This window comes from Protomyctophum bolini, assembly GCF_963924005.1.
Source record: "Protomyctophum bolini genome assembly, chromosome: 24".
In the NCBI taxonomy this organism is placed as follows: Eukaryota; Metazoa; Chordata; class Actinopteri; order Myctophiformes; family Myctophidae; genus Protomyctophum; species Protomyctophum bolini.
This window is the reverse complement of record NC_137885.1, coordinates 22,521,147-22,665,325: the sequence shown is the minus strand read 5'-3', so window position 1 is coordinate 22,665,325 and position 144,179 is coordinate 22,521,147. Positions and strand designations below refer to the sequence as shown.

The window sequence follows — 144,179 nt, the reverse complement described above, 5'->3', positions numbered from 1 at the left end:
AGCCGAACATGCACTCAGGTTAATGTGCTGCAGTTTATTTTCCATTATTCCTTTGCATTTGGGTCAGACAGTTTGGTGTACATTAAGCGTCACGAGCTGTCATAGCAGCAAAGAAGGTACACCCTGACTTAACGTCAGCTTAGTTCCCGGCACCATCCATTTAAAAATGGAGGTGATGTTCACACATATCTCAATATATTCGTGGCATGCTATAATCTGTGAAACATCACCGCTTTCTTTCTTTTACCGTTCTGCAAGAGGTAGCTGGTACAAGAAGACTTGACTTAGAAGAGCACATATATATTGAGTTTATTATGATTTAGCCATTGTAAAAATCTCTCTCTCTCTCTCTCTCTCTCTCTCTTTCAAAATACACTTAAAGTTCACAGATGTACCGTAGTAAAATGTAGCTGCATTTGTCCTTCTTAAAACAATCTGCTGATATATCTTAGCTAAAAGATTGAGCTTGAACAGGGGAGGTTTGTTTCTATGTTTGGTATGTATTCAGTCTGGTAAATCACAATCTCCATTTAGCTCAAGTTGGCTGTTAACTCAACAAGGATTAGTTAATGTCTCAAACAGACCCAATGCGGTTCCAGGGAAACATAGATAACACTAGCAAAAAGGTTTTAATTCTTCGGGCGAATTGCCCCACAATATGAAAACATTTAGATTATGTTTTTGGTAACCATTGTATAATCACAACATTACACTCGAGGGTGTGCTTTAGACGGCAGTGATCGTTTTGTAACTCGGCGCGGGCGCCTCATTCCTGAACGCGTCACTGTTGTGCCAATGATGGCAATAAAGCACACCCCGTTGTGTAATGTTGCCTAATTGACTGGCAAACAGTTGAGTTGGAAAGATTTGAATTGTGCCTCTCAATTTAGTTCATGGAAAGGAATCGCCTGCTGTACCATTGCCAGAGAGAGATGGAGAATAAGTGATGAGATAATAACCAAACCATGTGAGCGCAAGCGCTTATTAGCACCGGTCTCCTCATGTTTTACAATTGCAGTTTATTGCAATGTCCCTTTCTAGCTCTCCAAGTGTCAGTCACTCTGATAAAACCTGATAAGTCATTACACAATGAGGACTGCCGATACCCACGCAGGTCACACTACAGAGGTCTGTGACCATACTGTGAAAACAAAATGGTAAGCAGTCTGTGATGACAGACAACTAGGATTAAGGCTTAATACATTAAAGCACCAGCATTTCCCAAACACTGGGTCGTGGACACATTTATGGGTCCCTTTATTTTTTTGGTTTCCTATATTTTCAACATGAGCTAGACTTATATATTAGCACCCCTCACTTCACACGTGTGTGATTTTTATTTATTATTTCAAAACCTTTAAAAAACAGCTAGTAGGCCTGGGCCGCAGCTGAGCGGTCAAGGCACCTAGACTCCCGAAACCCATCTCTCTCCCCCTCTCCTGTCCAAAAAGTACTGTACCCTATCAATAAAGGCAAAAGCCTATATATATATACCACTGCATTTACCACTGTATTTAATTAACTACTATCTGCAAAGCCCCAAATTCAAGAACTGTACTAACTGTACTACCTAATACAACCATTAGTGGTAGCTATATATATTCACTGGGAGTGTAAAAAATACCCACCTGCAAAGTCCCCAAATCAAGTATTTTATACTCAATAACATCCTTAAATTAACTCTAAGAGTGTGGACCCGGGGTGAGTTTTAACAAGTTTTGCGTTTAGTGTCTGCATGCATCTCTGGTTGGGAGGGGGGGGTTGCAATAAGCGCGAGGTTACATTTAATCTCATATTTCTACCGAGGATAATGGGAAACTGATGCATATGTGCGGCTCCAGCGAACCCCACCAACTATGGTGACTCAGTGCTTCGTATTTGCTTACAGAAAGAGGAAGAAAGAGGGGGAGTGACAGCAAGATAGAGAGGGAGGAGAGGGGGGGTGTCTGGAAAAGACAGACTCATGGAGAGAAAGCACACAAAATAAAGAAGGAGAGTGAAAAACAAGCAAAGAGATTTGCGTGAAGGACCTAAAGGTGCAGCAATCGAACCAAAATGACTACCGGTAGTTTGCCGCAAACTCATTGTTCTCATCAAACAAGGGCAGACATCCTTATTATTCTCCAGTGCCTATAAGAGACATTCAGACAATGAGATTGCTGGCAGCAAGTCTATGGAGTCTGAATAATGCTGCTGGGAGTTCCATGTTCTCACCTCTACTCAAATAACCCAAGCATCTACGTGTTTCCAAGCACATTTTACTCCTTACAAATCCGCTTCCTCCATGTGAGGAAGAATAGGCAAGGGGATTAAAAGCCGAACATGCACTCAGGTTAATGTGCTGCAGTTTATTTTCCATTATTCCTTTGCATTTGGGTCAGACAGTTTGGTGTACATTAAGCGCCACGAGCTGTCATAGCAGCAAAGAAGGTACACCCTGACTTAACGTCAGCTTAGTTCCCGGCACCATCCATTTAAAAATGGAGGTGATGTTCACACATATCTCAATATATTCGTGGCATGCTATAATCTGAAACATCACCGCTTTCTTTCTTTTACCGTTCTGCAAGAGGTAGCTGGTACAAGAAGACTTGACTTAGAAGAGCACATATATATTGAGTTTATTATGATTTAGCCATTGTAAAAATCTCTCTCTCTCTCTCTCTCTTTCAAAATACACTTATGTACCGTAGTAAAATGTAGCTGCATTTGTCCTTCTTAAAACAATCTGCTGATATACAGTATCTTAGCTAAAAGATTGAGCTTGAACAGGGGAGGTTTGTTTCTATGTTTGGTATGTATTCAGTCTGGTAAATCACAATCTCCATTTAGCTCAAGTTGGCTGTTAACTCAACAAGGATTAGTTAATGTCTCAAACAGACCCAATGCGGTTCCAGGGAAACATAGATAACACTAGCAAAAAGGTTTTAATTCTTCGGGCGAATTGCCCCACAATATGAAAACATTTAGATGATGTTTTTGGTAACCATTGTATAATCACAACATTACACTCGAGGGTGTGCTTTAGACGGCAGTGATCGTTTTGTAACTCGGCGCGGGCGCCTCATTCCTGAACGCGTCACTGTTGTGCCAATGATGGCAATAAAGCACACCCCGTTGTGTAATGTTGCCTAATTGACTGGCAAACAGTTGAGTTGGAAAGATTTGAATTGTGCCTCTCAATTTAGTTCATGGAAAGGAATCGCCTGCTGTACCATTGCCAGAGAGAGATGGAGAATAAGTGATGAGATAATAACCAAACCATGTGAGCGCAAGCGCTTATTAGCACCGGTCTCCTCATGTTTTACAATTGCAGTTTATTGCAATGTCCCTTTCTAGCTCTCCAAGTGTCAGTCACTCTGATAAAACCTGATAAGTCATTACACAATGAGGACTGCCGATACCCACGCAGGTCACACTACAGAGGTCTGTGACCATACTGTGAAAACAAAATGGTAAGCAGTCTGTGATGACAGACAACTAGGATTAAGGCTTAATACATTAAAGCACCAGCATTTCCCAAACACTGGGTCGTGGACACATTTATGGGTCCCTTTATTTTTTTGGTTTCCTATATTTTCAACATGAGCTAGACTTATATATTAGCACCCCTCACTTCACACGTGTGTGATTTTTATTTATTATTTCAAAACCTTTAAAAAACAGCTAGTAGGCCTGGGCCGCAGCTGAGCGGTCAAGGCACCTAGACTCCCGAAACCCATCTCTCTCCCCCTCTCCTGTCCAAAAAGTACTGTACCCTATCAATAAAGGCAAAAGCCTATATATATATACCACTGCATTTACCACTGTATTTAATTAACTACTATCTGCAAAGCCCCAAATTCAAGAACTGTACTAACTGTACTACCTAATACAACCATTAGTGGTAGCTATATATATTCACTGGGAGTGTAAAAAATACCCACCTGCAAAGTCCCCAAATCAAGTATTTTATACTCAATAACATCCTTAAATTAACTCTAAGAGTGTGGACCCGGGGTGAGTTTTAACAAGTTTTGCGTTTAGTGTCTGCATGCATCTCTGGTTGGGAGGGGGGGGTTGCAATAAGCGCGAGGTTACATTTAATCTCATATTTCTACCGAGGATAATGGGAAACTGATGCATATGTGCGGCTCCAGCGAACCCCACCAACTATTGACTGAGCATTTGCCATGCAAGGAAAATGAATAGTTCAGGGCTTATCTGTATTTCTCGCCCTCCACACAGCGAGCGACGCGGTTGAATCGTTCCAGGCCAGTGCCATCAATACTGCAACGCAACACTTGGGGAGTGTTCACTCGAGTTAAAGGAATGTGTGCACCGAAGTTTCCCCCCTATCAGCGTCTCCGACTGCATTCCTAAGTGCTTTGTGCCAGGCGGCAGCTTGCAAATATGGATGGTGGTTTACAGATGCCAATACACAACGGACTTTTTAAGGACAATTTAATCTGTCCTTTATTTATTGGTTTTATTTCGGTGGCTCGATCGGGGAGGAGGGGGGGGGATGTTTACCGAACAAGGGAGGGCATTAAAAGAAGCCTCCCGGATTCTCTTGAAAAAATAATCAACCGGCCCATGCAATAAACACAACAAAGGGGAACTGTAATGAGCAAAAGACGTTCACACAGCACCATTATCAGAGAGCACGGAGAGATGAGGGTCCTCGCACAATTACAAGTCCCACACTTATCTTGTCAGTGCAGATACTGCTTGGGAAGAAGAAAAAAAAAGAGCGTGCGTGCGTCTTGCACACACGGCAGCCTGTTAAAAAAAGTGTCCAATAAGCTAAGAATCGAGAAACGAGACTCCAATATGGCAGGGCAGAAACCTCGTATCTCCATATTTAAACGTTTTAATGTTGGTAAATTAATTCCTTTCTTAGTCGTATGGGAGTGGCATGCGAGAGTGCAAGCTCACACCACTTATGAGCTTGTCGATCTGCTATTCCTTCTATTTTTTGAAATATTTTCAAAGTGGAAAGTGCATACGGTAACCCATTAAGACCTGAGGACGGATTCTACAAATGCTCAGTAGTTCTCAAACGTTTTCCTACCAAGGACGGTAGGACCCCCACAAATTCATTATATATTTGGCCGTGGATCCCCATCTGAAAATGTTGTGAGCCAGGGACCCCAGAAGAGAAGATTTGTGTAAAAAAAATCTTATTCATACAAGGTTTCCACTTTCCACACACCAGAGGATTCAGCATAATTGCAGAAGCTATATGGGATGGGATGCAGTAACACTTCATCACGTCAAATGGCCGTCGTTATCTTGCAGTTGTGCCTGATGTATATCAGGCCTTGTTAACTGTTATACGGTGCTGAAGTGTCGAGTGATAATGATGGATTGGGTCATATCGCATTTACTGTAGCAGCAGCAACAGACATCTGTGTTAAAAAATATATATATGTGTGTATGTATGTGTGTGTGTGTATGTATATTCTCTCTGAAAATTGTCGGGAACCACACAGACGGTTCCGAGGGACAATTTGAGTGGACAACACAAATGGGTACTGAGGTGCAGAGAAAAAATACATCACAATGGGGGTCATGTGGAGCTTGGATCAGACTCAAGACCCCGTGTCCCCTCTGCACCTCTGCCTGCCTCTCATCTCCTCCATGTCCCCTCTGCACCTCTGCCTGCCTCTCATCTCCTCTATGTCCCCTTTGCACCCCTGCCTGCCTCTCATCTCCTCTATGTCCCCTCTGCACCCCTGCCTGCTTCTCATCTCCTCTGTGTCCCGGTTATTGAAGCACATCCACATACAGAAATGTGACAATCTAAGCTCGGATGAGCCGTCTCAAGGAAAAGTGAGAGGAAACCATCAGACGGGTGGAGATTTAAGAAAAAACAACATGTACCAAGAAACCTTTCCCCTTGTTAAAATAGACAAATAGGCCATTAGGCCTAAACAATGTTGTCCCTATAGTCCCTGGTGGTCGTGTACACTGAACCTGTTATTTCTGACATTCTCTTTGAATCATTAAATGAACAGCATTGTGGTGAATCACGATAATGAACACAATGACAATTGCATTGGTATGTGTGTGTGTGTGGGTCCCATGTGTGATAATTAAGCCAGTACTGTCTTTCTGTGAATGACAGTACAAATGTTATTTAAAAAATAAAAAGTATTTATGCATGTATTAATTATACATTTTTATTCTGCTGGTTCTTGTAGTTTTTTGGGTTGAGAAAATATAACCATAACAAAATGGATACTATAATTGTAGCTAGGGCCAGGACTCTAATGCGTTAATTGAGATTAATTAACAACAGAAAACGCACCACCCAGTGTCCTCTTCAGACGCAGACAGTTCACCAGACCAGGGGAAGCCACTGAGATCACTTTGCTTGTCCCCGTGGATTGGAAATAGGATTTAAAAGGCTATCCGATGATAGCGCGTAGAATGAAAAGGAGCAAACCAAGTACCTCTAGAGCCAAAGGTCAAGTTCACATAGTGTTAAGGGTTTAAGTGGTTAAATGTCTTAAATGAACAAAAAAAGATTGTAGATTTACGCTATATGATATGAACGAAGCTATACTGTATATACCACTGAAAAAGTTTCAACTGCAACACAAATATAAAAAATGTAGTGGGGGTCTGCATCATCCCTCTCTCAGGGAACACGTTTGTCTATTTTAACAATTTTTTCACACTACAAGCCAGGATGCAAAGTATAAAATAGTGCTTGAGTGGTTCATCGAAATGAGAAAAAGAAGATAATCGATAGCTGCAGGCCTATATCTGGGGGAGGTAATGCTCAGTGGCGTACAGTAACTAAGTACATTTACTTTTATTGTGGCACTTTAACTATATTTTGATGACAATACTTTTGTACTTTTACTAAAGTAAATTTTGAATACCGGACTTTTGCTAGATTATTTCTACAATGTGGTAGTAATACTTTTAATTAAGTATAACATTCTTCCTCCACTGGTAATACTGGAGTTATGCTCCAGAGCACCACAGCGTCGGATGGCAGACTCCAGTTTCTCCCAGACCCAGAAGGACGATGAGGAAGTTCAAAGCATGGCACCAAACCCCAGGGTCAATAAAGGCTTGTTTCAGCCTCTTAAATGTAATCAATTCACTTGAATTGTTAATGTTAATTGTTAACGGATGCAAACAAATCAACAAAACTAAATCTAAATTAATCTTTACCCTCGAAAGCATAAACCTTTAATGAGAGCCAAAAGGATCCCTATTGAATCAATATTAGTTCTTGTTTTATTTAAAGGTTTTCCGTTTATCAGCCTGATTACCCTGTTTAACTGTTTCAATTACGCAATGGACCAAAAACAAGTGCTTTGAGACTGAAACTATTACAGTAGATCCCTGCAAAAAAGGACAACAGAAAAGGGTCAACTTCTGATATGCATTATTCTAGTCCAGATCAAGATGACAATATCATTATTGTATTAATTACATGGAATGTTGTGAAAAGGTTTTGAAAATGGGACTATACAGGTAGTAGAATGGAGTTCTGGAGTGTAGGAAGTTACTAGTTGTATGTCAGGCTTGGCTCCAGGATGAAATGAATGAGGGGGCAGTTGAAAATGGCAAGGGGGAACACATCATGTTGATATAGTAAAACAATATATAGCCTACATACAACCAAGGGGGACAGGCCTCCACTGGCACCCCGTGGCGCCCAGCCTGTTGTATACGTACTAGTATTTGGTATGATATTGACCTAAAAATGTACATTCAAAGCATTCAAAACCATATGCTCTTGAAACTTCTTTACTGTTACAGTATGTCAATTGATGATGATATAAGTATATCCGTACTATGAGTTTTCGTTCACACAGAGCCAGAGTGAGTGAAAACATCCCAAAACTGCTCAATTGCATGATTACTGAATGTTGGGCCCTTTTTGTGTTTACCATGGCTGCTGTTACTGGGGACAGAATCGCATTGCGACGCACTGCCATTCCGACTACATGGCTTTCGTTGTGCGGTTACGGTTAAGGACAGGGTTAGTCGGAATGGCGGCGAATAACTGCGGTTATACTCTACCCAATGCGAAGGAACAGGTTGGAAGGAACAGGTTGTGGAGGAGTTCCTTGGGGGAGGGGGGGGGGGATGGTGCATGTAATCCAGAAATATAGACCCCCTTAACCCATTCTGAACGGGAACCCATTTTGGTGTTATAGCATCATGTTATGCTTTAGCTATTGAAAAATAGCAGATCTACAAGCTCATAGCGCGCCACCGAGTGGCGCGCTACGAGCTTGTAGGTCTGCTATTTTTGAAAAATCGAAGAAAGACTGACATTTTTTTAATCTGATCTCGGGTCAGAATGGGTTAATCAGACCAGTGTGTGTCCAGTGGAAACCTCGTATGAATCTGATCTCAGGTCTGAATGGGTTAAATGCAGCCACGAACTCAACCTCCCAAGCCACCAGGTAGTAATCATGTAGATGACTACAGTACATGCTTCCTACAGTAGACTTGAACGAGCCACCAGCCACTTCTTCTTACAGTGTGTAAAAGGGAAGGAAGACTTCTATATGTACGGTATGTCTATTGTATTTGCCTAGTATCCAGGGCTAATCTCACAAAATGCTTGTTTGGACAAGACAGCAAGGAGTTTCACCAGGTTCACGCCATCTTCCTCCCAGCTGAACAATCAAATACAGTAGTGGGACAAGTACTCAAATTGTTTTACTTAAGTAAAAGTATATACTGCAATGTAGAAATACTCGGACATACGGAATTGAACATTTACTTGGAGTAAAAGTACAAAAGTGTATTGGTATTAAAATGTAAAAGTAGAAAGTATTTATGCAGAATGTCCCATTTCACAAGTGTTCAAATGTATGTAAAATGTGCACAAATATTTTAAAAATAGCAGATCTACAATCTACAAAAACACAACGCATTGTGAAATTGTAGATTGGGAGAGATTGTAGATTGGCTATTTTCAAATAGAAATGAGCCAGGGGAAAAGAAAACCAGGAAGACCCAGAAACAGCTGGAAAAGGTCTGTCGACGCAAAGAACATCTTGGAAGGAAGCAGAGAAGGTCGCCCAACACCGAACCAGTTGGAAGAAGTTCATGAATGACCTATGCTCAGGGTTTAAGTCAAGTACGTCACAAAGTTTTCAAATAATTGTAGTGCAGTAAAAGAAGTAGGCTACAATATTTGAAGTAGTGGAGTAGCACGAAAACTACTGAAAACTAAATACCTCAAAATCGTACTTAAGTACAGTACTCGAGTAAATGTAGTCGTCATGCCATGCTTGTTTAGTGGTGTAAAGTAACTACAGTAATTTAAGTACTGTAGGACATTATCCCCTGCCCACGTGGGCGCCGGCTTCACCCCCATGAATACTGACAACTGTGGTCAATGGAAGTGGCCACATCGCTACACTGCAGGAATAATAGAAGTCGTGGCTTCATTGTTGAGGCTCGGTATTTAAATAATGCTGTAGCATGTTGGGGGCAGAAGACACCATTCGCTTTGGCAGTCGAACACAGAGGCTTCTAATGCTTGTGCCAGAGGGGGCTAAAATGGCAAGTGACCTAACATGGAGTCTTAAAAGTGATGGTCACAATGAGTCGGCTCAGTGTCAAACACATTACACAAGCCTTTGATAAATAACAAACGCAAAGGAACCACTACTGACAACGCGCCAATAAAGACTCGCCAGCAGACTGCCTCCGGGTATACGAGGAGTTCCCCTTTTTTCCTGTGTAATTTATTTTGCTCCTTTTTTCCCTCATCCTGAACCAGTTAAAAGATTGGAGATTTGATATGCTGTCACTCATCTTTTGCCAGTGTATTTGACAGCCGGGGTCGTGAGCTACTGTAGAGTGGGACTGATATGAATCATGTGCAGGGGCACATTCTGCCGCTTCAAGTAAAATAAAGAAAGAAAGAAAAAAAGATTCCCCACCGGGCAGAAAGGCAATCAGTGGAAATTAGTGCAGAGGGAAGCGGGTGAGGGTGAACAACCGAGGGAAGAGGGGAATAAATTTAATGGTGAGTCAATAGGTATTGATTTTTATGTAAATTTCTGAAGAGCAGAGGAGCACCGCACTGTCGCGGGTGCTGGGGATCCAAAATAACCGTAAAACAGATGAAGGGGAAATTATCAGAGTGTATCCACTGATTACTACAATGAATGTCTGTCTCTCTCACTTTATACTGACTCAACCCTCATTTTTTCACCCACGCTCTCCCATTTGGGGGTCTCTCTCTCTCTCTCTCTCTCTCTCTCTCTGTCTCTCTCTCTCTCTCTCTCCCCCCCCCCCCTCCACCCTCTTTGCATTACTGCCAACGAGTCAAATGGATGTTGGCATATTTTACAGCCCTGTTGTCCAACTCTCTCTCGTGCGCAGGCCAACTCCGCGCAGCTCGACAAGAGCGCAAGTTGGCAGCTGGTGTGACAAGCAACGCTAAAGCAATTAGCGTGGCCCACCAAACACGCTCGAAGGAACCAACGGGTCTGCCGCGTCCACGGAAGAAATAAAGGGTATTATTTAAATCCAAAAGGTCAGCGGCCTCACTGTCAAGAGGATTTCATATCTGTTAACGTGGCAATATTTAACAGCCGCCACGTACGGGCATGCACATGCTAGCGCACGCGCGCGACATAGACAAAAGAAGTGGCAGGATCGTGACAAGACTGTGACAATGGCTCCACAACCCCCGCACACATGTACAGGCACAGGCACGCACTCACATACAAATAAAGGCCGCTTGCTAACAGCGGGTGATGTTAAATGATCAGGATTATGGAAAGCATAGAATGCGCACGCACGCGTGCGCACGCACGCACGCGTGCGCACGCACGCACATGCTGACACGCACACACACACACACACGACACACGTCAAAGCAAGTTAAAAACGGTGGATTATGACATCCTGCAAAAGGCCAACATGTTAACCCTAACACGCTGTCACGAATGATGACCCTCCTCACACGGCTTCCTTGTTACGCGTAGGAAAGGGGGTGACGAGAGACGCGGGAGGCTTCTGAATGGCAGTCGATCCAAGGTGAGGCACGGTTCCGTCGAACCGTGAACTTGCAGCCCTGATGTTGTACTGTATGTGTAAAGCACACTGAATTGCTTTGTTGTTGAAATGTGCTATACAAACAAACTTGCCTTAAAAAGAGACTGGTGCGTTCAGTGTAAAGCATTATGTCCCCTAGGCTGGCTTGAACTCCAAATGTAAGTCTATGGCGTCAATTATCGATAATTGCGACCACAGGTCGCATTTACTATGAAAATGTCCATTTCCTGTTAGTTATTTACTCCGTCCCTCCCAGGCATAACCATATATGGCCATGACTTGTGACATCACATGACATCATCAGGGATGGAGAACCCTGATGTCATCAATATTAAAGGTATATTCAGTGATTTCACTTAATTCAAATATGACTTATTTTAATGATTAATGATTCAGGTCAACTGAAGAAACACCAGCGTACTATCCACACTGGATGAAAACCATACCACTGTAAACAGTGTGACAAAAGTTTCAATAGAATAGATGATAAATTACACCTCACAAACACACCCCCCCCCCCCCCCTATCCACGAGCACAGCATGCACGTGCAGCCGCACAGCACAGCCCCACGACCCCACCCCCACCGTCAAAGTAAATTGGGTGCATGTTCTCCAAAGCCCCTTTATTTATAAGCATCCTGTTGTTTCTACCCGATGCAGTGCCTGACATCCCTCAGACGGATGGGAGAAATCCAGCCACCTTTTCATCCACAGATACGCTACAGGAGAGAGGGAGGGGGAGAGGGGGAGAGAGAGAGAGAGAGAGATAGAGAGAGAGAGAGAGAGAGAGAGAGAGAGAGAGAGATGGCGAGACAGAGAGAGGGCGAGACAGAGAGAGGGCGAGACAGAGAGCAGGAGTGAAAAGACACAGACAGAAGGACAGATGGAAAAAGGGGAGAGCACTCACAAACTCAGCTTCCCCAACCCTCCCCCTGAAGCATCCTGTCAATCAACCGCTGATGACAGACATGCCACCATCACCCCAATCACAACACAGGCCCTGATGCTGTCATCCAATCACAACACAGGCCCTGATGCTGTCATCCTGTGAGCCGCCCTTATCAAGAGCAGCATGCTTGTGTGAATGTGTACATGTTGTGTGCTGAACAGCCACATTGTTGCAGAGGACATGAGGTTGCATCCGTGGCATATGTTTGTGTTTGTGTGTGTGTGTGTGTATAGACTCAGTAAATCTGTGTGTGTGTGTGTGTGTGTGTGTGTGTGTGTGTGTGTGTGTGTGTGTGTGTGTGTGTGTGTGTGTGTGTACTGTATGTGTGTGTGTGTAGCCACATGCTTCAGTGTAGTAGTGTGCGTTCGTGCGTGCGTACCAGATAGGTCACTGTAGTGTGTCTGCGGTTTTGACAAGTGCGCTTCCGCTAGGAGGAAAAGAGTATACTTTATGCGACTTAAAAGTATGCTTCGGTGCTTTTCTCTCTGTGTGTGTGTGTGTGTGTGTGTGTGTGTGTGTGCGTGCGTGCAGCGTGCCTGTCTTTCTCCCCGACAAATACTCCATTCCATGGAGCCTAGGGTTAAGGCTGGCTCAGCAGCGACATCAACAACCACAACATCAACAACAACATCATCTCCACCCATCATAAATCTCTGTTGTTTACAACCGGGACAGCTGAGTGCTTCCGTCTCACGATCACATTCCGAGACGCAGTTTGCCGATGCGACCTTTTCCACCTCGGCACAGTAATCAAAAGGAACCCCAAGGATATGGCCCATTGATTGGGTTCCCATCGATCAAATCAGTTTCCCATTGAACTGGCTGGTTGTTTTGGCATGTTGACGCTGTCGGGCAGAAACCTTGTACCTCGACATTTCATTTTTAGTTTTTTTCTTACATTTATCACACTGCAATGTCATATAAAAGAATAGCGAAATATCCTATCTCCAAGCTTTTGAGCTTGTATAGAGTGTTGCTGTTGCAAAAACATACAAACAAGATGGATCTGTGGGTTTGAAGCGATACAAAGTATTAACAAGAGCTGGTGACTAACGTGTTAGGTTTCTGGTCTAGAGGGACAGGTCGCGGCTGAGATTTGCGCACACCCTGATTGGTTCACCGATCTGTCCGTCAGCCACGGTTCCTCCCCCCCCCCCCCCCCCCCCCCCCACCAATGCAGCAGTACGTCACATAATTTGGAGCGACGCCCACCCGGAAGGGTTGACTCCCACTTTTAGACCAGCGCGGCCAATGCGTTTCCCCAGGCTTTCATTTTTTACACAGACGAAAATGAAAGCCTGCGGGGGCTAGTGACTAAACTACATTGGATCCATTGGAACACTTTCCCAAGCAGTTTCCCAAGCAGTCACAAGTAAATATTTTAATGTTTCCTAAATCATCTTCTTTTTGTTAATAATATCTTCATTCTTATTCACAACTTTTCATCAATTCAAAAAGGATTCCAACATTTTGTCAAATATCTGTGGCAGCAAAATAGCTGATCTACAAGTTGATCACAACGCGTCGTGAGCTTGTGGGTCTGCTATTTGATATTGGGTCCCGGGCAAACGTCTAATCTCTCTTTTGGGTCTTGAGCTAAAACGTTTGGGAACCACTATTATGCACTATGACCGCAACAGAATCAGAGTCCTATCTGACTGAGGCCCAGGTGTACAGGAACATACACAGGATCATTCCTGTGTATGTCCTAATTTAAAGGACCACTTCACCACTTTTCAACTTATCTTCCTATAATTCGTCCTCACTAATAAATATCTAAATATATTTAAAAAACGAATCTTGTTTTAAAAAAGATCTGCTTAACGATGATGTCACAGGGTTTCTGAACTGCCCACAGCCCTCCCATGAGACACAGACAGAGTAGGAAAAAAATGGTGGTGTTTTATCATGAACGTGTGTGTGTGTGTGTGTGTGTGTGTGTGTGTGTGTGTGTGCAGTGCCAGTACCTGTGAGGTAGTCCAGGCTTTCGAGCAACTTCTTCTCTCTGGTGAAGTCCAGGGCGAAGGTGTCGAAGGTGTCCGTCAGGTTGATCTCGGGGATCAACACCTGGGTCGACGCCGTGGCCATGGACACCCTATAGAGACGACATGAGCAGTGAAACACCACTGATTAACCCATTAAGACCTGAGGCCCATTCTACAAATGTCTCCTACGTCAGTGGTTCTCAAACTTTTTCATGCCAAGGATGCCAAAATGATCATGTATGTGGCTGTGGACCCCCATACCATCTGAAAATGCTTCGTGCCAGGAACCCCTCCCCCCATTTGAGTTAAAGAATTCAAACACAATGCTATTTTTGAGAACCACAATTCTAAACCAATGTACTAAATCCAAGGAGTTTTCTGAAATTCGTATATTATGTAATAGCTAAAATGACACTGCAGATGCTTTGGTGGTTACATTTACCATAATTGTTAGACAGATAAGTGAGTGTCTTGCATATGTAGCCTAACATTTACGTATGGTGTGTGTGTCACACACACACACACACACACACACACACACACACACACACCATACGTAAATGTTAGGCTACATATGCAAAGTAGAGCATGTGTGGAGAAATGTCCTTTCCTAGTGTTCGGCCGTATCCCAGTTTATAAATACAAGTTATGGATTTATTCATTAACTTTGACAATGCCCCTCCCGAAGGACAAACGAGGAGACAATAAGGAGGAACATAGTGTGTTTCTGTGTGCATGCCAACAGTGTGTGTGTGTGCCATCCTGTGCATGATGCATGTGCACGTGGGCCGTGTACATTGATGTGGCGTATTACGGCTAACCTTTAGTTTGGGCCATTTTAGGATGATTAATTTGCCACGGTGTTTTTAGCCAGAGGGTGGTTGCAAGGAGAGACAACTTTTTTATATAATTGCTTCTGCAGGAGAGGGCAAGGAGTCCATGCACCTTCCATTCAATGTCAAACAGAACGCACCCCGATTTAATAAACTCTACAGAGTGGATAACTTAATCACACAAACCGTAGCATCCCAAAAAAAAATCTCTCTTGCATGTCATTACAGGCGGAAATGTAACAGAGAATTTCGGAAAATGTTGACGATTTTATTTAACTTTTTTGACAATAGCTGATCTACAACGCCTCCACCTACTACGCAAGCTCAACTCCTTTAGAGTGAGCAAGCATATTATGGAAACAAAAACCTTACTTTTAACATGACGTGATGTGGTATGGCAATCTAAATGTAAAAGGAAGAAGCAAGCTGCAGCGAATAGTAAACCTAGCCTCAAAAATCATTGGGAAGAGAAACAATTAAGCTGTATCTACAAGGAGGTACTTCGTTAAAAAAAGCTGTCAAGATAGAAAACGACCCCTCTCATCCACTATGCAGGGAGTTCGAACTACTTCCCTCTGGTAGACGGTACAAAGTACCAAAAGCTAACCGTATTTATTTTTTTAATTCCTTCATACCAAATGCCATTAAGGCACTAAATGATACCATGTCTCGCTAGATTTGTTGTTTTTCCAATGTATTTGCCACTGTTGTCCTGCACTTTTTTGCCATGAGAAAATAATTGTGTTAAGTGTTGTTGCTGTTGTTGTAATTGTAACTGTTGAGACCATTTTCCAGACCACATTTCCACACGTGGACAATCAATGAAACTAACTAACTAACAACCTCAGGAAAAGCTTCAGAATGGTACTGTGCCTACTCAGCATGCTGCCCCTGTATGGCACTGCATGTTATTACCACTCTAATGGAAATTAACCCATTCGTGCTGCCACTGAAATGCTACAGGGGTTAGAAGGGGTGCACTAGGACACATGGATGCCAATTTAATAGGCGTTTGAATAAACTGTCCTGCAGGAAACAGACTATATAGTCAGGAATCCAAACTGGAAATTAAATGTAGTCTTCGGTTGGGTCCTACAGGACAGGTTTTCAATTTAATCTACTGAGGAGGCCTGGCAAACTAGGTGGCCTGATGTTACAGGTGACTTCACGCAAAGATCCCACAGTGTTATGGTCAGCGGTGGTGGAAAGTTACTATGTACCCGTATTGAAGTACTGTACATAAAATTGTGAATACTTCGTCCACCACTGATTATGCACACAATCACGAGCACGCAAGGCGCACGCATAGTCGGAACACGTATGCGCACTATATGGCTGCTGTCAAAAACAGCATTAGGAGCCATACAGCATTTTTGATTAATTAAATCCATTACAGCTCATTAATTACTTCCACTGTTGGCAGCATACTGTAATCTGCTGGGTGAAAATCAGCGACGTCCAATTTATGTCAACGCTACTTTAACGTTGTTATTTACATCAAACACTGCCGATATCTTGTGTGTGTGTGTGGGAGGGAGTCTGTTCATGTGCATACACGCAATGGGTATTGTGTGCGTGTGCGTGTTTGTGTCTGTGTGTGTGTGTGTATGCGTGTATATTTTTAAATTTGTTTGTGCACTGGTCTGTTTGATTTTAACCAGTATGACAACTCCACAACAATGCGGCCAGTACCAATTAAAAACAGACACGTGAAGTAAAAAAAAAACACCACACACTGTACACAGTTTTGCAGTGAGCGTTGCTTGGCCTTCGAAACCTTTACCCATCCCTCGTACCCACTTCTCTACTGCAATCATGTTAACCCAATTTGCATGTTAATTTGTTCAGCTTGCCGTAGCTAATCATGTAACCTCAATGAGGCCAGTGTTCTTATAGCTGTTCCTTCTCCTGCCCGGGCCATGCCCTACTCTAATCTCATCAGTGGTGTAAAGTAACTAAGTATGTTTGCTCAAGTTCTGTATTGAAGCAATTCTTATGTATTTTATGGAGCATTTTCACAATTTTGATGCCGCCAGCATCTTTCAAAATATAAGCGCTAGAGTGCCAGCAGATATGGGAGATTTTACTTCTGTTCCCCCGTAAAACCGGGAGGCATAATCTTCCATTCTTACCTCGCACTGGTCACCCTAAAGTCTCTCTAGAAGCGTTAATATTCCAAAACGAGAGGCATGTTGAAGTCACAACCATGGAGAGTTCCCTATATTAAGAGATACGAGCCATTCTTTCTGAGCCATAAACAAGGAAGTAAAGTTATTCTGCTCGAACCCGACCTGGCCCGACCGGTACCGACCCGACGTTTTCGGGCCGGGCCCAAACATTATGCTAATTAGTCGAGTCGGGGCTGAGCCTGAGGCTCAGTGATTCTTTTTTTCCCCCTTTTTTTCCTAAGAATGTTATTATAATAAAATAGCATTTCTGTTATTTGTGTAATGTGTAGGCTATAGCCTACATGTATGTATTTATTTTGAAGAGGGCTGTGCTAGGCGATTCACTTATAGGCATTTCAGACTGCAGCACGCAGGCAGCACAGCAGAGAGGTGAACAGTGTGGCAGGCCTCTGGTTTGCGCACCAAATGAGTTCTAACCAGTTAACTTGCCATAATATGATAAGTTATATGGCAGTGCCATATGCTTAAATGTTTTATAAAATCAATCGGATTATCACACGATAGCTGGAGCGTCAGGTTTTCGTCATGTTGCACTGAGCTATCTCGTTAAAGCCAGCTGGCTGCAATGAATAACCTAATCATTAACCAACGTCACCATTCACCAAACAATCCATAAATGATATAACTCTGTAAACACTACACGTAAGTGTATGATGACCACGCAATGTTACAGTCCACTGCAGGCTACTACAGGCTATTTGATTTCCAAAATGCTTAGTATTATAACCCCGCGTTGCTCGGCGCGGTGGCCAAAAATAACAGATCTGACTGTAAGCTGTCGGAAGTCGCGACACACCATTGAACCTCGGCGCGCACCGCTGCGCCGGCCATTTAGTAGCGTTTATTTTTTTTGTCTGGCTTTATCGGGTTTCGGGCCTAACATTATGGTAACTTTTAGGGTCCATTTTTGGGCCCGTTGAGAACTTTACAAGGAAGTGAACGGCAGTGCGCATGCACGAAACAGCAAGGAGTACGGTGCAGAAGGAGAGGCAAAACGTTTTACTGTACTCTCTATTTTCGGCACTTTAAGTACATTTTGATACCATACTTTTTGGAACAACAACATCTCTACAGTATTGAGCTTGCTCTCTCCCTTTCTCTCAATCTCTCCCCCTCATGTCCCTTCCTCAAATGCCACCCCCCACCCCCGTCCATATCCCATTTATTGTCCTCAACACAGACGCATCATATCTCATCAAAGACGAGATAGCCTGCTAAATCAATCCTCACACCTTGTATAAATATGCTATGCAAATAGTCCTAGTACCCGGGCAATGGAAGGGTGACGAATACTAGCTGTGTGCGCTCTCCTTCTCTCTCTCCCACACCTTCCCTCTCTCTCTCTCTCTCTCTACACCTACAGTAAAAAGGTGCTTAGATGGAAAGAGGATTAAAGCTTTGCTACACACCTGAGACGCTGTTGGGAGCTTTATTGTATTTATGCGTGAAAAACCCTTTCACTAAAGTGCTGACGAGCCATGGTGGAGCAAGAGAAAGGCATAAAGAGAGAGAGAGAGAGAGAGAGAGAGAGAGAGGGGGGTGGGGGGGGTGCAAATTGTGTTGTAGGTAAAGGAACCTTGATTGTATTGAGATATTGAGATAATGCCGACAACAGCAGCTGCTTGGCTATGTTTGGATGGATGTGTGTGTATGTGTGTGCGCGGGCCATGAGCTTGGATGCTGATGTGTGTGTGTGTGTGTGTGTGTGTGTGTGTGTGTGTGTGTGTGTGTGCACATACGCATGGTTGTTTGTTTGTGCACACAGGCACACAAGGGCCCTAGCATTTGTCATCGACACCTGTCACTTTTAAAGCTCCCCCTTGTACCATTCTCATCCCTGAGATCCCAGGCTATGCATTTTTAGCTGACTCATCCATTTCTTTTTATTTTTTACTTATTTTTTCCTTTCTCCTGCTCGAGTAAACATTCTACCAAGTTATACCTATACATTCACTGCAGATGGTTTAGTGAAACAACAATAACATGTTAGCAAAAGGAGGGCAAAGGTGTGTCCTCCTTCCATCCACAAATTGACCCACTTGAACGCAATCACTTGAACACAATCACTTGAACGCTACCATCCCAATTCTGGGCATGTCATAAGCAAGACACAGAGACCCTGCTTCCCACAGAAAGTTGGAGCTCTCCGTGGTGCTGAAAGACACACGCAACAGGATATTATGGATAATTTGTCTCCGGTTATGAATTATATAAGGATGGTTGCAGGCTACTGTACCTGAAGGAATGCCAGCTATTCTACCAGCTACCATTAGCTATTCATAATTGTCTCCTCATCTCAGTTAATAACAAACATGTCCAAGGTTGGGTGAGACCAATTCCAATCAAAATGTCCCTCTGATGCAATTTGGGTGGCTGTCAATGGTTCCATTGTTCATAAAATGTGTCTGAAAACAATCCAAATGCAGTCAAACAGTCAGTGAAAAGAACATTGATCTACTATGAAATTACAAATTAGAAACATCCATGACTTAACCATGCAATGATGTCATGAACAGGAAAATGGTCTATTCTCTAATATATGAAGTATGACCAAGGACATGTTCAAATTAGTGGCAATAATTTGAATTATATAATTCACAAAACGTACAGTGTTTGTACATGTAATTCATGTTAATGTATAGATTAACTTAAGTCACTTAAAATAAACTACCTGCTCCCTGCAGGACCTGAAGGACACATAATCAATGTATTCAATTAATTAATTCTACTTTATTCATTTAGCAACAGGAATGCAATTATATATATATGTTTGGGACGGCACACATAGTAATGAAAGGCAACGTCCGCACACACTATATAATGATGTCCTGTGCTTGATTAATCAAACACTGTTTCACTCTGTAACTGCTGTTACTGTTTGATTAGTAAGGCATGGGACTGCATTATATAATGGGGCGGACATTACCCTGAGTTGTTTGGTCCAGCACTGGTTATACTAGTATCACAAATTGTGGTAGAATGAACGAGGAGGTACTGGTTTCAACGGACCTTTAGGTGACAGATAGGCCGGAGACTGAATGAGGAACGAACCGCTTCTTCTCCCGAACTAGGACATCAATGACAAACAATGTAGTCAGTCTCATTTCTGTAGGCCTACTTGTAATATGATAGTGACATCACAATATAATCCCCTCCCCTAACCCCTCCCCCTTTATCATGGGTGCAGCTTCAGTTCAGGTGGATCACCACCCATCACCACATGGACCATCAATCTATGCCCTCACTCTAAAGGCCTACAGTGCCGGGTCCAGTGCCATCTCAGAACAAATGTCACAGCCTCCTCCTGGTTAGGTTCCATCACTTGAAAAAATATCTCAGAACCAATCTGGTCCTTGAACAAAGAGACCACAGAAGTGAACCTTTCAAGCCTGTTTTCTCAACTCGCTGTTTTCTGCAAGCCATATCTCCAAAACTGAACAAACTGAACAACCAATATATCAATTTGAAGCTATGATTCCCTGCTTTCATATGACATGAAAAAACGAAAATTCCAAAAAATCTAATTTGGTCACAAATGTTACTGATACATTAGGGATCGGCTGTCACTTTGGACCCGTGACACGGTCTAGCGGACATTCTACAACTGACTTACTGCCATAGACGGTTGTCGACGGCCCAGAGTGGTCTTAAAGCACCACTTCAATAATTTTCAAAATATCTTCATATAATAAATAGTCTGTACTACAGTACTAATGATCATTATAACATGATGCCATTTTCTTCTACTCGGTCTATGTCTCAGAGGAGGGCTGTGGACAGATCAGAAACCTGCTTACGAGTGACCTCATCGGTAGACAGGTTTGGTCATTAAAACAAGTGTTTGTGTGTTCCTGTTCAGCTCCCTCTTCACCCCCAACAGTCTGCTACTGCGGAGTGCGGACGCCGCAACAATCCACCGACCCTATACCTCACTCACACTCCATTTTAACCTCACTCGTGAACGAGATCCTGAGATACTTGAACTCCATTGCTTGGGGCAGCAAGCGAGAGAGAGAGAGAGACAGACATAATTTGAGAAATTGTGTAGACAAAAAAAAAAGGACATTTTCTCTTATGAAGGCAATCAGGCAGGTGCTGCTGGGGCACTGCTTGGCTCCTGTGTGCCTATGTGCCCTATGCCAGAACCGCCTGCGATGTCAATGTTTTTGATTAGTCCGTTAGATTAAGTATTGTACAGGATCCAAGACTGCAAAGGCAACTATGCAAAGGCAAGACTGCAAAGGCAACAAACAACGCAAAATCCTAATGAACCTTTGGCTTTGTAATATTGTAATTTGATTAGAAACACCTGCTTGTTTGATAAAGTGATTGCATGGAAAGGTAATGATGGGGGATTGGAGGTTAAAATAACGGTCTCAGCTGAGATCAAGATGTGAGCACTCCGAACTCACTCTGGGCTAAAAGCAGAGAGTGAATTGGCTTGGCTTTCCGACAGCTGCTGGAGGAGACGCACGCACACACGCACGCACGCACGCACGCACTCTAAATGACTCCTCATCTTCCATCAAAGCTCCTCGTCCTCGGCTGACTTCTCGTCGTTGTCTTGTACCTGTAGTCGCTGTGGATTAAAACCATCTGCCAAATTCTTCGGAGTTGAGCATACACGCAAGACACACGGTCGGCAACGCACCACCACTCCCCCCTCCCCTCATTCTCTTTTTAGACCTGGCGCTGTCGGAGTCCAAGTGCTCCGCTCATCATCATTAATATGGCTTACTGGAGGGGGGCTGGGGCATTGCCTCATTTGCCAACCCTGTTGTAACCCTATTTAGCTCACTGCACGCGCGCACACACACACACACATGAGGGGAGGGGGGAATTATCTGGAAAGACCAACATCGAGTGACTTAGTACGGTGCCAGAACAGCTTCAATGTGCATCAGCAGCATAAATCTCTGGAACTCCACTGGAGGCATATCACCATTCTACACTGGAGACATTCCCCTCATTGGTGTTTTAATGATGTGTGGTGGAGAGTCTGTCCTAACACGTCACTCTAAAGAATCTCCCTCCATACAGTGAAGTCTGGTGACTGTGAACGTAAGGCCACAGCGTATGATTCACATTAACTGTCGTACTCAAACCATGCACTGACACTTCACGCCTCTGTGAATGAGGACGCCGTCGTCCTGGATAGAAACGTTTAATTACAAAACATATGCAGTGATCCTGGTCATCCAGGGGCATGATGGAGGGGAAAAGAACTGGTTGGAATAACTTGTTCCTTCAAACACACTACGTCCTACCGGGGAAACTCCCACCCTGTCAGGTGATCAGTCCTCATGCATTGAAAGAAGCATGAGCTCAGTCCGGGGCTCTACCCAGGTTGGCAGAGGGAGAGTAGCACGCAGGGAAATGTCTCTCATAGCATAACAGGGCCAGAGACATGGACCCTATCGCTGAAGTACTCTGGCCTGTACACTGCCATGTCATTATTATGGGATGTCAGAATTATGAGCGGAACACGTATGTACAAGTGTCTTGGAGTATGTGTGCTGCTACACATACACACTGTGATAATTTGGAGAGTGACTCATTTTAACATTATTGGAGAGTGATGGATGACTCATCTTAACATTATCACCATTTCTACATTTCTGTAGGGGAGTGCCAATAGTTTTTGCACCACTGAACTCTACAAATGTGAAGCTTTTGCCATCCATATAGAAGAACCCTCTTTCATAGTAACTTGGATATATTTTTTCCTGTTGCAATCTTGATCAAAAATTGAAGTCAACTGGACCTGCAGAGCATTTTAATATAAATGCAATGGAAGCAGATGCATTCCTTGTGCTTCTCCGCTCATTTATTCAGATTAATTTATTTGTACAGGCTTGAATCCTCCCTCCCTACAGTGTGTGTGTGCGCACACACACACACACACACACACACACACACACACACACACACACACACACAGCATGGGCACGCTTTGTGCACTGAACAGGACCGAGGTGGCAAAGCATCAGTGACTCTGCTGCAGCCCATTTAGCATTCCACTCAGCCCCCACACTCAGGACCACGCGAGCTCTCTCTGCAGGGACATCACAATGTTAGAGCCTTTTAACATTCTATAGGGCTTCTCAGCACAGAGAGAAGGGGGAGAGAGATGGAGAGGAGATGGCTGGTGAGAAATATGACAACGGAGAACAATAGTGAACGCAGATTGAGGAGGAGAGGGAGAGGACGGGAGGATCGAAGTCAAAGACCGACAAAGATACTGTATAGAAGAAGAGACGTGCATAGAGTTGTCACGTTTCTTTTGTTCGGGTTCTAAAAAAAAACATACCGTATAAAATCTGACCCTGTGACATGGCTCCAGTCAAACCCTCTGAAACCTCCCCCTGCAATCACAGTTCATAGCTGTAATTTATCGAGAATGGGAGAATCTAGCAGTGGGAACAGGTTTAGAATGCATGGGAATACACAAGGAACGTCTGGGTGCATGGCTTATCTCATGTCTCGTGAGCACCATGAATGAATTTAACTCTTCAAGGGACCGCAAAAGGTAAATCGAGTCTTATAGCAGGCACTTCAGATAACAGAAGGCTCATGCGATTAGATTATGTTTGATACTCTTTATTAATCCCTCCAGAGCGAATCTTGGTTTTACCTGGTTAGATACTCAATGCTATTCTCTTACACACGTGGTAAATGCAGGCTAGCAAGGTTCACTGTCACCTCTGCTTGTCGACTCCTATTCAGACAATGCCTTTATATCAATCTAAACGGCACCACATTGTAAACATCACGGTTGTATTTGTAGTGCCTGACTTGATGTTAGTCAACTTTTGCATATTTCGGCTGCCTCTACTGATAAACTGCAACGTATTAAAAATGAATAATCAGCATTACTAATGGACTCGAAGAGAAATGGGTCATATTTCATTGTGAGTTAGTTGTAGCCAACCATCTCAACAACCACACTAAATATGAAATGTGCTATAGACAGGAGCAAAACTGCAGCTCATAAACACAAAAGAGACATTAATTGCCTTCATAAAACTTTTCCCTTTGTGACCATTTTATGGACAGCATATAGCATCTAGAATCTACAAAAGCCAGAAGACGCAAGTTTAAATTGGACAATTCGCCATATACTATATACCTGACATGCACATACAGTACGTATAGCCAGTGCAAAGAGGTTTGCATTAAGTTAAGTTAAATTAATCTCTGATCGTGGCCTTTGACAAACCAAACGCGTGTGTCAGATACTGAGTTACAGATGTAACTAGAAAAAGTGCCCCTTGGGGCACAAGTCTCCACCAAGCCAGGTCAGGTTGTGGCCTCCTGGTGGCGCTATAATAGGCCAATGTGAAAAGGGTGCCATTTCTTCATACGCCTTTGATGGCAATTGGATGATTTGAGGCATTTTGCATTTTGTTCCAAAAATGTGTTTTGCAAAAATCAACCCGTTGGTGGCGCTATAACAGGTCAATGTGAAAAGGATGAGATATATTCCTCAGCCTAGTAAGAAAATATGTGAAAGATTTGAGGCTTTTGTTAAAAATGGGGCAATCTTGCAAACTTTGAAAACCAATTATAGCCAATTAGGATGGAATATGAAATATCAGACAGATCCGACTTGAGCACATGACTATAGAGATACTGTGTAACGATTTGTGAGCCAGTGTTCATATGGTTAGTGTAGCACAAAGTGTCTCTCTCAAACAAGTGGCTGCCATCCCATTTTTTGTACAAAGAAATCCATACTTTCTTCTCTCAGGGCTGTTGACATGCATGCACGGTATATTTATTTTGATGATAATAATGATGATGACGGTGACAATTAGAACTATAACAGTAGTCTACTGGTACTCGTCATGCTCACTGAGGGACTCCCGGTGTGAGCCTCTTTGACTTAAATATCAGAATAACAGAGTAAAAGGCATTTTCAGAGTCTGGGTCCTGGGGTGAAAGTATTACTGCTGCAGTTGTTCACTGTGGGATGAACATCTGCAGTTGTTTTCCACATATTCATGCTCATGTCTTTGGAGGGATGCAAATTTAAGACCTACTGTATAGTGCCAAGATTTTGGAACTTTATCTGTTTTCCCCCCGTTTTCTTCATCTATGTACCATGGCTCAAAATGAAACCCTACACAATCTTGCTTATAATGTATGATCGGCATTATAAAATCCCTGTCTGTGTTAAAATAATGGGTTGAAAGTTCACAGGTAAGTAGACAGTTATAGTCAGTATGTTTAGTGATCTGTTAGGATGTCCGGACTTCTATGATCGCTCTCTGTACAATCACAACCAGATGGTAATTAATTAATAGAGAGAGATGCACACACTTTGTCCACTATACATTATCTCAAAGTGCGCTGCAGGATGCTGAAAATACAGAGTGGAGAACCGGGTGGCTCCCAGCACTGTATAGAGTGGCGGGGTTCTAAGGTCCAACAGTCAAAGCGGAGCCGCATCGATTAAAAACCAATTGCGTCTGCAGAGAACTTGTTGTTTTCGCAAAGCCAGACACGTTCTTTGAAGTATAGGCTGCAAGCTTAAGCCTGCACCTGTTTCCGAATGGGGAAAAAAACTAAAATTGTCCGGCAGCCGGGGGTGTGGAGTGGTATTTTTTTTTTTTGCCTAAAATAGTCTATATACATACATTCATGAATCCACTTGCTGACCTGCTGTTTTATAGGGGTTTATATGTGACCCTACCATTAAAATCCTATGGTATGACCACATTATATCCCCCGATTCCCCCCCATTAAAAATAGCCCAATATCGACAGCCGGTCAGAAAGTGGATTCATGAATGTATGTATATAGGCAATATAGCCAATAAAAAAAACGAAAAAATCTAAGTTTATAACAAAGTTATTTTGATTCATCAATGTGCGCAAGGCTATCAAAATGGGCCGAGTCTGCTTATACCGCTTAGTCTGCTTATCCCGCTTAGACAGTGTACACAAACGCAGGCCTCGCTACAACACAAATTCACTTCTGTTGGTGTGTCTCGCTCTAGCAGCCTGCAGCTGGCTTAGGTCTAGCCCACTGATCCGCCCACATTGTCCATATGTCTCCATGAGGGATTCACCCATGGTGCAGCTCCAGGCAGTGGGGACACAATATCAGTATTTTGAATCATATTGGACTTTATAAAGCACACTTATCTGCTTCCTAAAGGCTGCAGTGGCTCGGGGGAAAACTAGCGCAATGTCAGTCTGCGTGGGTCTCGACTGACTGATTACATTTTCTCCCCTCCCCCCCCGGCATTGACCGAAGTCAATGTCTGCAGGGACAGCAGTGGCACACACTGAGCTACTGTGGCTATAGAATTATTATTTTATTTTTTCCATTTCTAGTCGAACCCCACCGCCCGACTGAACCCAAATGAGAGAAATGCACAGGGTTTGCACAATAGGACAGTGTCGGAAAAGTACTGCAAAATTACTGCTGGCTTCTATGAATATGAAGCTTTTTCCCACCCTGCCTGTGCAAGCAGAGTCACATCTTGCAAATTCTCCAAGTAGTTATGAAGGGCCTTTGTTAGTCGCCATTAACGATGACTTGGTGCTCTCTTCTCTTTTTTTTTTTTTACATGTTAAGAACTTTCTTTTTGTTCCCAAACAGAGCGATTCAGCTATTTCTCTAGGATGTGCCCCTCTCGTGAGAACACAGAGGATGGTCGCTGGAGGCCAATTCCCATCTTGGTTCTTGCAGCGTGGCAGCATTATATAAAATATAGCCTATGGTTTGCAGATCAAATTAAATTAAAATCTAAAAACCCTGCCATAATTATTCATTCCATTCTCTTATTCTTCCACTGTCTATGTCCACTGTCTCCCGCTCTCTTTACATTCACTCTGCTTTCTCCCTGTCCCCTCTCCCTCTCTACCTTATCTCCACGCCGTCTTCCTTTTCATCGTCTTTCTAACCGCGTTCTGATCCAGTGACGTGCAGAGAATGTTAGAGAGGGAGGGCCGCTGAAATTCTTGGTGAAATTCTCTAAAAGGGAATTCTTTCAACGCAAAATGCTGCGTTCAAGTTCCAGAGAGTGTGTGATTGGACTTTAATTAGCATTAACATATACTGTACTGGTGCTAGCTAGTTGCCATCTCAGCGGCAGGCAGCATGCAGCTTCATTTACTCTGCTCTGTCTCTACTCTTCTCTCCCCTCCTGCCTCTCTCTGTCCCCTGCTCTCTCTCGCCTTCCCTCCCCATGTCTCTCTGGATCCATCTTTCTATGTCTCTCTCCTAACCTCTCTAGCCTACACTGGGAGTTTCTAGTGTTGACTCCTTTCCACGGATATCCTACTTCCTAGACCCACATTCCTGCCATCTCTCTCACACACACACACACACACGTGGAAATATTAGCTTGCGCGCCTGCCAAGGATTATTACTTGTGCAAGTACTGCGACCGGCTGGGTGGGTATGTATGTATGTATTGTATGTCGTGTCCTCCAACAGCCAATAAGGGACCACCATTCTTGGTGACGTAACTAAGGTATGTTTCAATGTTAGTATAAGGTCAATAACGGGTCTAAAGGATTTAGAATAGCAGAGAGCTCTAGGACTCAGAGCAGCAGTCGTACCCAGACAGCAGAGAGCTCTAGGACTCAGAGCAGCAGTCTTACCCAGACAGACAGCAGAGAGCTCTAGGAGTCAGAGCAGCAGTCGTACCCAGACAGCAGAGAGGTCTAGGACCCAGAGCAGCAGTCGTACCCAGACAGCAGAGAGGTCTAGGACCCAGAGCAGCAGTCGTACCCAGACAGCAGAGAGCTCTAGGACTCAGAGCAGCAGTCGTACCCAGACAGCAGAGAGGTCTAGGACCCAGAGCAGCAGTCGTACCCAGACAGCAGAGAGCTCTAGGACTCAGAGCAGCAGTCGTACCCAGACAGACAGCAGAGAGCTCTAGGACTCAGAGCAGCAGTCGTACCCAGACAGACAGCAGAGAGCTCTAGAACTCAGGGCAGCAGTCCATAGCCTACATGGCCTACTTGTGTGTAAGGAGCAAGTTGGCATCTCAACAGAGTGCATTTCTAGTTTCATCTGCGACAGCCCTCTTCCAACGCCAATGAGAATTAATGTTACGTTTTAAAAGCCACGCAGTCGGCGGACACTCCTTTCAGTACCCCGTTTCCCTAACCCCTGGCGCCGCATCGCCCAATTCAAATTAATTTCCGCAAAGAAAGAAGCGCATTGTAAGGAAACAACATAAGAATGCTCTTAAGTCAGCGAACATGTGTCATGTTAGTTTTTTTCTTTATGTAGCTAAAAAGAACGAATGTGTTATTCAAGATAGGTTAGTCTCAGGGGCTTGTACAAAATGAGCAACCTCAAATGACTGTGAAGTCTGGGCCAAGTTTCCACTAACAAGATGCAGTATATATGCATTTTCCCTTTTGAAATGCCAGGGATGTGTGTGTACTGAGCTTATTCCAATATATTGTTTAGAAACATTGTAGTGCATTATTGCGATGGCAGGTCGCAGTTAACTATGAAATCGTGCATTTTCCCTGTCAGTCATATGGAGTACAGCCTCATATGGTCATGCCTCATGACATCACGTGATGTCACCAATATTAAGCCCATATATGGAGATCCCTGATGTCATCAATATTGGCCAGCAACTCTACATCTCACCTCAAACCTCAAACCCTTAGATCTCCATATATGGAGGTGACTTGTTCTGACATGTTGATCCTTTTCCATTTAAACTCTAGACGGGCCTGCCCCAAAGTTATTAGTGCAGCCACGCCCGGCAGCCGGCGAAAACTAGAGTTCTCTACAGGCCCGAAAATTAAGGCCCGGCCCTACCTGGGCCCTCATCAAACCCTTTACACTCAAGAAACTGCCCCGCTGCCACCCGTTGATCTCCATATATGGAGCTAACCTGACATCCCATATATTGATCTGACCTCATCAAACCCTGTACACTCAAGACATGCTCCATACTGTATATGGCCAGACCTCGTCAAACACTGTACACTCAAGTCACTGCCCCCGCTGCCACTCTTAGATCTCCATATATGGAGCTGGGCTGTTCTGACATTCCATATGTTGATCTGACCTCATCAAACCCTGCACACTCAAGAGACGCACCATATATGGCAAGTACAGAATTCATTCCATATGTTGATCTGACCCCACATGCCAAAGCACCAGCAGTCTGCAGTCACCAAGGCGGATATGTTGATCTGACCCCCCCATGCCAAAGCGCCAGCACTCGCCCAGCAGTCTGCCATCACCCAGGCGGATGCGTGCACTTCTCGGCCTCAGGGGATCTTGCAGTTACTTCCATAGCATTGTCAAAGCCAACTGTACTGTTATGTGGCTCAAAAAGCAGTAACACAGCCTTAACAGTTTTTTACTGGATGAGAGGATTGGAACACTGCACCAGAACCAGACAATTATTTCCCAGACAAAGGTGAAACAGAGCGAAGAAAAGTGGAACATTGTCTTTTCGCGAACCCTTTTATCTTCCACTTTTATTATGGTATATTATGGCGGTCTAAATGCACCAAGCTCACTCCTGCCTGAGCACAACGCTCACACTTTATTTATTATATTATATATTATAGTTATTTTCTAGTGTAGCCAAGGCCCACGAGTTCAAAACTTTTAATCCCCCATCTGATCAGATTTGTTCAAAACCAGACATCTGGATTGGGATCACTCTGATATCCGATCAGATCAGGAAATCCAATCCAAGCTGCGATCCAGATAATGTCTTAAACAAAAACAAATAGGATTGGGATCAGTTTGATCCCCCCAAAAATATGAGGATTACCTTGATCGCACAATGAATTTAAACATGTTTCAACACACACACACACACACACACACACGCACACACACACACACACACACACACACACACACACGGGTAGCCAGACACCTTTTCCATATTCTCCAAGTGCTATAGAGAATCTGGAACTACATCTCCAAAAATCCGAGGCAAGAAGCTGTCATCTGTTTGTCATTTCCATTCACAAAAATATATTTACATTTTATTTTTTCATTTCCATTTATGCTATATATGCTTTGATGATTTTGATTTATATATTAGTATACATTTGCGCGACAGTAAAGACGAAACGGAAGTGGGGAGGAGGCTTCATATCCGCTTTTGATCATTTTCAGAACTTCTGTTGCTCCAGACTGTATGACGGAAGCATTTGGAAATTGTGGGAGGCAACAGTCTGAGAGACTAAATCGCATAGAACGGCGGGCTGTGGCTAAAAGTGCAATCTAATATTGATGAAATAGATCAAATTGTACCACTTGAGCGTGTATATAGCAAACTACTATACTGTAGGTAGGCTATAGGTAAAACACGACTTGCTTCTCTAGTTTGAAGATGGTACAATGAATGGTTTAATTCGATGGGTTCAGAAGTTTGACACACAGCAGTGGTATTGATAATAAACAGCAGGTGTGGAGCTCACACAGACCTTGGTGCGTCTGAGCGTCTCAAAGACCTGCACCCTGTAGCTGAACTCTTGCAGCGTGGCACGCTATACGATGAAATCCCTGCTGGTCCAATTAAAAACAAGATGCAAGGAGAAAATTGCAGGAGGAACTCATTTAGGCCATTTCTGACTTAATGTCTTTGAGGTTTAAAGCCTGTATCATGGAAGATATATATTTTAACAAAGAATAATTAGAATAAGGGAAATGCCAGACCGTCTACAAGTTGTGTACACGAGTGGTTATCAAACAGGGGTCCTTGATGAGTTACAGGACTGTAACTCTGAGAGTACGGGTCCATTAACCCATTCTGACCTGAGATCAGATTCATACGAGGTTTCCACTGGACACACACTGGTCTGATTAACCCATTCTGACCTGAGATCAGATTCTAAAAATGTCAGTCGTTCTTCGATTTTTCAAAAATAGCAGACCTACAAGCTCGTTGCGCGCCACTCGGTGGCACGCTATGAGCTTGTAGATCTGCTATTTTTCAATAGCTAAAGCATAACACGTCTATACCACGTCTATACCACGTCTATACCTACCACGTCTATACCACGTCTATACCACGTCTATACCTACCACGTCTATACCACGTCTATACCTACCACGTCTATACCACGTCTATACCACGTCTATACCACGTCTATACCTACCACGTCTATACCTACCACGTCTATACCACGTCTATACCTACCACGTCTATACCACGTCTATACCTACCACGTCTATACCACGTCTATACCACGTCTATACCACGTCTATACCACGTCTATACCTACCACGTCTATACCACGTCTATACCACGTCTATACCACGTCTAAACCACGTCTATACCTACCACGTCTATACCACGTCTATACCACGTCTATACCTACCACGTCTATACCACGTCTATACCACGTCTATACCACGTCTATACCACGTCTATACCACGTCTATACCTACCACGTCTATACCACGTCTATACCACGTCTATACCTACCACGTCTATACCACGTCTATACCTACCACGTCTATACCACGTCTATACCACGTCTATACCACGTCTATACCACGTCTATACCTACCACGTCTATACCACGTCTATACCACGTCTATACCACGTCTATACCTACCACGTCTATACCACGTCTATACCACGTCTATACCTACCACGTCTATACCACGTCTATACCTACCACGTCTATACCACGTCTATACCACGTCTATACCACGTCTATACCTACCACGTCTATACCACGTCTATACCACGTCTATACCACGTCTATACCTACCACGTCTATACCACGTCTATACCACGTCTATACCTACCACGTCTATACCACGTCTATACCTACCACGTCTAAACCACGTCTATACCACGTCTATACCACGTCTAAACCACGTCTATACCACGTCTATACCACGTCTATACCACGTCTATACCTACCACGTCTAAACCACGTCTATACCACGTCTATACCACGTCTATACCACGTCTATACCACGTCTATACCTACCACGTCTATACCACGTCTATACCTACCACGTCTATACCACGTCTATACCTACCACGTCTATACCTACCACGTCTATACCACGTCTATACCTACCACGTCTATACCACGTCTATACCTACCACGTCTAAACCACGTCTATACCACGTCTATACCACGTCTAAACCACGTCTATACCACGTCTATACCACGTCTATACCACGTCTATACCTACCACGTCTAAACCACGTCTATACCACGTCTATACCACGTCTACACCACGTCTATACCACGTCTATACCACGTCTAAACCACGTCTATACCACGTCTATACCACGTCTATACCTACCACGTCTATACCACGTCTATACCACGTCTATACCACGTCTATACCTACCACGTCTAAACCACGTCTATACCACGTCTATACCACGTGTATACCACGTCTATACCTACCACGTCTATACCACGTCTATACCTACCACGTCTATACCACGTCTATACCACGTCTATACCTACCACGTCTATACCACGTCTATACCACGTCTATACCACGTCTATACCTACCACGTCTAAACCACGTCTATACCACGTCTATACCACGTGTATACCACGTCTATACCTACCACGTCTATACCACGTCTATACCTACCACGTCTATACCACGTCTATACCACGTCTATACCACGTCTATACCACGTCTATACCTACCACGTCTATACCACGTCTACACCACGTCTATACCACGTCTATACCACGTCTAAACCACGTCTATACCACGTCTATACCACGTCTATACCTACCACGTCTAAACCACGTCTATACCACGTCTATACCACGTCTAAACCACGTCTATACCACGTCTATACCACGTCTATACCACGTCTACACCACGTCTATACCTACCACGTCTATACCACGTCTATACCACGTCTATACCACGTCTAAACCAACCACGTCTATACCACGTCTATACCACGTCTATACCACGTCTATACCACGTCTAAACCAACCACGTCTATACCACGTCTATACCACGTCTATACCACGTCTAAACCAACCACGTCTACACCACGTCTATACCACGTCTACACCACGTCTATACCTACCACGTCTATACCACGTCTATACCACGTCTATACCTACCACGTCTATACCACGTCTATACCACGTCTATACCTACCACGTCTATACCACGTCTACACCACGTCTACACCACGTCTATACCACGTCTATACCACGTCTATACCACGTCTATACCTACCACGTCTATACCTACCACGTCTATACCACGTCTATACCACGTCTATACCTACCACGTCTATACCACGTCTATACCACGTCTATACCTACCACGTCTATACCACGTCTATACCACGTCTATACCACGTCTATACCTACCACGTCTATACCACGTCTATACCACGTCTATACCTACCACGTCTATACCACGTCTATACCACGTCTATACCACGTCTATACCACGTCTATACCTACCACGTCTATACCACGTCTATACCTACCACGTCTATACCACGTCTATACCACGTCTATACCACGTCTATACCACATGTATACCACGTCTATACCTACCACGTCTATACCACGTCTATACCACGTCTATACCACGTCTATACCTACCACGTCTATACCACGTCTATACCTACCACGTCTATACCACGTCTATAACACGTCTATACCACGTCTATACCTACCGCGTCTATACCACGTCTATACCACGTCTATACCACGTCTAAACCACGTGTATACCACGTCTATACCTACCACGTCTATACCACGTCTAAACCACGTCTATACCTACCACGTCTATACCACGTCTATACCACGTCTATACCACGTCTATACCACGTCTATACCACGTCTATACCTACCACGTCTATACCACGTCTATACCACGTCTATACCTACCACGTCTATACCACGTCTATACCACGTCTATACCACGTCTATACCTACCACGTCTATACCTACCACGTCTATACCACGTCTATACCACGTCTATACCTACCACGTCTATACCACGTCTATACCACGTCTATACCACGTCTATACCACGTCTATACCTACCACGTCTATACCACGTGTATACCACGTCTATACCACGTCTATACCACGTCTATACCACGTCTATACCACGTCTATACCACGTCTATACCTACCACGTCTATACCTACCACGTCTATACCACGTCTATACCTACCACGTCTATACCACGTCTATACCTACCACGTCTATACCACGTGTATACCACGTCTATACCACGTCTATACCACGTCTATACCACGTCTATACCACGTCTATACCACGTCTATACCTACCACGTCTATACCACGTCTATACCTACCACGTCTATACCACGTCTATACCTACCACGTCTATACCACATGTATACCACGTCTATACCACGTCTATACCACGTCTATACCTACCACGTCTATACCACGTCTATACCTACCACGTCTATACCACGTCTATACCTACCACGTCTATACCACGTGTATACCACGTCTATACCACGTCTATACCACGTCTATACCACGTCTATACCACGTCTATACCTACCACGTCTATACCACGTCTATACCACGTCTATACCTACCACGTCTATACCACGTCTATACCACGTCTATACCACGTCTATACCTACCACGTCTATACCACGTCTATACCACGTCTATACCACGTCTATACCTACCACGTCTATACCACGTCTATACCACATGTATACCACGTCTATACCACGTCTATACCACATGTATACCACGTCTATACCACGTCTATACCTACCACGTCTATACCACGTCTATACCACGTCTATACCTACCACGTCTATACCACGTCTATACCACGTCTATACCACGTCTATACCTACCACGTCTATACCACGTCTATACCACGTCTATACCACGTCTATACCTACCACGTCTATACCACGTCTATACCACGTCTATACCTACCACGTCTATACCACGTCTATACCACGTCTATACCTACCACGTCTATACCACGTCTATACCACGTCTATACCACGTCTATACCTACCACGTCTATACCACGTCTATACCACGTCTATACCACGTCTAAACCAACCACGTCTATACCACGTCTATACCACGTCTATACCACGTCTATACCACGTCTAAACCACGTCTATACCTACCACGTCTATACCACGTCTATACCACGTCTATACCACGTCTATACCTACCACGTCTATACCACGTCTATACCACATCTATACCACATGTATACCACGTCTATACCACGTCTATACCACGTCTATACCACGTCTATACCACGTCTATACCACGTCTATACCACGTCTATACCACGTCTATACCACGTCTATACCTACCACGTCTATACCACGTCTATACCTACCACGTCTATACCACGTCTATACCACGTCTATACCACGTCTATACCTACCACGTCTATACCACGTCTATACCACGTCTATACCACGTCTATACCACGTCTATACCTACCACGTCTATACCACGTCTATACCACATCTATACCACATGTATACCACGTCTATACCACGTCTATACCACGTCTATACCACGTCTATACCACGTCTATACCTACCACGTCTATACCACGTCTATACCACATCTATACCACATGTATACCACGTCTATACCACGTCTATACCACGTGTATACCACGTCTATACCTACCACGTCTATACCACGTCTATACCTACCACGTCTATACCTACCACGTCTATACCACGTCTATACCACGTCTATACCACGTCTATACCACGTCTATACCACGTCTATACCTACCACGTCTATACCACGTCTATACCACGTCTATACCACGTGTATACCACGTCTATACCACGTCTATACCACGTCTATACCACGTCTATACCACACGTATATACCCACACGTCTCAATATTTGCCATTGACAATGAACGGAGAAATTAGGTCAAAATTCTGCTAAATATGACGTAAATTAAAACATGATGTATGATGATAAGAGTGCCCCTCACTTCACACAGGTGTGATTTTTCTTTAATAAAGTGATATGAGGTAGGGGCAGGCAATATGACAAAATATTATATCACAATATCTTTTCAGAAATTATCACAATATTGATATTCATCTGGATAATGGATATCATATTTTTTTATATAATCTATATAATCAATTTGTTTTATACTGATAGACTATTAGTTTGGTATGCAGATAGATAGATAGATAGATAGATAGATAGATAGATAGATAGATAGATAGATAGATAGTCAATTAATTTTATGAATGGATGGACAGACTATCCATTTTTATCTTGCTGTTCTATCATGTGAGTGTGACATTTAGTGCAGAGGCTACTCGATGGTGAATTAGTAATGTAACATTCTCCTTGGCTTTGACTGCTTCAGTTCAGACAGAAAATCCGACATATAGGCTTTTTACGTTGCTCGTTATGCAGGCCAGTGAGGCCACTGACTAGCTCTGGTCCATAGCTAGTCTAATGCGTTGCGTCCTGAGCTAGCCACTGACTAATATATCCAGCCAGGTCGGTCATTCGTATTGCGCTGCTGCGCACACGCTTTTAGCGAGGTGCTTAGCAAGGGTTGTTTTGGTATACCGGTATACATCAATTCGTCCACTCCATGTGCGTGCGCACATGCACTCTTTACGTGCGCGGCTGCACGCTGTTTCACCCACGTTTGGTTATTATCAAGTGATGTTTAAACATTACAAACTTTCTAAATAACTTTAGTATTCAACGTGTCGGGGTCCTAGCAACTCCTTCTGTGGCTGTGCTACCAATACATGCTATCAGCTATCCTATTGCGTTCGCTCCGCTGCTGACAGGGAAGAGAAGAGAACTGATCAGCAACACAGGGAGGGGCGGGGCGGTGGGAGCAAAGGGACAGATCTTCAAATGAAAACCGCATTGAGCCGCGACACGTTGTTAGCTTGTAGCTCTGCTCTTTTTGCGAACGACACCGCCGTTCAGAAATATAAATGTAGGTATAGAACCGCGACTATAGAATGTGCACTTGCTGTAGACAGAGACTTGTCTTTATCACGATTGAATGGTCAAATCCTGTAGTCGCACCTGTGCTACAAATTTAATTTTACAACTCGCACAGTGATATTTTTTGTCGCAAATGCGAGTACCTAGTCGCACTGTCGAGCCCTGTGTGCAAACACTAACAAGTTGAGGTGGTCATTGATATTGACCACATCATCTATACTTATTGCCTTACAGATATGCCTCTCCACACCACAGTAATTGTACAACAATGCAAAACAAATACAACACCATGTACAATGTTATACAACTCGATACAAATTCAATAAACTACATTCAATATGCTGTAAGCTTGCAGTGATGCAGGTGGACCATGGTGTCAGACAGATCACAGCACGTGAGCCTGCAGGGCTCTCTCTTTCCCTCTACCTCTCTCTCTCTCTCAAAATATTCATAATGATGGCTATACAATACATACATCAACCATTCCAATACACATGCATGGTCCCTTTCCGTAAAACGTTCCCGAAGCCGTCTTTAACCACAGACACCCCTGATCTCCATTGGCGAATAAATAGCTATTATGATATATTGGAATAACCTTTGAGAAATATAGATTTTGATGTATGTGCCATATTATTGTACAGCTTATAGTGTTTGTTATTCTGAAGAACATCTGTTCTAATAAACTGATGCATTAGGCTATTTTGTTGAGAGATCATTACGCAAGGAGCCACGCACACAAAATGCATGAGCTGTAACAGCTGATTGATTGATGGAATACTATTACCGTAGTACAGTTTGCACCAAAAAAAAAGGAAAGTACAGTTTGATTAGAGTGCGTGGGGAAAGAGAGAGCATGTGTGATGGGGAGGGATTGAGTATGATGTTGGCAAGTCTACTGTAGCTGTGAACACAGCCGTGCACTGCGTACAGTTCAGAATATGCTCCTGCTGTGCATTTAGAGATCTGAATCAGCATGTCTGCCGGCAGAACCCCGAAAAATAAATCGCTTCTTTCTTTTTCTCCACAAGAATGCATATATGTAAATATGTATATTTGTACATAATATGTTAAAAATGATAAAACAGAGCTCAGTTCTGTTGAGGTCCTTTAGGATCTGACAAACCTTTGATGCCCTTTTGAGATCTGACACTCTTTTGGGTCTGACACCCTGCATTCCTGTTCTCCATATGCCTGCTCGTGGACGTGAGGTCCTTCAACTCAAGCCTAGTCCTGAACATCAAGGAAACATCATACCACTTCATGGTGGTATTCAGGTAATTCAGATAAAGCTGCTTGCTTTTGCATTAAATCACATTGAGTGGTGGGGAAAAGAATGAAGCAACAGTTTGAAGGTGGTATATGGGCTATCAAAGTTAGATGTATGGCCCGCTAGTGTTCAGTTATAAGAACTCTGGTTTTGCAGGTTGTCCTTGTGGATGAGCAATTGCATTCCTGTGTAACACGGCCATAATTGCTTCGTAGAGGACTTGGGAAATTAAAACTAAAAAGCACTCAATCATTTTGCTGAATCACAAAAGACAACCAAAAGACTGAACCTTCTATCTGTTCACAGTAGGACAATGATAAGCAAATCTGTCACAATAATATACTTTATCTGAATGACTGATCAATTGTTAGAAGTGTGTGTGTGTGTGTGTGTGTGTGTGTGTGTGTGTGTGTGTGTGTGTGTGTGTGTGTGTGTGTGTGTGCGCGCGCGCAGGTGATTTATAGTGACTATCAACTGCATACTGAAACTTACAAATGGCTTGTGTTAAAATATCAGCCCTGCTGTGCAAGGTCAGTCATAAAAATGATTCACTTTCTATGCAAACCGTATCTTCTAATAAGCTAGAAGAGAGATACTGTTGTCAAATAGCTCCCATGCAACACTACGGTCAGCCTCGGCTGGGAACTCATATCAGGTTAGGACAACTCTCGAGCTCTCCTACTGTAAATCCTGCAGGAGATATGAGCACGGGTGGAATACATTTGATCTTCCATCACTGACGAAAGTAATATGAATCAGATTTTCAGTTGCTGATAATACTTTGAAGAACATCTACTACTAAATGTTAAAAAGGGGAAAAATGACACCCTACAACCACCATGGTGATCTCATGCTTTAAGCTGCCGCAAAAGTGGGCACTTTTGACAGCTAGATCGACTCACAGTATCAATATAGAGAAAACGTAATTGGAATTGCATCTTCCCTGGATTACAGAGAGGAAATATATAACTATGTTGCAGCCCGAGGAGAATATAAGTGAAAAGAGAATACAGAATATTAATGGGGAGAATAAGTTAGCAGCAGGGATATACACAATACGTGCAATATGCAGGCCATGCGCAAGGGATTCGACCCCAGAAAAATAAGAATAAAACAAGATCTCTTGGAGAGCAGGCGTGCACAGGTTACAGACAGTTGACCTGGCAGTTCGGTCATTGTTCAGGGGCTCTGGTAGCCTGAGGGAAAAAGCTCTCTCTGTGTATCTCGCAGTAGCGGCGGAGATGACCTACAGGCCTGGCAGGCACTGAGCAGGAGTCAGTCAATCAGGATTTGAGGGCAGAGAAGATCTGAGTGCGTGGAGACTTTGTGCTGGAGCTGTGTGTGTGTGTGTGTGTGTGTGTGTGTGTGTGTGTGTGTGTGTGTGTGTGTGTGTGTGTGTGTGTATGTGTGTGTATGTGTGTGTGTTTGTGAGAGAGAGAGAGAGAGAGAGATACTGAGACAGACAGAGAGCATGACCGTGCACGATTGCTGAGAGCTTGCGAGCGTGTGATTGCTTGTATGTTCTCTAAAAGAAGTGAGAGTGAGTGTGTGCATTGGTGTGCCCAGTTCCCCACCCCGCGGCAGTGGGGGGTTGTCAGCACAGGTTGGCCTGACACGGGGGTCGGTTTCAGAGGTTGCCTAGGAAATGAGGTGGAAGCGATTTCCGCTAACTCCATTGGTAAGACAGACAGGGAAAGTGACTTTGGGGAGTTAACAACCACTCTGACAGAGGACGGCACTGAAGAAGTGAAGAATAGTTTTCTTCACTTTTTTTTTACCCCGCCCCCCGTCAAAGGGGTTCGTGAGATGCCAAACGACCCAGGAGTTTTGTAATCAACTCCGGAGCATGACGTTTATCTCAATTTGGCACCTTGCCTGCATTATATCTACAGCAAGGTCCAGAGGTCACGGAGGCGCTCCGTTGAAAGGTTCACAGCCTGCGCATTGTCACATTGCATCGAGAAAACGCCTCAGGACAAAATGGAGCAGGAAAGAATGAAGGAGTCTTTTTTCTGTCGGGCTGAAAACCCCCGTCTTGCTTGTCAGGGGTTTATCAGCCCGACAGAAATTAGTGGAAATGGAAATCAATGAAGCCTAGAGAGGGATATAGACATGTACTGTCTACATAGACAGATATAGACTGACTTACTGACTAATTTAACCACTTCTACTCCCCGCAGGTCAAGTGTGTGAATGGCCATGGAGAGAACTGACTTGGGGCGGGCCGTCCTGGTGGCACCCCCCAATAGTTATCACACTGTAGTAGAGACCGACCGATAATCGGTGCACCGATATATCGGCCGCCGATATGACCATATATGGGCCTGGCCGATTGGTATCGGTGAAAATGTCTCCGATTGGCCGCCGATATAAAAAATACATGCTGCGTCTGGTAAACCTAGTGTAATGATGTATTTTCTCCAGCAGAGTGCACCGAGGTGTCTCGTGTGTGTACGGGTGTGTGTGTGTAGAAGAGATCGAGAGCTACTCCGTGCTCCCAGAAAACAGCCACAACACGTTAAAAGTACTTCGTTTGTTGTACTTACTAGAAAAGAAGGAGGAGTAGCCACGCATATCCATGATAAGTTCTGGGATAGAAAATTGCACTAAATACTGTTATTCATGACTTGGCAACATATTATATATAATTATACTCCAAGAGCATACAGTTAAATCAACACTGATGGTAGTGTACTCCCAGAGAATGCTATCAAATGGGGGTCTGTGGCCTAATGCATACTATAGGCTACTAGTGTGTAAACTGTGTTGTATATGCTATAGGCCCCTCTTATTTAGCTGCTACAGTATTTATTTACTCTTTGAGTGAGAAGTAAACAAAATATTATAAGCCTTGAAAAGTCATTGGTTTAAGAAAGTAGGGCTGTCTGTACTACTGTCACTTTGCATAATCATATCGTTATCGGTGCAAAATCTTTGCACAATCCTCACAGAAAAGGCGTGTTTTTATTCCAGTTTAAAAAAATCACTATATCGGTTGCATATCGGTTATCGGTGATTGTTACCCTCTATCGTATCGGTCACAAAATTCCATATCGGTCGGTCTCTACACTGTAGCTCCCTTTTACAAGTTCATTTTGGTACCGCCTGAGTGGGCTATGAGAGACGTTTCGAGCACACCGCTCTTCATCAAACGGACTCAATTTAGGCATGCAATTTTTATAAATGATCAATTGTTTTTACGCATTCCTTTTCAAATGTGATGCGTTGAGCTTGTAGATCGGATATAAGTATACAACACGGTTGACCCAGGATTGTTAATTTTAACACTGATTCTGTTTGGACACATCACCTTTGATGTTTGATGGTGAGCTAAACCAACAGAGAAGAACCAGAAGATCAACTAAAGAGGGTGCAGGCTTTAGTTTAGACATACTATTGGTCCGACGGTCATAATTTTTCTTTCGAGGCCATCTGTCCAGCAATCTTGTCACTAAAACACACTATTGCTTGGGTCAGCATTTACTGTATCTCAGAGTAGGGATCTGAGATCAGGTGTGTGTGTGTGTGTGTGTGTGTGTGTGTGTGTGTGTGTGTGTGTGTGTGTGTGTGTGTGTGTGTGTGTGTGTGTGTGTCATGCCTAACCGTGCCTTAAAGAAACATCGGGGAAATCCAATCCCATTAGTTCTCGCACACCTGCGTATTTGTTCTGCTTTGAATTTCACTTTCCCTCTCGACTGCAATATTGATTATAATCCTGGCACAAAATTAATCCAAAAATAAAGAAAACTTATCCGAGGCACGTGAGTGGAATTGCCCTTTTTTTATTATCCCATTTGCAGGTCATATCGAATGGTGCAAGATGCAGCCCGCTCCCACTGCACAGCAGTCTGCATGAAAATGTGTGAGGACATTAATCTTACAGTACCAACACAAATACCTATCTGAACATCTTTTTTTACAGTAGCTCTCACTGCTTTGGGGTTTTGAGCCTATCTCAGAGATTTCCCAGTTCTCAGAGAAAGTAAAGAGATAAAACTATCAAGTAGAATTTTTACTTTGATCGAACTAACAACTTCTGAAACTGAAACCTTCTATCTCTGTTTTTAAGTCTGTCTGTTTGCTTCTTTGTTTTTAGTTTGGACATACAAGGTTTCTACCCGATAGTGACATTTATGAGTAATATGAATATGAATATGAATATGAATATTAATATTAATATTAATAACATTCAAACAGGGCGATCGGGGGCAGAGTAGGATGAGGCCTTTCTACCAAGTACTGTATGGACTGAGGGTACATGTTACAGTACATGTACTGTAAGTGGATAGATAACCGGGCAGCAGTCCAAGGATGGATTTATAAAGGAAAAGATGCCAGTGCACAGTATCTTTTACAGATGGAATTTGGTGAAGTCTCAAGGCAGGGCACGTTGAGTCGGGGCTCAAGCAGTCTCACACATTTTCCATCATGTCCCCTGCACCTACTGCATCATCAAGGCTGTGCTTGTTACTTCTCCAAAGTACAATACTCATATCTTTGCCGGGCCTGGCGGCTAAAGCCTGAAGATTGTCTTTGTCCCCGTCTGCCATTTTCTGTCTGTTTGTCCACTTGTGAATTGCTAATTTCCGGCACCGCTGGACTGATCGGAACTGTACATTTTTACCGATTCCATTCCCATTGCCAACGACTGTCCTTCATATCTTGCGGAAGGGGCCATTCTGTACACAAAGACACAAATCATGAGTGCAGCATCAGTTCGGCGTGAAACTTTGCACGCACAATCCCGATAGGCCAAGGAAGAACTATCTTTTTCAAATCAGCCTCATGGTGGGTGAATGTAATGCACAATCTATGTAAATCGCTTTGGATAAAAGCGCTATATAAATGCACCATTTACCATTTATGGTGCCACTATAACAGGCATATGGTGGCCAATATGTTGCTTTACTACTCGCTAACCATAAAACAGGAAAACTACTTTAGAAAAATAATTAAAATGCCTTTACTCAGCCTTATTCCTATATCACTCCTATAGCACCCTGTAAAGGGTCACACTTGGGAGAGAAACGAGGTCACCCAAAACGTTGCAGCATTACCAACTAGTGCCAAATTGTGCATGAAGGCCGAACTGTGTCATGAAATGAGGGCTCATTTTAATGTATGTATTTGCTCCATTTTTTATTTGACATCCCCCATTGAACTAATGTACATCGTAATAATGTGTAGCACTGTGTAGACACTGGCAATAGCCTGTCAAGTCTTGAACCAGAACTCTTGGTGGGTCCACCGAGAATGACATGCTCACACACAGACACATACAGTACAGACACGGTCATCTGTGTAGATGCCTGTCTCATAAGCAAAACTATATACTGTGTACAGTGTACTGCAGACAGACAGACAGACAGACAGACAGGTCTGCACGCTTCAGCCAACAGAAAGTAGAAGGGTTCGTCTGTGCTCAACAGGGACAACTTGCATCAGAACAAAAAAGCACTGCCAAAGCAGACAACCCTCCAGGTTAGAACAAAATCCTTACGGTGCAATGCTCGAATATACAGGATGAAATCAAACAAACGCCATCACTCATTGTATCAGAGAAAATAAAAACACCTGGGCACTTCAGGAGAGGCAGACAGAGGGCAATTTATTTTGCACACTGCACAGGCAGATTCGTTAATAAATTGCCCTCCGCAGTTATATTAGTATGACGATGCCAGGCGAGACTACCCAATTAAAATATACTGTAACACTCGGCTGGTCTGCACATGCTTTATCGTTTTGCAGTTTCGACATTCCTCTTCCTCAGAGTCAAACGGCTTTGACTCTGAGGAAGACCAAAGTCAAAAGTATGTCACCCCTGCAAAACCATAACACATGTACAGACCAGTTGAGAGCTCGAGTATATTTTATTTGGGCAATCTCTCCTCAAGTGCACAGGTTTTTATTTATTTATATATCGTTAGGCAAAACTGCAGTGCCATAGCAGTATTTAACTTCAGCTGTATGAAATACTTGTCATTGATATAGTGGTTGCAACTGTATTAATTGATTGCACGAATCTCGTGGTGGGAGTTTTGCTCTGGTTTTGGTGAAATATTAAATAGTTCCGGTCATTGGGGGGCATAGTTGGCCACGCATTAAAACGCGGTACAAAACTAACGTCATTTGTATTGTTGACCTATTCCTAAAATGTTAGTGCAACTTTCGTTCATTTTTTTACCCCTCTATCACACAGAACTATGCTTTTTGTTTCCATATCACTACGCCCAAAAAATAGTTCCATGTGATAGAGGGGTCAAACTTGATCGAAAGTTGCGCTAATATTTTAGAAATAGGTCAACAATGTAAATGACGTTAGTTTTGAGGATTAATTTACTTTTACTGCGTGGCGCCAGTGCCCCCCACAAAGTGACCGAAACTACTTAATATTGACCAAAACCAGAGCAGAACTCCCACCATGGGACTCGGGCAATCAATTAATACAGTTACAACCACTATATTAATGGCAAGTATTTCATACAGCTTAAGTTTAAAAAATCTGCACCCTTTAAGCACTGCGGTACAGTGTATAGCATAATGTAAGTGGTTGGGTTACTATGGCCATGAACTTTGCTGTGTCTTGAGTAGTTTATTCTCAAGTGGTGTATGTAGAGGGCCCTTACAATTCTGTTTAGAGGCAGTGAACATGAATAGACTTAGCTGTGGCTGTTTTCACTCCTCTCCTGTATAGTCTGTGTTGCATTTTTTCTCATTCCTCATAGAGAGGCCTCTTTAAAGTCTCTTTGGTCTAACTATCCCAACTCCTTGACAAAGCACCCAAAACATTAAAGGCTTTTTTTGTTTTCATTTTACTTATTTTTTTCAGGCATTTTAGCTAAAAGCTAGAGAAAGGTTTTAACAGAACAGTAGTCTCACTACTTTACAAACCATCATGTATGTGCATGCCTTGTTGTCTTACAAAGTGTGCCCCAGCCACCAACTAATTAAATGATTCCCGATTCCTGCAGCTCACTGCTCTTTGGCTGCGGCTCACCGCTCCAAGAGATGGGTCAAATGCGGAGAACAAATTCCACCGTGTGTGACAAATCGTACGACTTTGAATCCTATAGGAACATGAATGCCAGATGCAGTACATTGGTGTGTATGTCTCAACTTACGGTACCTGTATTTCCAAAATCACTATAAATGAATATATATAGGAATGCTTTAAAATAAATTATAAAGCTCTGAAGGGTGTGAACATCAACTTGCTGACAAACCTATGTCCACACAATGATTTTAGAGATGAGCGCAAAAAGAAAGAGATTCAAGTAAAAGTGAGACAAGTCTGAAAAAACATTATTTTTCATCACTTGCACACAGCCACCATTCTCACCATGAACAAACCTAAATACTAAAACACTATCTCGTTGACCAGGCCCAGGGATCTGTACTTGGACCCCTAGCTCCTTTTCTTCCTCCACACCAAATCTCTTCGCCGATCTACAGGGTTGCAACACATTCTGAGCTTGTAGATCAACTATTTCTGGCGAATGTTCTCAATGTAGTTGAGTTAACTTGGTGTGGTTATGTGCTCTGTGCCAGAAACAGCAAATGACAAACATTCTCACAAGCCCAAATGAACCAGACTGGATGTGTAACGCAGTAAACGCACCACTTTTTCTCTTTTTTCCTCTAATAAATCCGGCCAACTAAAAGCTCAAATGCTGTGTTTTTTTGTGTTATTGTTTGATACTTTTCCTTTTCCAATGCTGTATTCCAAAGACGGTAGTATAGATTTCTTGTCTCAAAGCTCTCTCGTTTTGTTCAATAAAATGTTGTCTTTGTCTAAAGCACCTACGCACATTGTGACGAGAAGAAAGACATCCAATAACAACGTGTGAGATGGTGACCATCTCCTGATCTCAAGGCTACTCACAAGGCCTCTCTTTATACATACTAGTGTATAAAGACCAAGTGAACACATCATCTGTCAGCGGTGGTGGTATCATTGGGGTGCCTGGTGGCTCAGAAAGTTGCCTGGTGCACAGACCATATGCTTCCTTGTGAGCGCAAGGACCGGGGTTCAAATCCGAGTATCCGACCCCCGCCGTCTTGTCTCGGACGTCTTTCCTCTCTCTATCTTTGCCCCTGGCTTGCCTATCTGTCTAGTACTCTAACCTGTATGTGTAATAAAGCATAGAAGATGCCAGACTTAATCAAAATAGATCCTCAGTGTTGTGCTGACAACCTTGCTGAAGACTATCAGAGGTTAATCGTCTACTGCAGCGGAATGTAAAGAGAGGAGAAAATCTGTGTTTGGGTTGTTTCCTTGTTATTTCTCTCTCTAGTGGGCAACAACTCAGGCAACATATTGAATTCAAGAATTCATTCCAGAACGTATTCTAATGATCAATATAGTATTTTGACCAATGTGAATGTTAGAGAATTTTAACACAATGTACTGTAACTAACACAACTGTGCCTCCATAGGGGTCTACATTTATTAGACGTAGACCCCTCTGTCCAGGAAGGAACACTACTGGTTAACAACAGGTATTGTCTGAAGCTCAAAGCACAATATCTCCCCATCCCAATCGGGCACTATAGCTCAGCAATACATTTGCGGCACTCGTGCTCGAATAAATAGCCTCATGTGACCCATAGGGCAGGAGCCCATCTCCCGTTTCTGTAACATGAGGTGGCTTGATGTACAAGCACATCCCCCCCAGCCATGATGTACAAGTACAGCGCCTGGACATGACGCCGTCCAGGGAGTTGAACCCCGACCACCCAATGTCTGGGTGGACATACAGTAGAGATGCGTTTTGAGAAATCCAGAACATTTGTGCAAATCTTTGAATATAGGCTATACGGTATATTTTTTAAGCTAACATTTTAAACTCAAATCTTCGCTTCTGGGGGTGCCCCCAGATGGGGATCCGTGGCCAAATAAAATTTGGGAGTCAATTAAATGAAATGAAAAAGTTTGACCACCTTTTCGGAAAACTGTTAGTCAGAAGACATTTGTAGAATCGGCGTCCATACAGTGTGTACAATATGCAAACTCTGCATTACCCAAATAAAACAATCTTAATAAATCATGCGCTTGATCCGAGCACTTTTCTTCTTTGTGTTATGAAGTTACACTTAATTCCCCAAACGTTATTGTGCCCGAGATTCCTTTGGTATTCATGACGTGCTTGGTCCACTTAATGTGCCCTGCCGTTGTCATACTCCCAATGGGAACCCAGTTTGTGCTTAAAATAATTTCAAAAGAACACACACACACACACACACACACTTCTTAAGGCATATATAAAAAATATATATTCTTTTGTTACGTCAGAAAAAAAAGAGATGCATAATGTATAAGGCCAACTAAAGCTAATTAACTCTTATGATGGCCTTTTACAGAATGTATGAATAAAATCAATAATAATGCTAAAATCTTTACTTACACATTCTATTCGTATGCTTTATGAATATTATGAGCTAGTATATGGCTTGGAGCGATGTGAATAAGAGAGAATGCAATGTTTAGGCACAAAAACTCGCCTTTGGACTGCAGGAGTGATCCCCTCCCTAACTGTAATGTAAGCACTTTCATCTCAGAGTTTTACCGTAAATGATTTGAACTGAGATGGAGGTTGACCAGGGGAGAGGGAGGGGAGGGAGAGAGAGATGGCGGAATGGAAGGAAAGACGACAAAGAGTTCTATTTAAGTTAGCTCCTCATGCAACGAACGTTTGTGTCAGCGAAAATGCCAGAAACTCTTCCAACAGACGTCCTGAAAGAGAAAGACCCAGACACACCCCGCTGTCAGGCCAAATAAAAGCACTGCTTCATCAGCCCCTTCTTTTTATTATCTGTATTTTAGGCATTAAGGCGTGTTTACAAGACAGCTCCTTATTGTATTTCCTGATCTTATCCTTTGCTCCCTTTCATTTCTGCCTAGTGCTTTTCATTTAGAGGCAACGACTCTCCTCCCCTCCCCTCCGCTGCCAAGGCTCGTCAAAATCCCTACAGCTAAATACCGAACGGTCTCAAAAAGGTACTGGTCTCACGCTTTCTCTCCACTGTTTTGTTTCTCTCACATGATCTCTCCACCCGCATCATTAAATAGCTTTCTTTCTCTCTCTCCCCCCTATCTCTCTCCCTCTGTCTCTCTTTTCCCACTATCCAACTGCCCTCTTTAACTGGCTTTTCAGTCCAAGCTGGATAGCAACCAGTGCTCTCGGAGGAAATGCAGGTGGTGCCAACGAATTCATTGAATTTTGTTGTACAATTGATCCCTGGGAGGCAGGCTGGTGGCTAAGAACTGGATGGGGGGAGGGGGGGGGGGTACAGGGAAGGAGGGAAAGGAGGGAGGATTCATCAAGAGAGGCTGATTGACAATAACGCGGCTGCGGTCTCGGCGGGAAAGCGATCCTGACACCTCTTCCTGTCTCCTGCCAAACCAATCTCGCAATAGAGTCAGTGAAGTGGCGAGGAACTGAAATAAAGTAACAGGTCAAACGGTTTGGTTTGAATCTCGGAATCCAAATGTGGCGGGCGCACACGCACACACGCACACGCGCACGCGCACACGCACACACACACACACACACACACACACACACACACACACACACACACACACACACACACACACACACACACACACACACACACACACACACACACACACACAAATGCATATTTTTCTATATTTGTTCTTGTACTGGTACTTTTTTTCCTATATTTGTGTGTTCTTTATAGGCAAATAAACTGTTACAAATCCTGTGTTTGTGTCAGGTGATCAATGTTAAATCCTGTGTTTGTGTCAGGTGATCAGTGTTATTTTATATTAAAAAAAGGCTATAAAATAAAGCAGCAGCAATCTCCCAACCTTTTAAATATTTTTTTAGTAATGTGTAATGTGTAATGTTGTGTATTATATTGGCAGAGTATAATAGCTTACACTACTTAAATACTACTAAATTAGCTTAGCCCCAATGTCTGCATGCCAATTGCCATTGACCCAGCCCCATGCATTAACATGTCTGTCTAAATTAAGTATAAGAAAGAAAATGTACTTTCCACCATATTCTCTTTTGAAACCATTTATTGTACACTCGCAAGAGTAAAATATCTAATAAGAGTCCATTTGGTTACCAACTCTCAAACTAACCATGACCCTATGGGACACTGAACTTTTTGTTCAACTTTTTTTTTTAAGTGGCGCCTGTTTGACCTGTTCATTTTTACACTCAAATAAAATGGTTACATTCCTACAGTTGATCTGTTGTTGTTGTTGTTGTTGTTGTAGTAAGATCCAGCACACTCAAAACAAAAGGGGCTGATGACCCCCCTTGGGCCCTTGTCAACAGGATACCAAGTGGTACAGTAACTGTCTGCCAATAACCCCAATCTCAGTAATTGAGATCAGTTTGAAGCACATCCTCCACATGATATCCGACATGGCCTCAGCAGCAGTAGGGAAACAATGGTTCCTCTCTAGAACGGATCATTACCGGGAATAAAAGCCAGGCCTTTGAGGCATGCCAGTCATTATCCCATTCTGACCGGGCACCCATTTTGGTGTTAGCATCATGTTATGCTTTACCTATTGAAAAATAGCAGATCTACAAGCTCATATCGCGCCACCGAGTGGCGCGATACGAGCTTGTAGGTCTGCTATTTTTTGAAAAATCGAAGAGCGACTGACATTTTTAGAATCTGATCTCAGGTCAGAATGGGTTCATCAGACCAGTGTGTTGTCCAGTGGAAACCTCGTATGAATCTGATCTCAGGTCAGAATGGGTTATCTGCAGCACCTGCCCCACTTTCAACAAGAAGTATAATAGGACCTCCAATTTACATCCATCTGGCTTTTGTACTCGTTTTCAGGTCCATGATGTCATCAAAGCTCAAGGAGACGTTTTCCAGTTGAAACAGGAGAGACTCTCTACGGCAATATCGAGTTAAGTAGCCTAGGGGAATTAAGTCAACAAGCCCAGTTCGATCCTATATTAAAATTGGGGGAGGGCAGACCACCACGGCCATGTCACACTGATTCATAACTATAAACAAATAGTATATATGCCCATATCAATACGCCCATATATCAAGCCCCCAGAAACGGCTGGCCAACTTTTTTTCTTTTTTTTTGGCAGGAAAATCATTGTTAAGGAATGGAAGACTGAGGTTTTACCTCCAGCACATGTATGGTACACTCAGCTCGGTATTGTGGCTGCTTTGGAGAGCTTATCCTTTAAGATGAATAATTAGTTGGATAAATATGATCTGAACTTTGAAGCTGCCGAGCCTACTGGTCAAAGCTGAAACTTCAGGCGGGCCCGTGCATAAAGCACGAGGAAACCCCATGCGGCTGGGGTTTAACATTGAGCACTCGTTTGCACTTCTGCATATGCCCACCAAAGTTTGGTGGGCAAATGCGGACGGGCAAGTGCCTCTGACACCAGACTGATTACACCTCAAAATACATACATCAATAATACTATCTATTAAAATCGCATTGGCCACACTGTACATAACATAATTTGGTGTTCATATATTCAAATGGGTAAGGACTAGTATCAACTAGATAAAGTGCCCCTCGGGGCACAGGTCTCCACCAGGGCAGATCAGGTTGTGTCCTCCTGGTGGCGCTATAATAGGCCAATGTGAAAAGGGTGGCATTTCTTCGTATGCCTTGGATGGCAATTGGATGATTTGAGGTATTTTATTCTAAAAATGTCTTTTGCTAAAATCCACCTGTTGGTGGCGCTATATCAGGCCAATGTGAAAAGGGTGGGATATATTCCTCAGCCTAGTAGGAAAGTCCGTGAAGGATTTCACGTAAATTGCACACTGCATTCATGATTTGAGGCTTTTTGTTCAAAATGGGTCAATCCTGCAAACTTTGAAAGCCAATGTTGAGACAATAAATCTATAACCTATAAATAATTGATTAATCTGATTAACCACTTGACAGTGTTACACTTCATTCTACAATGGTAGTATACAAACTATACATAACTAATGAAAATAGCCCATCTACAGTTAAAAAATAATTGTGATATTGATTTGAAAAAGAGGGTCCCAGCCCGTTCTCTGAGAACTAAATAAAGGTCGAAATAAAAAAAGAAAAAAAATCATAATAGCTCTAATGTGGAGACAGAGGTGCTCCTTTATTTTTATTTTATTTTTTATTTTTTTTCAGACTTCGGTATTAGGATGATAACATCAGTGATCACAATTATTATGGGTATATAACTTGGGATCGGTTTCATGCATTCATGGCATGCAGTGCACTGTCCAGCATAACACATGCAATAAGTACAATATTTGTAGAATTAGAATTAAATTAAATTTAAATGATGATACATATATGTGCCTATAAAATGTTAACCTTTTCTCCTTAGTTACCTTAACAATTAGACCTACTGTACTAATGTACAGTACATTCACTGGGCCCAGCACTACTGAATAGAGGAACTGCTGCAAAACTGTCCGGGTTGTATCTTGTATTTCATCAGCAAGAAAATAAATATGTACTGTCTTTGTTTAACAAAATCTACTACATTTCTACTATACAATGAATATGTGATTCACCAGAGGAGAAGAGTGTCAAACACTTTAATACTGCTACGATGGGAAAAGTAGGACTATTATGTATTCAAAATAATTTGTAAATAAATTACTACACAGCTCCAAAATAATAATATTGCAAGTGAGATTGCACTAATATAACCACCCAAAAATGTTAACTTGTATGACACTTTTCTGACAAAATGTGAACCTTTCTCACTTTCTCCTCTTCCAAACTCACATGTAAATTGTGGGAAGGAAAGCTGGGAGTTTTTGGGCTTTCCAAATCCAATTTCCTCTAAGAATTCTATGCTTTGGGAAAGATACCAGGAGGAGCAACCATGAGAGACCTAGAAAACATGATGGCAAGAAGAAAAGACCTTCTATGATGACACCTTAACAAGAGGTGGATTCCAAACCTCGAGTTCCACAGCCAAACTCTCCAAACCTCGCAGCAGCCTGCTTGGAGGACAACCAAGACAAACAGCGAGCTGCCTCCCGTCAAACAGCTCAGGTCTATAGTGCATGAGCCGAAGATGAAGCCTGGGGTTTTGGCACGGAAGTTCGATTTTTTTATTTTTTAAAGTTTCTAATTCCTTATGGATGATGCAGCGGCTGACTTTGCCGGGTCTTGTACAGAGCCATGTGACAAGGCAGGTCTGAAATCCTTTTGGCCATGCACAGCATTGCTAGGACTCTCGACCAGCTGTTCCCTTTCTATCCACCGGTCTGATTGGAGGAGTGGGAGCTGATTCCCCCTGTTTCGCTGCTCTCTGCATGACCACTTCTAGCCCTTTGAAGTAGCTCAAACAGACCTCCGGCAATCTGCAGGAGACACATCTCCAGACATGTTGAGAAGAGGATGAACGGGTTCACTTTGGCACACAAGAATCATGTACTCAGTACACACACACTTGTGCACAAATGTGACTACATTTGACTGAGGGACTGCCATTGGATCTTTTTGAATTTTCGTTTTTTTCATGTCATATGAAAGCAGGGCATCATAGCTTCAAATTAACATATTGGTTGTTCAGTTTGACCCATCAGGTTTGGAGATATGGCTTATAGAGTAATGTATTGCAGAAAACAGCTTGAAAGGTTCACTTCTGTGGTCTCCAACATTACACCTAGCTACATGTTTAAGCATTTATTTCATATTTACATACAGTATGTCGATTTCAGCTCTGACACTTATTTCTCTGGTGAAAAGCTGGTGTTTGCGCGATGGCAGGCTCTCAGTCAAATCTGGTCACATTTGTGCACTCTCAGATGCAATCACAGAAGCGTTAGCATACTCACTATACAACACACTATCACACACCTAAAGAACAGACTAGAGTGTGCTACACAGCTACTGTACCATTTAGGAAGACATCCACGCATGCATGCACAGTGCATACAATCCTGAGAAAGCGACAGCAAGCCCTAGTTTTCTTGCCCGTCCTTGAAGACAGCCATTATTTTCACCAAGGTTGTTGTGGATACGTTCAATTCAATTGTTAAAAAAAACATGATTTGAAGCTCTCAATGCAAACCGAGTAACTCTTCTAAAAACACTTCTTAAAACCCACTTCAAGATTTGCTTCCACAAGACCACAACATGATTTTACTTTATTTTTATTTCAGCTTAATTTAGTTGTATCCTTTATTACTAATAGTATTTGTGTGTGTATGGTTGTTTCAACTATGGTGTTGTGTGTATTGTTTCAACTATTATTTCAACTTCCACCCAAATCTATTCATTGGTTTATCCTTCTGTATATGCAAACCGCGTTGAATTTCTGCATCAAAAAGTGCCATCCAAATAAAGGTCACGGTATGGACATCATTATAAAAAAAGACATCATTATAAAAAAAACATTAAAATGTTTCTTTAAAGGACTAAGGTTGCATATGACCCGCGACTCTGTGCTCCTTCTCCACCCTCAGTCTCTCTTGAAGTGTGTACTTCTAGCGACTAGCAAGGCCCCACTGCGGCACAGCCTCCATCTCCCACATAATAATAACACCATCATTGAGCAGACAGCTATTCCCTCTCCTCCTTTGCCTCAATGCATCTAAATTATACACCAAAACCCCATGCCTCCATACGGATTTCCAATGATGCTGCAGAGCGGGCTCCAACTGTAATGTCCTGTGTGTTAATTTTACTCTGAGAGTGTACAGATGGAACCATTCGGTTCCATCTGTGCACACGCAGTTACTGTACAGGTCCATTTGGTTCCAATTGTAATTAACATGGAGGCTTTGACTCTGTATAGGGCCCTAAGGTGTTCATTCATCCGAACAAGGATTTCATCTGTATAGAAAAGCCCGTACGGACGTGTGCACACACTCACACATACAGTTACAGACAGTACAGACATGACTCACTGTTGACGTTTGTTGCTTTGTTGTTGTTTTTTTGTAAATATAATAAAATAAAATGGAAAAGAACGAAAGATTGCACGTGTGAGACTGTCTACAATAGACCGTATATAAGGAAAAGAAAAAAATGTCCCCTTACAACAAAGAGAAACAAGCCAAGATAACAAAAGAAGAATGTGATGGACTTGAGAGCAAAAGCACAACAGAGCCCAACGGAACAGGCCAGGGGAAATAAATAGGAAGTAACAACCTCCGCTTTGTACCGATACGTTCTGAGAAGCTGCACCAAGAGTCATCCAGGTGTCAAGTGCCTTGCTCCATGACATACTGGGCCTCTGAGGACGGGTGGAGGGGAGGGGGGATTGGACCGGGGGCAATCATTGCAACTCACCAAGTCACCTAATTCACAGTCAGACCAGATTTCCTTACCGCTCTGCTGATGTGAGCTTGGTTCACCTCGAGTCGACCCTCCCCTCCCACTCGCCCCCACATCCCGCTATTGTTGCTCTGAAAAGCAATTTCCACCCAAAATTGTACTATCAAAAGAATAACCAGGCAGTGCATTCTCTTGCCACAAAATACTCTGTGCCTCTTTGAAAGGAAACCTTAACTATACTATGCGCCGATTACTTCACTTCAGTGCCCCATAACCCATAATGTATAGATATGGTCTGGCTTGCAAGCGATCGCACGCACGCACGGACATACAACATGTACAGCTTACACATGGCTAAACTTGTCCCAGAACCATTACTATTCAAGGTGCTACCACACAGACTGTTTACGTCCTTTCCTCTGGCGTGCGGTTGACCCATAAAATTACACAGCCAAATGGATATTTGACTCCAACAACACCCCCAGGATGTTTACGTCGCGCTACAAATCGCAGTCAGCAGCTTCAAATAGCCCTTGGAGTAATTGCGGGTGTTCAGGGGGCCCTCAAACCACTGATTGCTCTTACAAGCCGGGCCTTTGGCGTGTACGTCCACTTACGAGTTCGGATATATTAGGTATATTTAAGACGCTGGGCGCCGGTGGTAAAGATTGCGATGTAAAACGGATGAGAGCGGTTACATAAATCGACACCCTGGGCAATGTCTTATGGCGGAGCTAAGGAGGGTGGGTGGAAGAAGCAGCGGAGGCTTTGCAAGCTGTTGCACAGAGGGACAGGGATATGATCCCAGGCATCTTGTTTGCATTGTCTTGCCTGGCTATTGTGTGGAAATGCCACGCAGAGTTCCAGATTCATGGAGCATTGGAGGGGGGAGGGGGTTGAGATGCAGCTTAGTTCTTTAGCACGTACATACACACAGGCAAGGCTGTGCCACCCCACCCCCCCTCCTCTCCTTCCAAGTGTTGCAGGGGTTTAGAGAGTGGCTTACAGCTGGCCCCCACACCCAAAGCTGCAGTATGGTGGAGCTCCATTACAGTGTCTGCACCACCCTCTGCTGGTAACCTGTGTGAACTGCATCCACGTAGCCCCCTTGTTGACCTATCATGTCTGGGGCTAAAAACAAAATTCAGGTGTGACTTTTTTCCGCTTTTGAAAAGCAAAGCATGGGATCTTCAAATAAGAAATCTTTCTGGGACTATGTCTCAACTATGTCTGACCATTTCCAAATCATTGTAAAATGTCAAAGGATAAGGTGTGAAAGGACCAAAATCAACTGAAAGGACCGTATATATTTGATAGACACAGATTGTGTTGCATGATCATGATCATGAGAGAAACGGTTTCAGGATCGGGTAAATCTAAACGAAGTGAGTGGTTCTAATCTACACAGTGCCAATTGTGTATGCGTGCGTGCGTGCATGCGTGGATTTTACTAGAAGACGACGTGTGGAGTGGAGGTACAACAAACACCACATACATGCAATAGATAGTGGTCTGTGAACACACAACTGGGAAACGCAAGAAAACATCCCCGCAGTGGCATGGAAATTGCAGGTTATTACAAGTGTTCCACTGTGCCTTAGCACTACCGCAAACAAAACAGGGATATGACAAATGTACTGTATATCATCTTGGCTTGATCTTTATTTGACCTACCTATGTGGCTGTATGAGAGTGCAATGCCACATACTGTCTGGTATTATGGTGTTCACTGGTCCACAGAGCATAGCTTTATGGTCAAGAACAACGAATAATAATAACGAAATTAATGTTTAGAATTCCCTGGACATTCTATTCCACTGGTCTTGTCTGCCTCTGAAAACAAGCCCAAAGGAAGTGAAGATTTTTGAAACAACAAGGTATGGGGCACTAGGGTTGTCCCGATCCGATCAGGTGATCGGAAATCGGGGGTGATCACATCATTTTCAAATGATCGGAATCGGATCGGGAGCAAAGAAACTTGATCGGGTCATCCCTAGTAGTCAATATTATATCCATATCATGATAATAGACTGGATATAGTCTGTGATTTTGGTTATTGTACTAGTGTGATATAGCATAAAGGTGTTAAACTGTAAAAATATAAATATTGGATCTGGAAAAATCGGTATCGGCAGATACTCAAAATAAAATGATCGGAATCGGATCGGGAGCAAAAAAGTGATCGGGAGGACCCTAAATGGCACAAATAACTTTCAGATTGGGATGACAAATACATGTCCCTAAAATAATTCCCAACATATTTTAGAATCCCTTGGTCAAATATTACCGTAAACACATAAAGAGCTAGTTAATGACCATAACCGGTCTGTAACATGTGTTAAAATGCGTGTCCCTTTTATGCCCATATGGAGTTCTTTGTAAGGCATGCCTAAATATGGAGTCTATGCAGACGTCAGAATGATGTCAGAACAGGCCAGCTCCATAATATATGGGCCCTGGGCAGGGGCCCTGTCCAGAGCCCGGGCAGAGGCCTTTTTGGGGCGGTTCTGGACAACCATGGTCTGACCAACTCGACACCGGACAACTGACTCTCTGTGGTGGTGTGGAACGCGTGTGTCGAATTTGGTTCTCGAGTTACGTGGATTACAACAGCACACAGACAGACAGAATTTGCCACAGACAAGACCAAGTTTTTGCCACAGACACATTTTGTCCGCGTACGGACACTTTGATGACCTCTGGACTCCCCCATCCAGGACAGGCTTCAGGCGTGCCTCCCCGCAGCAGACTTGGCTCAGATCTGAACCCATTTGATTCGGCTGTATACAGTAGGGACCCTACTGTATACTGACGCCGACTCCCGCTACCCCACCCACATGAAATACCGACATAATGCTCTAACTGCTACACTAGGGCGGCTAGAGTGTCACAATGATGTAAAGCCAAATAATTGTTCTCAATGCCGGCATGATGATCAATATGGGCTCTACATAATATATACTGTAACATAATCACACAAACAATGGCTACAACTCTACATCCCAACGGATACACAGATGCCAAACACAACTACTCCCATGGCAGGCACGACGGCACGATGTACTGTATAATGTTCAATGGCGAGTATAAACAAAAAAAGCATGTGCTGACCTTGTGTTGACCTTCTCTGGTTGGTTGGGAGGATTGTTCTTGTACAGCTGATTGGCTCGTTCCGGAACGGCCTCCACATCAGGCTGCTTCCTCAACCTGACCAATGACAGACAATTATTATCATTTGTATTTTTTGTGAGTTAACCCATTAAAGCAGAAATAACGTGCAATTTAAAATGTTTAAAAACCAGAGTGGCTCGGACAACACTAAAATAATTTTGTATTTCAATCTGTGGAGTAAAACTATGGAACAGTTTGCATGTGGAACTCAAGCAATGCCCAATTGTGAACCAGTTCAAAAAAAGATATAAAGAATACATTATTAAGAGGTATAGAGAGGAAGAGTTACAAGAAACAGACATTTAGATAATTGTACTGATGTATAGAATAGAATACATTATAGAGCATATACAATGACTTACACTATACATTATTTAATGTACTTGGTTTCTCTGTTGTGAAGTTTATACCATGTTGGTAGTTATGAAATGACGTCAAGCGATGACGCTGAAATTAAGCGATAAAGGGGTAGGTTTATATAAGTTTTTTACTTCAACCTACTCCCTTCTGAACATACAAAAGTAATAAAAAAAAAAGGAGGAGGAGAAGATAATAATTATACTTGCGGCCAGTGTGGCTTGTTTTTTTTTTTCTTGTTGTTTATACTTTTCTATATTGCACTTCTTTTTTTAATTCTTTGACTTATTATGTTCAGAATAAAGTTTTTCATTCATTCATTCAATGCAGGCATAGAATCGTGAAAGCATAGCCACAGATGAGTTTATCTTGAGATGACTTCTTCCAAATACAAAGGCAGTTTTTATTCAACTGCCAGTATGCTACAACCACCGGCACATCATCTCTGTTCAGCCCACTGAGGTGTGTTGGTTTCCAAGAGACAGAGGTACAGTATGTATTTAATCTATGTATTGACATGGCCATTTTTTTGGTCTTTTTATCTAGAGTATAATGCTTTGTATTGTCCGTTAATATTAACCTTCCAGCAATATTTTAAAAAAGATGCATCCTTATCAGTCCTCATGAGAGGATTATTAAATTATTGTATTCCCTATATATTCATTATTCTATGAGCATTTCTTATTTAACCCATTAAGACCTGAAGCTGATTCTACAAATGCCATCTAAATCCAGTGAAGTTTTCTGAAAAAGGCATGTTGCTACAGTACATCAGGTTTGTTACGGAGATGTCCCTATACAGACATTTCCCTACTAGGAATATACGGAGGGCAAATTAAATGGCTATGCTCTGGGGTTGTCCTAATATGCCGAATATCAATGTACCACTATATAAGGCTGAGCTAGTGACAGATGAATGAGTTCCATACAAACTACCGCTGGTATTAAAGGTTAATTGAAACTAAGAGAGAATAGGACGCCTTTGAAAGAAGATCCAAATCCCCTCCATCAACTCAATACTGTCTGCCAGTTACTAGAGCTCCCACGCAAGACATTAATCCAACTTCTTGTAAATACCCTGGGAGATTAACATCAGCGGCGAATCGGCGATTGGGCAACCTGCTACCACCACTCCAAAATACTAGAACTATTTAAGTGTAGGTTTAGTGATATTTTGTTGTTAATACAAAAGGTATTTGGTTAAAAGGTTAAATCACTATATTCTGATAGTAATCATTTATATAGTGTTTGATCAATAACAGGGGTATCCTGTTTATATAAAAAGCTGGAGACATGGAGACTCCTGTTAGTGAACAAACACTATAGCAATGAGTTACTATCACAAATTATATCTTTAACCAAAGAAAATCACTTACCCTACAACAAGGGTTTTGCTCCAATGCCACGATGCCAGCATTATCTGCCCGAGGATGAAACTAGAAAAGCAGTAAAAAGACTTGTTTACATCAGAGTCCTCCATTTTCAATTCATCAGAACATTTCAATACATACAAATATACACTTCTATGAAAAACTGAAATCATCATATATACATTTAAATAAAGGGGCGACGTCATGATGATTAGGTCTGTACTGTAATCACTATGCCATTATTAGACCTCACATGTTGGCCAGTCACAGTATCACCATCGTTGTCCTCTGTCCTGCTGGTAACTGGGTGGCTGGATTTCTTCTTTGTGTACCTTTGATTACACACAAAATCAAAATGATCGGTTCTTCAGTGGCTCATAGCAGCTCAACCGTACACTGCCACTGCTATACCGTACAAATACACTGCAAAGCTCCCTGAAAGCCCCCTGAATGGTTCTCTATTTGGCGTGGACCCCCATCTGAATATTTTCTGCCAAGGGACCGCCAGAAGAGGTGTTTTTTCAAAAATAGCAGAGCTACAAACTCTGAAACTCACATGTGATGTGACACATTTGAGCTTCTAGATCGGCTATATTTGAATAGCCTAAGTATAAAATTGTGTTAAAGTGGTTAAACTTATTTTGATTAAATATTCACAAAATTTGCTAGGGACCCCCTTGCAACCCCTTAAGGTCACATTGAGGTACCCGGACACCACTTTGAGAGTCACTGCTGTCTTGGTTCTCCAGCTTAGTTTAAGCACCTCTAATCATTCTATATAGGCCTATAGTACAATTTGGCGAATAAAGCAGCTTTATTTTAAATAGGTACTGTAGCGCCAAAGTATGATTACCAGTCAAATATAAAGAACCACTTTGTGTGCTATTATTTGGCATTAGGCCCATTTTTTTTTTTTAGAAGTGTTTTTTAGTCAACTGTAGTGTACAGTAACAGTAGCCTATGCTACTTAATTACTACCGCTGCACTGCTGTGGCCTGTAGCCTATATATCTGCCTCCTTCCCCTGAAAACAATATATTCATACAGGTTGTTTTGTAAGCTAGGGGGGCTAAGGAGGGCGCTCTACCACCATGATTCCAAAACTAACGTCGTGTTCTTTTATCAGACATAAAGTGAATTACACTGTATACATTTGGCTATAGTCTCCTAAAAGGTTACAACAAGTAGGTTACAACAAGTAGGGCCTATAGGCTCAACTAAAAGTTAAATGATTGCCGTATGTCTACTCAAAATTCTCCCACAGTCAACCGACAGTTTACTATAGTTGTAAATTAGTCAAAAACAAAACAAAACAAAGGCACTACGTACAAGTCTACAACTTGTAGACTTGTAGTGCCTTTGTTTTGTTTTGTTTTTTGCTAAACAGGTTGGTTATAACGCTAGGGTCGTCGTTATATAATATAATATAATAAATAACTTATATTATATAATAAATAAGTAGCAGTAGCCTACCACTCAAACATTTCGTAATGTGCGGAAACCGCCGTCATCACCAGCTGTGTCTACTTTCTTCACATCAATGAGGGAGGCGGGGATTAAAACCAGGACACCAGACTGCAGAGCGCGTGCCAGGAGAGACTCATCATTGGTTCTTCTTGCTGTCAATCAATCTACCTGAATAAAATAAAATAAAATAAAAGTTAAGGACCCCCAAACTAATGGTGTAGCTAGTAAGTAGGCTATTTGCAGTGGTGGAGAAAGTACTTAAATGTTGTTTTACTTAAGTACTACTTAAGATACAAAAGTATTGGTATCAAATTTGACTAAAATAGCAGTATCTACAAGCTCACAATGCATTGCATGGTCACACAAATAGCCTAGTATAATAGGACTGAAGTGGTTAATATATGTGTTGTAATACTAATAATTATCAAAATCTACAAAGTAACTAGTAACTAATGTTTCCAAATTACCATAGTGGAGTAAAAGTATAGGCTACAACATTTTCCTCAGAGATGTAGAAGTAATGGAAATTGGAAATACTCCACTAAAGTAAAATAAATAAATAACTCAAAATTGTACTTAAGTAGGATACTGTACTAAATGTATGAATTCATTAACACACTGGCTACCACTCCATCTGTATAGGTCTACATATTATGTTCCAGAGTCTGAGCTATTTTCACAGTAATTATAGGCCATATTCACATGGCGGCCATGTTGGCAATTTGCATTGAAAAAGCATGGGTGGCAACGTGGTGGCATTTCATCAACTTTCACCCCAAAATAAACAGGCAAGTATAACGAGAAGAGCACAGTGAATTTGACATCTTCGCCAATAGTGAGTCACGGCTGGGGTAGGCCTACATCAGGCTTTTCAAAGCACGTTTGTGCATACACACACGTCACACGCGCAGTTTACGGCCGAGCTACACAATGAAGCGCAAGTGCGTGTAAAACAAGCATACGCAAGCCCCGCATATGCACATGCACACACATGCATAGCCTATATACTTTAAAATAGGACTGGATCTAAAACTTTTGAAAAGCCTGGTGTAGCTCAACCGTTATTAGATCCAGTCCTATTTTAAAGTGTGTGTATGCGGGGGCGGGGCTCGTGTGCATGCAGGTCTTGGTGTAGCTCGGCCGTCACTATTAACTGCATCTCACCTTGGGGCAATTGCTTTGTGCCTTGTCAATTATCAGGAGATGCCTCACCAGATCATATCATATCATATGTGTATCAAATTGATGATAAATTCTGTCCTCCAGTGAGGCAATTCAGTATAATATCTATAGGCTAACAGACAAGTAAGTAATTAAAGATGATTTGGTTTATTCTCCCTGGGCTCACTTCCAGTTTGGAGATGTTTTTGTGGGAATAAAATGTCATCTTGCAATGTGAGCTGTCAGCAGTTGAAAAAACAGACCATTGGAAAGTATGTGTATCAACATTGGCATTTAATTTGTGATTCTTTATTTGTGTGACATTTTTATGCAACGCAACATGCAATCATTCCAAACACGTTTCAGTGTTTATCTGTCTCCTCTCTCTCTCTCTCTCTCTCTCTCTCTCTAGCTAATCCATACACAATTATTCTGGTGAGACAAATGATAGACATGTCATACCCATCTTTTTATTTGCACATTCTGTGTACACACACAGACACACGCACGCACTCACACACAAAGGTGGACAGTCTTGTTTATTTCTCCACCATGCTAGGTCAGAGACCCTGTGTGATAGTTTCCGTATGAAAATAAATGAACGGTGATGATGTGATGCTGAATGCTGATACAAGCAACGCTGCTCTGAATGTTAAAACAACAGATGAAACAAGCTCCTTCATGGGGACAAATGTCCGGCTCTTACTTTGGACCCAGTCAAGGGAGAAATGAGCACAAACGTCTGGAGCACCTATATCTAGCCAATGCAAGCAACCCTTTATTATTAATTCATGCCTTTATCGCTTCTTGACGCTTGGTTGCCCTCCCCTCTCATCTCAAATCCCTTATATATGTTTCTTTCTTTTTTCTTTTCCAATTACACGAGAGCACAAAAGCCCTCGCCTATTTCGAGTGCAATAAATTATCGTCACATAATTAGTTGGTGAGGCGGTAAAAGGCATGTCTGTCCACGTGTGTTTCAAACTGACTGAATATTTCATTATTTAGGGAACCAAACTGACTGGAACAGAAAGCTGAGAAAGGAATGCTGCAGGGTCCTGGTATACCCAATGCAAAGCAAAGCAAAGTTACCATGTTTACCCAGGGTAACTGGACTAAGCTCAAGAACTTGTTTACAGCCAGGCCCTGCTCATAGAACATTTCATGGTAGGGGTTCAATGCCTTGCTCAAGGGCACTTCAGCTGTGGTAATTTTAATGTGCCGGTCCGGGGATACAAACTAGCGAACTTCCGATATCAAGACCGCTCCGCAAACCGTTCGGCCACCGCTGCCTCTATGCCTACTACAGTATGTCTCCGAAAATAATGTGTTTAGAGGGGGGGGGGGGGCACACATTTATGTAGAATGGTTACGCTGAAGAACATACCAGTGAAAGATTATTGTCCAAAAATGACTTTTGTTTACCAGAAAAAAGTTACACAATATGACTTTAAGTGGTTAAAAACACAGTAAAAGTTTACTTGAGGTGAAGAAATAGACAAACTGACAAAAAGAGAAGTAATGAGGACAACATATAATCAGTCAGCAGGGCAGGTTGTCGGTAGATTTAAGCTAAGGCAGAGTATATATAAACTTGGATTCGATAGAGAAGATTAGCATGGCCCCTGCGAAAGCAAAGGGAGATAGAGACATTAAGATATGTCTGACAAACAATGGACAGACAAAACTCAAACATAGACGGCAACACTGTAAATCTTATTTATAAACCCTGAATGAATGGATGGATAAAGGGCTCATTTTTACTACACATTTTGCTGTGTAGAGTCTTGGATAAACAAGATAGTTGCCAGAGATTTGTCATACTGCACGCCCATGCAGATGGTATTAATTCTATGGAATAGTCTTCACAAAAATGCAGATAATATTTTCATTTTATAAAGACTTCACGTCTTTAGTGATGTGACCACACAAATTGAGCTTTCATCCGCGTGTGTCGTCCCCCCCCCCCCCCCCCCCCCCCCCCCCCCCGCAGCCCCATGTTTTCCCATCTATCTGGACAGGCCAAATACCCCTTCATTAGCAAAGTAATCATTCCTTCATTTGGCCCTAATTGCACCCCAGGCCTGGTCTGATCAATACTCTAAACTGTTCATCACAAAGCGTCTCTCTTCTTGTCAGGAGCAACAGATTAGAAAGCCGTGCTGGGGCAGCGCAGGTCTCTGCCCATGCAGGATCAATTCCAAAAAAAGTTGAAATGAAGACTTTTTGTTGTTGTTGTTCAAAAATGAATAGTTATTGTAAACTCTGGTTGGGGCAAATCACAGCTCAAACATAGCCTATCTACTGTACAAGCTGTGATCGCCTGCGTCGACATGCCTGGAATGGCTATGGCTAGGGTTCTATGGTTAAATATGCACAGTTAGAAGTAATTTGCCCTCTCTTTATTGTAGCTAGCTGGTGGCTCAGCAAGCATGAAGAGGTAAATAGCATATTCCAAATCAACCCCCTTCCCTATTGAGAATCATCCAGCTATGGGTTACAGCTCATCCGTCCATCTCTCACTGATTCAACTGCACACCAGTTGCCACTGTTTGAATTAATTCGGTGTTCAATTTAGTTATACCACACCGATTCATCTTGAACTTAATGTGTGAAATGACTGACTTTCCTCTTTGTTATTCGGTTGAGGACATTCTGACTCCTCGAGAGGCAAGTCGGCCGTGAACACTGGTGGCTGATCGCACTTCAATGTCATCATAACGGCATACACTTAGAGAAGTGTACACCTACAGTACTGAATAGTGCAGACAAAAGCAACTTTTGTTCTAAGCATTCTGCACTTATGCCCTACTCATACTATACAGTATATACATTCAGTGCAGTAGACTAGATTCCTGTAGATTTTTGACCATTTTATGTACATTAGATACAGTATATGGGACAGATGTGGACAAAGAATTTCTATTTGAAAAAAAAATGTATAACATGATTGTTGATGTCCTTAAATAAAGAACTTTAAAAAAAAGTATATGGGACAGGGAAAGGTAACATCAAGATGTTCTATCCACCTTGTCAGACTATGCAGGTATGCATGCAAGCAAGCAAGCTACTTGCCACATTGTACACCAATGCCGCCAGCCGCCTATTTGATCATACAACAGCATCACATGAAAGCAGCAAAGGTAGCAGATCTGCAAATCGAAGAGCATTTTGAGCTTGTAGATCGGCTACTTTTGATGTTTTTGTATATAGGCTATATTTTAAGAACTTTTCCAAAAGGTCTCTTCCGTAATATACAACACCATCTTACCCTAGAGTACAGCTGTTGAACGTCTCTTCAACCGCAGAGGCAACATCTTTACCACCCAGAGGAAACCGCTTGATAGATGAACATTTTGAACAGTCGTGCTCCTCTTGCGTTACAACAGCAAAGTCCTCCCTGTGGCTGTTGATTAAACTTCTGGCCTTGGTGGAGGATGGAGATAACGAAAAAGAATGGAGGAGAATTTGAGGCCGACATCGGCTGGGAATTTTCCAAAGGGAGACATTTTTCACAAACCGGTCTGCAGTGTGTATAGTTATTGATTCCCTGTGTGTCTCTTAACACATGAAACCTGCAAAATTGCTGCAGTATTTCCTCCGGTAAAGGTAGTGATTTCTGTTTCTTGTTGCCCATTATCATGCCTATATTTCTAGCGTGTGGGTAGTGGTAGCTGTTGTATATCATCCACGTTGGGCAGAAACCTTCATTGTTTCAACACATTTCATGTTTTTAATATGTTTTTGAGTAGTATATTTCATGATATGACAGTCAGTGTCCCACAAAAGTAGTGGAACTAGCTGATCTACTTTAGCTCATTTCATTTTCTTTTTGGAAATATATGTGCTCGCTCATTTTCTATCTCTGGGTCTGTCTTGAAATGTATAAAGAACTTGTGACTATGAATGCTACTCACAGGTTATTTTATCCATCTCCTGAAAACTAATAGTTTTGGACAACTGACAGCGATGACATACAACTGATCTGTATTGCATTAATCTCTCAATAACAGATTCTGAGCTGCGCTACCGAATCTGTCAGATAGTGGGAATGAAAACACAGGCCACCACAGGAAGTGGAGGGCTGAGAGCGGGCCAAACGGGCAACATCCTGTTATACACATTCTATACACATGCCTGCCCTCAGAGGAAAATTCAAAGGAAACAAACAGCAGAGGGCGGTGTTTTTCCTTTTATTTTGCTGATGGGTTCCCAGATTGGTATCGCATTGACTATTGATCGTCGCAGCAGCCACACTGAACGAACATAACCTGAAATGCTCTGACACTGAATTTCATCAAAGCCTCTGATGACACCAGCTCATCTTTGACCCCGTTACCTGTAGCCTACACCCCGCGACAAAGGTCTTGGCCACAATGGAGATTGCCAATAAAAATAAGATGGCTGTGGCATTATGATTGAAAATAGCAGATCCAATAAGCTCACAATGCATCGCGGATGTGACGTGCTGCAAGCTTATAGATCTGCTATTTCTGGTCCACGTCGCCACCATACAATGAAGTATCTAATCTAAATTAAATTCACAGCCCTGTCCTCCAGCCTCAATGTGCACTGCTTGCAAACATTTTCTTGCACTATCATAATTTAATTCATTGGCGTCAAAAACAACTCAACTTCCCGCAGATCACGTGTCAGTGTCTTATCGTCTGTCTGTCTGCCTGTCCAATGTCCTTAGATAAATAACATTAGCCTACTTTTGTGCCCAATCATCCAAACAATTCCCTCCCAATCAGTAATGTGATCTATTACGTCGCAATTACTCACACTGTACATCATTTGGTGTTCATATATTCAAAACGGGTAGGGTCTAGTACAATAAATTGGGCTTTACATGCAATCAATAGCGAGAACTGCAATAGTTTGAAGCCATAGTGCCCATTTTTCACCAGTCAACTACACTCACCCAAATGCACATCTATAGCCTGCACTCTGCCAAACACTCCAGCAAGCGTATTGAAAAAAATATAACGAAAGCCCCTGATTGTATATTGATCTTTCTGAAACACTTTGCTGCCACGCAGCATTATGACTTATTACTCTCACAGCGCATTGTTTTCTGGACACAGGGGTGCGAAAACATACCCTATAACAGAATAGTATATGTTATTCTTATGATTTCTGACAGCTCAATCGATTTGTGAACAATAATTGTCTCCCCGAGCAGCACAGCCAGAGAACTGAGGCTTTTGCTTGCAACACCATCATGAGAGCCGTTTAGAGTTCCATATAACTGCCACAGAATTTTATTTTGCCATCCAAACCAACTGTATTTCTTTAAATACTGTCAATAAAACAGCTCCAGCCAACTCAAACTCAAACTGAGCAGAGACTCAATATGACTCATAGGACAAATATGAATAAAATTGACAGAAATAGTGAGGATTTCCATGCAAATGAAATAGTACATGACACATAGCGACTGTACAGGCACAGGTGAGGTGGCAGTGATGGGGGTGGGATCTGAATAGGGGTAAGGTAAGGGGTGATGCTTACTGACTGTCAGGAGGGGTTGAACTTGAAAGACAGCCCCGCACTGTTAGACTGTGATTGGCTCAACTCAACTCAACTTTATTTATATAGCACATTTATCATGACCAGGTCAACCAAAGTGCTGTACAGATTAAAACTAAAGAAAACAAGAGAGCAACCAATGCAATATAAACAAACATCAAAACATACAAACTGTAGCCCACCACACACCGTCTGCGACCGTGTGCGGCGCGGCGCGTTGCTGCGCGGCGCCGCCTGAAAATAGAACTGTGTTCTATCGGCGCGCCGGGCGGCGCGGCGCGGCGCGGCTCCGCGCGGCGGACGGAGCCGGTGTGCGTTAGGTTCATTGAAAATAATGGAGGCGGCTGTGCGTGCAGCGCGGCGCCGCGCGGGGGACGCAGACGGTGTGTGTCGGGCTTGTCACTCCCTTCACAGACGAGACAGGTTGCTTTGTTTACTGGTGGTTTATTAACAGTGTTGGGCAGTAGCTAGCTACAAGTAGCGAAGCTACATAGCTTACTACATTTATCAGTAGCTTGATGGTAGCTTCACTCCTTTTGAACCAAGTAGCGTTTTTTGTAGTGTAGCTATTTTTAGACCCAAGTAGTGACGTAGCTTTCAACAAAAGCTACAAAGTTACAAATTTACTGTTAAATAAAGTTTTGTGGGGGGAAAAAATCCCTGGAAAGAAATCCATGATTGGTTGGTTTAGATAAGAAGAGTCTGACACAAACAAACAGACCACCCGCATTCTCTAGTCTAAATCCCTGTCTCTCAGCTGGTGCGCAAATGGCTAGGCTGTGGCAATAATAATAATTAAAAAAAAGAACAAAAAATAACTAAAATCGTTCATTTTTTGGAACCATGAACTTTAGTTCAAAATGTTGAATTATGAACTGAATTAGTTCCTTTATTTTTTTTTTACTGTGAACTGAACTATAGTTAATAAAAAAAAGAACTTTCCCAACACTGAACACATGAATCAGCCACACCGCAAGGTACATTAATACAAGTAAATGTGAAAAAGTTGACACCAAAAGCCAGACAGAGGGCTTGTTTGTTTTTTAATAAACAACCAAACTCAGCATTTTTGTCTGCCTATTTGGCTATTTGTTCGGTGGAAACTTGATCATGAAGTTGATAAAAAATATTTAAAAAAGGCAACTGGGAGAGGTGGGGGAGGGTTAAAGGTCAGATGGAGACTGAGCCTCCACGCTGCCTGGGGTCGACTCTATAGACTCACTACTGTGACCTCGCAACCTTCAGCAAAAGGCACCGTGAGTCAGACTTGCGAGTCAACATTCTAGGTTTTTCTTTGACTATTTCATACACAAATACATTGTGTAGATTTGTTTTTATCAACCACAAGTGTAAAAGAACTATGAATTAGATAGCTTGTTGACAGCTGCTGTAGGTTCAGGTGGTTGTTTGGTATTCTAGTTTATTTGAGGCACTACACTCTCTGCACTCTATTTATCACTCTAAACCCCTGTCTCTCAGCTGGTGCGCAAATGGCTAGGCTGTGGCAATAATAATAATTTAAAAAAATAACAAAACATAACTAAAATCGTTCATTTTTTGGAACCATGAACTTTAGTTCAAAATGTTGAATTATGAACTGAATTAGTTCCTTTAATTTTTTTTACTGTGAACTGAACTATAGTTAATAAAAAAAAGAACTTTCCCAACACTGAACACATGAATCAGCCACACCGCAAGGTACATTAATACAAGTAAATGTGAAAAAGTTGACACCAAAAGCCAGACAGAGGGCTTGTTTGTTTTTTAATAAACAACCAAACTCAGCATTTTTGCCTGCCTATTAGGCTATTTGTTCGGTGGAAACTTGATCATGAAGTTGATAAAAAATATTTAAAAAAAAGTAGTGTCCATGTAGCTAGCTACTTTTGCCATGTAGCTTATAGTGTAGCTTGCTATAATTATCTGGGGATAGCTTTGTTGTAGTTGAGCTATATTTAATAGAGAGTAACTGGTAGTGTAGCTTACTACATTTTCCAAGTAGCTTGCCCATCACTGTTTATTAAGCACTTCCTCACTTAAAGACCAACGTCAAACTGGTGACACACAAAATAATAAAGACATGATCAGAATAATCGCCAACTATACAATACAAACATGATATGGAAAATGTGCTTTACAAATTAATGTACCTCGCTGGCTGCATAGGCTAGCGATGTAAAGGGAATGAAGTTCATAGAATGCCCAAAACGACCAATAAACTGTCGAACTGAAACAAAGGTAAATCGATCAATTAAACTCATAAACAAATACAATATGGAACTTATAATGTAGACTGAGAACTCAAAATGTTGACAAAAAACAATTAAACAAACCTTTTAAGCGACATGTTCTCAAACAAACAAACAGCCTCCCTCTCACGGAAGCGACAACTCTGAACTAGTGAGCCTTATACTCACATGACCATATAAGGCCTGATGGACGGAAATGCCGTGAACGCAAACGTCCGGTACTCGACTCTTAACAAAATAAAATAATTTATCAGTAAACAAAATAATGACAGAAATAATAACTCAGGTTACTGTCTTTCCTGAAAGTTAAAGAGATATTTCACTTTAAAAACTTTTGGTAATTATATCATCTACTCTGGCTTATGTGAACAGTGAACACCCCCAGAGTTTTTAAATTGCTTGATTCAGTATCTAGATATTTGATATCAATGAATCCAGGGGCGCAATAAGCTAGGGGACGGAGGGGACGAATCCCCTGCCAGCGTCACATTGGTCCCCCCCAAATGAGTTTGGGGATCCCCCTCTGGCTTGGGGGTCCCCCCCTTTATCCCCCCTGGCTCCAAAGTTATCTTAGGAGTAATACTTGTGAAATCCTGCGTTCATAAACGCGACATATTTTGAAGGGTATATTTGATCCACCCCTGTCTAAATCCCAAAATGGTTTGGCCCATCTACCTTCGGTTTGTTGGAAGTTGTTACACCGCCATCAGTGACCCAATGTGCTTTGCACTCTGTGGTGATTGCGTAATGATTCTAATAATACAGGAACAGTATTTAATAAGTCACCACTTTTGGTGTCACGCACAACTTTTGGTAACGTGTATTGACTAGATCGATAGGAGATGAATGAATATACTTTATCCTCTACTCTATGGACACGTATTAGCCCGCGGACCCCCCTCCCCCCATTTGAAGAGAAGAGAAGGACCCCCATAAGAGAAGATTTAAACAGCTCTAGCAGTAGCAGTGATTCTCAACCCGTTTAATTTCAAGGACCCCGCTGCGTCCACATGACATGCCACAATTAAGGCGACAAGGGTCCATTTGGTTCCAAACTATCATGTAGCTGTACTGTACCCCCTGGAACTCACGGCTCAAGGACCTCTGGGGGTCCCCGGACGGCCGGACCCCACTTTGGTATTTATATTATTATATTAGCCACTAATGAAAGCACAACTGTCAACACCAGGTAAGGTGCAACTACATATTTAAAACATGCGAACCCTCTCCTCTCCTGAAAACTTCCCAGGTGTTGTACATTTTATATAGAGAGGTCAGTGAGTTTTGACCTGTTTTAGGCGCTGCTGATAATGTGGTTAAACTTTTACGTTTTGAGACACATAACACATGGGAGGAGGAGGAATCACAGCCAGGTAATTCATAATAATAATAATAACTGTGCCAAAGCAGTTTTGTATGTGCATTGAGTCACTGGAACAACCTCTCTGTAATCCGACCCTAACCATAACCCCACGTTTTGGTGGTTAGACCCCCCCATCCCCCCCCTCCCCTAGGGTGGTGGGGGGGACGGGGGGCACGGATTTTTCGGCGGCGCCGCTTTGCGGCGCCGCTCTATATCCCCCCCTAGCGTTCGGTCAGTGTTGCGCTTATGAATCTAACATGGTGGAAATTGAGGTTGTAGTTACAATTAATATCAAATATCTAAATACTAAATTCAGGCAACTAAAAAACTGTCTTGGGTGTTCACATAAGCCTGATAGACGATGAAATTACCAAAAGTTTTTTTTAAAGTGAAATATCCCTTTAAAAGCAACATTATGGCTATGAGAATTTATAAGGGCCAACTGCAGTGGAATACACTTACTAAATTCAGATTGACGATTAGTCATAGTATAGGAAATATCATTTTGCACACACGCACGCGCGCACACACACACACACACGCTCACACGCTCGCACGCACGCATACACGACTACACGTACTGTACATGTACAGATCGTTCTATGCAGGGTAGGATTAAGGAATCTTCTGAGTCACTATAGTGACATCTGCTGGGCATTTGATGCATCAACTTGCACAATGTACAGTAGGCAGTGCTCCCTGTAATCAAAAGGGCATAGCAAACTTCAAAGTAAAACAAATAATGAATTCAATGAATAATTGGTCCAAGTGTAGATTTTAAACTATTATGCACTGATCTATATTTTACCACCCAGTAGAAAGGCTACACATGCGGATCACGCTTTCCCTTTGATGTTTTAGGCAATGAAATTAACTGATTTTACAAATACATTCTCTGGCTTTTCTTAGTCTTATATCATTTGAAGTCCATCATATTTGAACAGTATTTATTTATTTATTCATAAGATGGACAGGAAAGATGGAGACGGGGAGAGACATGCAGCAAAGGTCGTCATGAACTGGACTTGAACATGTCAGGCCAGAGCCTATATGTGGCATGTGCCTGGACGGCTAGGCCAGCGGGCTCCCCATATTTAAACAGTATTTGTGGGCAAATTAACCTGCTATCCTACCGGATGCATATTTGCCAATGTATTATTGCATGGTTATTATTTTTCTGTGTCTAAAGTCCATCACACTATTAATTCAGAAACATTCAGGACCCCAATTGCAAAAGTGGCACAAAAGGTGAAATAATACAAAAAACCCCAAATATTGTTATCAGTATCGGCCATCAGTTAACCTGATAGCCGGGAACCCCTTTTAGTGTTCTGGGTGGTCCCAGAACATCATACTTTGAGATGGGGTCGGCAGCCAAATACAGATTATTCTGGGGCTCCTTGACACTAGTGAACAAGTTTGAGCACCACTGATATAGAAAGAGGTTTTTCAGAAAACTCAGGATTTGTAGAATCGACCTCAGGTCTAAATGGTTTAATTGTTATTTTTAAAAAGCCAAGAATGTCCATATTGGTGCATCCCTCCCTTTTTCCTATATCACTTCACCACATGAAGCCTTGAATCTAAGGAGATTTTGATTCCGTCGCTATCCCGAGACCATCCAAAATGTTACCAATTGATTTTGGATCAGGATTTACAAGGTGTTTTTATAATTGGTCTCTAGTCTAAATGTGTTAAGGGTTGGTTTGTTCAATTACTACATGCATCTCCTGCATCATGAAAAACAGACAAGGTTGTAAAACTTTAAATCTTTATTAAAAAAAATGTAAATGCGTCCCCAAGGGGTTAGACCGTTAGACCTCATCATCACCGGTTCCTCCTGAAGCTCATCATCTGTGAAGGAAATAAAAAATGAATACACATTAATGAGCATACAGACACAAGTTAAGCTAAAACATTAACGTGTGTGTGTGTGTGTGTGTGTGTGTGTGTGTGTGCTTGTAGTCTATCCATTTTTGGCCAATGTTCCCCCCAGAATATGGTTGACAGGGTTCAAGTGGTTAATGAGCGTACACAAACAATTTGACATGCATTCATTAATATGAAAACAACATACATAAATAACATAGCTTTGTTTGAACCACATCAAACACTGACCATTGTGTTCATTTCTAAATCTAAACCCAAGACCGTGCCAATGCAAAATGACGTGCTTTACAACAAGGAAACGCAAGCAAACAGACTGTGGGAAATAAAATTACTTCTATAAGTGAATAAAGACAAATCTAGGCGTTTATCTTGTAGTGGTGGTGGAAAGTAACTATGAATATTCACTCAAGCAAATTGAGGTACTCGAGTATTGTACATTTAATACCTATATTATAACAAATATAGCATGTTTTGTACTCTTGTATATCTAGATTACTGAGCCATCAACTTGATTACTGGGTCAGGAATGCAAAAAAAATAAAAAGGATTCCCATAAATTCAAGGCTTCACTGTAATTGTCAATGATTTGATTTTATTTATGGTTGATCAACTAGTATATTTAGATGCCAATACCGTTGTACTTTTACTCAAGTAAACTATCAAGGCTACCTGGTTGTGGGTTATGAGAAACAATGTCTTGTTTGACACCAAGATACTGTAGTATGACGAAGTACGGTGTTTTTACATACAATACAAAATAAATTAAATATGGAGATGAGGTTTATGCACTGAATTTTTGACCGTTGAAGGGAAAACAATCCCCAAATAAATGTAATAAAAGGTTTTAGTCCCCAGTTGAGTACAATGACAATGCAAATGGGGACAGTGGTTAAGTCCATCTGTGAGTTTTATAAATATTTAGCCAATGAAAAGTATTACAGCTTGTGACTAAACAGCATTGGTTCTACCCCATTATATGCAAATGTATTGTACATAAAAAATTGTATTAAAGACAGCAAAGATATGCATTTGTGAGACTTACAGGGCTGAGTGGCACACGCAGTTCAGAGCGGGAGGATGACGCTCCACCGCGGATCTGTCTAGATTTAGGGGTGAGCGGTCGTGGGAAGCAGCTGGTGGCCATCCGTTTTGACTGTTTGAGTGACAATAGTAAGAATGAGATGACACGCCGTAAAGACAAGAAAATATACATTAATATATTGTGTTTTTAATCACACATGTTTCTGATAAATGTTTTTAGGTGATGTATTCCCATGCTTTTTGTTCTTGCTTATTGTAAATCGCTCTGGATTAAGAGCGTCTGCTAAATGCCTAAATTGTAAATTGTCCCAGTTCTTCACTCACCCGGGGCTCCAGAGGGTAGCTGCACTTCATGTGAGGCAGCTCCTTCTTGTTCCTCGCCTGCAGCTCGGCGATCCTCCTCCAGTGCCCCGACGCACCATCAGGCTCGTTCTCCACCCTGTCGTACAGAGACCCTGGAGGAGGAATAGTACATGAGAACTTAATTGACATCAGAGCTCAAAGAATTATGCTAAATAAAACCTCATGACATGGAAAAAGGAATGTGCGATCAGTTCCTAAACATTATAGCACAATATGTAGCATATGTATACGTACAGTATTATGACGTTTTCTACATCCAACCAGTTGAGGACATTTCAGATTGAGGCTTTTAACCTTCGCATTTATGAAACATCCTAGGGTTTTATGGAAGATTCTTCTGAACATGCATTATTCTATTGTGTAATATACAATCAAAATACAATTAATAGTAATATTTGTGGTTACTCACTCCTGCGGTAACCGGGCAGGCGGTCTTCATCACCGCTGGAGGTTCTGGCAGGTGTGGCAAATAGCTCTGTTGCCACGGGCCGTGAGGCACCATGATCATCAGATGAGGAGGTGAGGTTGGGATGGGAGTGGGCCGGGGCCAGGCTGTGGAAAGTCTCATCCTCACTGGCAAACCCAGGGCGCTTCTACAAGTGCACAAGTCAACGATCACACAGTGAACAATTGTGAGATAAAGTTTAAGGGCAAGGCACTATAAAAACCAATTAATTTGGATAACATTTGCAGTACCATTTATTTATAAAAATGTGCAGTCTTAAAAAAACAAACCCCCCCCCCCCCCCCCCCAAAAAAAACAACAACAAGACAATCTTTGTGTACATTGATGCTGCTGGGTATTATTGGGTTGACATATTATTGGGTTGACCTTATGTCCAAAACAGATTAAAAAAAAAAGGTCATAAAGATGAAATATGGAGATACAAGAGGGGAAAGTACATAAAGATTGTCGGACAGAACACTTGGGTGTGACATGCGAAAGGCTTTAGAAATGGTGTGGAGTATTAAGTCAACCTTGCTCATGGTGATCCGGCGCCGTTTCACCGCCGAGGATGGGTTCCTTCTGGCCGAGTCCAGGTCAGCTAGCTGGCTGCTCTCCAGCTTGCTGGTTCTGCAGTTCCACCATTAAAGAGACAAAAGACTTAAACTTAACATATAAACCAGGATCTCATTAGAATGAAAGAATTGCACATTTAGGTGGCCTAAGTGAGGTTTTTCAAATTCGCATAAGTAATTAGTTATTGTTCAGTAACGGTGGACTTCTGTCTGTCCCTTTAATAGAAAATACATTCTCAGGTGGGTTGCCAATTTCATCCCATTAGGAGACCCATCTATTAGCTTAAAGGAGAATTCATCTTGTCATTTTCTTAATTTTACCTTAATCGGATATCATTTCTCCCCCCCCCCCCCCCCCCCAGTGATCAAAATAATTGATTTAGCGCAGGACCCAGCACACAGTCAGAGCTGCGGAGCGCTCTGGATGTTGTCATTTTTCACCTGTACCACTCGTTAATTGATATAACATCAGATTAAAGAAACGGGTTAATCTGGAATTCTCCTTTAAATGTTATAGTGTTACAGTTTCCATTTTTTTTATCTCCACTTTTACCGTTATCGTATGCAAGTGCTCATGCCATTAGTAGACAAGTCAGGAGAGAGGGCATCACAGCCATGGTTATGTAAAAAACCCACCTATTGGATTTTCTGGTATTCATGGGGGTGAAGTAGAGAGTCTCCAGTGACGCTGCTCCCCGGAGTTTGGCCGCCAAACGTTCACTGCTGCGGACCAGAGGGCTGCAGGACTCCTCTGGTCCTGACGGCATCCTGCACGGGAAAGCAGCACAGAATGCATGGATTAAAGCAAAAATAAAAGCTGACGACTGAAAAGGTTTGTATGGCCAGTTGGCCACACCCTAATGTTTGATACCATACTGGTACACAAATTATGTAAAACACCTTTAACCTTTGCTTTAAAATGTTCCAATCTTAAAAATAATCGAAAATAGCCCAGCTACACACTCAGTGTGTCGCAGACACATTGACGACTTGTAGATCAGCTATTTTCCCTGTGCAAGATGCTTTCATAGACATGCTGGCTTCTATGGAATCCAAATGACTGAAATAAGACTAAGTACTTTTAATCCATGACAAAAGGTTATTGGGGGGGGGGATGAGTGAAGGCGAAGTATGCATCATATACATAAAGAGGGGAAAGTCTGAACAGAGCCTTAAAAACTAAACATAATATGTCCATGTCATTTCAACTGGATTTGGCATTACCTTGTTGAATTGAGAGAGTCATCAAGGTCACTGTCAGAACTGCTAGTCACTCTCCCTTCACCCCCATGGAGCCTGCTGATCTCCCTGAGGTTACGGCTGGCGAAGGCAAGCTGAGATGGACGTAGGAAAGAATAGAGAAATGGTATAATCTTTTTCCCATACTCTATGGAAATGCTAGGAACTTAATCATGGCCTAGAGTAGCCCCGCAAGCAGAACCCGAATGTAGTAAAGTTTCTGATACTTTGTTTACTTTACCCATTGGGTCCTGCTTCACGCTGGGCTGTCGCCAGTTACGCACAAACAAATACAATGTAAACACGCCATGAGACGGACTTCTGCGCGCTTTTACCATGTTTATTCATGTATTGACATACGAATGTGCGAACTATAAGTACCTTACATACCATACCGACACATCTCCTGTGTCGCGGAAGCCGTTAAGTATTTTTAATCCATGATTGATTAAAAATGTCGCTTCTTCCTACCTTGTTTATTGACACCTCATTGTACTGCCTATCTGGCTAGCTAGTGGTGCTACAGCTATGACGGAGCAGATCAGAGGCAGGGACATAGCCCGCAAAGCCAACCGCACATCGGGAGGCGGTACAATAAACAGTAAATAAACAAGAAGAAATCAAAGCGACATTTTTAATCAAACATGGATTAAAAATACTTAACGGCTTCCGCGACACAGGAGATTTTATCAGAGGTATGTAAGGTACTTATAGTTCGCACATTCGTAAACGAACACAATAAAAAGCGCGGTGATAGCGCGCCGATCGAAGATAGGTTGAGTTTTTTATATCCGCGTTCCAACAATCGCATTGGAAAATCTTAGCATGACCAGGGACCCTACCCTAAAGCTTAAAGTCCAAATTTCATAAAAGCTTTATGTAGGGTTCCGAGAGGGGCTAGGCCTAGAGGTGACTTGATATAGTTTATATTTTATAATTATGCTCAAGAGCAGCAACTTCTGACAATGTAAAATAAAAATCACTCGTGTGAACACATCACATTAAATGCTCAGACAATCAGCTGAGCACATTCCGTGTTTAAATCCTTCAGGACAACCAGCTGCTGTTCTTTTAGGACCCTAACCTGCTCTTCAGATGCCGATAGTTGCTGCTGCAAAAGATCTTTCGGACGAGTACTCTCTTGCTCCTGTCTGGTGACCACAGAAAGCTAAGACAAGCATCGATTTGTTTAGTGTGCTCTTTCAGGCCTTGGATCTCCTGTTGTAACAATTCAGAGGGTGCAGAGGTCTCATCTTTCAAGGCAACCAGCTGGTGTTCTTTTGATAGGATCTCTTCTTTCATGCACCTAACATGTTCTTCTGATGAGCATGGAAAAATAGTTATATATAAAATGGACTCAATATTTAAAACCTACAACTTTCAAAAGTATGACAACTAAGAGTCTAAAAGCCCCTGGCAGCACCTGGAGGCCTTACACTAAAGGGGACCAAGTGGTTTTGAGTTGATTAATAGGCAGATTTTGTAGTTCTTTCCAATTCAGGTTCAAAACTGCAAGCCAAAGGTCACACATGCGTGAAGTGAGGGCCGGATTTGGGGGCACGCACAAACATGTCACAGGGGCACGCACGAAACCATAAAGTCCATAGACTTGGCTGCCACATGGCGTCACAGGGGGCCCAGCACAAGCCCATAAAACATAGCAGATAATCATGTTAGATGTAGGTGTGCCCCGAAACACTGATCTACAAATGTCCAAGCTATCTTCATAAGCTGTCTTCATAAGGGGACAGGCCCCTTTCCTATTCTTTGGGAACTTGAATCTTTGCTTCTGGGGGTCCCTTGAACAACATTTTGGCATGCAATTGTTTTTGGAGTTCTTGGCCTGAATAAGTATGACCATAGTACACCATACTTATGACCATACTATGAAAAACCTGAAATGTTTCAGGTTTGTAGAATAGGCCTCATGTCTTAATGGTTAACTCACCTCCATGACAGGCCCCATGTTCTCTCCTCTCTCCTCCTTGATGGCACGCTGTAGCTCATCCTCCAAACTCTTCACCTTGCTGCTGAGGATCTGGACCTGCTCCTCAAGGTTGGCCTGGTTAAACAAAGAACACATCACAAACGGGAAGCAAACGCATGTTACCTCACAAGGGGGGAAAACAATATAGTCTCAAGACCAAACATGTTGGTCTGGGAACCCAATCTACTAGAAATGGCAGATATGCAAGCTTGCAGATCGTATTTCCACTACTTCTTAAACATTAGTTTTCTAAATTAGAAAAAGTAATTTTTCATCATAGCATTAGTCAACGTAATGAACACGGCTACCTGTGCTGGAATTGACACTACTGCACTTCTGGGCATGCGGTTCCCATTAATGGCCCCATTTCACAGTTTACCGGTCGCAAATTTATACTGAAATAGGTTTTGGCCAGGCTCTAAACTTTTTAGTAAATTATGGTCGCATTGAGTTTAGGGGTAGTATATTTCTAGAGTTTCTACTGCGTGAAGACTCGCTCTCACTGCAGTCGCAGCCATTAGCAGTTGTTGCTGGTAGCATTTTGGAAAAGTGTACATCATTTTAATTAACTTTCTATTGTATCTTTTGTAAAGTATACTTTTAGACTGTCAAACACAAATTAAGCAATTCTGCCATGTGAATTCCTTTCCAATCCAAACTAGTACAAAACACATTAGGCAGTATTGCAAATATTAACAAACCTCCTTGGACTAGGAGAGGAACCCCAGTAGACTTGTCTCTGGTACTTTGTTTGTGAGAATGCTCACTCCAGCCTTTTCAGGTGTTTCAGCTCAGGCAAACGAGCAGCTCTCTTGCTGGTGCACTCTGGGAGATGTAGTTGTCTGAGGTGTCATAGAAGACTCTTGCTCCATTTCTGAGGCAGGAACTAGCCTGGTTATAACCACTCGCCCATGAAAACATTTAATTGTCTCCACCAGGCCGAAGGCAAGGGGGGAGAGTATGTTTTGCACTCCGTCCGTGTGTGTGTGTGTGTGTGTGTGTGTGTGTGTGTGTGTGTGTGTGTGTGTGTGTGTGTGTGTGTGTGTGTGTGTGTGTGTGTGAAAAAGTCTTTTTATTTTACTTTTGAAATAATATAAATATATATTTTTAAATGTAGGAAACCGGACAAATATTGTCCCCGACCCAAACAAGGGGCCCGACCCACTGTTCGTATATTCGGTAGGCTACGGCATCGCTCACACATAAAACCCTGTCTTTCATTTGTGAGCGACGCCTACCTCAAATAAAAACATATACATTTGTTGATCTTTGTGGTGCCCTCTAAAAACCCCAAGACAAATTGCACTATCGATTGCTTGAAAATGCCACACCGAGACTTTTATGAACACAGGGGAGAGGGCAAGTGAACACGCTTCACTGCCGAACTTCGCTTAAGAATGCACCAACTCGGAAAGGTCTGGAATTTTAACCACTTAAACCCTAGCATATATCTCTATTCTGGGAATGTGATAATGGTTGAACATTTTGAGAAAGAAATTCTACAAACTCACAACTCGAGTAGGGCTATTTTCGGTGAAGAGATTCTGTTTCTGTGTAAAAGGCGTGTCCCGGTGGAAAAGTGTCATGCATGTGTGTGTATATACTCTACTATACTCTACTAGTAGTCTATACAGTGTAGACTTTGACTTAATCCTCTTTACCCCGTCGAGGGGCATAGGGCGTCCACCAGAGCTCTCCATCTCACTCTCTTCTGGGCCTGCGCTTTTGCTTCCTGCCAGCTCATTCCAATGTCCTTTAGGTCCTGGATAGTGGAACGTCTCCAGGTGTTTCTTGGCCTACCCCGTTTCCTCTTCCCCTGTGGATTGTAGTCCAGGGCCTGCCTTGTGATGTTTTCTGTGTCCTTTCTAAGGGTGTGGCCTATCCAGCTATACAGTGTAGACAGGTGTATAAATCTGCGCAAAATCTAATCCAACAACAACAATCTCATTGGGATCCCTGGCACAAACTAGTTTCAAATGGGGTCCTTGGCATGAAAACATTTTAGAACTAACTTTTTGAAACATTTCCCCCATCCCTGGCACAAGGTTTCTGCCCGACAGCGAAGATATTATTAACTGTCACTCCAGGCAGCAAACCCGGATGTGGCCCTCATATCCAAAGGAAGTTCTTTAAGAGCTACTCCCTTTCCCACAGGAAACACACAGGGAGAATTCAACCATACTGAGCTCAACATCTTGAGGAAGATGAAAGACAAAACGGACAGACCCAAACATGTACTCAATCGAACCTTTATTCTTATACCTTCTCATATACGCCGACCTCAAGTCGAAGCCTCACGGCAAAATTGCACATTGACGCAAAGCACTCATATGCTTTTTTTCTCTCACTTTAAAGTATCCACAGACCGAACACAGACCACCATAAACATATGTTGTAAATGGAAACATTAAATGATATAGCCTAATACTTCTATACAATGGAACATAAAGTCTGGTTTATTATGCATAATTTAATAACTTATTTTGGAGGATTATTACAACTCATGAAAGACAAAAACATATCTAGGTGTACCTGGTCAAAAAAATAATATATATATACACGACACAATCACTATATTTACATTAATGAGTGCCATTTGTGTCAAGGTTGGTTATATTTTTTATCTCTAAGCAGTTGAGACGAATAACCATCTATAAGTACATAATATATTCTGACCCCTTCCCGAAAAGGCCTATCTTGCCCTGACCCCTTATCCATGATTTATACATTATGGATTATTAGTATGGACTTATAAGTTTCTTCGTCTCACTGCTCACAATACTGTCTCTTAATTGTTTTTAACTATAGTTTTTCCTCCCCGGGTGGGCGGGACTTTCGCCCTATAGATTTTGACCGAGATGGAGGCGCCGTTCGAGTTGCAACCCGATAGAGCGTGGGCAACATATACGCGTCAAGAGGCAAAGCAAGTTGAAGCCGCGCCTGCATCATTTCCATCCACCAGCTGTTTATAAACCCGGAAGAGACGCCAGGTCTAGGCGTTTTTTTACGAAAAAAGGTGTGCTTGTGCCCATAGACACAGAAGAGTAAAGGGCCTTGCAGGCGGGGAGCGAGGAACACACACGTTCTTGCCTGGATCAACGACAGGTCTGCTACAGGTCTGCTCAAGAGGGGCGCGACAACGCAAGCGTAAAAAAAAAGCTAAACCGAATTCAGGTCTGGTGAGAGGCGGGCGTGTGCATAAAACGAGCACACACGCAACAAATTCACGGGACCGTGACCACGTAAATACGCTTGCGTAACTATAGGCGCGTTTTATCGCTCCCCGTTTGCAAGGCCCTTGAATCCTCGTACCTCCTACAATGAACACTGATGCCCCACCGGGGGGGGAAAAGCTACGTTGTGTCTCTTGTTGGAGGGAGTTGGCTAAGTGAAGACTGAGGTGCAACCAGATGACATCATTGGGCATTGGGGTCTGCACTGCAGAACATACTGTCTAGCTGAGATGCAATGTTAAAGTGAAGCAGTGCATTTCCCAGTGGCGGAGAGTAACTAAGTACATTTACTCAAGTACTGTACTTAAAGGACAACTTCACCCATTTTCAGCCTATCTTCATATAATTGATCCTCACTAGCTCACGGCAATATGACTCACTCACTCTAGTGACAGTTCAGAATCCAACCTACCACTGACATCATCGATGGGGAATTCAAGCTAATAGAAACTGCAGGTTTCCCAAAAAAAGGGGAAAAAATAGGAAACAGCAGGTTTCCTATTGCTGGAAAGTTAGCATGCTATAATGGAGGCCATTGATCTCACGTTAATAAAGGTTAAAATCTAATTTAATTAAAAATTCTAAATTAAAAATCTGAAATCGTGTTTAATCCTTTGTGATCTATTAGAGACCATTTTTTATCATGAGCATTGGTGAGGACATTCACCAACATTCATCTGGTTAGGATGCCTCTCGGGCGTCTCACTAGGGAGGTCCTCGAGGCACGTCCCACTGGGAGGAGACCCCGGGGGAGCCCAAGACTCACTGGCCTTGAACGTCTCGGGATCCCCCAGGAGGTGGTCACTAATGTTGCTCTGGAGAGGGAAGTCTGGACTCTGGAGCTCTCTGGTGGAGCTGTTGCCCCCGCGACCCGACTACGGATAAGCGATTGAAGATGGATGGATGGATTGGTGAGGACCAATTATATGAAGATTGTTTTTTTTTCAATACTTTATACTGCACTACATTTCAGAGGCAAATATTGTACTTTTTTACTCCACTTATAATTTGAAACCCTTTGTTACACTTTGTAGATTTAGAAAGATTATTACAAAACATACTACATTAACCAATTAAGGCATATTTTATACTTCATATATTAGAAAATAGACAATCTATTAGTCTCACAATGCATTGCAATGTGGCACGTAAATTAGATTGTAGATCAGCTATTTTCTGAAAAAGTTTGACAATTATTTTCTTTTGAAGTTTTACTCATGTACAATTTTGAATACAAGACTTTTACTTGAGTACTTCTTCCACCACTGGCGTTTCCATTGAGTTGTATGGAGAGAAACATTTGTACCGAGTAAGAACTGATCACGGTTTTCTGAAAATTAAACGTTAAGATACTGCAGGCCAAACAATATTAAAAGACACTCCTTGTGAATGAACACGGGTTCAGGAGCGGAGACATTATTACATAAACATGCCTGACTAAAACAACTAAAAGTCAACCTAAAACAGAAGTGAAACAATAAAAAATAAATTGGTTTTGTGTGTGTGTGTGTGTGTGTGTGTGTGTGTGTGTGTGTGTGTGTGTGTGTGTGTGTGTTCATGGTACCATACAAATGTAGCACAATGGTTCTCAAAGCAGGGTCCGGGGATCCCCAGGGGTTCTTGAGGAGGTTCCAGTGGATCCCAGGGTTCTTGAGGAGGTTCCAGGGGATCCCCAGCTAAATTAGTTGATATAAGCTAAATAAATTTAGCAGGGCTTGTAGATCAACCATTTTCAAAAGAGAAAGAGATAAGAGTATTATCATGTCATTTCAGATGTGGGGGTCCGACGGTCCACAGCCAAATACATTATTAATTTGGGGACCGTTGACATATAACGGATTGAGAAGCACTACTGTAACACACTCACACTGCATAACAAAGAACACGGGAGGACATGGCTGTCAAAACATGATAACACAATGACACAATCATTCAAACAAAAAAAACAATACGTTATATTAGTTCATGTTAATTGCACTAAGCTTCAGTGGGTCTCCCCGGAGCTTCCAACAATATCATAAATAATGCAGGAACAATTTCCAAACACAAGGAAACACTTAAATGTTTAAAGGGGGGGGGGGGGGGGGGGGGGGACTCTAACATTAATGTTTTAATTATTTAATTACTTTCTTTTAGAAGTACTGTATGCAAAGAAAGAATGATCTGAACATAAAAAGGATTTGAACATAAGGTAATGGCTATACTTTGGTTCTATTTGAGGGGGTGGTGTGGTTGAGGTTAAATGCTAGAAATGTATAAAATATACGTCTTATCAATTTGTTCTGACTTTTACAACTGGGATTGCGATGGGTGTAATGACGGGGTGTGTGTGTGTGTGTGTGTGTGTGTGTGTGTGTGTGTGTGTGTGTGTGTGTGTGTGTGTGTGTGGGCGTGCGCACGCACGTGTGTGTACAACAATACGTGTGTGCATGCATGCATGTATGTGTACGTCTGTAGGCATGCGTGTCTGTCAACCTGTGCGTCCATTAGCCTAGGGTGTCCAAAGTCAAAGTGCTAAATCTGACAAAGTGGTTGGAAACAGTACAATGTGGACTTGTGGCTTTGTTTCCTTCCTCGAGGCCTCTTCCAAACCGTTGGCGACTTTGTCCACCTGAACGGTATATACAGTACCATGGTGCTTCGAGTATAGACACAGTACTTCGTCTTTCCTTTTCCCAAACAAGCGCAATAAAATCTACATGGTGTCAGAGTCCACGCTCCGGAAATGTCTTCTCATCAGTCTTTTGGCCCCGTGTATAGGGCATAGCAGTGGTTTTTTGTGGTGCCATGGGTAGAAACCCCATTCCCATTTTCCCCATAAATCTTTCAGAAAATAATGAATATAAATATAATCATTATGTTAAGCCTGGGACAAAGCCATCCAGGCTCCTGCAGAATCATGACCATAAAACATTTGATTCTGTGTCAAAAAATATTTGAATATTTAATTATATTATAGGCTATACTATATTTAATAAATCAAAATCAAATGTTTTACGGTCATGATTCACCAGGCGGCCTGGGTGGCTCGGTTCCAGGCTTAATTTCTTTTTTAAATATAAACATTTCCGGCTATACTGCTACCTATTCCCAACGTTCTCCTCTTTAGTTTTGGAGTTCCAGGCCCTCCAGGTGGTCGGGGATGGGGAGGCCGGTGAGCACGGTCAGACACTTGTTCCACACGTTGAACACGGGACACACGGGCTGCACGAAGGCCACGTGGAACGTGTGCAGGTGCTGCGAGCCCACGGCGTCGTAGAAGGTCAGGCAGCCGGCGTCGTAGTCGAGCAGGACGCCCACGCGCCGCAGGTGCGGCGACGGCTCGATGGCCAGCTCCTTGCTGTTGTGGCGCACCACCCACGAGTTGTTGCAGCGGCACAGCACCCAGGAGGCCGAGTTCTTGCCGATCCACTCGTGCTTGGGCGCCGATTTGTAGGCGATGCCCACGGCGTACCTGATAAAGAGATATAATAGATATATATATATATATAAAAAAAGATATCGATGAATCTAACATGGTGGAAATTGAGGTTGTAGTTACAATTAATATCAAATGTCTAAATACTGAATTCAGGCAACTTAAAAACTGTCTGGGGTGTTCACATAAGCCTGATAGACGATGAAATGACCAAAAGTTTTTTTTAAAGTGAAATATCCCTTTAAAAGCAACATTATGGCTATGAGAAAATAATTTATAAGGGCTAACTGCAGTGGAATACACTTACTAAATTGACAATTAGTCACAGTATAGGAAATATCACTTTGCACACACACACACACACACACACACACACACACACACACACACACACACACACACACACACACACACACACACACACACACACACACACACACACACATGCACACACACTTATCTAGTCAAACTAATCTGAGTCAAACTAAATGCAAGGCCTCAACTCCTACAATTCCAAGTGCTTGGGGAGTCCCAAGTTCAAATATGATTAATTTGGGAGGTCCCCAGTTCAAATATGATTAATTTGGGGGGGGGGGGGGGGGGCTGACAAGGTTGAGAATCCACTGGATCAAACGGTTATACTGTAGGTGAACTCACCATGTGCTCCCACCGATCAGAGCCTCCCAGTAGTGGCGTCCACTGTCTATGTAGACGTTGCCCACCACGCCGTAGCTGCTCTGGCTGGTGAAGCGGTCCTGACCGTGGCCCTTCTTGGACGTGGTCTCGTCCCGCTCCACCGTCAGGTTGTCGTGGGAGACCTTCAGCTTCCTGTGGGCCGACTTGGGGTCGAGCTTGAACGGTTGGCCTGGTGGCGGGTGGGGATCGGAGAAGGAAGGAAGGAAGGAAGGAAGGAAGGCAATGTTTGATTTTGCACTGGCCAAGACAGTTTTTGTTTTAATCCATTAAGACCTGAGGCCGATTCTGCTAATGCCTTCTGAACCAGTAGTTCTCACACTTTCAAGATATTAAAAAAAAAATCAAAAATAGCAGATGTACAATCGCTGACGTGCCGTGAGCTATTTTGAATGGCCAATGCAAAAATCTAAAATGACACACGACTTTCCCAGTTTTAATCAGTCAATCAGAATATTGTTCATTCAAACACATTTTTGTGCATAGCCTTTGACGTATTCATATGCAACATATTCTTTTAGGTGGCCTCTTTCGAAAATAAATAACATTGAATACATGTTTTGAGAAATAAGAGCTTAAAACACAGGGTATCAGCAACGATATTTTTTTCACATTACCAAACAATAATTGGGTCCCAGTCCTCCATAAAAAAAAAAGAAACGGCACCGAGTAATTGGCACTTTTGTCATTGAAAGGAAATTGGCACTATTATTGTAATATGTTCTTGTGACAGATTGTAGGACAGACGAGATCACAAAACACACAAAAGTGTTATTTTCTACATTGTTGATCGTCTATTTTTCAAATAGCCGTATAACCTATAGTCGCTTCTTTTGGGCTTGTTTTCATAGACCCGGTTCCTTTACTTCTCTCGCAAAACGGGGCAAGGCTCTGCTGCAGAGAGCTGCGCTTACTGTTGGTTTTCAGAGTTCCCGGTTCGCTGCTCCTGCTCCCCGCCTGGTTGATGGCCTTCACCACGAAGATGTACTTGGTGCCGCTCTGCAGGCCGTGCACCGTGTAGTGGTTCTGCTTGATGTTGGGCACGATCATCCAACTGTCCAACGAGTTACACAGACCTGCATGGTGGGAAGAGAGACAAGATGGAGCGAGCAAGGGGCGTGACAGAAAGGAATAAAGATGAGGAGAGAGAGAGGGGGGGGGGGAGAGAGAGAGAGAGAGAGAGAGAGAGAGGGGGAGAAAGAATTAGAATCCAATAGCACATACACTCAATTCCATGGCGTTGCTGTCGGGCAGAAACCTCATGTATTTACTTCTTGTGTTTTTTGTTCGTTAGATTTTTCGTAAATGAAGGCCCTAGTTGATCATACCAGTCACTTGTTTGTAACGTGTGGAATTCACACATGTGAGGCTCTCTTAAGCATAGTGTTATGCTTTAGCTATTGAAAAATAGCAGATCTAGCCGCGCTACGAGCTTGTAGATCTGCTGTTTTTGAAAAATCGTGAAAATATTCATGAATATATTCTTTCAGAGCGAATGTTTTAAAAAACATATGGAACAACATATTTTTAGATGGGGGGGATAGATGGGGGCTATACATATATTTTTGGGGGTCCTTGACATCTTGGCCCACGGGTGTAACGTCACCTAAAAATATACTTCAACCCACTGTTCCCAAAAGATGAGTAAGCATTTCAAAATGAAAGTCTAAGGGGGCTGGGAGTGTGTGTGGGGGACAGAGTTGGGTCGCTCTGTGCTGAGAGGAAAGTGCTGAAAATGTCTTTTTCTTCAGAGTTGACGTTTTTCAATCCGCAGGCTATTTTCCTGGCGTGAGGGGGAGAATAAAAAAAACTGAACTGGCACACAAACTGGGGCTTTTCTATACACGCAATTTCGGCCAGAGAGTGTTGGCGTCGTTAGTGAGGACAGCATGTGAACCGAGGGGGTTATGCCTGAGCCTGTGGCAACAGCACGAGGAGGAGGCTTCACCGCGATGCGGGTGTGTGGGCGTGGAAAAGCACTAGAGGAAGTCATTCACACCTCGTTGACTGTATAGCTCCGTTGGGCTCTCTCACTGCCAAGAGAGAGAGTGTGTGAGTGTGTGTGTGTGTGTGTGTGTGTGTGTGTGTGTGTGTGTGTTTGGCACAGATAACTGCATGTGGCACGTGGCATCCTTAGCGCTCCACTGTTTCCCATTGAGCTAGGCCATAATGCAAAATGCATGTGTGTATATGAGTGCGTGCGTGCGTGCGTGCACCTGTGTTCTTTGCACTCAGCCACCATCATCATTCCCAGCACTTTAGTGGAAGTCAAGGGCCTTACAACTACCCACCCATGATGGTGAAAGTACACAACTCAACCAAGAAACGATGGGGAGCATATGTGCAAGAAACAGCACATTGTGCTCTCGCTTACAATGTCACGTTGGTCCATATAATGACCACAAGTCATAGACACGCACAGCCCATTTCTACTGAATTAACCACTTGATCACCAGCATCTATATTCTGTGGGGACTGGGGAACATTTACTTAAAATAGCTGATTTACAAGCTCACAATGTGACTTCGACCATAGACTTCATGTGGTCAAAAAGGTGAGAGATCTTGGTTTTCCGACTTGATTTCTTGTAATTACATATAATTACATATAAAGAAACCCTTCAGGATTAGCAATCTAACTGTACATTAACTCTAGCGTCTCTGTTATGGAGTCGAAAACAGCAGATCTACAAACTCAGGTTGTGAGCTTGTAGATGATAGCTGGTGTCGAGAGATAAAAGGAGCGTACCAAAGCAAAGAGCCATGGGAGACGCCAGTCAACAAAGTATAGAGTTTAAGTGGTGAATTATTTACTTCTATCTATTCAGTGGTGGAAATGGCTACAACAGTAGCATGTACTGTACAGTATGTGAAGTAAGTGTGTAAATATCTTTTTTTATCATTAGAAATCCCTGGGACACTGATGGGAAGGAAGGTGTCGTCTTCTATAGAAGGTCGTGTTTTATAAGATGGGACACTATTTCAGGGATGTGACAGAGGAGCTGACGGCAATAAACTCTATCTGACACAACACAAAGACCTCCTCTGACACAGGCACTGAGGTGACAACACGGAGACAGAATGGAAAAGAAAAACATTTCACTTCGGTGAGCCAATTTAGCCATTTAGACACCCTTATCCAAAGATAGGTGAGAGCGCTAGTGAACAAACAACACAGCAAATGGAGTGCCAATAAAACAACGAAGTGCTGCAAAGTAACTATAGGAAGCCAAGTGAGCATCAAAACTAGCATCTGACATCTGAACAACAAGCTAAATCGACGCTATAACAAAGCCGCCGCAGCTGCACACAAGTACTACGGAATCCAACCTGAGGAGGGGTGGGAAGAACGAAGGGAGACGGAAGGATGACAGAGGTAGGAGGGACATAAGGTGCCATTTGAGAGTGAGAGTGTGGCACACACGTGTGAATTGTGTGTGTGTGTGTGTGTGTGTGTGTGTGTGTGTGTGTGTGTGTGTGTGTGTGTGTGTGTGTGTGTGTGTGTGTGTGTGTGTGTGTGCGTGCGTGTGTGGCGTGGCGTGCCCGCAATCCCACAAAAAAGCCAGCGTCACCTCTTGGGGTACAGGCAGTTATACTGTATAGTTAGTACACTACTGTCCAGTATCGTGTGTATACTATACTACTGCCCAGTAACTTACTGATAACATTAGCCTGTCCAGTAAAGATGGCGTACTGGAGCTCATAGGAGACCACGGAGAACTCGTCGTCGGACGTCCAGTGGACGGTGATGGTGTCGTAGGAAGCCGTGCACAGCTCCTCCCTTATGGCCGGAGCGCTCGGAGCTGAGGAGCAAAGACAGGGATCATCATTTTTGTCAAAATGTCATTTTTGCCGTGCGTGGACAAGGACATACAAAATTAGTGGACAATAATAATGACCAGAAACACATAAAGAGTCCTGAATGACCATAACAGGTCTGTAACTCTGAGAGTGTATACAAATGGAACCAATTCAACCAAATGGGTCCATTTGGCCCTTACCCGTCCATTTGTACTCTTAGGGGGTCCTTGCAAAGAAAACATTTGAGAACCACTAGTACTAATGGATCGCTGATGTGCCATATAGTGTGCACCGACCGTGACCAGCTCCAGGTTTCAAAAGTCCAAACCACTTCATTAAAATCTTGATAATCAAAATCTGTCATCACGGGACTGCATTTGATGTCAACTGTGCACAAGGGATTAAGTGTATAGGCAACAAAGACTGTCTCTCAAGTGTTAACCTGTCTTTGTTGCCTACGCTTAGCCCCCAGCGGGGGAAACGTATGAGTGACCACAAAGTCGCTACAGATTTTGGTGGAATATGATGGAAATACCTCAAAGAAATGCCAGCTGCTTTGTTGAGTACATGGTTTTACTACAGCATAATGTATGGTTCATGGTGCAGCATGTGAATTGAGTATATGAACTCCTATACGATTAGAGAAACAACAGCAAAAAGGCAGCTGTCCCAATAAAAGTCTAAACCAAATGATCAGTTGCATTTGCTGAGAGACAAAGGAGACTCTGTGACTCTGTGTCTCCATAGGGAACCACTGCTGGCCATTATATTAGTGGCTTAGGAAGGCGACAAAAACAAGAAAATATGCATGAATTCAATTCTCCATGGGGTGAGTAATCGATAGAAAAAAAGTCATATTGGGCGTGAACTAATCCCTTTAACCTATTTTGGGTGGGAACCCGTTTTGGTGTTAGCATTACGTTATGCTTTAGCTTTTGAAAAATAGCAGATTTTTTTAATCGAAGAACGACTGACATAGAAACATAGCTTTTTCAGAAAACTGTCAGGATGTAGAAGACATTTTTAGAATCTGATCTCAGGTCGAAATGGGTTAAGCGTCGGAAGCGGCAGGGAGGGGGAAATAATGCAATATGTATATAAAGAGAGACTCATGGGAACACGACCTCATCGCAATTTCTCTCAAAAAAGAAATACAATCCTACACTGGCTTGTTTTGCTCGCTATGTTAATGTGACCTGATGCTAAAGTTCTGCTCCCGCTGTCTTACAGTTGAAAGTTTCGGGGCGTACAGTCCTTGGCATTTAACTGCATTGCTAAGCAGTATCTCATCATGTCAGAAAAAAGCCAAAATGCCACTTCATGCTGTGCAACCTCCACAGAGTCCACACGTAAATCGCTCAATAGCTCATAGAAAGCGAATAAATGGAAATAAGATGTAAAGCCACTGTCTAAATTGATCTCCAAGGCACTTTCCATCTCCACCCCTCTCTCGCCCTCTCCATGTTTCTCTCAGAGCCCGTTTTCATGAGTGGCTGCACAACGTGGCATGACTCACCGTGATTCAGTTAGGGAACAGGGCCTTCGGCGGAGTACTCTCGCATCACAGAGGATGAATAAACAAGAGCCAGACATTTTCACAAGCTCTCCTTCCTATGCACTCCCCGTGAAGCCTTGTTCTAGTCTCCACTCTCCAGCTATCTCCGGCCGTTTTTAGCCCCATATGAGTGTTTCTTTGCAAAACTAAAGCCTGGAATGGATTCAGCTTCATGAAAACCCCCTAGTTTGACACTTCACATGATACATAAAGCATGATGACATTTTTAATGTTTTGCCTTCTATAGGTTGTAATTGGTATGGTCACATTTTATGCCAATTATGAAAATTGCCCAACATATGCAAGTTAGCATCCGGCAGTTTCTACATGCTGGGGACCAGACTAAACATTTCTAACATAAAACCCTGGTGTACTCAACATGTCCGGGTTCACAATGGGGCTCTATGGGCTGGCTGTGTGTGTGTGTTTGTGTGTGTGTGTGTGTGCACTGCTGTGCAGTGCCAGTACCTGTGAGGTAGTCCAGGCTTTCGAGCAACTTCTTCTCTCTGGTGAAGTCCAGGGCGAAGGTGTCGAAGGTGTCCGTCAGGTTGATCTCGGGGATCAACACCTGGGTCGACGCCGTGGCCATGGACACCCTATAGAGACGACATGAGCAGTGAAACACCACTGATTAACCCATTAAGACCCGAGGCCCATTCTACAAATGTCTCCTACGTCAGTGGTTCTCAAACTTTTTCATGCCAAGGATGCCAAAATGATCATGTGGCTGTGGACCCCCATACCATCTGAAAATTTGAGTTAAATAATTCAAACACTAGCAATATGTGCTATTTTTGAGAACCACAAATCTAAACCAATGTACTAAATCCAAGGAGTTTTCTGAAATTCGTATATTATGTAATAGCTAAAATGACACTGCGGATGCTTTGGTGGTTACATTTACCATAATTGTTAGACAGATAAGTGAGTGTCTAGGGGTGAATTTGGGGGACTATATGGTCCCAAGCCCAGAATTTAATGGAATACATGTATAGTCAGCACTCTTCCCATTGAGATATGGGAGTGGCCAAGTGTGTCAATAATTATACCATCTGCAGGGTGAGATTGAATGACAGGTGAGACTGTAATCAGTTTAAAAAATATGCATATTAGCATTATTTACTGCTCACTATATGAGGGCTAGAAAACAGGGCTTAGCGTCTTTGCCCCCCCCCCCCCCCACACAGCCCAGAGCGATAATATTGACTTGCTGCCCGGTGAGTGCTCGATTTGCCCAGAGGAGAGCTAAATCGGAACAAAATCAACGACGGCACAGGCCGCTGAGTTTTCAGCTCCAGCCAAGCAGCTTTCCAATCACAATCTGATTCATCTGACAGGGGTTGGTGCCCTCCATTATGTCCGAATCGAAGGATCACAGGCTTAATGTCGTTGGGCTCTGTCTGTGTCCACTGGCTGGACTTTTCACAACCGTCTATTTGAATTTAAATCCTTTCCCCCAGTCCACGTTTAGGCTTTCATCACACCGCGGTGTGATGAAAGCTTAAACGTTATCGGGAGCATGTTTAGACCAAAACCAAATTGAATCCCTCCCCCGCTTGCTACAGTACAGTAGTTCTCCATTTTTGCTGTGAGTGAAGAGAAAGGAAGGTAGTTTGACTATTTCTGTGTGTGTGTGTGTGTGTGTGTGTGTGTGTGTGTGTGTGTGTGTGTGTGTGTGTGTGTGCATGCATGTGAGTGAGCAGTGGTGTAAAGCAGCGGTTCCCAAACTTTTTCATGTCAAGGACTTCAAATTGACACTAATTAGTCCGCGGACCCCCATTTGAAAAGATATGCCAGGGATCCCCAATTTATATTGTAAAATCAATATCGATTTAACTCGAGTGTACTACAAATATAACCAAATGGACCCTGAGTTACAGACCCATAAGGGTCCATTAATGTTGGTTCCTATCTATCGTTTAGCTAGGGACCCCCTGTAACTCCATCAAGGACCCCTGGAGGTCCCCGGACCCCACTTTGGGAACCACTGGTGTAAAGTACTATACCATGACATTTTATTGCAATACGTGCATGCGTGCGTACACTCTCTGACCTCTCGGTGATGGTCTTGGCTGTTTGTAAGAAGCGTGCATGGTCTGTCTCCTTGAGTGTCTGGTCTGCCTGTGTGATGAGGGCAGAGGAGCGCTCGATGCACTGCTTACAGTTGGAGATCTGCTGGGCCAGTTTCCTCAGCCTCTGTGCCTGGAGCCCGCAAGGCAGGAAGAGAGTGTTATTATTGGCGACAGACAGACAGACAGACAGACAGACAGACAGACAGACAGACAGACAGACAGACAGACAGACAGACAGACGACAAGTCACATATTTTTTGGGGGGGGCTTGCCAGTGTAACAGCCCCCGGACAAAACTATTCCCAGGGTTAATGTGGTCTAGCCTGTTTTATACCCAAGGGCAGTCAGTTGTTCTCAAACCTTTTCAAGCCAAGGAAGGGTCCACAAATATTGATACTGGTCTATGTATTTGGCCGTGGAAATGATATGCGATGCTACCCTTTATGTGAAAAGAGGTTAACTCGAGAGATGGGGTGTGACACGCAGCAAAGGTCATAGTTGCCCGGGCCGAGAGGTTAACTTCTGATAGTAACATTATAAAAAGAGGACCAGTCTTCCTCACACAAATGAAGGGGGAGTAATCTATCAACCGATTGATGGAAACAACCAGATTAAAACGAAAAATCTACACCATTAATATTAATGATTTGTCTGGGGAGACAAGTATGACTCTGTGGTGGAAGAATCCTGTGTTTTTCACTCTTCTCTCTCTCTCTCATCTTATCTACGAGGATTGAAGCAGACGGATTGAGGTCGGCAGCAGGATTGAGGTCAAACAGACCATTCATCAGCAGTTTTGCCCATAAAAAAAGAATTAAGGTCTATATAATCTCAATTGAAATCCTATATGAAATCTGCCCAGTCAGTGTTGTGATCCTCACTAATATATATATATATATATATATATATATATATATATATATATATATATATATAGAGAGAGAGAGAGAGAGAGAGAGAGAGAGAGAGAGAGAGAGAGAGAGAGAGAGAGAGAGAGAGAGAGAGAGAGTCTAGAGGCTCTAATCAGTAAACTTAAAAGTTTTTTGTCAAGCAGGAAGGAAGCAAGGAGGGAGGGAAGGAAATGGTTGCACCCTTTAGAAAGAAGCCAAGAAACATCGGCACTGACAACTCCTCCCACAATAACTTTCAAGATCATTATCGTAGTCAGAGACAGATCTGCTCATTTTCTTTTCTTACATTGTTACCGGTATTATTATTTTCCAAGTAGAAAATTCAATAAACAAAAGGACAATTACATGAAACGCACAACAAAAGAAAACAAATGTAAAGACCATACAGTTTAGACATGATAACATGCATTTTGTTATTTGAAATTTTGATGCCAATCATTTTTAATACCAGAATTAGTATTTCTCCATTGCAGTATTAAATAAAAAATAATGCTGAAAAGTACAATCTCTCGGCGCAGTCTCCGCTGCGGCGTACTGTATGGTATCAGCTAGCAAATCAAACACAGATAAACAGGAAAATCTCTCCTTCTGGGGAAGGGGGGAAAAATACCCAAGTGCCTTCCAGCTCTCATTAAGAGACAATTGTGAAAAATCACCAGCAGCTTCCCGAGGCCATAAGTGAAGAGCACATCCCTTATGCTCAGGGATCTAGGTTTGGTCTAGTGTGGAGCTGTGGTTCTGTGCTGTAGAGTCCTCCGTCTGTTGGCAATATGTTCATTAAGGAACTCAGAGCCACGCAGGCCTCAGCAGGATTTGAGATTGTCAACATATGATGAGCGTTGATTACCATGTGGTTTTATTAATGAACAGAAACATACCATTTAAACAGAAAAAACGAAATACCTCAACTGATTAAACACCTTTTTTACGGCGTTACACTGTGTGCACGTGCGTGTTTGCGTGCGTGTGTCTGTCTGTCTGACTTTCCAGATGTAATCTTGCATATAGCCTATAGTGCTTGTTGACCAAACAGCTACAGACATTGTATGCACCTGCCACCACCATTTTGTATATAATATATATTCTTTCTCCATATAATGTTTCACATTTACTTTACTGAAACACGTGTGCTGAAACACGTCAGAGCCACGACACAACATGGCCGCGTACATACGTTCTTCGGGCCGCGTATACCTTTCCCTCCTTGATCTTGGTGCCAATGATCTGCCTCCTCTGCTGAATGATGTCGATGAGGACGTCACACTCCTCCAACAGCTTACCCTCCTGGCGCGAGGCGTTCACCTAGCATGGGGAAAACAAAACGCATGACAGGAAGGATTACACCGCTGGACGGAGCCACTGACAGATGACGGGTAGACGTAGGGGGGGGGGGAGAGGGCTGCTTAACCCATTTAGGCCTGAAAAAATTTCTTCTGAAAAGACAGTTTTCTGAAATAACCTATGTTTCTATAGGCCTATATCACTCAATGTTTCATGTCAAGGACCCCAAAAATGACCTGTAATTGGCCTCCGAGACCCCCCCCCCCCCCATCTGAAAATATGTTGTTCCAGGGACTCTCCAGAAGCAAAGATTTGAGTTAAAATAGTATATAAAAAAATATATTCCAAATTTGAGGATTTTTCAAAAATAGCAGACCTACAAGCTCGTAGCGTGCCACTGGCGCGCTATGAGCTTGTAGATCTGCTATTTTTCAATAGCTAAATTATAACAATGTTTAAAACACCAAAAGGGGTTCCCGCCCAGAAGGGGTTAATGTGAATTGGCTAATATAGATCATGTCGGTCCAGAAGCAATGCGTCGCGTCTCATCCATCAGCTGTCTACAGCCCTCCAGGTTGGAAGGAGAAGACAACACATGCCAACGACTCGACGTAGTGGAAGAGACACACAAACCTCTCCCGCGTGTATGCGTGTGTCTCACAGATGCTTTCCACACCATGAGGTTCAGAGATCAAGGGGGCTTTGCATATTGTATGAAAAGAAAAAAGGCAACTATGTATGAGAGAAGTGCTTTCACACTTATACATAATGTAAAGCACATGTGCATATCATATACCGGCAACCTTGCAGCATAACCGTACATCCAAAACCGTTACTTTAGGGAGGAAATACAGGGGGGGGGGGGGGGGAGGGGAGTTTCCAAAGTAGCAAAAAAAAAATGTTTTGCTACTTTTGTGTGACACTGTAGAATGACAAAGTAGGGCATTGATTTATGAAACAAAACATAAAATAGATGAATATGATGATACAAGGTTGAACCCAACATTGATGATATCACATACTGTAACTGCATCTGAGAGAAAATGTCAAAGAGTGCATGTGAATGTTTATTTGAAACACTCTGTATGAGAGATGGCATTGAGCTCTGCTCTGACGCAGGGCACTGAGCTCATTTTATAGTGCAGAGAGTCCAGGGCTTTATGATTCAAAGCGGGCGAATGAAACTGAAAGTTCACGTTTAGTTTTCAACAGCACAGGTCTGCTCATAATGTCCCCTTTCTACTTGTATCCATTTCCCTGTTGTACCTACTGTATTAATATCTGGGTAAGAAAATGTGTTTTCTGGCGAGAAGAGACGCGGCGATGACAGCAGAGGAAAAAAGCGATGTTTTCTTCGAGTGTTGCCATGCCAACGAGAGCGTTTCGAACTCACTTGTGTCACACAAACACACACACTTGCGTACTCACTCACGTCAACGTACAATATGAGGGATTCATTATTAAAATTCTCCCTCAAACACTTCTGTGGGGATTTTTGTATTATTCTTTTTTTCGCATCAACACACTCTCCAACATTGCCACCAGGGATAGAGTTTCAGACAAATGAATAGCTCTTGTGTCATTTCTGTATTATATAGCTTGAATTGGCCCTGGCAACAGATTTTATGCTCCGCTCTTAATAAAGGAAAAGTACCCATTGAAATGCAAACGCGTCTGTCTTTTCCAAAACCGCTAATTAGCCACCTTGCCCCTTAGTGTTGGGAGGTGACTGCCAATGCTGTTAAATTCTTATCCTGTTGTTTACTCTGTAGAAATCTCTTTGGTTGGAGGCTAAGCCCTTCGCTGTAGCCTGCTGGGAATGCTAATCTACAATATACAGTCTCGTTATTATGCTCGTTTATCAAGTGTGTACGAATGCATTCAAACACTGGCAGTCTTATGCTTTAAGTTGTATTGCGCCAAGTTCTTACAGTATGTTGTGGACTGTATATATCCAATTAGTTTTATTCTCACCTGCATGGCAAGCTGAAGAAACCCAATGACCGTATGCCATAGCCTTGATTCTCAACGTGGGGTCTCTGGACCACTAGTGGTCCTTGAGGGGTCCCCAGCTAAATTATTGATAGTTAGGAACCAAAATGGACTCTTTAAGGGTCTAACTCTAACTCAGAGTGTACAGATGGGAAAAAAAGTTTGAAAAAGTGAAATCTGCAACACAGTTTTAAACAATATGTAGAACAATATGTACACTTAGGCCAGCCCATGGAACTGCTTCCGTTTTTTTTCCGTCTGATGGTACATTGAGCTGAAGGAGGCTTCCGGTTTTATTTCGTCTGATGGTACATTGTGCTGATTTTAAGAAGTATAGAGGGACTTGGTGTGCTTGAGTTCAGGTACTGAGTGAATATAAATTCAAATGGGATGAACATGTGCACATGCACACAGACCATGCTCGTGCACAGATGGCTGCCATGTCATGTGTGGTGTAAATATGTAGAGCATGTAGTGTACTGTGTATAGCATGTTGTCTGACACACAAACCTGACTCACACACACACACACACACACACACACACACACACACACACACACACACACACACACATGCACGCACGCACGCCCTTGTGACATCCAAATATTGAGAAGGGCACATCAATAAAACTCTTCTTGGAAGCAGTGAGACAAAAGGCTTAAAATATTCAGCGACATTTTTCGAATGCAAAACCTAGTTGTACAATCTGTGTGTGTGTGTGTGTGTGTGTGTGTGTGTGTGTGCGCGCGCGTGTGTTTGCGCACACGCTTGCGTATGTGTGTCCTCTGAGAAATGTGTGCTAATGAAGCTCATCAACTCGCGCACAAAAAGAAAAACGAAGGCTTCCCAGCAGCCGTCATATTAGAGAACAGCAGGAGGATGTATTCTAATACCAGCATCTACCAGCAGCTCTCACATATAGCCAAGATTATTTATTTTATTTCATTACTTGCATTCTGCATCATTCAATTGCTTTGTCCTACTTTTAGCCCATGTAGACTATAAGGCCGATTTCAGATTTTTGCCGTGCCATCAGCATGGCATATTTGTCACGTGTACGTTGTAAATTTGGTCATTATTGAACTAGCTTTAAAGTGTACGGTAGATAACCGAACTATTGTCTCTACAATAGGGTCGCTTTTGCTGTATTTGGCGCTTTTGAAAATAGCTTCTCCGACACTGCACATACAGTATGTATGAACACACTGTAAGTATGCATGTTATGAGACTTTCAATGGCATGGAGAATCGTGTAGCACACTCTGCAAATCAAGGCCGCTGTCTCCGGAACAGCTTGCTCTGGAACAGATTAAACACGGGTTAAAATATTCATAGTGCTCTACAAACTGCATGCCATGTTGCTTGTTTGCTCCCGAGTGCCGTGAGAGAACACTCCATTTCTCAGCGTTCCACCCGCAGGTTAACCAAGAAGCCAGTCTACAGCCGGACTGATTATCTCAGTTTGGCAAACATATATAAGCCATCATTTTCACAGCTGTGTATCTCTGCCGTCTATACCACTTTCAACAACACTTTTGAGCTTGTAGAGCGGTCATTTTGAATACAAAATATGTTGAATCTAGTCCAGAAAAAATCAGGAGAGCCACAGATCTGGTGCTGGTCAGGCTCTGGTCAGAGACTACATCACATGAAGGTCTTCATTATCTTCATTAAATGAAAACATATGAGGGTGTGCTTTAATCATGAGCTTTGTAATCATCAAATTAGCATGCCTGGTTTCTCTTTGGTAGGCTATAATGACGAAGAGCCTCACGTGCAACATACTACATACTACATACTACACACACACACACACACACACACACACACACACACACACACACACACACACACACACACACACACACACACACACACACACACACACACACACACACACACACACACACACACACACACACACACACACACACACACACACACACACACACACACACCCTACTGTACATACACCAAGTTATTCTAGGAGGTCAGAGTGTGTGTCGAGGCTGTATACTACAGTATACACATGGGATAATGGGGTCAGGAGTATTTATTTTTTGCATTCCATGCATAATTTATTCATTTCCGGTTTGAAAGGGAATTGTTTTTACAGCCGAGTGGAAAAGGGTGAAAATGGCATGTCTTGTGTCGATGTGTTTTTGATACAGGCATAATATGAAAAACAAATGTCTGCGTCGTCAAAAGTGGAAAGTGAGCCTTTGGTATTAGTCCATGCGAAACATGCTTTGCGTGACGGCTTGCTGCCGTGGCCCACTTCAGAGCAATACACAGTTACATATGCTACAGATGTACAGTATGTGCAGTCAATACACAGTTACATATGCTACAGATGTACAGTACGTGCAGTCAATACACAGTTACATATGCTACAGATGTACAGTATGTGCAGTCAATACACAGTTACATATGCTACAGATGTACAGTACGTGCAGTCAATACACAGTTACATATGCTACAGATGTACAGTATGTGCAGTCAATACACAGTTACATATGCTACAGATGTACAGTATGTGCAGTCAATACACAGTTACATATGCTACAGATGTACAGTATGTGCAGTCACGCATGCACAGACTATAGCACATCGTCTCTGTCGGGCGGAAACCTCATTATGTCCAAAACCTTTTACTCTTCATGATTCAAATTCAAAAATAGAAAAAAGTAGCAGATCTACATAGAGCTTGTGGATCACTGTTACCTTTGATAGCTTTTCTCTGACACTGTAGCATGGTCAAGTGTACGCCCGGCATGTTAACTTACGAGAAAACATTTAGAAGACGGAGATAAGAGCTTTTTCCGCCCCGACAGTGACGGCATAAAACCCACAACAAATATTCCAGCGGTGTGTTCGGTGAATAATACCGCCCTTCTGACCCCCTCCTTTCAACAGCAACACATCAACATATCTTTTGATGAATCTAATGAATCGTCCTTGCTTGCCAGCCTGTAAAGGCCATGTCAGTCATATATGCTAAGACGGTGGGGGGGGCACTGCTTCTATGCCCTGTGGCACGGCTATATTTAAAGCTTCTTAGTAGGCCAGCGTTACATGAGCGACGAGCTGCAGCGTTAGCACTAGCAAACACACACATTTTGCACAGTATTGACCCACAGAGGCAATAGAAAGTGAATAGGCTGCTAAGACAATGCCTGCTATTCAGTGGTTCTCAAAGTGGGATCATCTGAGGACCCCTGTGGGTCCATGAGGGGGTTCCAAGGGACTCCGCAGCTAAATGAGGAACTAATACTATCCAATAAAGGTAGAAGAATATAATAATAATGAAGGGCTCAAGCTGGTATACCTATCCATGAAACATGCATTATGTCAGTACTGGAAGTGCAAGGATAATACTTATAATATTAAATCATTACAGTATAATTCTTTGATATGTCTAATAGTCCTGTAATATTATAATTCTTACTCTAGCAATATACAAATTCAGATATTTCTTTTTAACTGAGGGAAGCTTGCACAAAACAATTTCGCCCTCTCCTTGAATGCTGAAAACGTGCGATGTGACAATGGACTTGGAGTTACTGTAATATTATGGACAACGATTATAACTTTGAATACTACATTATGCAACTGAAAACACATTAGCATATCCATTAGCCCATTTAAGACCTGGAAAAGATCTGTGGCATTTTAGATTATAATTATTTTATGCTTCGACTAATAGCAGATAGCCTATAGATCTGCTACTTTTTGCAATAGAGCGAGTACAATAATGTCAGCATGAAACCAACATATACATAATCAATTATACATCATTTCGTTCTACAGTCTGGTCATGAACATAACGGCGTGGTAAGAGAGTCAAACGGGCCGTCAGTGCCCTCATGGGGACAGAAGCGTCTCACCTCCACATGTTGACAGGTCTGGATCATTTTCCCCATCAGGGACTCCAGCTCATTGTTCCTCTTGATCAAACTGCTCAGGTTGGAGTCCAGGGCTTGCTGAGAGAGAGAGAGAGAGAGAGAGAGAGAGAGAGAGAGAGAGAGAGATGAACATTAAAGGAGTATAATCAAGGCAAAGGGAACAATAAAAAGAGGTGACAACGCCGACCCCCTCCCCGGTTTCTCTGCTTTTTTTTTTTGTTTAGTTTTGCCAGAAGCCAAAATAGTATCAAGCCAGCGGGGTATCATCATCTTGCTTCAAAAGTCAAACTTCTACAAGGGAAACAGCAGGGGAAAACAAACAACTAGCCTACAAGCTGGGTTATGAGACGACAAGACACCGACGAACCGGATCGCAAACCAAGATAGCATTACATCACAGTCTCAGCCAAAAAGCTATTTAATAAACACACTGCACAAACTTTCTTCACAGTAGTCAAGATTCAGGTCTCGTCTCGTCTACCCACAATACCTCTGGACGGTGGTGGTGTCCCTCGTCCCTGCGGTGGTGCCTCCTCATCTTGCCTCTTCCCGTGTTTCCCGACCGTGGACCACTCACTGCAGTGCAACTATACGAGGCAACGCGAGTGGGGAAAGAGCCTCTCACTAGAGTTTCACCCGGCCGTGGTGAATCCCTTCACTACGAGACAACGCGAGCGGGAGAGCCTGTCCCCGCTGTGCCCAAACTCAGCCAAGCAGTAAATCACCCATCAAAAGCCTTGCCCGCGAGAGCACGCACGCAAGCGACCCTGGCTAACGAAGCGAAACAGGTGCCAGCCAGCACGTCACCGCCATCTCTATACCCTGATCTTTTCCGCAATGTGGACTTTTCTTGTCTTAATTTTTTTGCCCGGTCCCTTCTTCTTGCCTTTCTCCTTCCCCCTTTTGCCTTCTTTTGCGTCTCCTTTTCGCTACAGGGAAACAAGCCGCCTCTCTCTTACTCAGAGCTCCGTCATATTATTGCCAGCCGGAGCGTGCTAAGCCACTCCAAGGCTGGCTGCATCTGTGCTGTGCACTGACCGGCTTTAAGCTTAGAGTAAAGATAAAGCCCTCTCCTCTTATTGAAAATGGGTGACCCATGCGTATGGGTCAACAATATATCGCTGATGTCGGGCAGGAACCTTTTGTGTTTTTTTGTAAATTAACGCCCTACTTGCTCATACACTTCAGCGTCACGCAAAAGCATCAAAAGTACAGCACCAGATCCACAAGATCCAAACAGTTTTGGACAAAATAGGCCTAGGACGTTTCCACCCGACAGAGTCGATATGGAAAAGGTATCTTCCCCCCCACTATATTGCATGCATGCGTTAATATATATCGCGTTCATATTTCTATTACAGTGCTCATTGAGGTTGAGTACTCATGCAGCACATCTTGAGTGCTGTGATTCAGATGAGCGGCTGAATGCGCATCATCACTTCCCATGGATGTTCCTCTCCAGAGTGTAAGTAATTCCTCTTCAGACATGTATTTTTGGACTGCCAGTCAGTGTGAATGAGAGCCTCTCTGCTGTAATGGTTGCCATTAAAAAGGAGCTACCCACCCAGAGGGAATGGCGTGTAAACAAAAGGGATGGCCGGATGAGAGTTTTAGAGGCCCAGATACAGGCAATAGTGTTTGTGTGTGTGTGTGTGTGTGTGTGTGTGTGTGTGTGTGTGTGTGTGTGTGTGTGTGTGTGTGTGTGTGTGTGTGTGTGTGGCCGCACGTGCTGCAGTTCATTCAACTGCCTGTGTGGGCTTAATGGATGGCCTCAATACGACGATGACGACACGGCGGTCTCCTGCGAGAGGGACACTCCGCCAGCGTCACAATCAACAGGGTTTAAAATAAACCACCACTCAGAGAGAAGAATACCCCACAGGCAAGACAAGGGCAGCTCCAACATTAAGTCAACAGCACAAGCACGTAATTCATATACACATGTTTCACACACACACACACACACACACACACACACACACACACACACACACACACACACACACACACACACACACACACACACACACGCGTGCGCGTGCGTGCGTGCGTGCTTGGGTTTATGCATATAAGCATTTGCATGTATATGTTGTGCCCATATTGTCTGTTGGTATTAAGGTCATGGGAAGGGAATTAAACCCGTTTGTCTGTTATTGTGCTTGTCTGTCTGTCTGTCAGTCTAAAGATGATCTGTCTGAAAGAAAAACGTGACTAAGGCTTGCCAACAGGCAGGAAGCCCAAATACAAGGTATCTTGTGTGCTAAGCTGACATTTTCACCTGAGGGTGGCACCAGAGGAAAGGCCATAGTTTCTTGGGAAGCAATATTGCTTCCCAAGAAGAAGCATTAATGCTTCGTGACTCTGAGTCATTATGGTTCAACGTTCAGGAGCCTGTTTTTGTAGTATGAGGCAAAGTAAACCCCTTGGACAAGACGTTAGTATGTTGCAGGGACTTACCCCCTGTCCAACCCTTGATGCTGAGTGCATCAGCGAGGCATTGGGTACCATTTGTGTCATGGCAGACACTCTAACCACAAAGTAGAGGAAAGGTTGGGAGGTCAATCAAATAGTTGGGGGCCAGGGCTCATCCTCTGGAGAGCCTGAATTCAATGCAATCTGCCCATCGGATTTAGAGATATCTTAGGTGAAAGTGGAATGTTTGGCCAAAGGGTGTTGCTAGAGGAAAGGCTGCAGCGGTCACCAGACTCAGATGGGTTCGTCCTTGCGGAGTGCATTTAGTTGCATGCTTTCACCTGCCTATTACATTGGGAGAGTGTGTGTAGTTAGGAAAGTGTGGCCTGCGGGTGGCGTGGAAAGGCCATTGGGACAGACAGACAACTGCTAATGGGGGTAATAAATGTGATAAAACAAGAGGTAAGATTTAAAGACTTGAGATTGAGTCCAAGGAAGAGCTTGAACAAGGTATACATTTAGCAATATTTAGTTATATGGACCATTCCGTTTGGCCTACAGTTTCTGTCTGGTGGTCCAGCTATCATTTTCAATGTGATTATTCCAAAAGAATCTTGGAGCTATAATTTTAAATTGTTTTTGTTATTAAGCCAAACTCAGCTGCTGAATTATTTAAGGATAAGATGTAAGGCAAAAGCCTCTGGGGAAAGTGGAAACTTTATGGGATTTGTTGCAACCTTTTTTTTCTCCTCGAATTAGAGAAGCAAGGAAGTAGTACAGAATACTACAGAGTCATTATTTGATGGCCCTTCAGAACGGCTCGCCATCCCGACTGGCGGAAACCAAGGTCCGTCTGTGCTCCAATTCAATATCGAGGGTTCAACCGCAATATCGTTTGGCCACCGCCAAAGTCATGACAGAAACCATCCCATGAAATCAATAAGAATTCTTGAAATAAGTATGCAGGCTGGGAGGCCGAAGGATACCTTTTCATCGGCATGAGAGGTATGCCAACGCTAACATGGTAAGGCGGTCGGGCCGTGTAAGTGACGTTTGACAGTAGAACTAATTGCCCTCCCCCCCCCGCTTGTGGCGGAGCGGCAACTACAGTGAAATCGCTTGAAATGTAAATACACTTCTAAATATAAGTGGACTTTTCCTGAGCACGGTCAGCTGGTGTTCGAGGCACTTGCGGCTGAGTTTCTTCAAAAGAAACCAGAGTCTTTCCACAGCATCTGCTCCTAATCAGCCGAGAGCGGTAGGAAAGTAGGACTTTACAAGTCATGGCTGTAACGCGTTGCGCTGCATCTCGTTGAATTAGAATCCATCCCTTTGAAACCTCACAGTGAATACCGGCCTTTCATCGCCCCTGTCTTCTCTAAACCAATGAAAAGAATGTCCTTGCAATTATATCCTATGTATACTGTGTGTGTGTGTGTGTGTGTGTGTGTGTGTGTGTGTGTGTGTGTGTGTGTGTGTGTGTGTGTGTGTGTGTGTGTGTCAATTCAATTCAATACAATAGATAAATAATATAGAAAAAAATATACAATAAAAAAAGAGTTCCACCATGTTCAGTTTCGAACATACAGACACGTTCGCCAATGGTTCCACAGTCTGGAGAAGAACCTGACAGAACTATGTATCGGGTTAGTAATGACATCAATGATGTCATTTACTGACTCAGATACTCTACACATAAATCTATACATAAGATTGCGTAGCACAGCAGAGCAGGTGGGGACCCCAACACTGACGAACATCTGGCTTGCACTGGAGCTTCTTGGAGCTCTCAGAAGCAGCCTCATACAGTCATTATAGGCCACTGTCAATCGCCTGATACTGGCTTGTTTGTAGCGACACCACAGGTGGGCGGTACACAGGGGTGTACAAAAGGATTTAAAAAGTGAAATCTTCACCGGTACTGAGCACATTTTCTACACAGCATGTTTCCTTGCGCATACAGCTTCCGACGCTGTCTATATATGTCCTTGTCATCAGAGAGGTCATTTGAGATGATGTGGCCCAAATATTTAATCTCACTGCAGACACTAAGGACAGAGCCAGAGAGATAAACAGTATCTATAACACATTCACCCTCGAGCGCCGCTTTCGCGCAGACAGCAATGCATTGTTGGGAATGATGGACACATACACAAACAAATGCGAAAATGGCCCTCGGCGTCGACCCAGACAAGTTGGCCACTAAATCGCTCCAGCACAAATTGTCCCACGTCCCCAAATAACTGGCAAGTCAGTGCAAAATGTACCAGGGCATACATGTCCTGTAGCCAAATACTAACTCCATTCGACTCCCCATTACGGGGTGTGTGTGTGTGTGTGAGTGTGAGTGTGAGAGAGAGAGAGAGAAAGAGAGAGAGAGAGACAGAGAGACAGAGAGAGAGAGACAGAGAGAGAGAGAGAGACACACACAAACAGACACAGACACAGACACAGACACAGACACAGACACAGACACAGAGACAGAGACAGAGACAGAGACAGAGACAGAGACAGAGACAGAGACAGAGACAGAGACAGAGACAGAGACAGAGACACAGACAGACAGACAGACAGACAGACAGACAGACAGACAGACAGACAGACAGACAGACAGACAGACAGACAGACAGACAGACAGACAGACAGACAGACAGACAGACAGACAGACAGACAGACAGACAGACAGACAGACAGACAGACAGACAGACAGACACAGACAGACAGACAGACAGACAGACAGACAGACAGACAGACAGACAGAGGGTTTTCTGGCACAGAAAGGGTGACTCAGAGCTAGTGAGACAAACAGAGGAAGAGAGAGAGACAAAGCAACAGAGAGGCCGAAGGCACAAGACATCTGACAACCCGAAAATTGCCGTTCGGCGCACACTGTGAGCTTGATAATAGGCAGTTGACGACGAGTCTTCAAATGTCTCGTCTGAGTATGTAATTTAAGCATAACACCGGCTGAGAGAGAAAAAGAGAGAGAGATGGAGAGAACTCCCCAGGTTTCTGTGTCTATCTGTTTACCACTACGATTCCTATACACGTCTCCATTTTGCAAACTTCACCTGCAGCGTTGTGGGTATCTGTCTGGATTCTTAGCGCATGTGACAATAAATCACATCGATTTTAGTCGAGGTACCGTTTAGTCTATCCGGCATTCAGAGGTCCTCCTCCGTCAGATGTAAACAGTGTGATTGCATTTAGGCAGAGGGAAGTAAACAGCACTCAGCTGGGTCTCGTAAAGCATCAAGCGCTTGTGCTTTGTGTTTGTGCGGGCGGAGGACAGTGAGCGACAGAATGTTTGCACAGGGGCAGAATTATGTCATATGAAAAATGAGAGGGAAACTTAAAAGCATTCCTTTATGCACGTTTGTGTGGCTGCTCTCTTTGTGGCTACCGGTATACAGTATACAGAGTCGTAGTGTTGTTTTCTAAAGGTATCATGATGGACAGGGACCACGGTTAAACAAAGATGGAGTGACTAAAGTCCAAGGACTTGAGAAACAAGACAGAATGGACGGGCCCTGTGGTACGCTAAACACTGTTTCAGGTTTCATTATTCTGTTCACATTCTCTGTTTAAGCTAGTTCTTGAGTCATGGTGACAGGAGTTTCCCATTGTTTCGCTCAAGCCTTGAGGCAAAAGGTCAAGGCCAGAAGTGAATGTAGCAGATGTTTTTTCACAGGCAGAAGACTATATTGCATTTTTGTGTGTGTGTGTGTGTGTGTGTGTGTGTGTGTGTACAGTATATACTGTACTGCAATTAACTGAGTCTGTGTGTGCAGATTGCAGAAGAGCGGAGTACATTTAAGGCTTGCCATTGTTTATGCCACAGCATATACAGATAAATAAATAGAGTTTTGTCAACATGCAAGCATCGAGGATGAAGCAGGTTTTATTTGTCACTTACTCATACAACAAACGTTCATCACGTTTGCTGCTGTTTTAAAGTCCAGACTAGGGTGTTTCAGTGACCTCAATCAAAATAATTCAAACAAATATAGGAAATCGACATGCAAAATTCATAAACATCAAATATAACTATCCAGATAACCTTTAGGTCGGCAGATATTGGCAGTCAAAATCAGATTTGCCGTCAGTTTCCTGTGAAGAGCATACCGGTAATTCTTATCTCCAAATAGGAAAAGGGTTTTCCCACAGTTAAGCTCTAAGAGTTTAACTGTCCCACAGTTATACAAAGAAAGTAGTTTAGTTCAAATTGTTCAAGTTATACAGGGAAGTGTATTTTGCCTGTCATATTGTAATACAAGACACTAATCTCAGGCACTCCGAATTGCGTGCTTGGGGCTACTTCGTAAATAAATAAACAAACCTGAAAATATTCTTGTTCTTCTCACTTGAAAATCTACCTTGGTGTTTGCCATTAATATTGTATGGGCCTTGAGTTGCCATCCTGCTGGAAGTGGCCTAGATTTGAACAACTTTAACCATAATTTTCTAATTAAAAAAATAACAGATATATATATATATATATATATATATATATATATATATATATATATGCGCCTCGGGTCTGCCTACGCCCCCAGCCAGTGTAAAATACCTGGTAACCTGAGACCTCTCGTGGCTTATTGCTTTTCTAAAACGGTTACAAACATATAGCAATATTAACCTAATAAAACGATTGAATTCACAACCAGAGCGAGCCACATCACTTCCTTATTTTGCTCGGCAAGTAGCCCCAGTGATTGAAGGAGTGGATTATCGGTGGAATTTACACCGGTCACGTGACGGTAACCAGCCAATCAGAATCAAGTATTGGACTGGTACTACCGTTTTAGAAATATATATATATATGCAAAAGTTTTTTAACTAACTTTGCATCTGGGGTGTCCAATATTTTGAGATGGTGGTCCGTGGGAAATGCATATCTTTTTGGGGATCCTTGACATGAAAAAGGTTTGAGAACCAGCTGTAGCAGCATGCATTTCTCAGAAAACTGTTACAGGATTTAGATTTTAGAAGATTGGGTAGAATCTTCCACAGGTCTTAATGGGTCAATTGAACTGAGTGGACTCGGTATGTAGAGAATGCTATCAATGCTATCCCCTTCAATGTGTTCACACTGTCATTGTAATGAGTGTCCACTCTGGGGACGGCTCAGGGTCTTAATGTGGCCGTTGGATCTGACTCTCGGCACGCGCCATGCTGCCTGCTGTAATGAGCAACACGTTCCCAGGGTTACTTATGTATGGAAGATAGACTGCAGAGGTGAGACACTATACCTGACTCAACACAACTACGTCACTTCTGTAAGGGGCCTCTAGGGGGCGGCGGTGGAGCTCATACAGTCTCAGCAGCTGTGGTTGTCAAACTTTTAAATTTAAAATGCCTCCTGTTGTAGTATGCATTAGGCCACATTTTCACATTTTCAGAAAATAAAAAGATTTGTTTTTAAAAAGAGAATGTCATAAAATAAAGAGAATAATGATAATAACAAAATGTTTTAGTGTAGCTAAGAGATACTTCAACTAGACCCCAGCTTTAATGAGTTTCACTTCACCAGGCATTTCAAGGTTTCAGTACGAGCTACTTATACAAAACTAACGGTACACACGGCTTAAAAGCAGTCGAGTCACGTGCTTGATGTTTTCGTGAAGAAAACGATCTAGACATAATTCCCCGCAGGGTATATGGAAATACACATTTACACCGTGTGTCTACCGCCTATTTTGGCTCTAAAGAATAAACAGCCAGCCCCGTCGCTGGTGATTAAAGATAGTGGAGAGTAGTCATAAAGAAAATATGAATGCCCTCCGTGACACATTCTAATGCATCTCAGTGCACTCTGCTAAACATGCAAGAGTGGGTGAAGGATGGTTGAATCACTGAGTTAGGTTATTTCTGTTGCTGCCACAGCAACAGAAATAAAGGATAATACATCAGAGCATTTAATAATAGTCAAGTCAAGCTAAACTATAAAAACTATAGAATTATTGGTTTGGCTCAGGAGGTAGAGCAGGTCGTCCAATGATGCCTGGGTCGGCGGTTCGAATCCCGGCTTCCCCTGTCCACATGTCGAAGTGTCCTTGGGCAAGACACTGAACCCTACATTGCCTCCAATGAGTCGGTCGGTGTGAGCCACCATTGGTGTGTGGATGTGGGAAGTGAGGACGCTGGCGTCGGGGTGCATACTTAGTTTAGACTAGTCATTGGTTAGACATAAGGTTGGTGAGGGGTGCGTTAAAACGACCGGATTAAGGTTGGTGAGGGGTGCGTTAAAACGACCGGATTAAGGTTGGTGAGGGGTGCGTTAAAACGACCGGATTAAGGTTGGTGAGGGGTGCGTTAAAACGACCGGATTAAGGTTGGTGAGGGGTGCGTTAAAACGACCGGATTAAGGTTGGTGAGGGGTGCATTAAAACGACTGGATTAAGGTTGGTGAGGGGTGCGTTAAGGGTTGGGAGAGGGTTAAGGTTAGGTTTAGGTGTGCTGCCCCGTGGGAGGTTAGGGTTGGCGTCAACTGTTCACCGCTTCACCTCCCAATGTACAGTATGAATGAATGAACCATTGTAAAGTGATTTGAGCACTTGGAAAAGTGCTATACAAATGCAATTAATGTACCTATTGTAATCCATAAACTGACGAATATAGGCCTAAATTTGTGTGGGTACGTTTTATCCAAAATACAATATACAGGCAGCCATCCCATTACGGCGTCGCAGATTATATGACGGATGTATAGACATAACAGGGAAAAATATACTATATTTTGTTCATAATTGATCCATTAATGTTACAGTTGGCAATTAGCTTGCTTATCGGAAAGGCATTGCCCCGTTCTGTTTTGCCGTAAAGTGATGTGTAATCTCACTGGATGTGTGGTGGGGAGAGAGAGAGAGAGAGAGAGAGAGAGAGAGAGATGTACATAACTGAAATAGGCAGTGACCTGTGCTCTCATTGTTAATTAGTCTTCCCTGCTTTCTCATACTAAACAGCTGTGAATGTGCAGGGAAACACACCTGCACCTGAAGACAGCTGCACTGCCGACAAAAGGAGGCCATGAGAGATACACACGCCACAATGTATTCTGGATAGTTGTAACAGCTTAATAATTACAATAAATAGGCCCTCTGAGGGAGGCCCATAATATCATAAACATAATGAATGGCTATATTAACATAGTTTTATTATATAGACAGTTATCCTTAAGGCAACACCAACAGCCTAAGCAAAACAATACAAATTATATCGTTTGTCTCACTAAAGTGTCATGGCTGTGGGCGAAAGGCCGTTGCACCGCACACACCAGTGCACACCCTTGACGAAAATAAATTCTTGCTTGTTTGCGCTTTGCTCCGACAGCATGAGTTTTCGATGTGACAGAAAGTCTATATTACCATGCTACCACCCTGTGGCCATTCATAAAATATATAACACCGCTTGGAAACGATTGGAGCCTGTTATTTCATTAAAAGGAAAAGGAACCATTTCTTCTGAGATGTGTAGCTAGGCTATTTCCCTAATGAATAGCGACATTGCACCGGCAAAACAATTTCCCAGTCCTCTAGTAATGTAGGTATATGAGTATGGACATTAGTTTGTCATGCCATTTCCCCAGAGGACGTTTATGTTATTTGTCTGTGTTGTGTTTTGTGAACTATATAGTAACTGATCTGGGGTGAGTTTAGTGCCTTGAGTTTTCCGTTCTAGCACTGCAGCTGCCTGTGAGGTTTCACTACTGAGGTTTTCACTACTGAATGGTTAGAGAATGGTGAGAGATGCATGTACAGTAGGAGCTGTCCTCTCCTACATGAATAGTCAAATTATATAGTCGCTTTTGTCTTAGTTGACCATGACTTTGTTAACCCATTAAGACCAGAGGCCGATTCTACAATGCCTACTATATAAATCAGGAGTTCTCAAACTTTATTTGCCAAGGACCTCCCAAATTGAACACGCATCTGAAATCGTTTTGTGCCAGGGGGGACCCAGCAGAAGAGAAGAGAAGATAAAAAATGATTACACTTTCAGGATTAAAATAAAATGCACAAGCTCACTTTGTGCTTCGACACGAGCTTGTACATCTGCTATTTTTGAATAGCCAATGCGAAATCTAAAATTGCATAGATGCTTACCCGGTTTTACTGGGTTAAATGATCGGTCCAGTGATTCCCAACCTGCGGGCCGAGGACCACTGGTGGGCCTGGAGGATATTGCAAGTTTGCCCCAATTAATGGTGGTCAAAATGAGTTTTCATTGTGATACAGATAAAACTTCACGCATACTACGTCAGTTCCATTGATCCAAGCCTATAGAACACGATCAATTGATTGATCATGCTCTGACATGCACACAATGTGCTGCATTGTGAGCTTGTAGATCTGCTATCTTTGCACGTAAATCAGGCTCAGCACATCAGGCTCACAATAAGTGAACGAGAGAATTCATGCAGTCAAGGACAGCCCTATAAATGCATGGGATTTGTTCCACATCCATCTTCTAAGTGCTGAAGAAAATCGTTCAGGTGTACCTTCAGCCCAAAAACAACAGAGAGACGGATCCTCACTAAAGGGCCACGACCTTCCACACATTCCATTCAGTATGGATTTGAATGTGACAGTGACTAAGAGCACACACACGCACACACAGAAAGAGAGAGGGAGAGAGAAAGAAAGAGAGAGAGAGGAGTCCCTCTAGACACTCACCAGAGTAGTCTACCAGGTCTGCTCAATTAACCATGCCTCCACCTCCGCCCAACAGGCAATTAGCTGTCGTTAACCTGCAACCTCATTGAAGACGCTGTGTCCCAGCACTAATGACATTCCCTGCGTGCGTGTGTGTGTGTGTGTGTGTGTGTGTGTGTGTGTTTGTATAACTGTACTTGCGAGGTACTAATGCCCCCACAAGTAGAGTAGAGCACATTGCTGCTGTCGGGCAGAAACTTCATATTTAAACTTTTTTTGTTTTTTCATAAATTAACGCCCTGGTTTATCACTTTTTTCACTCGTATCGAGCTTGTAGAGCTGCTACTTTCGCTATTTTTTCTATTTGAATCATGAAAAGTAACAGTTGTTACCAAACATAGAAAGGTAGACTCCTTCGGCTTTGTAGCGCATGTGCAAAAGTGAGGGCAAGCTTCCACGTTGGTGCTTCACGAGTCTCGCATAGCCAGACAACCATTGCGAGAGGCAACAGTCTGGCAACGGCAGTGTGCTTCACAAAAGCTTCCGCGTGCGTCACAGAGGGGACATTCGGGTCTGACAAGTCCCGGAAAAGACGCACTGTGATTGGCCAGTGGGCTAGTCACTCGAGTGGCAGCGTGGCGTAGCGTGCCTTCCGCACTTCCGGAGCACTTCTGCCCTCATGTCGATACACGTCGCTCCAATGAACTGCTTTGGCCAATGAGGCCATCGTTTTTTTCATCTATGATTACGAGCCCTCCAAACGACAGAGACGAGATGAGAAATAGACTTTGTGGGAAGCATTTTCCTGATCCTCACAAGAACAATGTTTTATGGTTAAACCAGATGTTGTTTCAGGTTGCGGTTATAGGATGGATTAGGCATTTAATAATTTAAGGATTACACTTAAATTGCGCACTGAGTCACGCGCTGAAGAAAATAGCTGCGACTTGCACGTTTTAGGCTTGTAGATTTGCTCTTTTTCAGTCTAAGGCTTATGATTTAAAATGGATATGAAAAAATAAATTGCATGCATGAAAGCAATGTTGATGTCCACACAAGTATAGTAATATAAACCTGTGTGTGCACGTGCGTGCGTGCGTGCGCTTATGAATACCCTCCTGGCACACAGGGGTGGTGTAGTAATTATGATAATTGTTTAATTATGCGGCAGAGATAATGAATCAGCGGGAGTTGATAAAAATCACCGGATAATTGAGTTAGAAACATCAGCCACGATAACAGGGCAGTTCACACCGCAATTTATTTCCTACCTTTTTTTAAATGTATTATCTCCCCAAGGCTAAACGCCAGCTATCTAATATATACCAGCATCATGTGTATTATAAGATAAAGAGCTGAGCCAAAATCTCTCATAGGCTATCACCTAATCTCCCATAAGTTCCATTGCAATTCATCACACCCTTCCCCTCAAAAACAGCAAGCAGAGGATTCCTGACTCATTTGCATGAAGTGTGTGTACAGTAATGTCCCGCAGTGTTCCCAGTAATACGCAGAGCCCAAATCAGCAAGCATGAAAGGAGGTGCTTCACTTGATAAATGACACCCCACTTCATTTACCCTCCAACCCCCTAATACACACGGAGCTTAAAACAAAAATAACACAGGGGACAGTTGCATCGCATTACAAAAAAAGAACACACACACACACCCCACACACACACACACACACACACACACACACACACACAGCCTTCCTCCCTCCTCCTCCTCCTCTTCTTACCCGCAGCTTCTCGTAGCGGTCGCTCAGCGCTGCCACCTGGTGGTCGCGGTGCCTCCCGACCAGCTTGCACAGCGAGCAGATGAGCTGGTCGTCGGTGACGCAGTACATGTTCACCTTCTCCTCCTCGTGCTCCAGGCACTGGAGGCCACGCAGGTGCGAGTCGGGCATGGGCTCGATGAGCCGGTGGCCCGTGAAGGGCCTCTTGTTGGGGTGCGTGGCGCGCAGGCACTCGTCGCAGTACGACACCTCGCACGTCACACACGTCTTGACCGCCTGCTGCGGCGGGTCCTGCTCGCAGAACTGGCACTGGACGGGCTCCGGCGGCGTGCCGGGGCTGCCCGACATGGCGGTGGCGTCCGTGCAGGCGACGGGGACCAACGCCAGCCGGTCGTCGCAGCCACCGGGGGAGTTGGGCCCGCTGGGGGGCGCGGAGGGCAGCAGCGCGGGCAGGGGCAGTCCGGCGGCGGAGCACGAGGCGGCGCGCTGCACGCGGTCAATGATGTTCTGCAGGGTGACGTTCCTCTTCAGTCCCTCGAGGCCACGCTGCGGGCTCAGGGAGATGACATAGCGGCACGTCGGGCACTGGAAGGCGCTGATGCTGTGGACAGACTCGTGGGTGGCGCAGTGGGACGCAAGGATGCGGTGGGCGCAGCCGAAGCACAGGCTGTGGGCGCAGGGCAGCAGCAGCGGGTCCTCGAAGAGCTCCAGGCAGATTGGGCAGGTCAGCTCCGACTCCAGGCTGTCCATGCTGCTCTAGAAGGGGCCGGGCCAGGAGGGGCAGCGGGATAGCGAAGTCCAGGAGAGCCGCTCGGCCGCCTGCAAAGCAACAGGGTGAGAGAGAGAGAGAGAGAGAGAGAGAGAGAGAGAGAGAGAGAGAGAGAGAGAGAGGGGAGAGAGAAAGAGAGATTTTGGATTAAATGGAGTGAAACAGCTTACGTCTCTCACTGTGTACGCTGCAGGGTTTATATCTCCACGGAGCACAGTTTGGAGAAATACACAGATGACTTAAAGAATGGGTGTGAGGCAATTGATTTCACATGAGAAAATGAGAGGGAGGAAATGGAAATGAGGGGAAAGTGATAACCAAAGGGGATGACCAGACATCAACAGAATGCATGAACAGTTTGGTTAAACTGCAGTAGTTGCTGTTGTTCGCATCAGAAATGGAACTGGACAATGGGAAAATGTCAGGCCATGAAAGTGTTTTTGTCAACAGGCCACATGTGGTTTGACCAATTTCATCACCATGCAGCACTAGAACTGAGAGACAATGCTGATACAAGACGAATGCGAGTGGTTTTGAAAGTAGGACTACTGTAGCCTGGCCTAGCCTGCATGCTTTCTGGTCTAGAGGGGAGGGTGCCGGTGGGCTTACTATGCCAGGTCTTCCAATGGGTTTCCCCAGGCTTTTCTTTTTGTTCGCCCCTTCACCGAATGCCAACAAAAATGTAATCCTGGTATTAGGCTACTAGGACTGTGACTGCAGTATTATTCCCTCTTTATAAGTGTACAGTTGTTAACTGAATATTTGAGTCATTGTTGGCTAAACAGTTTATAAGTCTATATGTTTATAAGTCATCATGGGTGTTCTCCAGGGCCTTTCAGCTTGACTTTTCACATCAAACCGTGGTGTCTGCGCAATGATATTCAGAATGTTTTGTATGTATTTCCTGTTTCAAACCTCTTTGAACGCTCTGCAAGTTGATTTCCAAACTGTACTGAAACAAATGGAAGGTGATATGTCTTTCCTGGAACTCAAACAAGCCAGGGTGTGTGCATTGGAAACTGGTCAACAGTCACGTCAAACACACCGTGAGTCATGGTGCAGCCCGGGCTACACATGCCAGAATACAATGCTTTTTCTGACTGCAAGTCAAACTAGAGAATAGTATGAATAAACACGCATGCACAAAACACACCCAAGAGTAGTGTTGGTTTTGACAGCAAATTTTTATTTAGTATTAGTCATAAAGTCTTTTGAATCAAATTCCATTTAGTCTTAGTCATGTTTTAGTCATCGGAAATGTTTTAGTAGTTAGTTTAGTTTTAGTTGACTAAAACTAACCCATTTAGGCCGGACCTCAAATGAAAAAAAAAAACCTTCTAAATCCTCCAGTTTTCTGAAATAAATATTTTCACGATTTAAAGCCACTCGGTGGCACGCTATGAGCTTGTAGATCTGCTATTTTTCAATAGCTAAATTATAATATAATGTCTAACACCAAAAGGGGTTCCGGCCCAAAATGGGCTAAACACACCTGCACACAACCAACCATAAAATGATTGTCTTTTGACAGTCTGTCGAAATGAACACGGACCCAGAAACATATAGTCAGACATGCACAACCATCCAGACACACAGACAACGTCTGCCTCCTAGAAGGAAGCTACAGCCAAAATTCAATAATACGATCCCACGAGAGTCAGCCAAAATGTCTGCTTGCTTTCGCACCTCTGGCACGTACCGTCCGTGATAATCCCACCGATCAGGCATGAATAAAATAGACCACGGCTGCGAGGTCTGGTGTCAATCCAGCACATTCACCCAGACATTCACAGACTGTCATTCCACATCAGTGATTTTATGAGGCCGATTTTACCAAACAGATTTCTAAAAAACGTATGCCGTTATATTTCAGTGGTGCTCAAACTTTTTCATATCAAGGACCCAAAAGAGTATTTTGCTGCCGACCCCCATTTCACAATAGTTTTATTTCAGGGACCTCCAGAAGCAAAGATTTGAGTTAAAAATGTAGTGCGGCACGAAGTGACGCACTATGAGCTTGTATATCTGCTACTTTTGAATAGCCAACGTATAAAATAATGATGGAAGTGTTCTAAATCTAATGAATCTAAAACGACACAGACGCTTTCTCGGTTTTAATGGGTTAAGGTGGGGGCCGCCAGGGACGGCCAATTTGAAATAATTTGGAATCAGAATATATCCTTTTTATTTTTAAGTTGTAATGTCATGAAAGTTCTAGATCGGAGCTACAGAACAGTACAGGGCGTTTCCCCTGTATGAGTCTTCATGTGTGATTTTAGATTTCCGATAGACCCGGAAAAGAAATCCCTGTTCATTTTCCTCATAGACTTTTCAGAAAGTATTTATTTAAAGACGTTTACGCCGCAGACAAAGCCTACTCTTGTCGTGACAAATCATGACAACAAACAACCTTTTTCGGGCTGAACAAATAATTAGAAAGAAGAAGAAAACGGCAGGTTACAACCCTTTTTTTCTTTTTTGTAATTATTTGTTTGGTCCAAAATATTGTGTTTGTTTGGTGTCATGATTTGTCACGACAAGAGTTGGCTTTGTAGGACGCTTATAAGGTCTTTAAATAAATACGTTTTGGAATATCTATGGGAAAAATGCATTGGAAACTATTTCCTGGGCCTGGTGTCGTCATGAAAGGGGGCGGGACTGCGACGCTAGTCTATAGTGTGAGTCAGTGCAGAACAAACAGGCAAAATCCCAGGAGTCAATTTCAAATAAAAAAAATTGTTTACTTTTTCTCACAGGTAGATAACTCATGGCGGAGGCCAACGTGATTTGCAATTTATAAAATAAAAACGAGAGAACGGCGATGTTTAAATCAAGTCCAAATAATGTCTATATCACTTTAAAGAAAGGACGAGGCTGCACTGACCGTAGCACTAGAGATGCTTGCCAATAACTGCCATTATACTATTAATGATAATTAGGAATAACAAAATCATATTTGGCTATCACAGACTGTTCCCGGGACCAAAGTACAGCGGCTTTCCGAGGACAAGAGGCAGTGCTATTCTCAGAGTGCAGCAGCATTTGCAGCAGATGTCACTGTTTACTGAGCTGTGGGGCTTGCGTGCTTTAGTCTCCACCCAACTGTACGGAACTCTGTGACCTAGATCACCAACGACTAGTACATAAATATGCCACATCTCCAGTGGTGTAAACTGTAAAGTAAAAGAGTGCATTTAATCAAGTATAGTATACTTAGGTAAAATGTAGACGCATTTTGACTGTACTTGCGTGTTTACCATACAGTCCGATACTTCCCAGAGGCAAATGTTCTTTTTACGCCAATACGAGCATTTTAGTGATTTTTAGATTTCAATCATTATTTCATTATTAACAACTTCAGCCCTATCCAGCAATCTGGAATAGCTGATCTACAAGCTCACAAGGCGGTCAGAAGATTTGTATATATATTTTTGAGTAATTTTACTTTGACACTTATAATTTGTATGCCTTGTCAATACTTTTTTACTTTGACTCAAGTACATTTTTAATACAGGACTTGTACTGGTACATTGCAGTATTGTATTTTAATTACTGTACAGTAAGAAAAATATGTGAGTACCTCTCTCTCTCTCTTAGAGTCTTTCTCAGTCTCTCTCTCTCTCTCTCTCTCTCTCTCTCTCCCCCCCCCCCCCCCCACCCATTCACCCATTCATTTCCCTGACCCCCTCCGATACAGCACAGTAGACAGCTGCTCTGCACTCTACTCGAGCCCTACCCCTATACTCTCCGTTCCCATGAAGGCAGTAGTTAGCTGTGGCGTTTGAATCCAGATGCGTCCTCCTTCCACACACAGATGAGCTGCCCGTGAAAGGTATAAAATGGTTTGCATGTGGCAAAAACAATACTGAAAAAAATGAGTCAACCAAAGGGGATGATTAATGCCGGGTCATTGAACTCATATATACTTTAGCAAAGAATACACAACGTCAAAACGGAACACTCAACCACTTAAGTCCTACATTCTTTATTGACCGGGGTCCTCCAGGGGTCTGCACTTGGCCACCCCTTACTCCTTCTACATAAAATCTCTTTGATGAAATCAGCCGATCTTGAAGCTCACACGCGTTGTGAGGTTGTCAATCTTCCATTTTCGACCACATTTACAAGGTAAAAACTACTTTTAGTTTTTACCTGACAAATGACCATGACCTGACAAAGATGTGACAGATACATCTATTTTTTTACTTGCACCCTGTGAATTAAAAATGGCTTAAACTGTCTGAGTTGCTCCAGTGCCTTCCTTCCTCTAAAAACTTTTGCACAATCAATCATATACCGCACTTCGTTGATCAGGGTGCCCCAGAGATCTGTACTCGGCCCCCTCCTTTTCACCTCTACACCAAATATCTTCATTTAAAATAGGCAATCAACAGTTCAAGCTCACATGCATTGCACACTGTGAGCTTGTAGAGCTGGCATTTTCGCCAAAATGTTAACCTAGGGTCACTGCAACCAGTGGTGTAAAGCATCTAAGTACTGTACTTATTTCCACCGCTGTGTTAAGTCACTGCAACCTACGTTAAGAAGTGTGGAGCTGCAAGGACATCGCTAGTACGGTACAGACTATGGTATCAGTGGACAGCAGACTGGCTGGGTCACGGGTGGCTCCCTGACCTTTCCCTGTTTGAGACAGAGAGAGTGTCACAGTGCAAGGACGTGTGAGAGGAATACACTAAGAGAATGTCACCCAACAATGTTGTTTGTGCGAAACAGAGACAAGGAAACGGGCAGCAGACGAAGCCAAATACAGGCATGATTCACGCTAGGGCTGTAACTATCGATATGATTTCCGTAGCCGTATCTATTGTATTGTATGTAGAGTTTAAGTGGTTATGTATCTTGAGAACTTAAGGGTGGAAGTGCAGCATTTTTAGCACCGCTAGTGGCAACGTCGGTCGGTCCAACATTTTGGTTCGAAACAAGATACTGTACCTCCAAAACTACTGTCTGACATGAGTCACACGCATGCAAGCTCTCACTCACGCACATTCCAACTTATGAACAGATTCTCATTTAAACACAGTGGTGCTCACTCTCCCTCTCTCTCTCTCTCTCTCTCTGCAATCTCACCCTATGTGAATCCAGAGGGAATTTCAGGTAAACCTTAGAGAACGCCCAGACAATAGAAGTTCCTGGCAATGCCAGGCAGGTTAGACACTGATGCAGTAGTGATGAAATGACAGCAGGTGGAGCAGACTCCTGCAGGCCAAATGCAGGCCAGGATTGAGTGGGAATTTGAAAGGGTGTGACAGTAATATAAGCCCAGCCCGTCTCATTTTGACAGACACACTCTTTCTCTCTCTGCATGCTGCATTCATACTGCATGTCAGGGGTGGGCAACTGGCGGCCCGGGGGCCACATGCGTCCCCTACCTTCACTTAATGCGGCTCGCAGGTTAATATCAGAATACTGATATAGTATTGATTTCAGCTGTTACAATTCCAAACCCGCTTTAATTACTTCATGACTAGTATTGAAATGTTATTGTCTTGTTGTGTCCAATGTTGTTAACAGTTCATACAGTTAACATAACTATAACTAAATGCATTTGAAATTCAATCAAAAAATTACTTTTCAGGATTCCAATTCAAAAAGAGCAAAATATTATTCAGGTTTCCAATTCAAAAATAATAGCAAAAATAGCTGATCTACAAGCTCAAAACGCGTCGCAACTACGGCAGTAATATGCAATGTGGCCCTCTGGAGTGAGTGTGGAAAATACTGTATATTGTCCCTTTCCATCGTCTAAGTTGCCCATCCCTGCTGCATGTATACCTCTCCTCCTCCCTGAAATGCATCTCTGCATACCATAGGTGACACTGTTGCACCATGAAATGGAAGAGAGCTAGCGGAGAGGAGAGTGCAGAGGGAGAGGAGAGAAAAGGAGAGTGGGTGAGAGAGGAGAGCAGAGGAGCGCAGAGCAGAGATGTAGTGAATAGTGATGTGTACCTAAATACTGTAATTTACTTTTACTCTACTTGTTTTATTAATACAAATATTGTACTCTTTTTCTCCACTGCAATTATTTGACTGCTTTAGTTACTACAGTAGCTAGTTTTCAGATTGAATTATGAATACAAAACATACATTAACGTATACATTATGTATTACAGATTAAGCTATGCAGTAGCAAATAAGCAAGCACAGCTTTTGCCAGCTGCAACATTAAACTGATGAACGCATTAATGTATTATAGTAATTACAATCCAATCATTTGACTGTGAAATGGACCAGTGAGCATAATGAGTACTTCGTTTTTTACATGCAAGACTATAAGTGCATTTTCATGGCAATACTTTTGGACTTTTACTCAAGTACAATTTTGAACGCAGCACTTTTACCTGTAACATACGTAGTAGGCCCTACTTCTACATTGTTGAATTGCTACTTTCACTCAAGTAAAGAAACGCATTTTGAGAGACGATATATAGTCTGTCATATGACAGACTCGTCATCAATCAATCAGTCACCATCATGTAGAAATACTCGTTAGTATTGTTATGTGCCCCAAAAAAGGCGATCTACAAGCAGCTGAATGAGGTACAGTTTATGGAACAGACATTGAAGGGGGAGAGAGAGAGAGAGAGAGAGAGAGAGAGAGAGAGAGAGAGAGAGAGAGAAAGAGAGAGACGGAGTCAGAGACAGACAGACAGATACAGACACAGACAGACTGTCAGCTCAGGAAAAAACATACTTTTGTTTCCCTTGTCACCGTGTCCAAGGGGAAGCACCACAGACACAGCAGCTACAGCTACACATATAGTGCACAGTACAATTCTGAGTGTTAGTGCTGCAAACCATAAATATCAAGTCCTAAACTTGTACCACCTCCATCCCACCACTGACTGCTCTATGCTGCTCTATTCTAAGGGTTCCCAAACCTTTCAGGAGGTGACCCCCCCCCCCCGAAATAATCATATTTGAACTGCACTTAATATAAGAAAGAGCCGACTCTGTGAGTTTGCCGCACCGGTATCAACATTCAACTAAACACTAAACTAAATCTAAGCACTTAAAGTGACAAGTCCTCCTGTCTTAATAACTTCCATTCATTACGCACACACACACACACACACACACACACACACACACACACACACACACACACACACACACACACACACACACACACACACACACACACACACACACACACACACACACACACACACACACACACACACACACACACACACACACACACACACACACACACACACACACACACACACACACACACACACAGACCTTGACATTACAAGTGCATGGCTGGGAGAGAAAAGAAAAGTGTCATTATTTGTGTGAGCACACTGTATTACAGAGAGACAGCATGCATAATGGAGGTGCAATTATCTTTAAATGTCTGCACGGACAGAAGGTTTTGAGGTCAAGTGGAAAGAGAGAGAGACGAGAGGCCTGTCTGCCTTATTGGTCATTTCTTATCACATGACTTGTGTGGTGTGCTTGCGGCTTGTCCAAAAAAACAGACATTTCTATCTCAGTTGAGCCATGGTCACACCCGAAAGGAAGTGAAAAAAATCTGCCTGGAATAGCTTTCGGTGCATAGCGTTGAAACTAAAGTAATGGATTTACTGTACTGCATGTGCTCAACAGCATTTTAACCCGAATGCCTGATTTCTACTTAGTAAGTGCACCTTGTCACACATAAAAAAAACACATCGCGGTGCATCGCATTGTGAACTTGTAGATCAGCAATTTTTTGGTGTGCGATACTGCCGATCAGTTAAATGTAAATTAGTGCTAAGGGAACCAACACACGGGCACCGGTCACGAAGACGTCCCACATTAACATGTGTGGATGTACTCAAGAAAGACGCAGGAGAGCAAAGCACCAACGAGCTGGCCAGATGTATGGAGAACCAGGATGACTGGCAGTGACAATGGAGGACAACCTGAGAACGACCTAGAGAGAGAGAGAGGTTTTTAAGACTGGCTGCAAAACTCCTGCATAGGCTCATGAAGTTGATCCGCCACGATTCCGCCAGTGACCCTCTCTGAGTTACATGATTACCGATTATGTTTGCCGGGTTTGATGGTACACTGTAGCCTACTGTACAGTACAGTATGTGCATTCTGGACATGCATGTGCTGCTCATGTGCGTTTATGTGTGCTGAAGTCAGTGAAGTGTCTCTCTGTGTCGTCTCTAGGGCTGTCAAGATCATGGCATTTCAAGCCTGATTTTAGACTCTAGTTGTACAGCTGTGAAAATACTACAAGCTCACAACACGTTGCACGCCGAAAATATCAGACCTACAAGCTCACAACACGTCGCATCCGCGACGTGTTGTGAGCTTGTAGGTCTGATATTTTCGGCGTGCAACTCTTATCATACGATGAACTGGTTTCTGGCCGACATGGACGTGACATAGGCTTAGTGGTCTCTTGATTTTATTTTTATTTCGCACATGTTAGTGTACAGTACAGTACAATTTATATCATAGGATAATAATTCCTTCATTTTAAAATGTATAATTAATTTGTCCGAAAAGGAGCAGGAAGAAGAATACATTCTTATGAATAAATACCTGGCCCCTTTTCGCTTAGTGGTCTCTGGATATTATGACATGCAGGTTATATTCTGTCCTGAAGAGACCGTTTAGTGACGGACAGGCCCAGAGGTGTCAGTCACCTCACCTTGGCGGGAGCAGCTACAGGTCGTATGTCTGTCACGAGTAAAACACCTCGTCTGGATTAGGGCCCGCTTGGAACTCTCGAACGTGCTTTTCAGAGCATGTTTATTTTAGAGGGACAGTTCAATCGGGTTATACTTACCCCATGAAGCCTTGAATTCATGGAGATATCAATAATTTGATGAACAGCAGTGTATCAGGTAGGAGACTCAAAGGAGACTCTTTGAGTTAAAAAATAACATTTTAGGAGGATTACAAATTGTCACACCAAAATGGGTTAAAGACCTCTGTTACTGAACAAACACTCAGAACATAGTTATTTAACACTTAATTTACAATTGAATATCACTTAACCTAGCCTTTAATTAGTCTGTTCTCTGTTCAATGAATATTGTAGGCTACCAAGAGCCCTGTATCTGTCGTTCCACAATGAAAGCTTTAGCACCTCCTTGTTTTTCATTCTTATTCTTATTTCAGTCTTCTTCCCCCTGCAGGGTGAGTGTGCACATTTTCTTTTTTCTGAATCATTCATTAACTTCGGGTTTAAGGAGCAGGTTTTGGCTTTCCGTGTGCCTCTTAATATGATGCATTTTTCATAGGAACCCCTTTCAGTCCATTTTGACATGTCTCTGTGTGCCAGCCCCAGATTATAAACGGTCTATGAGAGCTCCCTTATCATTATACATAATATACAAGTCATGATGTCACATAAATGTTTGTAATATAAATGCCTTCGGGCCATGAATCCTTTGATATTTTATAACAAAAGGACAGTTTCCTGGCTGCAACGTTGTTTTCTATCCTTAAAGCTAAGCAGCAGGGAAATTCTCCTTTCAGTCCTACTTAGCGTTTTATAGGGCTAAATATTTCAGTTGCCGAAAGTGCTCAAATAAATTGAACGGCGAAACGAATGTGTCTCTTTTAAAAAGGCACGTGAGGAGATTTGGGAAGCTCAAACGCGACAAAGGGATATATAGTTCACATAATGCCACTCTGGTTGGCGTCGGAGAGGAGCGAAATGAGATGAAATACAGAAAATAAGCATTTCAACCAGCCAAAAGCTGCTTTAACCAAATGGAAAGGGAGGGGGGGGGGAAGGGTGCGTGGGGGGAGGGGGGGCGGATGGCCCATCCGGTGGTTTTGATGTGAGTGACTGTGGCATTCTGCTGCATGCACAACCCAGAAGTAGGTCATAGTCATTGACCTGGCTCACATAATCAGCATATACACTCTCTCTCGCTCTGCGTGTGTACTGTTTGTGTGTGTGTGTGTGTGTGTGTGCTGCATGTGTGTGCTATTTTAACAGATTTGCAAGGGGCAATAATGGAGCCAAAGAGAAAGAGGTCAAATGCAAGCGATATGCCCATCAGTCTGCCTTAAAATCCATCGACGGCAAAAACAAAATGTAATCGCCGCAAGCGTTGTGAAATATTAATTTGATGTTTGGGAGTATGGGAGCCGCGGCACAAACCATGTCGGGGCATAACAACAGACCGCTGACCACAAGTACATTTTTCCAATACTTTGCTTTCTTAATACGTTCCAACACCGTGGCATATAAGAGGACATTTTGTTCATGTCGCAATCTACCGCAGGAATTTCAGTTTTCCAAATAATATTTGTGGCCATCAGCAAAAAAAAAGAAAAAAGCTGGAGCCCACATTATCCATTGTTCAGTGTGGAAAAAAGTACTCAGAGATTTGACTTGAGTAATACCATAATGTGAAACTACTCTCTTACAAGTCAAACGTCCTGTAATCAAATGTTTGACTTAGTTAAGCAGAATGTTGTCAAGCATAAATGAGCAGATCTACAAACTCACAACACGCCGGCATGGACACATGTCGTCATGTTGTAAATCTTCTATTTTTTGAATTGCTTCAGTATAAAGGCCTATAATGTCGTTTATATGTTTCGTAAAAAAGAATCTAAATCCGAAAATGAACTATAGTAGCTGTCAAATAACTGAAGCGGAGTAAAAGTACACTTGAACTCTGTGATGTAGTGGAGTAGAACTATAAAATTCAAATACTCCTGATTGAAAATATACCTTAAAAAAAAGTACAGTACTTAGTTTCTTTCCACCACTGCCATTGTTACATGTAGAATGCCATTTGGGGCGTCCATAGCTTAGTGGGGGAAGAGGTCATCTGTTAACCCATTCTGACCGGGAACCCGTTTTGGTGTTAGCATCATGTTATGCTTATAGCTATTGAAAAATAGCAGATCTACAAGCTCATAGCGCGCCACGAGTGGCGCGCTACGAGCTTGTAGGTCTGCTATTTTTGAAAAATCGAAGAACGACTGACATTTTTAGAAACTGATCTCAGGTCAGAATGGGTTCATCAGACCAGTGTGTGTCCAGTGGAAACCTCGTATGAATCTGATCTCAGGTCAGAATGGGTTAATCAGGACGTCGCCGGTTCACATCCCTGCTATGTCTACGTGTCCCAGAGCAAGACACTTAACCCTAACATTCCCCTAAGCGCTCACCATGACCACCAGGGCATCATATCAGCTGGATGAAACTGCAACAGAGTTTCCCCGTGGGTCTGCCAAGATTTGCCTTATATATTGTGTTTGTATTAATGTCGTTGAGGACCCTCTTGAATGAAAATGAGACGGCACATTTTCATGGCGTTTTTCCTAAATACAGAATTTACCCCTCACTCCTTCGTGAGGGGTTCGGAAGTTCCCCCCCTCACGAAGGAGAAGAAAGAATGTTCAATTATTCACGGTTGTCTGAAACACAAAATGAATAATTAGCCAGCATTTTTTTTTGCGGTGAATGACGGGAAGCAAACTCATTCTGCGTGTGTGGTCTTTTAAAACCCACTCTGTTCTCTTTGTCTACATGTGAAGGCCACCCAATCCGTTTGGCTCTGTGGCGTGCTGTTAAACGCATCTGCCTGTCTGCTTGTGGTCAAGATCCCTCCACCCGCTTATGGGATTGGCCATTCAGAAAAGGCCCTAATCTGCTTTCAAAAGGTGCTGGAAGTTACGCCTGAAAAGATTAACCCTTGACCTGGTGGAGTAAACGAGACAAGAGGCTCCTCTACCATTGGCGAAACTTTTGCACATCAAGGTCATGGTCATTTTGATAATGGAAATATGTTTCATGTAAAGGATTAGTTCCTCAATCTCCTCTAATTTGCTACAGTCTGTTGGGGACAGGACTAGCCATTCTGGACTGTGGAGGTGAAGGCGAAGATGACGGAAGAAGCTGGAAGCTATCCTGATTAAGTCCTAACATCCTCTCTAATATGACAGTGGGGGGTTCCCTGGCTGGCACAATATCTTTTGAGATGGGGGTCCGCAGCCAATGGGTCCTTGTCATGAACACACTGCTCTATGATGTCATCTCTGTCGGGTGGAAACCTCATAATGTCCAAAACTATTACTTTTCAAGATTAAAATTCAAAAATAGCAAAAGTAGCAGATCTGCAAGCTCAAAACGCGGCATGAATCATTGTGTTTCAAGCTTTGTCAATGCTTTTGTGTGGCGCTGGAGCATGATCAAATACGCCTACGGCATTCATTAACGAAAAAACACAAAATATGGAGATGTGCCTAGTGTGGACGAGGAACACATTCAACCACCGACTCATCGTCTCCTGGCCAAAAGAAACTCCTCAGTCCTTCTTTGTAGTCGTCACGCTACGTCCCATAATGGTTCTTAAATGAATGACTCCTGCTTTACTCATTGACGTTCAGAGGGCGGCAGTGGCTCAGGAGGTACAGCTGCCGGCTCCTCCCGGCTGCGTGTCAAAGTGTCCTTGAGCAAGACACTGAACTGGCTCCAATGAGCAGCTTGGTGCCTTGCATGCACGCTTTACTCCGCCATTGGCGTGGGAATTGGTGAACGCAACGCATAATGTAAAGCGTTTGGATAAAGGTGCAATGGCAATGCATGATTTACCATTTTTTTTACATTTCGATTTACACACAGACTACTGGAGCTACTATAATGTGCACACTATGATAGCTAGCCTGCTTTGGTTTTTCACATTTCACCGTTTGCTTGATGACGCAATGCTTACTATATTCAGTGTTGTTTGACAGTACGTATATTATTATCCATATATATAACCCGCCCATGTGCAGATAGAGGCTGCAAAGTTGGCCAATTATGCGATGTGCCAGACACTCTGCTGTAGCCTCTTGTTTGCAATTCTCTCCATAAGTTCTAGGTTGGAGGTTTATCCTCTGTCTATCCTCTGTTTATCCTCTGTATGTGAGCTGGGAGACTGCGGGGCCCACCCCTTATGAGTTATCCTGGTGAGTTGAGTACTGCCAATTCTGCTGCAGTTACTCCACACGATATGGGACGATATGACAATTACTGTATGGCACCATTATTGTGGCAACAATAATTGTGATTAACAACATTATCGTGATAAAACCAACCGATCTACGAGCTCACAATGTGTTGCGTTGCCACGCGTTGTCTGTCGGTCATTCGATTTTTTTGATATATTGACGCTGCCACATTCAAGTCTTGCTGTAATAGGCACTGTAGCAGGGAATTTATGGAGAAATAGAAGTGTGGTGTGGTCGAGGCTTCTTCTATTCCCATTTTATTACGGCAACAAGTGTGACCAATTCTTTCAGCATGGCTTAAAATCAGAAAAAGGTTTACTTTGGAAAAAGTGAATTAGAGTTCAGGCCTATCTCATCCCTTCTTCCAAGACAGCCTCTCTTAGTTGCCAGGGGAAATTAGTTCCCATCATTGTGTATCTACTGCCTTAACATGCACGCTGCGCTGCAGCCCCGGGGTATGTGCCAGCAGCCGCCACACCAAAAAAAAAAAGTAGTCATGTAAGATTGATGCAGTGGTGAGACGAAGCTACTATACTGCAATTATTACAAGACCAATGGCTCACATGTGTGCTGCCGGTAATGAGGAAAGAATCACATTTTACATCGCTGTCTCAGTTCAGCTGATGTTTGCTCATTTTAATTGCCTGTCAATCACCCCGCGGTAAAAGTATAGCAATGCTGCAATGTAGAAATAGTCGAGAGTATCAGAAGCAAAAGTACCCATTTTACAGGTTTCAAGTGCATGAAGTAAAAAACTAATATAAAAGAATAATAAGAAAAAGAAAACACTTGAGTACATGTAGGTACCGTACTTTCCAGCACTGCTGTCATGTCACCACATCATATTAAAACAGAGAAAATAGAATACGCACATCACTTAGCAGAGGTGCTGGGTTTCCAAAGTGACATCAGAAAAAGAAGAAAGAACACGCACGCTCATCTGCTCCAAATATTATTATCACCACATCATATTATCCACCAACTCTCTCCTCCTCGTCTTCCCTTCATTGCCGCAGTAGCCCATACCTCTTTCCACACAAACAAACCCTGCTACCACAGACCAGAGGCGTCCAGGGGAGGTCTCCCTCGACCACTTGAACCCCGAGCATTCCTCTATCCTGCCGCTCAGAGGAAATTGCATATCTGCGAGCTCGTAACGCATCGCAACGTGACACTTTTGTAGGATCTGCACTTGTAGATCGGCTATTTTCAGCGAAGACATTTTGCGTCGAGGGGGAAGAAAAGAGGTGGGCTAGTAATGCACCAGTCAACAAAGTATTGTGGTTAAGAGTCTCCAGCTTTTTATTATTATTATTTATTTCTCGTATCTTGCCCATTAAAACCGGGAAAGCGTCTGTGCCATTTTTAGATTAGCGTTGGCTATTCAAAAATATCAGAGCTACGAGCTCACAGCGTGTCACTTTGTGCCGTGCTGCAAACTTCATGCAAACTTATACATCTGCTATTCTTGAACATTATTTTAAAAATCTTGAAAGTGTGAGAACTACTGTTTCTAGAAGGCATTAGTAGAATTGGCCACCCTCAGATCCTAATGGGTTGATTTTTTGTGCCACCATTTATTTTTATTTTTTTCCAGTTTTCCATGTGTCTATGAGGTGACAGTACTTCATTAGACACCCTGGAGTCGTTTGTATGTGCAATGGTGTATTAACTTCGTATTTAGGGTTTCTTCCTGGAGGCTGAACCCTTGACAGTCAAACGGGCCAATGAAATAAACAGTACAATAAATCAGCCCCTCCCCTAACCCCTCCCCCTTTATCATACAACTACAGCTGTGGGTGCGGCTTCAGTTCAGGTGGATCACCACCCATCACCACCCACCAGGCAAACCAGGCATACTTAATGAACTGGTGGGCGTGCCCACATAAAAACAACATTTTAACAAATACTGTACACTTTTTTGAAAAAAATATAACTCCTTATATAAAAATAAGACCTGATGATCATGTTTTAGGGTGGAACAAAAATCACAGCACTCCATCTATTAAAGAAATAAATACAAATCGAAAAAAAGGTCAATTCCCAGACACCATTCTGCAGAGATTAGAGCAGGATTAAGGGTGATGTGGTATTTAGTGTGAAAACAAGCACACGGCATGAGGCTCATCTCCACTCAGCCTGGTTTGCTCCCAACGTGACACTGCCATCACTCACCCAGCGGCTCGGTGAGCGTCCTTCACACTGGCAAACGTTACACACAGGTTTGTTTGACAGCTGAGAGCAGGGGACATCAGTCACTCAAATACCATTGTCAAACACTGTTCACATTTCAATGACTTTACGTCAAACATTTCCATCGGACCCCCATCTTAATTTATTTGGTTAAATTCAAAATGTCTCACGATTCTTCAAAATGTTTAAAAAAAATAGCAGATCTATATAGCCTATAGGCTCACAATGCTATTTTTTAATACCCGAAAGAATAAAATCATGTCTAACCCTCATTTTGCTGGGGACCCCCTGGATCTCCCCCCAGGGACCCCCACATTGAGAACCTGTGCTTTACACATGAGCTAACGTACACGTACTGTAGTACAGTAGATACAACTACCAAGCGCTCGATCACCACTTATTGTTTAGGATTCAACTTGGAGCCAAAATAATGAAGACTTGACAATAGTCTCCCTCCACAAAATCCAGGGAAGGATGCCCCCCCCCCCCCCCCCCCACAGGGGCTAAGCCTCTGATAGCACAATGCTATAGAAACGCCCCTGTCACAGACCAACAGACCCAAGGCCACAATGGCTACTTCATTAATGAACAGCTTAACAACAGAAGTCATGTCCTGCCACACCCTCAAAACCAGGCAGCTAAACACGCGCACGCACGCACACACACACACACACACACACACACAGCGTGCGCGCGCAACGTCTTTGTCTATCTCCAGACTCCCTGCCATGTCCATCCCTAATCCCCTTCCTGCAACAGTGGCCGTGACCAATCCTGGCCTTTCATGTTTGAAGCGGGGCAGTCACGCCTAACGCGATTGGCTGGTTCTAGTCAGCCATGCCCGGGCTGTGAGTGAGCAAGGAGGACGGATGCGACGGACCGACTGATGGTGGACACGCGTGTGTGTGTGTGTGTGTGTGTGTGTGTGTGTGTGTGTGTGTGTGCTTGCGTGCGTGCGTGCGTGTGCGTGGGCAGACGGGCAGTGCTGACAGATTTTGCGAGAGAAATAAGCAACCGGGTCTATGAAAACAAGCCCAAAAGAAGCAACTATTGGGCATGAGCAAACACAAATCTGGTACAAAGGTGGCAGACAATGTTTTCAGTCCGCAGACAAATACATTGGGGGGGGGGGGGGGGGGGGGGGGTTTCCTTGACATAAAAATGTTCACCACTGGTTTAAACAACATTATGAAGGAAGCCCAAATAAGCAACTACACTTTACAAACAAGCCCCTCAAGACAACCCGCAACTAACAATATGTACAAGCAACATTACAGAGAAACCTGCTCAAAGTCACTTATAATAAACAGATCCGGAAAAGCTGCAGGCAGGATATATGTCCAAAAGTAATGTGGCTGAATGCTGATCTGAGGGGACTGTCAACGGGGTAAACAGGCTGGCAGCCCCCCTGTTGCTGTGGTCATGTGACCCACATAGGGGACTGTCAACGGGGTAAACAGGCTGGCAGCCCCCCCTGTTGCTGTGGTCATGTGACCCACATAACACACTGTGTTGTTGTTTCCGACTGGAGATTATAGGAGCAGGGGACAAAAACAATGCAAATCTGTCTACCGGTGTCTTGCATCAGATTATAAGGGTGTGTGTGTGTGTGTCAGTGACGAAAGAAGTAAAAAAGAAAAACAACATCAATACCACGGGCGAAAGTATCGGCATCAAAGTGTACTTAAAGTACCAAAAGTAAAAGTATTCGACATGCAAGTTTTCAAAATAAATGAAAATCCTTTGAAAATAGATCTATACAGGCCCACAAAGCTCTCATAACCTACAAAGCAACTAAAGCTTTCAAATGATTGTGCCAAAGCGACACGCACGCACACACATGCACGTAACTCACGTAACACACAGGCACAGCACACACAGACAATAAGGACAGTGAAGGTGGTTGCACGCTGGACGCATTTTTCGGAAAAACGCCGGAAAAACGCAGCTAAAAATCCCCAGATTAGGGATGCTAGCGCACATGGTTAAAGTACTGAGGTGAAATTGCATTATTCAGTTAATGTCAGATACATTACATCTGTATGTACATTGTATGTTGTTAGCCGCCAAATTGAATTAACTTTATATGCTCTTAATATGGTCTATTCACAGCGTGGGCCATACTATATATCTTACATAAACATTTTCCTGATATTTGTAGATTTCACGCTGGGTTATATAATTGAATCAATGTTGGCTAAACAACACCATTGTGCAGTTAATTTAATAAGTCAAAGGATGTTTCAATTTCCGTCACAAATGTCTTTTGGCTTTCGGTTTGACTTTTCAAATCAATACGTGCTTTAAAATAAATTAAATGTCAACAGTAAAGTATATTGTTTTTGTTGGATTATCAACCTCAAGAGAGTTTCGAGTCTCTGCGAGTGGATTTTCATAACGTAAAGAAGAATAAACTGAATCCAATAGCTTCCTAGAAAATCAAACAAACTATGGTATGCTGCTGCAGGAGAGAGAGCGCAACTGGTATCCCCCAAATTACCGGCGTTCATGGAAGGGAATATTATTCCGGGGAAAGGAAAACATTATGACCAAGGCAAAGGACATCCAAAAGTCCAGTTCCAGGCAGGTAAAAGGCCTTTATTTCAATGGGCTAGACTCCTTCTTCAGGGTGTAAAGTAGATTTTCATACCATAATGATAAACTGAATCCGACGGCTTCAACCAAACGATAGTATGCTTTGGAATAATGGTCAGCCGTAAGGTCAGAACATGTTAGACAGTTATGGTCCTTCAAGTTTAAGCATTGTACATTTGTAAGTATTTGGTAAGATATTTTTTCCCATGTCTGTTACACATCAATGTTAAGCCTGTGTTAAGTCAAATTATAGGTTAGAAGGTGAGGGAAAGGGTGTGTTTTATCATGCATGACTCCGTGCTCTGCAGACAGAAAGCGAGACCGAAAAATGACGAGAGAGAGAGAGAGAGAGAGAGAGAGAGAGAGGGGGATGGAGGAGAGACAGAGAGGTTTACCTGTAGTCCTAGGAATGTTATTTGAAACGGGGGGGCATTTCGAACATAGTTAACTGAATGCTAGCGGTCCAACAGAAGTCAGACAGATGTGTGTGTGTGTGTGTGTGTGTGTGTGTGTGTGTGTGTGTGTGTGTGTGTGTGTGTGTGTGTGTGCGCTCTCGCGCGCACCCACGCATGTGTGCCTGCTGGTGCCCTTCTCCAAAATGGCATATATAGATGCCCAGACTCTGTGGCAGAGTTAATGCTTTTTGCTTATATACCTCTTCCATATTGGATCATTATACGTACTTTAATTTAGTGGACTCAAAGAGATAGGGCAAACTTTGTGTGGGTATAGCTGCGTGCGTGCGTGTACGCATCCCATCTGGTCTCTGGTCCCAAAGGTCGACTTATTTTGTTAAAGTGAAGGTTAATTGGCTTTACTTAACAGTGGGAGTCCCAAAGTTGGTTGGTTGGTGCCTCCTTCACATGCCCCTAAAAATCTTTACTGCAGCACAGTCTGAGCCAAGCTTAACCCCAACATGCCTACACTGACCCTTATGAAAGCCCCTTGAAAGTGCCCATTCTATGACTAAACACCCAACATATGGACTATATTTGGACATGTTTTAGACCTATATAAACCATTGTGAAAGCCATGGTTGATTGTGAGCGCGCGGTGTGACACTACAGTCATTCAGGATAGGCTAGTGTTCTCCAAACATAGTGTTAAGATCGATTGTGTTTTTTTTTTTTAAGCATTTCTGCAATAAAATAAAATAAAAGCAAAAAAACTAATCTAAATGTTCACTTAAAAATAGCCAAAACAGAGCTGTGATCTTGTAGATTGGTTATGATCTACCATTTTTTAAATAGGGCTAAAGTGGGCAATTCATAATATATTCGTTTGATGTTTGGGCACCATGGGAAGATAGCAAGAGTTTTGAGAAGTACATCTTGTCATCTCTCATGGCAAATATGAGAGAGAAATAAGAGAAGAAAAGAGAGATGTTACTTTTGAACTTCTGCCTTGATGATATTGATTTTTGTGGCTGTCGGGAGACTGCTGTCCGACACCCTGGCAACGACATTCATGATTCAAGGCTTCACACTGATGGTAGATATGAGCAGTGTTGGGGAAGTTACTTTGAAAGCGTAGCTTGTAAAGCTACAAGTAGCTCACCATGGCAGTAGCTTGATCAAGCTACATAGCTACCCCTGGAGAAATGTAGCTTGTAAAGCTACAGCTACATAGGAAAAGTAGCTCAGCTACTTTTTATTTTTCAGCGTTAAATTGAGAATGTACATTCGGGAGACCCCTCCTCCCCTCTGGGAGACCCCTGCTCCCCTCTGGGAGACCCCTGCTCCCCTCTGGGAGACCCCTCCCACCCTGCTCCCCTCTGGGAGACCCCTCCTCCCCCTGCTCCCCTCTGGGAGACCCCTCCTCCCCTCTGGGAGACCCCTGCTCCCCTCTGGGAGACCCCTCCTCCCCCTGCTCCCCTCTGGGAGACCCCTCCTCCCCTCTGGGAGACCCCTGCTCCCCTCTGGGAGACCCCTCCCACCCTGCTCCCCTCTGGGAGACCCCTCCTCCCCCTGCTCCCCTCTGGGAGACCCCTCCTCCCACCCTGCTCCCCTCTGGGGGCCCCTCACACCCTGCTCCCCTTTGGGAGACCCCTCCTCACCCTGCTCTCCTCTGGGAGACCCCCCCACCCTGCTCCCCTCTGGGAGACCCCTCCTCCCCTCTGGGAGACCCCTGCTCCCCTCTGGGAGACCCCTCCTCCCCTCTGGGAGACCCAAAATTGTAGCTTGTAACTTGAGTAGCTAAGCTACAAAAAATGACCCAAAAAGTAGCTGAGCTACTTGACGAGGTACACAAATATGAATGTAGCTAAAATACCACAAGCTACAGCAAAATGTAGCTAAGCTACGTAGCTCAGCTACATGTAGCTTAATACTCCCCAACACTGGATATGAGTCAGGTTTTATCAAGCATTTCAAAGGCAGTGAGTCGGTGTGGGTGTTATCCTGTCAAACTCCCCAGACACATCTCGTCCTAACCCAAATATTATATTGTAGCTTTCGGGTGGAAACCTTGTATGTACAGTATAGGGTATGTCCAAAATCTGTTACTTATCAGGAAATGGACAAAACCACAGAACCCCTATTCCAATGGGTCCAGTGTGGTTATTTGGTCACAAGCTCCGATTAAATATTTATGAAACCTAGCTGACAGACTTAACCACTTTCACTCCCACTTTCAAAATGGTTCTCTAAACTAGAAAAATCACACCTGTGTGAACTGAGTGGTGCAACCCCCCCCTCCCCCTCTCTCTCTCTCTCTCACACATTAGCAGGCAACAGTGCAGCACTATCCCTCTCTCTGTTTCTGGCACAACAGCGCCCCTACTGTTACTCAGTCATATACTGGAGCTCATTAACCAACACAGACACACATAGGTGAACACAGGCATAGGTGAACACGGACATTGCTGGTGCTGGTTGCACTACTCAAAAAATCAGACCAGTCTGAAGCGAGTGGTGCAACAGCTCCCCTATTAGTACTCTAAACATGGGGACATGGGTTAGGACATAGGGACATTGCTGTTCCTTGGAGTGGTTGCACCACTCAAAAATTGCAGATCTACAAGCTCACAACATGGCATATTTATTGTGACGTGTTGTGAGCTTGTGGATTGGCTATTTTGCTACCATTGCACAACACCATTGTACGACGAAGTAGGAATTAATTCACAAAATAAACAAAAACTTGAAATATGAAGAGAGAGAGAGAGAGAGAGAGAGAGAGAGAGAGAGAGAGAGAGAGAGAGAGAGAGCGAGAGAGAGAGAGAGCGAGCGAGAGAGAGATTGAGATAGCCTACAAGGTTTCTGCCCGACAGCAACGATATTCTGTGGGCTACAGTGGCTATACTTTTATCCAGAGTGCCTTACATAACTACAACTAAATACACGTTTAGCATGGATGGCCCCAGCCTGGTTAGCAGGCAGCACAAACCCACCAACCTCGGACCGGGGGGGGGGGGGGGGCACATTAGGAGGACAGAGAGGTCAGTGTGGAAATTCCGATGCTGTCAAATGAATCGAGCAACTCAGCGGGCCACGTTCTGGCATGCACATGCAGGAGCCTGTTAACCGCAGACGTCGATAAGACTGGGTGGATATATCTGTGCCTATAACCTGAAGCATGACACAGCGGAATGCCAAAACGGCGAGTGCAATTACCGTGAGTGCCGCTGCGTGATGCCAGCCCCTTAAAACGTAATTCAATTTCAAGCGCTTGTAAAAGTCGGGCAACGCTGTTACACATCCGGACCCATATACAGTATAGCAGCCAGAATGTCAGGCAGCCGGGGTAGCCCCCTGCTTCAATACTTAATTAATGCTCCCATTGGCCATTGGGTGGGGGGATTCCCCTTTTGCTGAGCAGGTTGGTTTTCTGATACAGGAGGCCTGGGTTGGAATCCAACAGTGGTTAAACACACGTATGCATTCCTCCTGAGTGTATCTCACATTAGCACATGTTGACAGGACGAGAACGCCCAGTAGATGTGCTTCAGTTATCTGAAGCACAACTAATTATGTATTGTTAACACAATTCTGTACTCCAAATGGTTCATATCAATTCCTGTGTACGTTAATCAAAAAAGAACTACGGTTGAAGTGGACAGAAAAAAGTTTAAAAAAAATGGACTGTAAAGATGCTGTATCGCAAATGGTTGTATGGTTGAAAAGTCCCATTTTCCCGGGTATGTTCCGTCATTTGCTATTCTGTTCCAAGTCTACGCTCTTATGAAAAGTAGGCTAAAAGAAAGTTTGCAACAAACAGCATAACGAGCATATCGTCTCCTTCACGGGACAGGAGGGTGTAAAAGCTGCCAGAGATCTACCGTATACAGATTGCTCACTGTGGCAATAATATCTGAGGTTGCCTGGGTGACGCATGCACTTCCATCTAATTGGAGCCATTATTATAGAACGCTCGAGTGGAAAAAGATGAACTGGGTGGAAGATAACAAAGTAGCTGGAAATAAATAAGCAAAGCCTCGTGTTTTTCTTTTCTTTTCTTCCTCCTGATGGGCGTTCAGATTACAATTAGCACAAACCTCAAACCTGTTAAGTGTGCTTTGAAGATGAAATTAACCAGTCAGGAAGAGACAAGAGATCTGACAAATACAAGCTATTTAAACTAACAATGGGGAAATATTAGGTTTTTTTTCCCTTCTTTTTAGGAGGGATTCAGATTTGTACAGAGAGGAAATGTTTGCTCGTTTGTAACAATTAATAATGTTCTTATACAGTATGTGAGTAGACTGTAATACTGTACATAAGTAACCCTGCTATTACATGCATTTCTATATTGTTTCCCCCTGTATGGGATAATGGTCTGTCAAAAACATCAGCCACTTAAAATAGCCAATCTACTAGCTCACGATGCATGCACTATTTTGTACTATTTGTGACAACTTCTATCACCCATACTGACATTATTAAAATAGGGATGCCAGGTAGAGAACTCACAGTGGAGTTTGCATGTTCTTCCTGTGTCCCCTAGGGTAGTTATCCTCACAAAAACATGCAGTAATCCTCTACTGGTCTCTATACTGCCTCCCCTTGGGCAGCCGGGGCACCTGATGGAGGGGAAAGGAACTGGTTGGAATAACGGGTTCCTTCCACGTCCAACCGGGGAAACTAGCCCCTGTCAGGTGAAAAGAAGTAGCTTGGACTCCTCATGCATAGAAGGAAGCATGAGGTCAGTCCATTGCTCAACTTGCTCTCCCCAGGTTGGCAGAGGGAGTGTAGCGCTCTAGCCTGTCCTAATTTAGAGGACTCACACAGTACTGTGAGACTGCACCATGTATAATTCTCAGGAGTGACATTTTTATCTAGATGTAACTGATATGAGAATGATGCTTTAATTGTTGTGGGTGGGTTAAGCATGGTACTCAACTGTGCAATATATATTGCCTATAGTCTTCTCTAATCTATTCTTAATTTCATATTTCACGCCAAGTCAGTGCAAGCCCAATGCCAATGACGCAATAAGTAGCTTTTTTTAGAGAACGCCATGAAACAACGTTTATTCCTTTGAGTTTGAGTTACATAAACGATTAGTTCAAGCAAATAGGCACACAACGCCTCCTCACTGTGTGTGTGTGTGTGTGTGTGTGTGTGTGTGTGTGTGTGTGTGTGTGTGTGTGTGTGTGTGTTTGTGTGTGTGTGTGGCAGGAAAAGAGATGACGATGATGAATTGCTGTGCTAACTATTATTTCCCTGCATGGTTCCCACAGTCAATCTTCAGGGGTGAAAAGAAAAGCGGAAAGAGGATCTCAGTGCTTGCTAAGATGCTTTTCTCAGACCACAGTGACAATACAATTACAAACCTGTCTGGGGAAACAGGAAAGGCAACGGCAGCACTACTATTGTCCCTATATTTGTCTGCAACTCAACAAACACAAACCGCAGACAATTGGAAGTCCTATATGGTTCTCACACCCACTGTTGGGGAAATACGGTTTATGTGGAAAAGCGACAAACTAGCATGATCCTCCATGAGTATTAGAACAGTGGTTCTCAAACTTTTACATTTTCATGGACTATAGTATACCATAACTTTGGGACTGTACAAAATAAATGGTGAATTTGGAACCCCGCCAAGGACCCTGAGGGTCCCGGACCCCGCTTTGAGAACCCACTGGTGTAGAAAACCCACGGAAGACAACTTTGAAAGAACATTCTGTTTTCCAGTTTGGCTGTTCTCGGTCAAATCAGGCTTGTACTGTATAGTGAGAAAGTAGCATTGCAGTGGCTGCTGGATTACACCAAAAGACCCATTCCAGGTACAGAAGTTAGCATCTTGTGGTCACCGCACTATATGTACCGGTAGTTAGTTGGCTCCTCTGGAAACATGCCACACATGCCAGCTGTGCTGGGGAGTCGCCTATACTCAATAACTGTACAGTATGTATATGTCACATGATTAACAACTTTGCTTTCACTGAATGAACGTTGGACAACACAACTTTCAGTAACATTATTACAAATATCTTTTTAGAAAGTGTTCCCATACTGTAGCGACGCCAGGGTTCGCCAGGTACCATTAATTATTTCCTTGCATTAGTGTTGGTGCTTCATCAGTCCTGTATTAACATACTTATTAGCTCATTCATACTACCGGTAAGTAATATTGTATTTTGGGGGTATAAACATCTATAATTATGTGTTTAGTTACAGAGAAATAAGGGCCATTAATGTCATTATGAGGGGACAAAAGGGTAAATTACTTACTTTTGAACAATCAGTAAACATTTATTAAGGGCTCATTGAAAGAAAGCTACTAATTAATAGCCTATTGAGTGTAGAATAAAGCATGAAAAATGAGCTAATAATATACAGATTAGCTAATGACTAATACAGAGCTACGTAATACCATACAAATATTCATACTAACGAGCAACTAAGGGTTAGAAACAAACTGAATTGTGCTTGTGCACTAATTGTGCTATTTGTAATGAAGTGGAAAAGGTTCCCAGTTAATGATTTCAGACAAGTCATCGCTCCATTTCCCATGGGCTCGTGGAACAAATACTAGTATACTACGTGATCCTCTTGACCTATAGCAGGTGTCTGTGGTAAGCCTGTGCCTGTAGCAACCAGCTGTCACTCAGACACTCTCTCTCACACACACACACACACACACACACACACACACACACGCACACACAATGAAGTTCAAAGTTCCCCACTGCACATTATGCAGCGTATTTCATTGGATCAACATTAAAACCGGGGAAAGCATCTTAGCGTTGGCTATTCAAAAATAGCACATGTACAAGAATTGTAGCTCACATTTAAAAAGATGTATATATCATAAATAATAGATTTTATTGTGACAAAATATACTTTGATATCATCAGACTCATATCATATACTAAATAACGAGTCTGTCTGTCTTTTTTGTTTGTTTTTGTGTCGTTTGCTTTGTTGTATTTCCTTGCCTATGCAAGCTATTAAAATGCTAAAAGTCACAATAAGGCCTACGCGTTTTTTGGTCAATGTTATTAGTTTCTTTTAGACAACAAATGCAGGCACAGTATATGAATGCGTTTTCTTTTCTCTTTTAATGACCAAAATAAGCTACTACTACTACTACTAGAGACTCACAGCATGTCACTTTGCGCTGAGAGTACTTTTTTTTTTTACAATCTTGAAAGTGTTTGAAAGGTTTAGTTTAGACAGCATCCGTAGAGTCGGTCTCAGGTCTTAATGCCAAAAAAAACAACCTAAATAAATTTCACTTCCTCTTCGAAACTGCTGCCATCCACGGGTATATTCTCTGCCAGCATGTGCCAACTTAAGCGGCCACTTACTCTATACAAATCCACACACACACGCACACGCACACACACACACACACACACACACACACACACACACACACACAGAAACTCCCTTCAAGCATCTTCTAATCTAAAGTGTACAAACTGGCATAAGCAGCATAGCTTAAGGCACTGGCAAATGTGTTGACACACAGAATTGGTCTCTAAGCATCACCCAAAAAAACAAAACACACTAAAAACTGGGTCACACAAAAAACGGCCTCTCAGCATCACGCCCAGGCATCACACCACTCTCTCTCTCTCTCTCATATTTTCTTTTGGGTCAAGCACCACATTTCCCTGCTGCCTTAAACACGAGTCATGTTTGCCAAAAATCACAGTCAATTTGCTTCTTTTGGTATTCAACGCAGACAACATGTCCAACTCTTTATACATCAGTCACTGGAACCAGATTTCAGTTCCTGCATTCCATATAACTATAGCTTACTGTAAAATATGAAACAGTTAACTTTAACCTCGATCTAGATGAATTGAGTATGAACATTAGGACCCCCAATTGAAACAAACAATTAAGCCAATAGGCTTTCTTGGGTTTAAATCCTCTTAGCAGACCTTGTATTGAACTGTACTTCCCAGTGCTGTTAACAGTCCACTGTTAATAAAGTATTCAGTCAATCAATCAAATTCAAACCTACACAAATATAGGCTGCTGCTGTACATGACACATCAAATGAAATAGAGTATACATTCATAACCTGAACTAATTAAAACCTTAGTCCACTTCATACTCCATCTCCAAGGACAAACTTTTTATTATATATTTGTTTATTTTGTCAGGTGTTTGTCAGCACCTGATCCATTACCACAACACATTTAACCACTTACACCGCAGCAGCATCTGGGAAAGCCTTGAATTCTCAGAAAATAGCAGACCCACAAGCACAACAACGTGCATATCGTTGTGAGCTTGTAACAAGAAAGACCTTCATACTGTAAATTCAGCAAAGTGTGTGCTGAAGTTGTAGCTTTGATAGCCCATGCAGTCCCAGGGAAGACTGCTGGGTCTCCAAACAAATGGCTCCACAATAGCGATTGGTTCAAGGACTATATAAAAGCCACCACTTTACTCTGTCTTTATCATTCCAGCGATACTGGCACTATCAGCGCCTCCGCAGTGAGTCCGCACATTATGAGAGTAGCCTAGACATTTAAAAGTACCGTGAAGGAGCGAAAGGAAGGCATGCAAAGACTCTCAATTCAATTCAATTCAAAGGGCTTTATTGGCAATAAAGCCCTTTGAATTGGCAAAACGTGTACATTGCCAACTCTCATCCGGACAGCAGAGAGTGCGAAAAAACTAAAACAAAAGCAACCCCTTTGATTTAGGATACTGTACGCGTTGAGTGCGTTATCGCTAAAGACGCATGCCCTTTAGTTTGATCTGTTCTCTTACCTTCCACATGATTAAAATCCCATCGTCCACTAAAACCAGAGTGAAAAAGGAGAGAGAAGAAGCGGTGGAAACACACTCGGTGCGAGTGCGCTCTGTGGTGGGCACAGTGAGTGGAGCTGCTGCTAGCCTGCTCTCTCAATGTGTGAATGTGTGTGTCAGGACAGCGGCAGTCAGTGACGGCGCCTAGGCTCTCCTCTCCTCCACAATCTGACTCTCTCACAGAAAACACACACACACACACACACACACACACACACGCGCACACACACACACAACCTGGCAATCAGTGTGTGAAGGGGGTCTTTGGCCGTGTCATGATTGTCATCACCTCTTGTGACATTATTTCCTCGGCCCCCCTCCTCAGTCCTCCCCCCAGCAGCACGCGAGCGCTTCCACTCTGAGTTGCCCCGGGACAGGGAGACTGAGAGGGGGGGGGGGGTATGGGGGTGGGTGGGGGTTGGAGCGTGCACTTACTGTGAGTGTGCATCTCTCTGTCTCTCCTCCTCCCCTCGTCCATTCGGACCCGCCCACTGGCTCAATGTGGGCGGATCGCTGAACAGCACAAGGTCACTGTCACAAGTCACAACTACGTGTGTGTACTGTGTGTGCGTGCGTGTGTGCGCGTGTGCTTGTGTCAATCAACAGTGCGGCATGACCTCCCCCTTTTAGGGCCGCATGCTGAAACAACAGGTCTGGGAATGCCCATATATGGACCTTTTTATTTTATTTTTTATTGACATTTACAGGCCGGGTAGGGCGTAAAATTTGTGGCAATTAGTAAGGCCAGGCGCGGGGCCTCTGGCCAGCCCAGTTAGGGCCCAGTTAGGGCCAGGCCTTAATTTTCGGGCCTCTAGTTAGTAGTTCAGCCGGCTATCCAGGGTTTGAAGAGGTCAGTGTTGTGAACACTGACCTCTTCAAACCCTGGATAGCCGGTGATCTTCATATATGGAGATGGCACTGCGACATACAAGAAATGCATTACACCTGTCTTTGTGGGCTAATATCTTTATGTACAAAAAGATATAAGCCCACAAAGAAAAGGTGTAAACAGCTTGCAACATTTCAATCACAGTATGGTTCTCAAAGAGAGGTAATTTGGCTATTTGGAAATAGATCTACAAGCTCACAAAACGTTGCAATGCGACACATGTGTGGGCTTGTCCCTCCCTGAGTCCCTGGCACAAAGATGGGGGTCCACACCAGCCGACCACATTAAATTGGTTTGTCTTTGACATGCATGGAAAGGTTTGAGACAATTATTATGTTTTGCAGTACACTGCAAAAATACAAACGCATTTGTCTACTCTGTTAGAGCACATGCCTTTCGGCCGTGGGTTCGACCCCTGCCAGCGGTCTATGGCCCATTGGCCTCACTCACACCTTTCGATCTAGCATACAACATTGATGCATGCTAGATGTAAGCAAGATGTAAGTGTCATGGCCGCCCCAATGCATTTCCAATGGAAGTCACATGGTTCGACAACACCCTGGACTACAAGCTGTTGTATGCATGGCTTTCCCCCTCATACAACACAAATGTTGTGTCAAACCATGCGACTCCCATTGGAAATGCATTGGGGCAAGATGTATCACACCCTTTGTATACAACAAGCGTACATCAGTCTGTTGCGAAGGTGTGAGGCCTTAGGTATGTGTACAGTTGGCAGATAGTTGTAAAGTGCATTGGAGGGATGTCCCTGTCCCACCTCACCTTTGTCTGCAGTGGGTCTGTCTTTCCCTGTGAGCCAGGTCTGCCTATGGCGGCCTCTCTCCATCCAAGGATTTCCTTATAGTTTCCGATCAGTCTCTGTCACTATCTCTGCCTCGGGCAAATAAAGCATTCCAGTTTGTTTTTGTTTCCTCGTAACTTGGTTTAGTCCAGTCAGTGGGCTTTCTGTCTAGTGTCTGGACTGGTGGTTGTTGGAGTTGGAGTTGTTGCTTGCGTTTGTGAGTCCCAGTCACAGCTGGCTTGAATGGTAATCTCGTTACAGTAGTCTCCCTGCAGCCAGGTGACAGCTGTTGTGAAGTGTGTGTCTGCTCATGACATGATGCGATGCCAAATGTTGTGAGCTTGTAGATCGCACAAAATAGGGCTC

General features: G+C 43.1%; 1 protein-coding gene across 1 annotated transcript; it reads right to left on the bottom strand.

The window, feature by feature from the left end:
- Positions 1 to 80,920: 80,920 nt before the first annotated feature.
- Positions 80,921 to 142,467, bottom strand: LOC308311532 (E3 ubiquitin-protein ligase Midline-1-like). Its single transcript, XM_080758265.1, has 10 exons — positions 142,084 to 142,467; positions 114,355 to 115,170; positions 101,530 to 101,625; positions 95,564 to 95,671; positions 93,440 to 93,588; positions 91,855 to 91,982; positions 89,690 to 89,833; positions 86,946 to 87,107; positions 85,996 to 86,203; positions 80,921 to 85,374 (listed from the first exon to the last, which is right to left on the bottom strand). Exons 2-10 carry the CDS (start codon positions 115,099 to 115,101, stop codon positions 85,026 to 85,028), a joined length of 2,091 nt encoding a protein of 696 aa, XP_080614391.1. The 5' UTR covers positions 115,102 to 115,170; positions 142,084 to 142,467; the 3' UTR covers positions 80,921 to 85,025.
- Positions 142,468 to 144,179: the final 1,712 nt, after the last annotated feature.

Coding starts and splice junctions, on each gene's coding strand:
- LOC308311532 (XM_080758265.1), bottom strand. CDS start 115,101: ATGGACAGCCTGGAGTCGGAGCTGACCTGCCCAATCTGCCTGGAGCTC. Junction 101,626..114,354: donor ACCGCTACGAGAAGCTGCGG/GTAAGAAGAGGA, acceptor TCTCTCTCTCAG/CAAGCCCTGGACTCCAACCT. Junction 86,204..86,945: donor GGGAACTCTGAAAACCAACA/GTAAGCGCAGCT, acceptor ACCCGCCACCAG/GCCAACCGTTCAAGCTCGAC.